General features: G+C 55.7%; 5 protein-coding genes and 1 non-coding gene across 9 annotated transcripts in view; 2 read left to right on the top strand and 4 right to left on the bottom strand.

Annotated features, from left to right (window-relative positions):
- MVK (mevalonate kinase) overlaps positions 1–3,237 on the top strand; it is a 101,745-nt gene extending 98,508 nt beyond the window's left edge. Inside the window, exons 11-12 of the mRNA XM_045534594.1 lie at positions 1,961–2,132; positions 2,539–3,237. Coding sequence (XP_045390550.1) covers positions 1,961–2,132; positions 2,539–2,833 — 467 coding nt within the window. The 3' untranslated portion in view covers positions 2,834–3,237. The remainder of the gene's footprint in view (positions 1–1,960; positions 2,133–2,538) is intronic.
- Positions 3,238–4,093: 856 nt separating this feature from the next.
- On the top strand, positions 4,094–57,970 carry FAM222A (family with sequence similarity 222 member A). Of its 3 annotated transcripts, XM_045534590.1 has the most exons (3): positions 4,094–4,847; positions 32,539–32,666; positions 55,468–57,970. In XM_045534590.1, the coding sequence occupies exons 2-3, from the start codon at positions 32,585–32,587 to the stop codon at positions 56,709–56,711; spliced, it is 1,326 nt and encodes a 441-aa protein (XP_045390546.1). In that variant the 5' UTR covers positions 4,094–4,847; positions 32,539–32,584; the 3' UTR covers positions 56,712–57,970. The 3 variants fall into 3 exon arrangements, with proteins under 3 accessions (XP_045390546.1, XP_045390548.1, XP_045390549.1); XM_045534592.1 differs by lacking the exons at positions 4,094–4,847; positions 32,539–32,666 and adding an exon at positions 40,290–40,519; XM_045534593.1 differs by lacking the exons at positions 4,094–4,847; positions 32,539–32,666 and adding an exon at positions 40,932–40,995.
- LOC123625976 lies at positions 29,423–30,626 on the bottom strand. Its single transcript, XM_045534716.1, has 2 exons — positions 29,906–30,626; positions 29,423–29,692 (listed from the first exon to the last, which is right to left on the bottom strand). The coding sequence occupies exons 1-2, from the start codon at positions 30,624–30,626 to the stop codon at positions 29,508–29,510; spliced, it is 906 nt and encodes a 301-aa protein (XP_045390672.1). The 3' UTR covers positions 29,423–29,507.
- A 9,619-nt stretch (positions 57,971–67,589) lies between the features above and the next one.
- Positions 67,590–105,455, bottom strand: TRPV4 (transient receptor potential cation channel subfamily V member 4). Its single transcript, XM_045534589.1, has 16 exons — positions 105,395–105,455; positions 89,673–90,075; positions 86,931–87,103; positions 82,781–82,933; positions 81,809–81,949; positions 80,798–81,096; positions 79,175–79,354; positions 77,355–77,513; positions 77,008–77,100; positions 76,653–76,726; positions 75,783–75,948; positions 75,473–75,539; positions 72,542–72,858; positions 70,755–70,882; positions 68,872–68,993; positions 67,590–68,293 (listed from the first exon to the last, which is right to left on the bottom strand). The coding sequence occupies exons 2-16, from the start codon at positions 90,053–90,055 to the stop codon at positions 68,136–68,138; spliced, it is 2,613 nt and encodes an 870-aa protein (XP_045390545.1). The 5' UTR covers positions 90,056–90,075; positions 105,395–105,455; the 3' UTR covers positions 67,590–68,135.
- A 486-nt stretch (positions 105,456–105,941) lies between these two features.
- On the bottom strand, positions 105,942–134,573 carry LOC123625887 (glycolipid transfer protein). Of its 2 annotated transcripts, none has more exons than XM_045534588.1 (5): positions 134,320–134,511; positions 121,130–121,188; positions 119,947–120,080; positions 118,320–118,470; positions 105,942–106,356 (listed from the first exon to the last, which is right to left on the bottom strand). In XM_045534588.1, exons 1-5 carry the CDS (start codon positions 134,420–134,422, stop codon positions 106,270–106,272), a joined length of 534 nt encoding a protein of 177 aa, XP_045390544.1. In that variant the 5' UTR covers positions 134,423–134,511; the 3' UTR covers positions 105,942–106,269. The 2 variants fall into 2 exon arrangements, with proteins under 2 accessions (XP_045390544.1, XP_045390543.1); XM_045534587.1 differs by lacking the exon at positions 105,942–106,356 and adding an exon at positions 115,384–116,596 and having other exon boundaries at positions 134,320–134,573.
- Positions 122,164–122,270, bottom strand: LOC123626310. The gene has a single exon (XR_006730798.1). It is a non-coding gene; the product is annotated as a U6 spliceosomal RNA (small nuclear RNA).
- Positions 134,574–139,301: the final 4,728 nt, after the last annotated feature.

Here is a 139,301-nt window from a genome sequence, read left to right as displayed (position 1 = left end):
GCTCCCCCCACCCCGCGCCGGGATAAATGACCGTCCCCTGCCTCCTCGCCTCTCCCCAGCCCCGGCTCCGCCTCCGCCCCACCTCTGCTCTTGGGACACTGACAGCTCCCTCACTCTGAACGCTAGGCCTTTGCACCGGCAGTTCCTCTGCCAGGAGCACCCTTCCCTCACCTCTGCCCCTGGCGACCTCCTACCCGTTTTTCACAGGGCAGCTGATCAACCTTTCATCACCGGCCCTCTGCTGGGTCAGGTGCCTGCTCTGGGCTGTCCCCTTTCCCCAGATGATACCTGTTAGTTGCCTTGTCTGCGCCCCACGTGAAACTTGAGTCCCACGAGGCCTATGTGTCAGTCTGGGTCACTGCTGAATGCCCAGTGCCAGGCACAGGGCAGGTACTTAGGACATGTTGAGTGAATGGATGAAGGAGTTATCGGAGTTAAAGGAGGAGGGGTCAGGCCTTAGTGAGTGAGACCAGAGAAGGGGGTGACTAACCTACATGGGAGGGTGGGAACAAAAGTTCCAGGCTCTAGGTGCCCCGATCGATGCCTATGTGGCAATGAACCCATTTCACAGATGGGAGAAACTGAGGCACAAAGAGGCACTCCCTCCTCTTCTTCATACTCCCTCTCTACAAGACAAAAACCTGGGCTGCATTCGTTCACTGATTCAGAGATTAACTCAACAAACTTTTATTGAGCAATGACTGCGTGCCAGACAGCCTGTGCCCTCGAAGAGCCTTTGGGCTGGCGGAAAGCCTGACAAAGAAGTGGACCATTAAAACACACACTGGGCACCGCTATGAAGGTGGAAGTGCTCCAGCCCAGAGGAGGGTAGTCAGGGAGGGCTTCCCAGAGGAGGTAGCACACCTTGGCTGAAATCTGAAGGAGCAGCAAGAGTCAGCTACATGGAGGGAGGGCATTCTAGGTGGAGGGGGATGGCATGTGGAAAGGCCTGGAGGTGAGAGAGGCAGGTGGAAGGATGTGCAGGTATTTCAGCAAGGTTGGTGTGTAGAGGGGCAAATGGGGACAGTGAGGAATGAGGTGCCCTCTGCCCTCTGCCCCCGCAGGGCCTCTTGGACCCCTGGCCAGAGCCAATGTTCAGGGCCTGGCCTGCCTGGTGGCTCTGTGGACCGTGGCAAATCCATCTTGACACTGTCTCCAATCACATAATGCAGAGTTATTGGACTCAACCAAGAGCAAAGGCACGAGGGGCTGACCTCAGGGAGGTGGGCATACGGGGGAGGGAGCTCTGGGAGCATGGGGCGGGGGGCATAAGTGAGGGCCCGGGGCTGAGCATCTTATGGGGTGTTCACTAGCCAGCGGGGGTGTGAGAAGCACCTGGAAGCCTCCGACCTCTCTCCCTAGACAGCTGCCTGCGAATCTGCTGCGGCCTGAAATCCCACCGTTAGCGCATCGTGGACTCAGAACTTCAGAGATGCAGGGGCCTTTCAAGATCTTCTAGACCCCAGGTTGTCAGCCCTGGCCGTATATGTGGGGTCTTTGAGAACTGCCAACCCACCTGGGAGACTCCGATCGGTAGGGCTGGACGTCGGGCCCTGCCCTCCATTTGACAGCAGAGGAAACTGAGGCCCTGAGAGCAGAAGAAACTTGCCCTCGAGATCACACACAGTTACTTAGTGTCGGGCACAGGGTGCAATAAATCAAGGTGAGGGGCTCTGGCCTTTGGGACCCAGTTCTGTCATTTTGTGACCTCAGGCAAGTCACGTGGCCTTCCTGTGCTGCAAGATGTGGATAGGAATCATATGTACCTTACAGGGTTCCTGCGAGGGTAAAAGGAGATAGGAATATGTGATATAAACAGCACTGAGCATGTGCTTAGCCCAGAGGAGGTGTGAAGCCTTGGTGACCTACAATGGAAAAAAATCCCAAACTCTGCAAAAGCTGTGGAGTGGCCCACTGCCTTCTTCTCCCCTTCCCGTTCTTTCTCTCTTTCTCTTTCCAGGGTTTGGCTGTTGCTGTCTCTGGCCCTGTCCTCGGCTTCAGTGTGGTTTCCCCACCTGTCCACACCCGGAGTCCACCCCGTGGGTCGCCCTGGCAACAATCCCTGATGTCATCGCAGCAGCTCTGGGGCTGGCCCAGAGCGGAAGCAGCTGGCAGCTGGATCACGTTTCCAGGTACATCCCCACCCCCACCTCCAACCTGGGGAGGGGAGGAGGAGGGGGGAAAGGGGGAGAGGGGATGGGGGCCACTGCGGAGAAATGGAGCAGATCACGGGGGCCTGGAGCTGCTGGGAACCGCTTGCATGGCAGCCGTGGAGGCCTGAAACAGGGCCAGCTCCTGCCCTAGATAAATGGCGGTGGCCTACTTGGGCTGGCCCTGGAGGTCCCCCGCGGGCGCCTCTCCCAGGCCGGGTGGGTTGGCTCCTGAAAGTAGGCTAGGGCTGGACTATAATCAGCCCATCCACTGGACACACTCACCAGGGGCTCCCAAACCCTGTCATCTGGATGATTACAGCTGGCATTTAGTGAGCACTTACTGTATTTTGACTCCTTTACACGCAATGATTCATTTCACCCTCAGGACAACCCTGGAAGGTACCCTCCCTTTCACAGACAAGAAACTGAGGCACAGAGCCACGAAGGTAAATGGCCAAGACCGACAGCCAGAAAGGGCACGGCTGGAATTCTACCCAGATTCCCGGGTTGCCAGGTGGCACCTGGGCACAGCCTTAGGGGTGGGGATGTGGCTGCTGTTTTTTATTTCTGTTGGGATCTTGAAGTTTACACTGGAAAGCTGGCTCCCCAACTTCCTGTGTGGCGGACACATGGCAACTGAGGGAACTGCCCCATCTGGGACTCGATTTCCCCATCTGTAAAAGGGACTGCTAACTGGGCCACCCATGGGCTATGAGAACCTATGAAACTTCTTAGAAAGTAAAAGGCAAGGTGCAGTATAGTTTGGTGGATGCGTATTTGGACCCCAGGTTGATGTGATACTGTGCCTCAGTTTCCCCATCTATTAAGTGGGGGAGAATGCCAATGCCTGCCTCCCATGGATGTGGTGTACATCCATGAGGTGTAGCTTGCAAAGAGCTCAGCACGGGGCCAGGTACATAGTGACCCACAAATCTCAGCTACGATGCTAAAACCCCAAAGTATGCCTTGGGACAAAACATTCAGGACAGAGTGACATTTCACATCTCTTAGCCTCAGTTTCTTCTGTAAGTTGGGAGCATAATATTAGTACCTACCATACATAGCAGTTTTTTCATCTGTAAAATAGAGGTCATAATAACACCTATCTCACACAGTTGTGAGAATTAGGTAAAGTACTTTGCTGCGTGTTAGCTACTGATACTATTTTCGTTGTTGTTATTAACAAATTTCTCATGGGGTTGTTCCCAAGATTAAATGAAACAATGCAGATAATGACTTAGTACATCGCCTTGCCCCAAATATGCGCTCAATAAATGAGACTGGTTTTTCCACGCCTGGTTCCTCGACAAAAGGACTACAGGTACCAGCATGCTCTGCGCCGCCAGTCAGTGCCCCTCCGCCCGGCGCCGGCGCACAGCATGCCGGGAGTTGCAGTCCTCGCGAGGCAGGCCCCTCCTCATCCCAGCTTGGGGGAGGAGGTTGGAGAGCCGCCCTGCCGGCCTTTGAATTTTGCCGCGAAAAGCGCGCGTGGCAGCCCCCGGCCCCGCCCCCCGCAGGACGCGGCGCCGCGTCACCCTGGTAACCGCCTCTCGGCCGCCGCTGATTGGGCCGGACGGCGGGGGGCGGGCGGGGGACGAGACGCGGCGGCTGCTGCGGGCGCCAGCGCCTGTCAGTCGGGCCGGAGCGGAGCAGCGGGCAGGACGGCCGGGCTGGCGGCTCCGCGGAGAGGCTGCGCGCGCCGGCCGGGGGAGGCGGACAGCGGGCCCGCCGCCTGCGGGGCGCGGCGCACGGCACCCGGGCCTCAGGCTAGGCAAGGCGCCGGCGCGCGTCAGGCGGCGCGAGGCTGCGGCCCCGGGAGCCCCCGCGCGCCGCTCGGGGCTATGGACGCGTGAGAGCCCCGCGCGCGCCGCCCCTGCCGCAGCTCGCGAGCTCGCACACCCGGCGCCCTGTCCCCCGGGCCGTCCTCGCGTCCGCCCTGCGCCACTGGGACCCGCTATTTCTCCGCCCCGAGGCCCCCAAGGCTGCACCCGAGCTTCCGCCTCCCGCTGCCGCCGCCACCGCCGCCGCTCGCCGGCTTCCCCTCCCCCCACACCCGGGGCTTGGAGCAGGAGGAGGAGGGGCCGGTGCGTTCTCGCCGCCGCTCTTCGCAACCTGCCGGGGACGGTGCATGCCCGGCGAGGAGCCGCGGCCGCCGCAGGTGCGTGCAACCCCCAGAGGAGACGCCCCCCACCTCCAGGCGAGCCCGTGTCTGCAAGCCGCGGGCGGGCGGGCGAGCGGGCGAGCGAGCGAGAGGAAGCAACAAAGACAAGCTGCAGCTGGGGCTGGCGAGAGGGGCCACGGCCGCCGGGCTCCCGGCGCGGGCGGAGAGGGCGCCCTGGGAGCGGCGCGGGCCGAGCTGCAGCGGTGATCCGGGCCCCGAGGGGAGGCGCAGCGCCGCCCGCCGGACGCGGCGAGCACAGACCCTGGAGAGGATGCGTCGCCTGAGCGCCCGCGCTGCCCGGGTCCTGGGCGGGCGGGACCCGCGCTGAGCGGAGAAAACCCCCGGCTTCGGACGGCGCGGGCTGGCACCCGGATAGCCCTCCCCGACGGCGCTTCTTCCCACCCGGAGAGAGGCATTGGCCCCCGAGGGGGGCTTCCTCAGGCAGCCTCTGCTACCCCTGCATGGCTGCGACCCGCCGAGCGGAGCGTCGTGGTCGCTGAGACCTGGTGCCCTTCGACGGCCTGGCTGATCCGGTGAGTTGCGCGGGGCGAGGTTCTGGGCTGGAGGTGGGAGCACCCCCTGGCGTCCGGGCAGCTCAGATTGGACAAAAAGGGGCCCTGGGCTGCCGGGGGTCCTGAAGCCGCGATGCTCCTTGTCCGTCCCTTTCCCTCCGCACACTACTTGTTCGGACTGGCCAGCTGGCCGCAGTGGAGGTTGGGGGCCGGTTTGGGGGATTCCGCGGGGCCCTGGGCGGCGCGGATGCCAGAGAGGAAAGGTCACGCCACCGTAAAGCTAACAGACAAAGGTAGCGGCTCCATCATCCGAAAATGCTCTGCGAACTCTAGCGTCTGGGAGGGGCTGAGGGGGCCCCAGGATGCGACAGCGTAGAGGGTGTCCCGAACGGCCTCAAAGATCTTCAGGGGATATAGACTGAGACGGGGATGTAAGGTCCCGGCCACGCGGGTGGCTGCGTTTCAAGATTGTGCCCTCTGGGGCTAGACCCTTGCAGGGTCCCTCATCCCAACCGCGTTCCTACAAATAACTCTTAGGGACCGCAGGATCCCCAGTGGGGCCGCGGCGTGACGTCACTGCCCAGTCTCTGACGTCACCGGGGTTGCCTTGGCGACGCGACTTGCCTTGACCCAAGATAGGAGGGGGCAGGATGCTGGTAAGCAGGGGCGGGGCTGAATGCCTTTGGGTAGTGGAAGGGTGAAGGCTGACTCCCCCCAGCCCCCACTGCAGTCCTTTGACCTAAATCCTTAGTGCCCCATGAGATGGGGGAGGGAGGCAGTGCCAGCTGTCCCTGCTGGTGCCCCTCCCCGCAAGGACAGGTGTTCAGAGTTTTGCCCATGTACCCTGGCAGTGCCTGGGGACTCAGGCCTCCCAGAAAGAGCAACTTTCTGCTTCCAAAAGGGATGCTAAAGAGGACACCTCTCTGAACGCCCCCATATAGTCAGCCAGCAGGCTGAAGTTCCCAGGGTGCCCAGAGAGATGTGTGCCTCCAGCCTTCAAACAGGCTACTTCTGCTCAGGAAAATGTGGGTGCCCCACCTCCAGCCAGGGACGGTGCAGAGGAGCTGCTGTCTGTTGCCCTTCCAAGTCCGGGGGATCCCCCTGTTGTTCAGCCCCACGGTGAGGGGCCATGGGCAAGCTGAAACTCCTGACTGCCCCCTTGTCCTTTTGGTGTTTAAGATGATTTTGACAAGCACAGTGTGATGCACGTTAAGTGAACGGAGGGCAAGTCAGGCCCCTCTGTGCCAAGGTCTGAGTAAAGTGTGTCTCTGCCAGGGGCCAGCTTTGATGGGCGTCAGGGTCCCCCTCCCCCCCCCACCCCAGCACTGGCCCCATTCCCTGCAAAGGCCCAGAGAACCCCCAGTCGGCATCCTGCTGCTGGCTCTGTGATTCTTCTCTAAGTCCCTTCCAGAAATTACTGCCAGTGTCGGATGTGGGTGAAACTGCTGTGATCACATTTCTAGGAAAAGGTTCAAAAACTGTGTCATTGCTTCAGTGGCATGGGAGCAGGGAAGTGTGTGTTTGGGTCCTGAGGAGACGCCAGGCCCCAGTGTATGCAGCGATCATTTTTCCTGTTCTCCTACCAGGTGCTCTAGCTAGATTAACAGGTCAATAAATATCAGCGGAGCTGCTTTTGGGGGCTTGGCAGGGAGATGGTATTTCCAGCTGAAATGGTGTCGTTAAACACACGGGCTTCCGAGGACAGAGGAGCAACAGCAGATTGGGGAAGAACGGGGAGAGGTGGGCAGAAGGGCTGTTTGCTCTGCCTCTCGAAGCTTCCCAGTTTAGAAACAAACTCAGAGTGCTCGCCAGAGATTCACAAACACAGGCAGTTGGAGGCCCTCCGTGGAGTATTTACACTTCCGCAGCCAAGGCAGAGGGAAAGGCTGTCAGAATTGGGCGATTCCTTCTGTTCCCTTCCCTCAGCTCCCTGGGCTTGGCAATCAGCGTGCCAGACGACGAGCAGGAGGGAGTGCCAGCTTTCCTGGCGTCTCCCCACGTGCCAGGCATTTTACACGCTCTCAGTTACTCCCTGGAGGGACTCACGTGCTGTGGCCCATTTTATAGATGAGGAAATTGAGGCTCAACTGGAGGAAGTGATGGGTTGCAGGTGATCAGTCAGACAGCTGCCGAGGTTTGGCCCTGAATTGCCCTGGCTTCAGAGCCCCTGGGTCTTACCACCCGTTCCCATGGATAGAGGGGAGACCCTACTTGTTGGACTGGGGTCCCTGCGGGAGCCAGGGGCTGTCGGCTATGGAGGGAGTCTGGCCTCACCAAGATGCCTTGTTCACACCAAAACCCACGTTTGAACCGTTTCCCATCGCGAACAGGACAGAGTAGCAACTTCTGCCCTGGCCTTGTGGTCAACCTGTTCCCCTCACCACCCCCCACCCCCTACCCGCTTCTTCAGCACTGAGGGAAGGAAGGTGTGGCATGAACCCCACCTGCCAGGAAGGCCCGCCTTAGGGTCCTTGTCATCTGCCGCTCTGGGCTTGCTTGGAGGAGGGTGGCGAGGCTGCAAGGGGCCAGGCCAACTTTGGTAGATGTGCTCCTGGCCCCGCCTGAGGGCTGGGAAGGGCCCTGTAGGAGGGGTGCCATGTGAATCGTGAAAACGACAAGTCGGGAGGCGCCAGACAGAGGAATGAGGAGTGTTCTGGGCAGTGCCAGTGTCCCCAGAGGGGGCCTGTGATGTCTGTGGGCCCTTGTGCCAGGCTGTGCTTAATGGGGGAAGGGGCGGCCGTGGGGTGGCTGGTCCTGGATCCTCGGGTAGACGGGTAAGGTTTTTAAGCAGGGGAGAGGCTCCAGTGAGGGCCCCCTCGACAGGGCCAGCAACCCCGACAGCCCTTTTCCTCAGGGTGGGGCAAGCCTCTCAGGTCTCAGGGCAGTCTCCTCTCTCAAGGTTGGCAGCCCCATCCCCCACCCCCAGTAATCCTTCTCACTGGTCTAATTCCATGTAAGCCCATCCATCCCCTATCCCTTCTGAGCCTGGACCAGACCCGGCCAGGGCTGGGCTGCTTAACCCCCTTGGTGAGAAACTTGAGGCTCCCCAGGGATGGCAGTGCTCGTGGTTAACAGCCAGGCTCTGGAGTGGGTCGGGCTGGGTCCCACTCCCGGCCCACCCCTTGCAGGCTGTGTGATCTTGGGTGAGTACCTTAGCTTCTCCAAGCCTCAGTTTACTCATCTGATAATAGCACCCACTGCCTGGGGTCTAGTGAGAATTCAGTGAGGGCCTGGCACAGCCTTCGGCATACAGTAAGCACTCAATAAATGCACATTCTCACGGCCACTGTTAGCCTCATCCTCAGAGCTTTGAATGGCTCTCCCGGTCCCTTGGAGCCAAAGGTGGAAGAACCCAGTTGCAGGGCAGGCGCCGGGATCCTTCCTTCCAGCTGCCGCTACCGGGGGCATCTCTGTCCACTGGGGTCCCCACGCACCCGCAGGGCGAGCACGCGTGGCTCCCATCTGAGCTCCGGCGGCGGCGGCGGCGGCGGCGGGGCTGGGACTTGGCCAAGGGGCCCCCCAACCTCGCGCCTGCCCCCTCGGCCTCCCCATGCCTCACCAACCGGAGGAAGCGGGCGAAGCGGCTCATATCCATGAACCCTAATTCAATCAGGCGGCGATTCCTCTGGGCTCGGGGCGGGGTGAGAACGAGGAGGCGCGCACAAAAGGGCCGCTTTATTACCTCCCGCGGGCCGGGACTTGCAGCTCTCCCCCCGCAGCGGCCGGAGCCGCCTTTATTGTGTTAACCCATTTGCGTGTCAAGAGCCATTGTGCGCTTTCCCCGCCGGCCGTGCGGGCCGCCGGCCGGTCACCTCCGCGGGCCCCGCCCGCCGCCCTGATTGGTTGCTAAGTGATTTGCATCCAAGGTAATCACTTTTATCTCAGAAGGATGTCGACTATAATTATAAGCTACTGACATCTTTTGAAATCTGCCTAATGACTATTTTAGTCTGCACGGGCTGGGGGCGGGGAGGGGGATGCTGGAGGGGAGCGGAGGCTGGGAAGGGAGATGGATTCCTTCCACCTGGACCACCGATTCCTCAGCTGAGATACCTGAGTGCCTGCTGCGCGCCTCAAACAAAAGACGGGGGCCCTGCGATGGGGAGCTTGCATTCCTCGGGTGGAGCTAGTACCATTTCAGAGATGGGGAAATGGAGGCCCACTCCAGTGGGGCACAGACCAGAAATGACGGTCATCATGCCTGGATAGAGGTCACCAGTCTGGAACCTTCTGGAGTTTATATCCTAACTCTGAGAAATGCAGGTGCTGATATTACCCTCATTTGGTTAGGGAGGAAACAGAAGGTACCTGGCTGCCCAAGATCACACAGCCAGGGGGTGGCAGAAGTATGAGGTTTGTTGGTGGCCAGAGGTGGGAGGGATCCATTGGGCACCCTGCCAGCCACTGTCCTGGTGGCAAAGCTCTAAGGAATCAGACAGCCCACAGCCAACATATGGGGTAAGATGCAGCTAACTCGAATTCTGGACAGGGCCGGTGGGCAGACACCGAGGAGGGAAAAATCGCAGCAGGGCGTGGAGGGCTTCCTGACAGAGAGGAGGTTTCGCTCTGGGCGCCGAGGACTGAGTGAATCGGGGTGTCACTGTCAAAAGGAATTTGAGAACCCAGGGGCACGACCAGGAAGGGCAGGGGGAGCTTACGAAAGGGCAGAGGTAAAAGGGAGATCAGCTAGGAGGGTGTTGGTGGGGGCCTTGAGTGCCGAGCTAAGGCCCCTATGGGGTCCAGAGGACGAGCAAAGCCAGAGAAGGTGTGTGAGCAGGGGGGGATGTGATCTGGGTGCCTTAGAGGCCAGCAGGGAGCTTGGGAGTCGCAGACCTGGGATCGAACCTCAGCTCCTGCTCTCTCACTGGCTGTGTGTCCTCAGACAAGTTGCTTTACCCCTCTGGGCCTCAGTTTCCTCATTTGTTCAAGAGGGTAATAGCAGTTTTCTCAGGGGCTTGTGAGTGGGATGAGTTTGGGTGTGCACAGTGCTTGGGGGAGCTCTGAGGACAGTAAGGAGGGGGTCTTGGCTGGACCCCTCAGAGCTGGGTGGGCTGGGCTCAGGCACAGGCCCCAGCCAGTCACCCTGGCCCCACAGCAAGCCAGTGTCCCAGCCGTAGCAGCTGTTTGGGGCCCTGGGAGCCCCTGCTATTGTGCAAAGGGCACAGGGGACAAAGGCCTGAGAGGTCAGGGGGTGAAGGCGAGACTGGCTGTGAACAGGCTCCAGGGGATGGGGACTTAATGACGCAGAACTTAATGACCCAGAGTCTGTGGGGAGGGGGGCCTCCCTTGGAGGAAGAGGAGGAGGAGGGAGGACCAGCTACCAGCTGTCTGTTCCAGGATTCACTGCCAGGACAGGGGTGGCCACCTCACTGAGTCCAGGCCTGAGCTTGGCATGCACGGGGGGAGGCTGAGGTGGCAGGGCCTCTCAGCATGCAGTCCCAGGCCTGAATTGGGGGCTTGGCTCTGCCCCTTGGCATCTGTATGACCTCAGTCTCCTCATCTGTGCTGGGCCACGGGACCACCTTAGAGGGCAGCTGCAAGGCTTGGCAGTAACCGCTAGCAAACAGGCAGTAAACAGGAACTGCTATTTTTACTCTTTATTCATCCGTTCATTCAGAGAGATTCACTGCTTTGTGCCAGGCTCCCTGCCAGGTGCTGGGGACACAGAGATGTGTCTTGAGAGGTGATGTGTACCGAGGGAGAGGCCGCAGACACACCGTCACAGTACAGTGGGTTCATCACCACCACAGAGGAATTCACAATGTGCAGGCACCGTGCCAGAAGCAGGGGACACAGCAGTGAACAAGCTGGACCATGGGCCCTGCCCTCAGCTGCCCCTGTCTCTTAAAGGAAATCAGAGGTGGAAACTCTTAGTCATGGCTGGGTTAGCCAGGGAGGGCTCCCTGGAGGAGGTGGCACTTGTAATTGCTGGTATTTTGGACTTCCTTTTAAATGCTTTTGCCTATTACGAGAATCACGGGCCACCGTTGGTATCTGCTGCGTGCCAGACTTAGCTTCCTACCTTGGCATCCTGTTCTCTCATTTAATCCTTATATCACTGTGTGGAGGGTGTTTTTATCTCTGTTGTGTGAATCAAGAAACTGAGGCTTAGCGAGGTGAAGCAACAGCCCAGGGCCACATGGCAGGTCAACAGAGTCTCCTTCATTATCTGCACAAGCTTTTCCTCCCCTCTGCCTGTGAGGGTACTGGGCGTGGGAGGATCCTTGGGCAGGGGGTGAAGGGAACCTGTTCCGGGCCAGCTGTCTTCTTGATGAGCTGCACGACCTTGAGCAGGTCACCCCCGCCACTCCGACCCCTCCCAGCCCAGACTCAGCCGCGTCCTTCGTAAATGTCAAGGATGGCAAATCCATGGCAGGCCTGGCTTGCCTCACACCGCTGTGCCCTTGGCAGACATTGCCAATCAATTGCTGCCCTCTTCCCCTGCTGAGTTTTTCTCCTGACCTTGGGTTCTTTCCAGGGCTCCGGGCAGGCAGCGCCAATCAATCAGCAGGGCCTGTGAGCTGAAACTGGTTGCCTGCCTCGCCTCGGGGAGCTCAGGGGTGCCCCTGGCTTGGCTGTGTGTGTGGTTCAAAGGACCGGGGTGCCAGAGCAAGGGCTTTGGGGGAATCTTCTCTGAGCACACAGGTTGTTCTTCGGCCACAAGAGCCTTTTAGGTGTGAGAGTCCATTACCTTCCTCCAGCTCCCAGAGAGACTCGTGTTCATCCTGCAGGTTCCAAATGCTTGCAGTGTGGATGATAATAAGCGTTAGCATTTATTGAGCCCTTCCTGAGAGCTCGGTCTTTCATGGGCACGCTCTCATTCATCATCCCGCAGAGCACCCGCGGCCTGCCTCTCAGCGCCTCAAGGAAGAATGCTTGGCCCATTTTAGAGATGAGGCAGCTGAGGCTCAGCGTGGTTAAGCAGAGTAGGGTCACGCACTCGCGGAGTGGCTGAACTGGCATTCAAACCCAGGTCTCAAAGTTCACAGCCTGGGGCAGCGCTGCGGGTGGCAGGCAGACAAGGCAGCCTTCCTGGAAAAGGTGCCATTTATTCTGAGGCCTTAAAGGCCGGTGAGTGTGTGACAGGCAGAGATGGGAAGGATGACCTTCCGGGCAGAGGGAACAGCACATGACCGGCATGTGGAGAAAGAGGGGACTGTAGAAGGAGCCACGGCTGGCTTTGGCATAAGCTATTTTTATGACTTTTCTTTCCCAGCTTGGACTTTAGTGTTTGGACTTTACCTTCCCACAGTCCGGGACTTTGAGCAGAGGAATAATGAGGTCCTAGGCAGGGTACTTATTCAACATCCCTGCGAACCTGGGGTGAGGGTGCTTGGGGCTACCTCTGGTCTTCTGGAAGCTTTAGCCTAGAACAGTGCCTAGTGCACAGTAGGTAGGCATCCAAGAAGTGTTTGTTGAATGAATCAATGAATGAATGCTCCCCAGCGGCCCAGCTGCACGGAGAGAGGAGAGAGGCCAGCCTTCCTCTCTCCAGGGGAAGTTGAACACCACTGGCAGTGAGGGGCAGGGCAGCGGGCCAGGCAGGTACCTGGGGCAGGAGCTTCCCTCCCAGCCCTCCCCCACCCAGCTGCCTGTCCCCAGGACTCGTGCTAGACCTTCCCGCCTGGCTGTCTGTGCCTCACCAGCCACGCCTGGCGGGCAGTGCGGGCCCAGCGCTTGGGGGGATGAAAGATGAAGGTTCGTGACCATTTTTTAACTCAATAAAGGGAGAGACAAGCTGCAGGCTGCAGGCCGGAGATATAATTAGTTCGCAGCAGTGGCGCTTTCTTGATTTAGCTTCTGAGAGAACAAGACAAGGATGTTATACCCAATTAGCAGTAACATCCAGTCGGAGCCTCAATAGGTGAGATAACAAGCTATTTTTATGACTTTTCTTTCCCAGCTTGGAGGGGGTGGGGGGGAGAGGGGGTATCAGGGCCTTATTTCTTTTCATCAGGGAACAATTATTAGCAATATCAGGATTTCCCAAAGCCAAATGATGCATTTGTTAACCCAAACAAGCAAGCGTCCCAGGGTAGCAGCCGGGTGGCAAGCCAGCATTTTCGAGCCCAGGGGTTGTGGGAGGGGTGTGGGCCCCTCATTCTCATTCTCGAAGCCCTCTGAAAAGACTCCTAAATGCAGAGAGCCCATTGGTTTGGCAGGGGAAGCTCAGGCCCTAGAGCTAGTCTTAGTGCCGCCTTGATTTCCCTACCTGCTTTCAGAGGGACATAGGAGGCTGGGCCAGTTTCTCTGGGGATGAGGAAGGAGCCAGTTTTGGCCCTTGGCATCTTTTCCTGGCATCACTGTAGATCGCTTTTGCCAACTAGGCCAGAGGTTCTGGCTCCCCAGCCTTGAACCTGCCTATTGGACCCCCATTACGGCTCACGCTACCCAACCACCCTCCTGCCTGTCCTGGGTCCCCTCTGGCAGGGGCCGAGTGGTGATCAGCTCCATTCCCTCCACCCTCATTACCCCCACAGCCGGGGCACCCAGCGCTGGCCAAGTCCCTGCTGGGCAGGGAAGCCCTGCCAAGCCCCACCCCAGCTGCCTGGCTTTGCCCTGACTCCTGGCGAAGGCTGGGGGACGCCCAGAGAGGGAGCTGGCATGCCTGCTGCAACACCCTCTCAGGCCAGCCCCGAGCCCAGCGCAGGTTCCTGGGCCTCCACCCATCCTGCCGACTCTTGCCCCGCCCTGTCCCACGTCCTAGCTCCCTGTCAGTGTGGAGCCCCGACTCGTGGTTCAGACAACTGACAAATCCAGCCATGCAAAGTGGGAGTTTAATTGCAAACAGTTTTTATGGATCATGGGACCATCTGTGCCACCATATGTAAAAGGGAAAAAAAATCCCCCCTTTTTTTTTTTGCTTTTCTCTCCACCCCCCAAACTAATTCCAAAAGAAATAATTGCCAAGGTTTTTCTGGCAGGAACCAAGCACAGAGCTGGGACCCATCCCGGGGGCTTCCTGCTGGGTGGGACTGCCACAGCCAGAGGCCAGGTAGGGCAGGGGTGAGAGGACCCCAGGGGGCCCACCCCGAAGGTGGGGCCCGATTACTGAGAGGATGCTACAGCCTCAGCAAACTGCTGGCAGTTCCCGGACCCCCTGGGTTCTCTAGCAGCTCTGGGCCTTTGCACATGCCGAGCCGGGGTTCAAGCACCACGCCCCTGCCTTCCCCAGCCGCCTGGCTGACGCTGCATGTGTGGCCCCTGGAGCAGGGCGCGCATGGAGCCGGCACTGCCACGTGTCCATGGAAATCTGTGAACCAGCAGTGTCGTGGGGCCCCGAGAACAAGGCACATGCTCTCCCGTTTCTACCCAAGAAATGGAACCCCAGGAGGATGGGGGTTCCCATCCAGGTCTCACAGATGCCCTTCTTCCCAGCAGTGCCTCTTGCCCTGGTGCCCAGCCTGGCTCTGCCCCACCCAAGATTGGAAAGTTCATCGGGGGCCAGCGGTCGGCCCTCAGGGCCTCAGAGGGGCCTTCCCCCAGGGCCCGGGTGGGCTGGTCTCGTCGGGGGCCTCTGAGAGGACTCACCTGAGACAACCTGCCAGGGTTTGAGTCCCACGCTGGTAACTTCAGACCGTCCTTTCTCCCTCTCTGTGCCTCAGTTTCTTCCTCTGTAAAATGGGCATGAGAAGTCAATGGGATACTGCATATGAAGTGCTTCTGTGTGTTTGTCATCTCTCTCCCGGCACGAGGCTAAGAGCCTCCTAAGCGTCTGTGTGTGTTCACTGATGCCTTCCCAGGTCCCTGACCAGGATGTTACCTTGTTTATGGAATGAATGAGTGAGGGAATGAATCAGTGCATGAGGGAGGGATTTGGAGCACTCTCCGGGCAGGGAATGGCAAAGACTCTTGGCTTGTCAGGAATTCAGGGTTTTTGCTCTTTTTCTCATGAGAATCTAGAAACTACCCCACAACCTAGGGGACCTGTGAACTCCATCCTGCAGGTGAGGAAAACTGAGGCTCAGAGAGATTAAGGGGCTCTGCCCGGGTCATGCAGCTGAAAAGAGGCCGGAGCTGGGGCTAGACACCTGCGCTGAGGGTCTCCAGCTGACCAAGTCCCTGCCCTTCATGTTCTAGGTGAGGAGGGTCAGGCCCGGAGGTGGGAAGGAACTTGGCCGAGGTCACACAGCAGGAAAACAGCAGGCAGCATTTGTGGGCGTCTTCCTACCCCCATTGCACAGATGGGGAAATTGAGGCTCCCCAGCCTCAGAGCCAGGCCAGCCCACTCTTGCTCTTCTGCCCCTCACTCTGTCACCCTTGGGTCTGTGCCTGGGGGTTTCCCGTCGGCTTTACAAACTGGCAGTTTGGGACGTGCCCGCAGCCAGGCCCCGAGCAGGGGTTCCGTTGCCCGAGGCCTGGCCCTTGGCACGGCCCTGCCATACAGGGGAGAGTGGGGCTCGGGCACCATCCCCCGGGACCCAGGTGAGCCCAGCCCGGGCACCAGGCAGCCTGTTCCCCGCCTGGCAGTGATCACCAGCTCCCGTTGTAATCATTAAAACTATTAGAAGGAAACGTTCGCTTGAAGCAAATGTCAGGCGCCGAGTTGTGCTTTGTAAACGCTCACAATTAATGCCAATCAGGCCCGGAAAAAAGCCGGCCCGGAATCCTGTCTGTTTCGTCTCATTTGTCAGCTGGTGCCGCTCCATGTTGCACATTTTCATACAATTGCTATAAACATAAAAGGGAAACTCCACAGTGTTCCCGGGCGCCCGGATGGTGTGCGCCGGCTTAATTACTTGGTATTCTGCTGTTCACTTGGCCGCCCTGAGCGGGTGGGAGGGAGAAAGGGGGACTTTGTGTGGCAGGGCAAGGGCTCCTGGGGGCCGGGCTGCCGGCCTGGGCCTCCTGCCCCATCCTCCACAGGCCGCGTGGCCCACAGAGCCGAGGACAGCTGAGAAACAGGAAAAAAACTGCTGAAAACTGTCTGCAAAATCTTTAAGTAGGAAAGAGGAGTTCAGAGTCCACCAGACTTGGTTTTGAATCTCGATTGCATCTCAGAATGATTCACTGGGTTTATTGGCCGCCTCCTGCAAGCCAAGCTCTGGGCCTCAGTTTCCCCTTCTGTGAATGGGGGTAATAGCTCAGTGGTCAGGATTTCAAGCTTGCTGGGTCCTAGAGACATCATGTGGGCTTTTCTCGTTTGTTTTTTTGCACGGACCCTTTGAGGGCAAGCTGCCCCTCTCTTATCAACAGGGGGAGTGTGAGGCCTGAGTCCTGAGGGAGGCCAGAAGTGGTGGAGCTGGGAATCGGACCCAGGTCGCTGGGGCGCCAGAGCCTGTGACCCTCCAGTGCCATCCTGCTGTGTGCCCCCAGGGTACCCGTAGGGTTGAAAGGAGAGGGTGTAGCTACAAGTCCTCGAATGCAGTAGGTGTTTAATAAACAGTAGCCGCCGTTTTCCCAGTGCCTGGAGATGGGCTGGGGGCAGCAGGGGCTCAGACCCGGCCTGGGGGTCAGTTGCCACAGACCGACCTTGCTGGCTGGAGAGGGGGCATGGCGTGGTCTGGAAGGGGATGCCGTCCCCCTTCCCTCTCCAGGGGCTGGGCCCGGCAGGCTTCCAGGGCGGGACTGAGGAGGGAGATGCTGGGAACATTCCTGGCCCAACCCCACGGCCACCCCGGCTCCCAGGTGCTGGGTACTGACTGCGCCCCAGGCTCTGAGTCACCTCCCTGAACCTTCCGACAGCCCAGAAAGTTGGGCATGTTATTGTCATGGTCCCCTTGTACAGATGAGGAAACAGGTCACAAGTGACCTAAGGTCACACAGCAGGCGGTGGGGAAGCCGGAGCCAGATCCGTACCCAGGTTCGTCACTCCGAAGTCCTTCATTACACACCCTCCCCAGGACCCTTTCATGGTCCCTAGCTCTCCGTGGGCAGGGTCTTCTGAGGCCAGGCTGGCTCGGCAGGGACACACTGGCCTTTGTAGGCCTGGGCCAGGCCGGGCAGCCAGCAGAGTGGGGAGAGGGAGGTGTGGCCTGGCTGGCTGGGGACAAATGCTTAGAGCTGGAATAGAGGCCCCTTTGTGTGACTCTCGGTGGGGGAGGAGGTGCTGCCAGCTGCCACCCCGTGTGACCGGGGAGGCCCAAGCCCTCCACTGAGATTTGCTCGATAACCCCAGGGGACCGGCCAGGGAGCCTGTCATCTTCTCCTCTACCCCCTCTCTCGCTATTTTGTATCCTCCACTTATTTCCTGGGGGCCTCTGGCAGCCATTAACCTAGTTTGCTGTGGGCCTACTATGTGCCAGCACTTGGCCGGACACTGCACCCACCCTGCGGGTAAGGGGTGGTAGTCCCTTGGTACAGATGAAGATACTGAGGTTCAGAGAAGACACGTGACTCACCGTGTCTGCGCAGCTGGTCATGGGGTGGGGATTCAGGTGACCTCAAAGCCTTTTCTCTCCGTGGAGTTGTGCCAGGCCCCAGGGGCCCAGGGTTGCCACTCAAGGTGCCTGCTCCACAGGGCGGGCTGGGGGAGAGCAGAGAGAGGTGCTGGGGACTGGACTTCCAGGTCTGCTCTGCCAACGAAGCCCTGGGGGGAAGCCCCGCAGGAAGGCTGCTGGTGGTCTCCATCCCTGGTGGACACTGAGTGTGCATCGCGGCCCTCCATCCCGGCCGGGCTCCGGGCCAGAGGCTGCAGCCTTGGGGGAGGCCATGCACAGGCCCTGCCCATTCAACCTTCTCTGAGCCTCAGTCTCCTCAGCAGAGAACTGGAAATGAAGGAGAACCCGCAGGGGCACCAGGGAGTGACGCGGTGCCAGGACTCGGTGGTGCTGAGCCCAGTGTCCGCACAAACGTGGGCTGGGGTTTCCCAGCATTCGTTCTGCCTCCTGGGAGAGGCGAAAGGACAAGCTGAGGCTGTAGGTGGGTGGCGGGGATGTTGGGGTGACTCCCAGGAGCGTAAGTGTGTGCTGGGGATTGTCTCGTTGGGTCCCTGCCACAGCCCCATTTTACAGGTAAGCAGCCTGAGGATCAGATAGCTAAAGCCATTTGTCAAGGTCTCATGGTCCCAAAGAGACCAGGAATACAGGGAGGGTGGCTTCCGGGGAGGCCCCGCCCTCCGTCTCTCGGCCTAGCGGGTAGCTGTCTACTGCAGACACGAAGTCCCCTCTGCGAGCCCAGCCCTGGGGGAGGCCCAGAACCACACGCAGGAAGCCCCCAAGGGCCACTTGGCTTCCCACGGCAAGCCGGGGTGAGCTTGCGTCTGCCAGGCCGTCCCTTCCTCCGTGTGTGCCTTCCCCGGCCCCTGCCCATGCACACAGGTGCCTCCTCTGCTGCGCTCAGGGTCTTGCCCCCTGCTCACCCCCAGAGCTCCGCCCGCGCCCTCTCCCCTCTCCCCCAGCTCCCTGGCGGGGTGTGGCGCGTGGTAGGCACTCAGTGAAGTCAGTAAAAGTCGCAGGCTCAGCCCTCAAAGGCTGGTCCCCGCCTAGCAGGTGAAACAGACGCAAACAGGTCGGTGACCAGGCTGCCCGTGCAAGGGTGGGGTCACATGCGAGATATCCCAGAGCGGGGCGCTCCCGCCCCGGCTCAGACACTCACCAAGCCCCTACTGCGCTCCCGGAAACCCTGTCTCCTTTGAGTCTTCCCAAGGCCAGGCAGCAGGTCACAGAGGAGAAAAGAGGCTCAGAAAGCCACACACTGGGGAGGTCACACGGCTGCCAGGCGCGCCTCGAACCACCTGCCTCCAAAGCCCACACCCCTTTCCAGGGGGGAAACTCAGGTGCCCACGGAGGCCGAGCAGGTAACACGAAGAGCAAAGCAGCTGCCAGTTGGCCTTGGGGACGTGGGCTCAGTGGTTCCACAGTTGTCAGGTTTGGGGTTTGTTTTTATCCACCCCCCCCAACAGAAAGCAGACAATAAGAATTTTAGGTAGAATTCTAGTTTGTTTGTTTGTTTTTTCCCCTTTGAATATTGGTGACCCTGTCACAGATTTTTTTTTTAACACAGCAAACAGGGCAAAGAAAAGATGTCTGTGGGCAGGATTTGCACTCTGCAGTGACGTGGTGTCGTCCGGGTGAGGGGAATGTTGGGGGGCCCGGCGCGCCTCGCCCATCCCCAACCAGCAAGAGCCCTCAGAGCCCGCTGGCATCTCCCCGAACCCCCAAGACACCCCCAGCCGCCGTCTTCACCACCAGAGGCAGGAGGCAGGGCCCAGGCCCCACGAGGGCACCACCCAAATAGCTATAATCAGCAGCCTCGCCAAGACTTCAAACTCACCCAATTATCCTGCGAGGGAAAAAAAAACACAAAATGAAAACAAATTAACATGTTTGCATAGAAGCTGCTGCAGCAACACACACAGCCGCACGCACGCACGCACATGCTGGCGCGTGCCCCGGCAAGCCTGGGAGACGCCGCTGCCACCCCCGTCCCCAGGCCTGGCACCCCCCTGGACCAAAATGCGGGAGCAGGCCCAGTGGCCAGAGTATCCCCAAACCCGACCGGGCACTGCCTCAGTCCACCAGCTTTCAGTTTTTCTTTTCTTTTTTTTTTTTTTTCATTTTAATAAATACATAAATTCACTATATGCCACAATTCTACCTCACCGATCTATGGATTAGGTATATTATCAACCCCCTGTCTACAGATGGGGAAGCTGAAGCTCAGAGAGGTTAGTTCACCTGCCCAAGGCTGCACAGCTGGCACACAGAGGAGCTGGCCGGGGCTCGAACCCAGACGGACCAGCTCCAAAGTCTGTGCTGTAACCGCCACGCCTTCTCCGTGGCTCCCTCTGGTCTGTGGGTGATGTGCAAGGCCTCAGCTGGCCCCTCCAGCCTGCACCCATTCTTCCCTCGCCCACAGCACCCAGCCGGCCCACCCCTGCCGTGAATGCCAGTGCTCCTCATGCCGCGGGGCTGTGGGTAGTCACGATCGGGGAGCCAGATGGATGTAGCTCAAATGCCTGCTCCACCGGTCCCTTACCAGCTGCAGCTTTGGGCAAGGGGCTTCCCCTCTCTGCACCTCAGTTTCCCCTTGTGCAAGATTGAGATAATATCCCCTACCCCAGAGAGGTTAGGAGGATTCAGGGGGCAAGTGACTGGCTGCAGAGTGCTACCTCGGGCCTCTGCTACACCGTCCAGCTAGCTCCGCGAGGCCTGGCTTGTCAGACTCACCGAGGCCCTGAGTGGTGCACTCCCATGTTCCCTTTTCCAGAAAGCTTTCTGTCCTGGGACGGACCCCTCCTCTCTGGGCTCCCTGAAGCTCCCTCTGACCCGGGGTTGGGCTTGCCGGGCACGTGTGTAGTCGTCTCTGCTGTGTCTGATTCCTCCCTGGATCCCCGCAGCCCGGCCCTCTGCAGGTGCCCGGGCAGGGTTTGGTGGGTGCACCTGTTGCAGCCATCGCCTCCCCCGGCTAAGCCAGGCATGTCTGCGGCTTGTCCTTGGGAGTCAGAGGATGAACTGTCAGAAGGAGGTGGCGTTTAGGTCCTGGAGCTCAAGGACCACCAGCTTCCTCCCCTTGCTGCTGCGTGACCGAGGACAAACCTTTGTACCTCTCTGAGCCCCACGTTGGCTGTCATGTGAGGGTGGTGAGAGCCGAGGGCAGGCGGTTCAGAAGCGCCACACTCGATATATACATCGTCCGGCTTAGTTCTCTCTCTGGCTGGTGAGGAAGGCATGGTTTCTAATTCCATTTTTCAGATGGAGAAACTGAGGCCCTCAAGGGATTCGGTGACTTACTCAAGGCAGCCCTGCTAGCGAGTGGCAGAGCGGGAGTGCAAACTGAGTTCTGGGTTCGTGCTTTAGCTGCGGTGCCGTTTTGCCCTGTTAGGGCCAAGGTGGGTCTGGAGATTGAGGACTGGCAGGACGCCATTGTGGTGGTGGTGGCAGGAGTAACTTCCCTGGTCACAGGGTGGCCCCGTTGACATCAGCCTGTTGGTCTATGGTCATGCCAGCTCCTCAGGGCCAAAGCCGTGGTGGTGACTCAGTTCCCAGCCCAGGAACGGCCAGTCCTGTGGGACTTCGGGTGCCCACTTGGAATCCCAGTGCTCCCTCGGCATGGACATGCCACGGGCTTTAGAGTTCAGTAGACCCCACCAGGTGGCCTTGGACAAGTCCTTTTCCTCCCTGAGCCTCTGCTCCCCTGGGGGAATGGGAGGCATGGAGATACCCACACATCAAGGGGTGGACTTCAGGCTCCCTGTGAGCTGCAACATGGCGCCCAACACACAGTTGCTTCCTCCAACCCCCTGCCAGACCTCCAGAAGCTTCCCAGGCCTTGAACTCCACCACGGAGGCTGGGGATGGGGCTTGCACTGCCCACTCGCACTGAGGAGCACTCAGGTCTCTGGGGCCAGGGTGTGCAGAGGGGTCTGTCAGTTGAGGTGATAAACTGCAGTGAAACGAAGTGGGGAGAGACCCCAAGGGCCAGGGCAGATGACCAGAGAGGACAGAACTGTGAGCCCAGGGCCACGCAAGGTGCGGTGGGAAATAAAGTCTCCAACCCATCCCTCTGTGCAACTGGAATTTATTGAACATCTACTATGTGCCTGGCTTTGGCGTAGGAAGAGACTAGAGAGGTGTCTGTGAGGCCCAGGGCCCAGCCTCCTCTCTGCTATGCACCTTGTGCAGGCCACACAGTCACCCTGGAACCAGCCGCCTCGAGCAGGGCTGTGGAGTAGGTCACAGTAGGACATTTGTTACTTGGTGGTCAGGAGCCCAGGTCTAGAGTGTACGGTCCTGTCCTACCCACTTTTCTGGGGCTCTGAATGCAGAGGCTGGGGGCCGGGTTGGGGGGAAAGAAGTAGGGAGAAGGTTCTCATTCAAGAATGAAAGTAACATTCATCTTTTAGTATTTGGAAATGACAAGTCTGATGAAGGAAATCAAATTCACGCCACCATCTAACTGCCCAGAGCGAGGCACTTGGTCTCTTATTGGGGACATTCTGCCCAGGTGTTGGGCATTCAGGGAGTATCTGGTCTCACCCGGCATAAATGACCTCCCTGCCGGAGCAGGGCTCGGAGAGTGGGTGTGTGGGCGCAGTCCAGCCCAGAGCCCGGCCCCCAGGAAGGGCCCGCTCTGTGCTGGGCCCGGCCGGGGCTCCTGGGAGCCACCTGCCCGCCTGCCCTGCAGCCCATTGTCTGGCATGTGGGGCGCGGAGCAGCCGTTGTTCTGCACACATCTGATCCCGTCTTTTCCACATCAGATCATTTGTAACCGTCACCAGGCAATCGGGCCCGTCGCTGATTCAATCTCGGCTTTGTGCTGTCACAGCCGTTTTTCTGCGCCGGGCTGATTTTGAAAGGAGGCCCATCTTCTGGGCCTGCTTTTCAGAAGTGGGGGGAGGGGGCCGGGGGAGCTGTGTGTGCATGTGTGTGTGTGTGTGTGTGTGTGTGTGTGTGTGTATACACACACGCCCCCCACACGCATGCTTACACACATTCCACTGCTGCCTCTCACCACTGATAGCAGAATTTGGAAGGAGGTAGGCAGACAAGGGCCCCAGGCCTACCACCTGCCCACCCAGAGCGCCTACTTTGTGCCCCAGCATGCAAATATGGCAGAGTCTGCGCCCGTAAACCATTCCATCAACAAGGTCATTTCAGAGTGGTAATGACAGTGAAGGCACAGCAATGACCATGGGACATTGATCAGGGCAGAGGGTGCCAACTTGACTGGGCAGTCAAAGTGGGCTTCTTGGAGGAGGTGATGTTTGAGCTGAGGCATGAATGAGATGGAGCTGGCACTGAGAGTGCCACCGTGGGGGGCGTGTTGGGGACAGCGTAGCAGCGCCCGGCCCACAGGTGGTGTTGAACACTCACAGTGAGGCAAGTCTGACCTGAAATGTCCTAATCGGTGCAAATTCCACCGTGGGTTTCCGAGACTTAGTATGAAAATAAGAACATAAAATTTCTCAGTAATTTTTGAATATTTATTATATATTGAAGGGATAATATTTTGGATCTATTGGATAAAATAAAATAAATTATTAAAACTTAATTTCCTCTGTGGCTGCTGGAAAATTTACAATTACATACGGGGCTCACATGATTCCGTATTTCTATTGGACCACGCTGGTATAGAATACTTAGGTAGAGACACAACTGGAAGTGCAAAGGGCCTGGGGTTGGCCTGTTAGAGGAATAGAAAGCAAGCTGGTGTGGCTGAGCAGGGCTGGCAAGGGGACAGGGACAGCGCAGGTAGGGGGTGAGGAAGGGGTTTGTGCAGGGCCTCCGAGGATGTTGCTAGAAATGCCATGGAAGCCAGGAGGGGAGTTTTGAGTGGGGAGAGCGGCGTGGGCTGGAGGATGGCACGGGGGCGAGGAAGCCGTGGGCGCACGGACAGAGCAGGGGTCTGTTGCAGGAGAGTCATTGCCAGGACCTGCTTCGGCTAGACAGGATCCGGCTCCCCAGAAGGCTCGCTGCGTCCTGTCGCTCCTGGGTTTCAAAGCCTCCGGGGCTTCCTGTCCCCCCCACCACCGCCTCCTCTCCAGCAGCTGTTCCTGTCATGTCCGAGCATTTACAATGAGCACCAGCCTCCTGTCTCCAGGTGGTCAGAGGGTGAAATCCCTCTTGAAAAGTTCTTTTCCCTTTTGAGGAAGCCAGAAGTGACGCATGTTCATTGTAGAGAAATTAGGAATACAGAAAAGCACAAAGAAGGAAAATACAGCTGCCCGGAGTTAAGCACAGTTACTTGGCGGGGCGGCGGGGCAGAGCCCCGGGTTGAACCCAGGCGGTCTGGCCCAGCACTTTCTAAGTCACGGTGCACTGTGGCCCGATGACACGGAATGCAGCCCCCGACCGTAAGCGGGGTTAGGGACACCACAGCCCGCACCCCAGCTCACAGCAAAGGTTGAAAGCTGGAGACTGGCCCACACGTGAGTGATGAGTGGTGTTTGACTCTCAGAGGTTTTAGAAAAAAACGGGAGAGCTCACGAGCTCCGGGATGTGGAATTGTTGGGCCAAGTGTTGGCGCTGTCGTGGGCCAGGGTGTCCTGTCCTGTTTCCTAGCTCCTGCCCTGAAGGCTCCACCCACTTGTGCCCCAGTCTGACCTCTAGAAGCATCTGCTGGTCTTGGCATCAGGCTAAAAGTTAAGAGCACTTTTATCCACTGTCCTCCCCCACCTTCCAAACGCTCCTGGACCGTTCTTGCCCAGGGGCCCAGTCTTCTTCCTCATCTCCCCCCTGGTCTGAATCCTCAAGCCCCGCCTGGCCCAGGCCCATCTCTTCCGCGGGGCTTTTCTGCCCCTCCGCCAGCCCCGTGGCCCCGGGCAGCCCTTCCCTCCTGTGTCTCTGACAGGTCCAACACCAACGGCATCTTTCTCAGTCGCGGCGTAGGTTACACGAGGTGATGTCTGTAAAGTGCTGAGCCCGTGGGGAACCATAAAAGTAAAAACCAGCTCTTGTTACTGCTCTTACTAGTAGGCTTTTCCGCTTCCCCGTTGCCTGCTTTAACCCCGAGCTGGGGGTGCGGGGACCAGGGGAATAGGCGGGAGGGTGGCTGGGAATATCAAGCCCCTCCCGGCTCCACCGTGGGTCTTACCTTTGCCCTTTGCACCCAGTGTTCCCTCCGGGGTCCCCAGTGTCACCTGGTAACACCCCCACTTTGGTCTCCATTTACGTATTGCTCCTCCAGAAAGGTTCTGTGATCACCTCCAAAAACACTGGGCTGGGGGCCTTCTGAGGTCCCCAGCCCCACGGTCGCACCGGAGTACTGATGCTGCTCACTATGGATTCCCAGGTCGCCCCAGCCCCCTTTGCTGGTGATGAAGGAGACCTGACTGCCACCTTCCATTAAAAAGCCAAGGCCGGGACTGGGAGAGGGGAGGAGGCTCAGCCCCTCCCCAAACTCCCCCCTTGGGATCTGGCCCTTCAAGAGGTGGGAGCCGGGTAGGGGGTTTGAGGTCTGGGGTCGTGAACCCCCAGCCGAGGCTTCCCAGAGGCTCCCTGGCGTGAGAATGAGCCCCCCACCCATCCGCTCCCCAGGAATGGCCCCCCAGGGGCCCCTTGGCTCTGGGATTGGGCAGCCAGGCCTGTTGCCAGTGGCGATGACTGCTCCTCACCCTTCCCTGGAGAGGGGGCTTCGAGCCTTCACAGGAGCCCTCTCCCCCCAGCACCTCCTCTGGATCTCTCCCTGTCCTGAGCACTTGTCCACTGGAAGAGGATCTCCCTGCCTGGAGGTTGGGGGTCCCTGCCTGGCCCCGCATAGACGGGGTGCTCTCAGTCACTCACCAAGAGGGTTGTTCTCCAGCAGCCTGGAGCGACTGCAGGGTCCCCACCCCAGCTCGTTTCTTTCCAGTCTCCACGTGCTTGGCTGTGCGGTCCCTCACCCGGGACCCCCTTCTCCTGCCCCCTTCACTGGGCCGTTTCCTACTTACCTGTTGATTACGGTCATCAACAGCACTAACACTGGCTGCCGCTTAGGCTGCTGCCACCAAATGACCCTGGCACTTTATCTGTGCAAGTTCGTAAGGAATTAACCCTTTTTCCAGATGAAGAAACAGGCTCGGAGAGAGGGAGAGATTTGCCCAGGCTACCGAGTTAAGGGACGAAACTGGCACTTAGTTAAGGTATAAAGCTCAGGCATCTACTCCGAAGCTCAGGACACAATCCTGTCACTCTCCTTACGAGGCAGCTGGGTGTCCTTCCATCTTGACACACCCCCCTCCCCAGGCCCGGCAAGGTGGCCCCGTCGTGACCACCACCTGTCTCCCTGGCTCGTAACTACCCCTCTGATGCCTCCTGTCCCCTCAGGGTCCGTCACTGCCCCAGCATCGAGCACAGGAACTGGCACCCAGTAGGCGCTTCATTTGCCATGCTGTCCCCAGCAGGTAGCGTAGCTGTTGTCAGTTCCCATGGCGACTGACAGGCACGTGTGCTGGGAGCTGGCCGTGGTGCTGAAAGGCCTGGGGACAGCCACCCACCCTGAGACCCCAGCCCTGTGTCCCAGTAGGACACTTCCTGAGCCCTGACTCCCCGGCCATCCTCCCCATCACTCCTTTGGGAGACGCTGTCCCGAGGGCCTCAGCACAGGCACCGGTGACAGCACCGTGAACCCATGGGGGAGGGGTCAGGGAGCGGCGCATGGGGAATCCAGTCATTCGATTATCCGTCGAACATTTATCGTGCGCCTTGTGTGCCCTGGAGAAGCCTCAGGAACCTGGGCTTCCGTTGAAGGTCGGGTAGAATTTTAAGGGGTGGAGACCCAGGAAGGGCCCATGAGCAGAAGGGAACGCACGGGCAAGACCTGCAAGCGTGCAGGGGAGAGGCGTGTCGGAGGGATGCCACCTCCGGACTCTGGCTGCCACCCAGAATTGGCGCCTGTTACTTTACTTTTTGGTCTCCCTTTGGGCTCAGATCTACCGGCACCTCTGGCTCCAGAGCCCAGCCCAGACCCAGGCACAGATGTGCTAGAAACAACAGCAAGCGAGGACTGAACGGAGGGCCTGGGGCCGGGCAGGGGTGGCGTCTCTGTCCTGGGAACCCGGGGAGCCTGGCGTGCTCTGGGATTCGCACTGTAGAGACCCCTGGCAGGCAGGGGTAGGGGTGGCGCAGCGGTCATCTTGGCAGAAGATGAGGCCTCCTGTTAAAAGGGGCAGTGCCCCCCCAACCTTTAAAAAAAGAGAGTGAAAATCCCCTTCTGGTGCTGCGGCCCCAATGGCAGTGGGAAATAATCACTTTGCACAGGCCCCTTATCCACAGCCGAGCCCTGTGCCAGTTTAATCAGCACTGCTGGTGCGACTGGAAGAATCCCCGGCTTGAGAGATCAGGAGAGGGGTTAAAGAAAATTACCCTCGCCTCCTCCATGCTAATGTAATCTCTAACCAGATCTGCCTAGCCGCAGCTCAAATTGCTTTTTAGATTAACATTTAATTATTAACAGGGTCCCTTGGAAGGCCTCGGGCTCAGAACAGGGGTGGGGGAGGGAACAGCAGGAGGGAGGTGGGGTGGGCTTCTGCTCCGGCTGCCTGGCAGAGACAGAGGTGGGTGGGGAGAGACAGGGAGGACGGAGGGGTGGGTAGGGGAGAGGGTCAGGAAGGGACAGAAAGACAGCAGGGAACGGGGAGCAGGCAGACACCAGGACAGAGAGGCAGACGGAACTAAGGACAAGGGTGGAGACGGGAAGAAGAGACAGAGACAGACAGCGTATCCTCCTGCCGGAGCCCCAAAGCGGGTGGGGAGGGGCTGTGTACCCAGATTTCCTAAGACACTCCTGGGCAAGGTCCTTCCACCCTTGTGTCCTGGCCAAGAGTGGAGCAGGCCGGTTTCCTGCCCTTCGCTGTTGAGAGAGGACTGAGCTTTCTCGGGCTTTGTGGTGGCTCGGCTCACGGTGGTGGGGACCACCACGGAGCAGGGACCCACTCAGGGCCACACAGCCGGGGTCTGACTCCGGTATCCTGAATCCAGTGCTCATTCTCCCCAGTCCCTGGGCCGCCTCCGACCACTTCAGGCTCTTCCCTGCATTTGGGGGCAGACTGTGCGGCCAGGCCGCACGGGAGACTTCAGTTCGAGCCCGGGGGATGGAGCTGAGAACCGTGGGGGGCTCCCACCACCCCCCACCACAGCTGCGAGGCCCCGAGCGGAGGCAGGCACCGCCTTCCCCTCCTAAGAGGGAACGCAGAGTCCGAACCGTCTACTCAGCTCTTTGCACGAGCTGCTGGGCTTTCCCAGCTTCCTATCTTGTCCCCACTCAGGATTCTAAATCCCTCCAAGACAGGGCCTGCATCTAGAGCCCCGTTTGTGTCCCAGCAGGCCGAGGACCTAGCCCTGTGCCTTGCACAGAGCCCTGGATTATGTTTTAGAGGTGCTGTGACTTCCTCAAGGTCACTCAGCCAATCAGAACCCCAGTGCCTGGCCTCCACCTGGCAGGTGCAGCCCTGGGGCCTCCAGGGCTGGCTGTCCTCTCTGAACCCCCGGTCCCATCAGACAGTGGGAAAGTCCTGGTGTGACCTTCCCCTCCATGTCACAGCCAGTCATCGGCCTTGAATGGAGCCCAGAAGCCAGAGTAGGCAGCTGCGGTGGGGGCAGGGGGGACAAGGGCCCATGGCCTTCACAGCGTCACAGCCTCTGGGCCCTGCTGTGGAGCCCAGGCGTGTCCTCGTGTTGTGCCTTGCCCCAGGGCCAGCCCAGCCGGGCAAGGGGCACACTGCTGACCTGCGGGTGCACGAGGGAAAGTGCCCCGTGTCTGCCACTTCAGGAGAATGTTGGAGGCAGAGGCCAGGGAAGTTCATTTTTAACTTGGGCTGGATTTGGAAGTGGGAGGTCACTTCTGGCTGCTGTTCCCTTACCGACTGCCGACTGCCGTCCTCCCAGTGCGTGGCGCAGGGCTGGCTCCCAGAGATGCTCGGAGGTATCTGTCGCCTGGATGAATGAGAGTGAATGAATGGGTGGCCAAGAGGCAAGGCCTGGGCTTTACTCATCTCAGTGTTCTGCCCACCGCGGGCCTTGCCAGGTGTGCTCTGTGCATGTTCATGGGATGAGTAAGTGGCCCTGCGGGGGCCTCTCCCCTCCCTCCCCTCCTCTCCTCGCCCCTCCTCCCCCTTCCCTCCGCTCTCCCTCTCTGCATCCCAGCCCCTCTGGGAGTAGAATCAGGTGGATTTGGGTGCTGGGGAGAATCAGGCCATTGCTTCTGCTCCTCCCTGCCCAGCTGACTGGGAGCTGGGGGTGACAGGACCCCAGCCAGGGTGGAGCTGCCATAAATGTGGGGCTGAAGGTTCTGAGGCTGGTCAGGGTTGACATTGTCAGGCTCTGCTGCCTAAAAGCTGTGTGGCCTCGTACAGATCGCTTCCCCTCTCTGTGCGCATTTCCTACTCTGCGAAATGGGGCCACAGAGGCCACTAGGAGGAGGCAGGGAAGTAGAACAGACCGATGCATGTGGGTTCGGCACAGCGAACAGTCAATAAATGCTCGCCGCTGTCCCACTGTCCCGTGGGCTCCCTGACACCCCCTGCAGCCAGACAGACGAGGGCGAGATGACAAAAATGTGGGCAGGGCCAAAGGCCCGGATTCCCTGTTCTTTTAATAAAAATAAAGACAGCCTTTCGACATCCCCCTCGGATTCATTGTTCTGCCAAGGCGAGCAGCACAGACTCGATTCCTCCTCGGACTTGGAAAGTTCCTTCCTTTCTTTCCCCTCCCCTGTCACATTTCCTTTATCTAAATCCTCAGCTATGAAAGGGCATATCGACAGCTGGGGGCGTTATCTGGTGGAGGGGACCTTTTCCTCGGGTGTCTCAGAGATAAGGCGTCTTATCAGCCCCCATGTCAGGGAAGGTGCCAGAGCATTCTAATCATGGAGGCTTTCGACATTTTCCCCTCCCCTCCCTCCCCCCTTTTTTTTATTATTAAAGTCACAAAAGACCTTGAGCTTATAAACAGTCTGATTTGCAGATAGGGTTTGAAAATGAGCAGCGCTTCCTGGATGGTCCCTGGCCAGGGTGGTAATGAGTCCAGGATGCGGGCTGCCGGGGGCTGGCTCTCTGCAGCTGGGATGATGCCAGGCGAGGAGGGGGCAGAGGAGGGTCACAGGGAGATCGTGTTTTAGGCGCCCACCCCTGTCCTGTTCCTGCCTTGCTGTGTGACCTCGTGCAGGACGCTCAGCTTCTCTGGGCTTCGGTCATCACCTGACAATAACCAATTCATTGATTCAGTCGTTCATTCCACACCTGTTTATTAAATGATTGCGCTTTGCCAGGGACAGGGGGTGGGGAGGCAAATGAGACACGGTCCTTGCCCCTAAGAAAACTCATCAGTCCAGTGGAGAGAGACGTGAAAACTGGCAGTCACGACTCTGTGTGATCAGGGGCTCTCCAGAGAGGGGACAGCTGAGCCCGAGTCTGAAGACAGATCTGAGCTGGAACGGATCAGGGTGGTGCTGCTGTAGGCAGAGGGCCCAGCACGGGCACAAGTCCAGAGAGGTGAGGGGCAGCCAGGCTGGAAGGAGGGCGGGGGGACCACGATAGATGAAGGGGGGCCTTGACGTAGGTGCTGGGGATGACGGGAAGTGGAGGGGGTGGCCCACTCGTCCTCATCATGTGTGGCTGGCGCCTGCCCCCTCCTCACCTGCCCCCAGCAGCAGGGCACAGGGTTCTGGGGAGAATGGGCAGTGAGTTGGGGAAATCGGGGGTACAGGCTGCAGGGCCTTACCTTCTGGTCCTCCAGAAGTGAGGGACAGCATGATCCAGGCAGCTGCCCTGGCAAAGCTGAGCCAAGGCCTTAACTTGGATGCCTTGGCTTCCTGAAAATCCTCTGTGGCCCCGAGCTCAGTCCCTTCTTGGGTCCCGGAACTGCCTGGGCGCCCACCACGAGAGCACTCTGGGACCCAGAGCCCCTCTGGGAGGGCAGGTGATGGGGTCAAGAGAGGCTCCGGAATAGGCGACCTGCCCCTGCCGTTTTTTGCCTGCAAAGCATGCTGGGACGTATGGCCCAGGGGGGAGTGGTCGGGGACCTGGACAGGGGCTGGGCTTCTGGACCCCCGGCACCTGGTAGGGCTGGGAGTGGCCAGGGCTCTGGAAGAAAATGACCTGGCAGGGACCACAGGGGTCATGGAGCCACATTTAGAGGCAGAGAGGGTGAGCAGCCCACCTGGGGCCCGCAGCGTGCGGGGAGTGGGAGAGGCCGCAGGTCCAGCCCGGGTGTCCTCGGCGCACCGGGTCTCCGGCCCAGCGGGGCCCGGCCGTGGGCAGCAGCAGAGCTCCCCAGCCCCTGCCTGCCAGGTGGCCCCGGGACGCGATGGTACGTCCCCATAGACTGCCTGTGTGTACGTGAGAGGGCGCCAGAGAGTGCCAGCAGGCGTGGAAGGGCATGTCACACAGCACACGAGCACATATATGTACATACATGAGCGTGCACCAGCGTGCGCGCGCATGGGTGCCCAGCAGAGCGTGCCCGTGTGCACGGCGTGTCCTCCAGGGCTGTCCGAGGCTGTGGTGGTTGCGGGCCCCGGCCAGGCTCGTGCCTGCCACCTGCTCACGTCCCAAGTCCCCGAGGAGAAGAGCGACGCTGCTTTCCCGCAGTCAAGGACTTTCATCCTGCAATGAGCCCCACTTCATTCCCTTTTTAAACTGTATAATTTCTGCCTGATTGTAATGGCCTATTTTAAAATTACCAGAAATCAAAGGCGGGAAGTGGATACTGCAGCTTCTACGGCGTCACCGTGTTAAGGCTGGCGATTGGGAGGTGGTGACAGTCCCCTCCCCACCCCCCCATCCATCCATCCCCCACTTTCCCCTCTCTCTCTCTCTCTTTTTTTTTTTTTTTTTTTGAGACAGTAATAGGAGAAAATTGGTTTTGAAACTGAATAAAAGTCCCTTTCAGAGGAAATCATTTCTTTCAGGGTACCTTTGCTGAAAGTAAAATAGAGCATAATGAAAGGTGGTTACGTGATTGTCTAGCATTTACCGCGGGGCCAGGACGGACGGGAGGCTGCCACCGTCTCGGGGAAATACAAGACTGGAATAATTGCGCCGTAACAAGGAGCTTGTTGTGAAATTAGTATCTTAAGAAAGTAGTGAAAAAAGGCTTTTCCTCATGAATACTTCATTATTAGAAGAAAGCGGCAGAATTTAGGGCTCCAGACACCTGTTTAGTATTAAATAACTTCCCTTTCTTCCCTTTCAACACACACTGTCTCTTCTTTCTTCTCCTTTTTCCGAACCAACGGGAGGATGGAGGTGACCCAGCGTGGCTGCTCGGGACATCGGGGTGGGGGACAGGAGGTGGTGGGGCCGGGGTGCCTGGGGGGGTGGACATCAGGGGTGTCCAGGGTTGAGCTCACACCTGGACCCGCCTTCCCCTTAGCAGGAAGAGAGAGGAAGGAAGGGACCCAGCAGGGCAGCTCTTCGCCCCCGGCTCAGGGGCTCTGGGGAACGTGCCTCAGCTTCCCCACACGTTATCTGCAGGAAAGTGGGTTTTGTGACGATACGGCGAGGTTCTGTGCGAGCGCCAGGCACCTGACTCTGGGCGAGGGAGCACAGCCTGGGCCTGTGTGGAGCCACCTCTGAGCTGCCACCTAAGCGGGGCACAGACCTCTGCATGGCCTGGCGGGATGGAGCTGCCATACATGGCCCTGCCCTTCCCATTTGGGGTGAGGATCCCAGCTCAGCGCAGCCTTGGTGGCCCTTGGGGGCTGGGCCCAGGGCTCAGCAAGGGTCAGGATTGGCGGGCCCCTCGTCCTCCCAGGGACACGGCATCCTGACATCGCCTCTCCAGGGGTGCTGTGTGAATGCGCCAGGCAGGGCCAGACCAGTAAACTGGGACACCCTCGTGCCCACTGGCATTTCCTGGGCTCCCCTCCGCGTAGACTGCAAAGACGACCAGGTGGGGTCGTTACCCTTGATGAGCTCAGGGGCAGCCTGCTCACAGGGGGCTACGAGAGAGCCAGGGGTCACCGCCAGCCAGAAGGACAGCCTGCTGGGGGATACGGAGGGGGCGAGGTCTGACCCAGCCTGGAGGTGTCGGGGCAGCCCCCTGGAGCAGGGGACCGCACAGTAGGCGACGCCAGGGCCACAGCTGACTTGCTGCTTCCAGCCCTGTCATGGCAGAAGTCCACTGCTCGAGAGTCCTGGGTCCTGTCCCTTCTGTGAGGCCACAAATGAGCCTCTTGATGCCTCAGAGCCTTGGTCCCCTCATCTGTCAAACAGGGGGAAAGGGGTGTCCGTTCTGAAAGTCTCTGATGTTCTGCGGGGCACTGGGGAGGCTGCTGGCAGGGACTCCCCGGGGGGTGGCAGGAGGCGGGCACGGAGCACTCCCGAGTGACGAACACCTCTCCCTCCTCACAGGGACCCTGCCGCAGAGTGCGCCCCACCAGGGGCCCCCAGCTCTGCCATGCTGGCCTGTCTGCAGAGGACCCAGAACCCGCCGGGCCAACACCTGGCCTGCCCGAGCAAGAGCCTGGAGCTGCGCAAGTGTGAGTGGGACGCCCTCCCTCTGCCTGGACCCCTCCCCTCCCCCCTCGTCCCCTCCTCCTCACCTTCCTCCCCTTCTTCCTTGCCCACTCTGAGTCCACTGGGGCTGGCTTTCTGTGCCTGCATGCTCCATGCTCACGCCCACCTCTGGCCTTGGCAGGGCAGGTCATGGGCGGGAAACGCCATTCAACCTGAGCATGTCCCCCCACTGTGACCCTGTCTGAGAGTGTCTATGCTCTTAGCCCTCTAGGCCTCTGCCCGTGCTGTGCCACCTCCCTGGCCCCCCCCCCCCGAAAATGACCCCCGCCCCTCCTTCCTAGCAGCCTTCTCGCACCAGCTCCACAGCCCCCACCCCTGCTCTGCGACCCCACCACACGCTGTCACCACACCCCGTATCTGTCTCACTCACCATCGTCGTCCTGACTGGGGTCCCAGTGCCAGGCCCCATTTGCTGTGTGATTTGGGGCATATCCTTGCCCTCTCTGGCCTTGCTTTTTCAACGTGTCAAATTAGGGAGCTGGACTTGGTGACTTCCAAGGGTCTGTCCTCCCTGACCATCCAGAACCAGGATGCCAGACCCTCTGATCTGATTATTTTTAGCCACCGCAATGTTTAAAAAAAAAAAAAATGAAGCACTTGGAAACAAACACGGGAAATTTGCGTAACAATCTGGATTTCTGGTATCTCTTGGAAAAAGTCCGAGGATCTGGTACACAGGCCTGCGTTCCTGTACCGCAGCTACTGGTTAGGGCTGAGCTACTGCCTCTGTAAAGGGACATCCATTCGCGTTTGCCAAAGTCCCCACCCCTCCCTATTGCTCCTGTCCTGCAGCTGGGGATCAGTTGTCATTTGTCATTATGCTTACACTGTGGCTTCTTTTTTATTTTCTTTCAACTATGTATCTTTAGACAAGGTAACACACGTGATCCAAAACTCAAAAGGAAGGAAGGGGTATACGGACTAAAGCTTCCACCCACTCCCCTGCCCAGGCAGGTGACGTTGTCAGCTTCCCGTAGATCCTTCCAGATGTTTTGTGTATGTCCCAGCAAATATGTGTGTACGTGCCTATTTTACGCACCGTCTTGACCTCTCGTTGTCACTTTGCAATATATCCTGCACGTCGGCTTCTAAAGTGCTTCCTCCCTCTCTTGTCACATGGTTTTCCCTAGCAAGGATGAACGGTGACTCATTCGGCCAGTCCTCTCTTTAGACTGTCCCCAACCTATTGCCGTCACAAGCAATGCCACAGCAATGAACCCTGTGTCACAAGGGTGTGGATGAAACTGCAGGGTAAATTTCTGGAAGTGGGAATTGGGCTTTTGACCTAGACTGGGTCAAAGGTATGTGTGCTTGTCATTTGGGTAGACGTGGTCGGACAGATGTCACTAGATGTTGTACCTGTTGACACCCCACAGCACCAAAGACAACCAGACGGGGTTGTCACCCGTGTGTGAGAGGGTCTGTTCCCCACAGCCTCGCCAACACAAGCATGGCATCAAACATTTAGGCTTTGCCCACCTGAGCAGTGAAAACAAGATCACGATATAGTTTTAATTTAGTTTTAATATGAATGACATTGAACATCTTTTCATGTTTGAGCCGTTTGTTTTTCCTTTGCATGATCTACTTATCTCCTTAGCCCATGTGTTTGACGGGGTGGTGGGTTTTGTCCTTACTGATTTGTAGGAGCTCTTTGTATATGACGGAATTAGACCTCTGTCTGTCAAAAGAATTGCAGGTGTTTTGTGTCATACTTAGAAAGTCCTTCCACAGGCCGAGATTTTTTTTAAAAAACTTCCCTCAGGTTCCTTCTAGTTCTGTTACAGTTTTAAAAAAATATATATGTATGTTTGAAAAGGTTGCTTCTAGTTCTTTTATGGTATTTCTAACAATACAAGACTTGATTGCTGTGTAATATATCCGGTGTAAAGTGTGAGGTTCAGATCCAAGTGTATGTAAGTGTCAGTGCAATATTGTTTTAATTATTATAATGTTATATTTTAAAAATATAGCAGCTTTATCGAGATATAATTCATATACCACTCACCCCTTTGAGGTGCACAATTCAGTAGTTTCTAGCATATTCACAGCATTGTGCAACCATCACCACCACAGTCAATTCTAGAACATTTTCATCACCTGAAGAAGAAACTCCTGTCCAACAGCAGTCACCCCCTTATTCCCCCAGCTACCCCGTCTTTTTCCGTAGACTTTCCCATCTTGGAATTCCACAAGAATGGAATCATACAGGATGTGGTCTTTTGTGACTGGCTTCATCCACTTAGCGTGTTTTCAAGGCACATCCACACTGGAGCAGGTATACACAGGTTCACCATCCCTCATCCAAAATGCCTGGGAGCAGAAGTGTTTCAGAATTTAGAATTTTTCAGATTTTGGAATATTTTGAATATACTTACCAGTTGAACATCCCAAATCTGAAAATCCAGAATGCTCCAATGAGCGTTTCCTTTGAGTGTCATGTCAGTGCTCAAAAAGTTTTGGACTTTGGAGCATTTTGGATTTGGGATATTCAGCCTGGACCACATTTTGATATTTGACGGAGCTTGTTGCTCCTTGTTATCCAGCCCCCACCTGAATTTCCTTGGCCGTTTTATTTATTTTCCTGTCTGAACTATAGAATCCACTTATCTAAAATGAAAACAAAAGTCCTCCTCATGTTTTTACTGGGATTGTATCACAGCTTTTTGGTTTTTTTGGAGACAGGGTCTTGCAATGTTGCCCAGACTGGAGTGCAGTGGCTATTTATAGGCATGAGCATGGTGCCCTGTAGCCTTGAACTCCGGGGCTCAAGTGATCCTCCTGCCTCAGCCTCCCCAGTGGCTGGGACTATAGGTGTGTGCTAGCTGCATTACATTTATAGATTTAGGAAGAAATGGCATTTTTATAATGCTGCCCTTCCCTCCAAGAACATGATAGCCTTTCTTGTGTGTCCCTCAGGAATTTAACATTTGCTTCATTTAGATGTTACACATCATTAATTAAGTTTACTTCTGGACAGTTTAGCTTTTTTGGCTGGTCTTTTTTTCTTTTTTATTATTCTTTATTTGCCCCATATGGCTTGTAGGAATAGTCTTTTTTTCCATAAATTGAGGTTGTTTATATGAAGGCGATTAACTTCTGCCCCCTTACTGAATTCTTTCATTGTTTGTAATAGTTTTTCAACTTAGGCTCTCGGGTTTTCCAGTTATATACTATCATATCATTTGCAAATGATAATTTTACCTCCTACTTTGTTTTATGCTTTAATTTCTTTGTCTTATTTAATAGAGTTGGCTACTGTCCCTGGCACGAGGAAAAATAATAGTGGTGATAATAGACATTCTTGCTTTGTGGCTTCTAGATTTCCTAATTAGGCAATGCTGGTTTGGAGGCAGATATTTTCCCAGGTTAAATGAGTCTCCATCTATTCCTGTTTTATTAAGGATTTTTAAAATCAAGAATGGAAGGTGAACTTTGCCAAAGTACTTTTCAGTGTTCATGAAAATGATCATATGTTATCTTTCCTTCAATCCATTTAATATTGAACTATCCTTGCATTCCAGACTAAACACCATTTTGTCATGGTGAATATTTCTTTATAATACACTGTTGGATTGGATTTGTTGTTTTATATAGGATTTTGACCTCAATTTCATTGGTGAGATTGCTTTTCAGTTTTCAGTTTTCTAATTTTTGGAGCAATTTTCATTGGGTTTTGTGGTATTACACTTGCTTTGCAAAGAAAATGGAAGCTTTCCTTCTTTCTGTATGGTTTGGAACAGGTTAAATAGACATAGGATTATCTGTTCTTTAAAGTCTTGTTGATTCCCACGAAAGTGTTTGTACTAGTACATTTATTTGGGGTGATGGGTAGCTCTTTGATAATGTTCTCTATTTCTTCGGTACTAATCAGTCTACTTTAATTGTTCTGCTTCTTGAATGAGTTTGCTAAATTATGTTTCTCTAGGAAACTATCCATTTTATCCAGGTTTTCAAATTTATTTGCATGCAGTTGAACAAAATAATTTTTTGCAGTTCTTTTAAGTGGTGAATCAGCCTTATTTCTTGCATTGTATATTTTGTGCTCCTTTTCCTGTTTTTCCTCATTGGGTAGTTAGCTAATGACTTAGCTGTCCCCCTTCCTCAAAGATCCATTTTAGGATTTTCTGGCTTCTAATTCATTAATTTATGCCTCTATCTTTATTAAAGCCTTCTTTCTGCTTTCCTTAGGTTTTAATTTCTTGGGTTAGAGATTTAAATCTTTATACTGATAAACAACAACAACAAAAAAAAACAGGAAAACTTAAGGCTATGAAGTCTCTGAGCACTGCTGAGCTATACTGTCCTATAAGTTCTAATATGTAGTATTTTCATTATCATTATTTTCTAGGTATATTATCATTTTGGTTTTGATTTCTTCTTTAACCTAATACTCATTTGAATCCCACCTATCAAGTATTATAGTAGATGCTTTTGTGTTTCATTACTTCTAGATTTTGTTTTACATTATGATCAGAGACCCTATTATTTCTACTTTCTTACGATTTATTAAAGTTTTCTTTGTGATATAATCTATGGTAACTGTTGTGAATTTTTGTGCATTTTTTATGGGACTTAAAAAGAAGATACTGGCCCTGTTTTCAAGATTCAGAGTTCAGTGTGTACTAACAATTATATCCACCACATTGATTATGTTGTTAGGTTTTCTATATCCTTACCTGTCTGGGAGAGAGAAAGGAATTAGACACCTACTGCTAACATATTCCTGTCTATTCTTCTTGTAGCACCTGTAGCTTTGGTCTTATGAATGGTGACACAATGTTATTTAATGCATAGATATTAATACCTTAAATCTTCTTAGTGAATTACATTCTAATAGATAAAATTGAATTCAGGCCGAAAAGGCCAGGATTCAACTTTATCTATTAAGATGGTAATCTCTGCTTTTTTAATTCATATTTTTCTTGAAACCTTTCAATTCAACCTTTCTGAATTACTTTATGTAGATGTGACTCATGTACTACAGAGCTGGATTAAGCTTTGTGATCCAATCCGAATGCCTTTTTTCTCCTTTAATAGAGTTTAGCCCATTTACATTTATTGGTATGACAGATATCCGGTCTTAGTTCAATCCTTTGTGCTTTAATTGCTTTAAAAAGTCTTTCACTATGTGGTCCGTGTTCTCTGTTTTGTGTACCTACCACTCATAAGGTTGGTTGGTGTTTTTGTTCTAGTGATATGACTGTAAATAAGTCCTTAATTGTCTATTTCTTTAGAATAATATGTTACTTTCCCTAAGAGAAATAAAATGATGAAATTAGTGTATTTCCTTTTTCTCCCACAACATTTTCTTGGGCTTCCTGTGATACTGTTAAACCTCTGTGACCTGCCATCGGCTTTAAATGACATCTTCTGATTCCAGCCATCACAGATAAGGACAGTAGTCTACTTACACTACTCTCCCCTTCTTCCCCTGCCCCCTTCTCTAACTGTGTTCTTAGGGCTTGTAATGAATGTTAGCATCTGGCTACGTCACCACCATCCCCACACTGGTTTCAATCCCAGTCTCCTAGATAGATCGGTGCTCAACACCAATTCCTATGCGTTAGTTTTCCACCGTTCCAAGTTAGTTAGCCCTCTAGCACATTGCTTAAGAAGTCCTCGTGTGAACACTCCTCCTGGGGTTTCCACACAGTCAGAAGGTCTATCTGTTGTATTTCTATTTGAGTTGGTTAAAAAAAAAAAAAAAGTTCCTGGGTCACTTTGTTTCCTTGAGGATTTTGTAAGCTTTGTTCTAATGTCTTCTAACGTTGTGTGTTGCCATGGAGAAGTCGAAGCGATTTTTTTCCCTCTTATGTTTGATCTTTCCATATCTTTCATGTCCAGTTACCTTATAGGCTGTGTCTTGCAGTTGACCATTCAGAGTTGATTTTCCCTGGAACACAGTACTGTGCCCTTGCGGCACGCAGATCCAAGGCTTGTGTCATTTTAGTTTCCTTCCTTGGGGACCGAAGTTAAGCATAAATTGGCTGTTTCACCTCTCTTCCCTCTGTGCCTTTTGCTGACCAAGCCTTTCTAATACCTTATTTCCTTTTCACATTGCTCACTTTTCTTCTTCTGTTTTCAGTGCCTTTTTCCCCTTGTGTTCACTTTAGTTCCCCCTTTACTAGGTTTTCTTATTCTACTCTTGTATATTTGCTTTGTGTTTTTGCTTTATAGAAACAATTGCTTACTAAGTTTTTCCCTTCATGATGAAATCCTTGGCTGTCACCTTCATCTCTTCTGTGACTGTTACAATAACTTTCTTCCGATGGGAAATGTTTTTGACCACCCATGACTTTACTTACACTTTGCCTTGCCTTCGTTTTTTAGTGTATTTTGATTAGGTCCTATGCTGGTTCGATCTGGATGACTTACCTTAAAGGGAAGTGAATTTTTCCCAGCCCAGCTATTTGCAGAAGGGCTAACAGGAACTTTCCTTATGACTCTGGGTTTCGTATGTGCGTTCATTTATCCTCTATTTCCCCCAGTTGCCTCAGAGACACACAGGTTCCTGCAAGTATGGCTGCTTCGTACGTAGCCCCGCCTGCTTTGCTCTTATCAGTCACGTGAGTCTAAGGAAAGCTTGTGTCACCAGCAACGCACCTCTACTTTCCCTGCTGCAAATATGGGGTTTAGATTTTGTACCTCAGGGTGTGCCCCTCACTTCTGGGAGGTGTATTCTGCTGGTTCTTTCTGACACCTCCAGCTGTGGCACCTTTTTTCTGTTCCCTCAGCCCCACCTGATCTCTGCTGCTACTGGCAGCTGGTCCACCGTTTTGTTTGTTTAGCATTTTCGCAGCTGCTTTGTAGTCCATTGTGCGGATAAAGAGTGACAACATTTAACCACCCCTTTGCTTGTGGACATTTAGTTTGTTTCCAGTCTCTCACTGTTCTAAGCAGTCCTGTGATGAACATCTTTGTCCGTGAGTACCTGTGCAAAACAATTCTCCCAGGCTGGACTTGCTGGCTCAAAAGGTCTGTGCATTTTAACCTTTGACTGCTGCTGTCCAGGGCTCCGTGTCCTGCCTCTGCTGCCGGCTGGCTACAGGCAGGAGCCAGGCCTGCTGACCGGGGCTGGGCCTTCCTTCCTGCTCCAAGGCCAGAACGAGAGAGCATGGGGGGCCACCAAGGACGTCCTGCTTCTCCTGCCCACTCAGATCCTTTGACATCTCTGTGCTTATTGGAAAAGACACTGATACTGCCTGTAATTGAAGAGCACAGGAAAGAGGGAGGCAGGAAGAGAGATAAGCAAATTGAATTGGGCGCCCTGCTGCCGGGCAGTGCCTGGACACTTGGCCACGGAGGCTCCTGGGCGTAACTCTTGGGTGATCAGGGCCTAGGCCTCTCCTGTTGTCCCCGGGCAGAACTGAGACAGGAAAGGCTGACCCTGAGCTCTGTGACCTGACCTTGGGCTGTGCTCCATTTTTTTCTTTTGTTGTTTTGTTTTTTAATTACTAGATACATCTTCTAGACAAATGTGCTGCATGCTCCATCAAAGGAGAAAGGTCTCAGCCAAACCACAGGCAACATGACCTTGGACCAGTCGATCACCCTCTTGGGGCCTATGTTTCCCCTTCTGTAAAGCGAGGGGTCAGATGAGGTGGACCTAAGAAGCCATCCAGTTCTGACCATCTACGATGATCATGTCAAAAGCTCGGCTGAGAGGGGGAAGAGGTGGCCCAGTCTTTTCCTGTGAAACCGGGATCAGAGTAGCCTGACTGCACAGGGCTGTCATGAGGTCCAGCCACCAAGTATGCCTAGAATGTGCCGAGCGAACCAGAAATGGCTGCAGTTCATCTCTCTGGAATCCAAGGTCAGGCTGGACAGAGGAGCCAGGGCTGTGTGTCTAGGAGCCTGGGTGGCGGGCTGTTGTGGCCTATTCTAGGTGATTGGAGAAAAAGGAAGGAAGAAAAATTGGGGGGAGAGGGAAAGTCCATCCCCCTCCGCTACCTCAGGCCTAAGATCTCAGGCTACTCCCAGCTGGCCAGAGTCCCGGGTCCCAGGCAGGACCTGGCCACCCCTGGGACAGAAGCCCGTTTATCTCGGCTACTCAGGACCTTCCCTGCTAATAAATACTTGACTTTCTCATCATGGTGTTAATATACAAACTTCTGAATCACGCACTGCTAAAAATACAGGCTGTGCAGAAGCCAGAGAGCCAGCAGGGCCAGCGCAGAGCCGGTTCCCAGGGACTAGGCCTCCCCCGTGTCCAGGCGGCCAAGGGCGTGAGCTGAGGCCGCTGCCCCAGGAGGCAGATGTGAGCTTCCGCCCTCCTCTGCTGGACGTTGGGTGAGTGAAGCAGCCTCTCTGTAGCTGAGGGCAGCACGCCCACCCGGCCCTCTTCCCCATGAGCCCCCTGAGAGGGGTGTAGGTCGAATTCTAGCTGTGCCCCGAATCGGGTGTGTGTGTGATCGCAGGAAAGTGAGCAACTGTGCCTCAGTTTCCACTGCTGAGGCATGGGGACAAGGGAAGGAGAGAGAGCCCCCCGGGCTTGGTGGCCAACTCAAACATTTACCTGCCCCCATCCCCAGGGCGTGGGAGCCCCTCCCACCAACATCCATCCCCCCAAGGGGACAAGAGGTTCCCTGACTCAGATGGCTCATCTTCACTGGTGAGCGGCCGTGGAGAGCTTGTAGCCCGCCAAGATCGGGGAGTGGCCCTTCTCCAACTCCCACCCCCACCTCGCCCCTCCCTACAGACCCCCACAACCCCGACAGGACGGAGCTACTGCCCAAGCGAACCGGGGCCCTGCCAGCATTCCTGCAGGTACCGCAGCTTCCACCAATGCTAATAAACTACGGAAGAAACAAAGCAATTTAAAATTCCAGTGAAATTAAAAACAAATCTTGGGCCGCACAGCAGATTCAATTACGAAGCTGTTACTGAGCGTAGCCTGGGGGTGGAGGGAAGGTCTGGTGCTACCCCTGCCGTGGGAACTGAGCCTGGGAGAAGACAGAGGCATTTGACCCCCCAGGTGTGATTTAATAAGTAAAAATAAGCTCCGAGCCAACTAGGAAGGCAGGCTGTTCATCTCTCTCAGAGCATCCAACCCCGATCCGCTACAAATAAACCCGAGGGTTGACAACATTGGGAGATCAAGATCCAAGTCACTGCTTGTCCACACCTGCACAGAGATCCTGGCCAGCGCAGTACGACACGAAAGGTAAATTAAAAGGTAGCATCAGGCATAGAAAGGAGTAAAGCAATGTGTATAGAAAACCCAAGAGGATATGACTTCAGCAAGATCGCAGATATAAGATCAATGTACAAACACAATTGCATTCTTCTACGACAGAGGTTGGCACACTCCTTCTGTAAAGAGCAGGTATTTTCAGCCTTGTGGGCCATAAGGTCTCTGTTGTAACTTATCAATGCTCCCATTCTTGCATCAATACAGCCATAGACTATATTATATAAATAAACGGGCGTAGCTGTGTTCCAATAAAACTTTACAAAAGCAAGCAGCAAGCCACTAGTTTGCTGGCTCCTGTTCTATGCCAACTATAGACAGTTGGAAAATCCATTTTATGAAGATGTTATCGCAATATTTTGTAACAGTTTTATGGAGATATAATTCATATACCATACAATTCACCCATTCAGTAGTTTTTAGTATATTCAGAATCATGCATCCGTCACCACTACCAAATTCAAAAACATTTCCATCACCCCAAAAAAGAAACCACAAACCCATTAGTAACCACTTCCCATGTCTGCCCAACCCTCCCGGCCCCAAGAAACCACTAAACTACTTTGTGTCTCCATGGAGTTGCCTATTTGGGAAGTCTCATACAAATGCACTCTTATGACTGGCTTCTTTCGCTTTACGTTTTCGAAGTTCATCCACGCTGTAGTGTGTATTAGTACTTCATTCCTTATTGCCAAATATTATTCCATTTTATGGATATACCGTGTTTTATTTATCCATTCTTCAGTTGACGGACATTGGGGTTTTTCCACTTTTCTGGCTATTGTGAACATCTGTGTACAAGTTTTTGTGTGGACACACGTTTGCATTTCTCTTGCACACATACCTAGGAGTGGAGGTGCTAGGTCACATGGTCATGATGTTTTAACTTTCTGAGCAAGTACCGAACTTTTCCAAAGTGGCGGTTCCGTTCTATATTCCCACTGGTAGGCCGTGAGGGTTCCAGTTTCTCCCCATCTTCATTGGTGTCCTCTGCCTTTTTGATTATGGCCTTACTGGTCGTGTGAAGTGGTATCTCATCGTGGTTTGGATTTGCATTTTCCTGATGACTAAGGATGGTGAACATACTTTTATGTGCTTATTGGCCTTTACATGTCTTTGAAGAAATGTCTATTCAGCTCTTTTTCCCATTTTTAAATTGTCTTTTTATTATTCATTTGTAAAAGTTCTCTATAAATTCTAGATCCAAGTCCCATAGGAGATACATGATTTTAGAGCTCCACTGGCATAATCAGGGCACGATACTTATGTAAGACACATGATTTGCAAATATCTCCTCCCATTCTAGGATTGTCTTCTTCAATTTCTTCTATTTGAATCACAAAAGTTTTTAATTTTGATGAAATCAAAGTGTCCTTTGTTGCTTGCTTTTGGTATTTTATCTAAGAAGGCTTTGCTTAACCCAAGGTCATGAAGATGTACTCCTATGTGTTTTTTCTCTAAGAGTTTTATAGTTTTAGCTCTTGCATTTAGGTCTATAGTACACTTTGAGTTAATTTTTGTGTCTGGCATGAGGAAAGGATCCAATTTCATTCTTTTGCATGTGGACATCTATTTGTACCCCACACCATTTGTTGAGACTAATCTTTCCCCTATGGAGTTGTTTTGAGACCCTTGGTGAAAATCAATTGAGGGTTTATTTCTAGATCTTCTATTACATTAATCTATATGTCTAGCCTTATGCCAATACTATACTGTCTTGATTTTTGTAGCTTGGTAGTATGTTTTGAAATCAGAAAGTTTTCCTAGCACTCTGGGAGGCCGAGGTGGGTGGATCGTTTGAGCTCAGGAGTTCGAGACCAGCCTGAGCAAGAGTGAGACCCCATCTCTACTAAAAAAAAAATAGAAAGAAATTATATGGACAACTAAAAATATATGTATATAAAAAATTAGCTGGGCATGGTGGCACATGCCTGTAGTCCCAGCTACTCAGGAGACTGAGGCAGTAGAATTGCTTGAGCCCAGGAGTTTGAGGTTGCTGTGAGCTAGGCTGACACCATGGCACTCTAGCCCAGGCAACAGAATGAGACTCCGTCTCAAAAAAAAAAAAAAAAAAGAAAGTTTGAGTCGCCAACTTTATCCTCCTTTTTCAAGATCATTTGGCTATTCTGGATCCTAGAAATTTCATGATCAGCTTGTCAATTTCTGCAAAGCTACCAGATGAATTTTTTTTTTTTTTTTTTTTTGGAGACAGGGTCTTGCTCTGTCACTCAGACTAAAGTGTAATAGTGTCATCATAGCTCAATGAAGCCCCGAACTCCTGGGCTCAAGTGATCATCCCACCTCAGCCACTGGAGTAGTGTGCCACCATGCCTGGCTTTTTCTTTTTTTAAATTTTAGAGAGAGAGACAGGTTCTTGAGCCAGCTGAAATTTTGATAGAAATTTGCATTGGATCTGTAGACCAACTTAGGGAGTGTTGCCATCTTAATATTTATAGTCTTCCAATCCATGAACATGGAATGTCTTCCCATTTATTTAAATAATTTTTCAACAATGTTTTATAATTTTCAGATTGAGTCTTTGCTCCTCTTTTGTTAAATTTATTCCTAAGTATTTTATTTTTTTTGATGATATTGTAAATGGAATTTTCTTAATTTCATTTTGGATTATTCATTGTGAATACATAGAAATACAGTTAATTTTTGTTTTATTTTATTTTTATTTTTATTTATTTATTTATTATTTTTGTATATTAATCTTATATCTGGTAATCTTGCTAAACTTATTCATTTTAACAGTTTAGTGAATTTCTTAGGATTTTCTGTATACAAGATCATGCTGTCTGTGAATAGAGATGGTTTCACTTCTTCCTTTCTAATCTGAACACTTTTTATTTCTTTTTCTTGTCTAATCACCCTAGCTAGAACTTTCAGTACAGTGTTGAATAGAAGTGGCAAGAGCAGACATCTTTGTCTTATTCCTGATTTTAGAGGGAAAATATTTAGTCATTTATTATTAAGTGTGATGTTAGCTGTAGATTTTTGTAGTTTTTTTGAGAATTTTTATCATGAGGGATGTTGATTTGGCCAGGGCTTTTTCTGTGTCTATTGGGATGATGTGGTAGTTGTCCTTTATTTTATCACTATGGCGAATTACATTAATTGATTTTTGGATGTTGAACCAACCTTGAATTCCTGGGATAAGTCCCACTTGGTCATAGTATATAATCCTTTTTGTCTGTTGCGGGGTTTGGTTTACTAGTATTTTGTTGATTTTTTTTGTATCTATATTCATAGGGGCTACTGGTTTGTAGTTGTTTTTTTGTGTGTGATATCTTTGTCTGGTTTTGATATCAGGGTAATACTGGCCTTACAGAATTAGCTTGGAAGTATTTCCTCCTATTCTGTTTTTTGGAAGAGTTTGTGAAGAATTGATATTAAATCTCATTTAAATGCTTGGTAGAGGCCGGACATGGTGGCTCACGCCTGTAACCTTAGCACTCTGGGAGGCTGAGACAGGAGGACTGCTTGAAGCCAGCAGTTGAAGATCAGCCTGAACAAGATCAAGACCCTGTCTCTACTAAAAATAGAAAAAATTAGCCAGGCATGGTGACGTGTGTCTGTAGTCCCAGGTACTTGGGAGGCTGAGGCAGGAAGATCACTTGAGCCCAGGAGTTGGAGGTTGCAGTGAGCTATGATCACACCACTGCACTCTAGCCTGGGGACAGAGTGATACCCTGTCTGGAAAAAAAAAAAAAAAAAAAAAAAAAAACCTTGGTAGAATTGACCTGTGAGGCCATTTAGGCTTTTCATTGTGGGTAGTGTTTTGATTGCTAATCCAATCTCTTTGTTATAGGTCTATTCAGATTTTCTGTTTCTTAAGTGGGTCTTGATAGTTTGTGTCTTTCTAGGAATTTGTCCATTTCATCTAAGTTATGATACAATTATAATTTATGAAGGAGCCTAAAATAAATTGACAAAAGAGGTAAGTGGCATTTATGGAGAAAAATCTAAATAAACTTAGAAATATGTTCTACGTATAGACAGAGATTCAAATGGAAAAAATTCAATCCAGTCCCTACAGCTTGACCATGTTTGTGTGTAACTTAAGAAGCTGATTTTGAATTAAGGCCAAGAATGGCCAAAGCACTTTTGACAAAGAAGTATAAGGGCGGGGGAAGGGGCTGTCAGAGAGGACCAGGAGACAAGGCAGAACATCTAGAAATGGATCCACACACGAGCTCAGTCTAAGGTCAGAGTGGGGCTTGCAGATCACTGGGGATCCATATGCAGCCCTGGGACATTGGTGCCCTACCTCACACCACACAAAAAGGATTCCTGGGCAGGCTAAAAATCTAACATGCAGAAAGCAACACTACACCATTCTTTGAAGAAAACTATGGAGAATATCTAGGGTAGGAAGGATTTCCAAAATGAGTGAAAAGGCACAAATAAAGGAAAAGACAAGTTGGACCACATTAAGATTAAAACTGGTTCACCATTAATAATAAAAATGTCAAGACAGGCCACACATTGAGAGGGGGTATCTGCAACACTTATAAGGGACCCACATCCAGAAGAGAGAGCCACAGATGTGGTGGGCAGGAGGGGGCAGGACTTGTGGGGAGGGACAGGCAGATGAGTCAGACCCATGAGGATGTGGACAGAGACAGACAGGAGTAGGTATATGACCAGAGGGAGGGAGAGATGAGGTTGGGCAGCCCCATTGGGGCAAGAGAGGGAACACAGACAAAGCCAGGGGCCTGGGTACAGGGAGAGAGGGAGGGGTGGGCTCACTCATGGAGCCCAGTTAGGGAGCAGGCAAGGGAAACTGAGGCACGGGTGAGAGGAAGGGAAGCCAGGCTGGAAAGGGATTACAGCACCCTCTGCAGGTACACTATGGTACCCACAGGGACACCTCAGCCACTCCAGGGCTCCAGCCAGGGCTCAGGGGGTGTGGGAGCACCAGGCTGTCTCTTTGCGTGGGGTGTCCCTGAATGTCTGAGCATACGTGTGCCCTGAGCATCTAAGCACATGCGTGAGCTTGCACACGTGTGTGAGCACACCTAGTTAGAAAACAAGAGAGGCAGGACCCTTTGTGCAGTGCCCAGCAATCACCGCTAACCTCCATCGCCTGTTCCAGCCCAGAAAGAGCTAGAAGGACGGCAGCCAGCTTTTCCAGTACCTGCTGTGTCCCAAGCCATCTGACATGCATTCTCTCATTTAATCATTCGCCCCCTCGCCACCCCCGGAAACAGAGGCCAGAGAGCTGTGGGCACTTCCCTGAGGTCCCCCAGTTGGCAACTGGGGCATGTGGATTCACCCCGGGCTCCGAGGCCACCACTCTAGTCAGTGGGCCGGGCTGGAGGCTCAGGGTCCCTGGGACGGCCAGGAAGGTCCTAAGCAGCCACCTCCACCCCTCCCCGTGTCTCTCCCAGCGGAGGCCAGGGGACAGCCGTGTCTGCCCTATCCCAGCCGCCTTCCCTGCCCCTCCTCCTGGGCGACCTCATTAGGGATTCTGCTGGTGCCACCAGCTAATTAGTGTCACGTTAATTGAGCATTCAGGAGGCTGCCACCTCCAAGGGCAGAGTGTCGCAGAGAAGGGGAATGCAGATGTGGAACAGCTCCTCCCTGCGGGCTGGGCCCGGCCCCAGGGCCAGCGACCCCTTCTGTGCTGGGGAGGCTTTGTACACCCCTCGCCCCCCCCCCATCTCAACACATAACGCCCGTGGCCACTTCCTGAGCCTTATCGGGGGAGGCAACTGACAGCATCTGCCACAGCATGAAAGAGATGACATTAGTTGAACGACAACTGTGCCTGTCATTCTCCCCCCTCCTATGGGGAAGCAGTAGTTAGCTCCATTCTACAGTCCAAAAAACTGAGGTCCACGAAGGGAACCGCTTCTCAGGGGCACCCCCAGTGAGTCGGTAGGAGCCTGGGACCGCAGGGCCATCCAGGGTGCACCTCTGGTGCCAGCAGAACCCAGCTCCAAGCCTGCTGTTCCCCACTCTCAGCCCCGGGAGCCTCGGGCCAGCAACCTGCCCTCTCTCCAAGCCTCAGTCTGCTGACCTGTCAACGGTCCAGGGCTTGCCTCCCGCATTGAGCCAGGCAGTTCCGGCAGGGGCCGGCTCGTATCCACGGCAGGTGCCTGGGGTCCCACCGAGAATCCTGGACAGTGTGGGACCAGGACTTCTGGGCCAGCGTCCCATCCCTGCCTCCCCCTTGATGACACACATCACATGCCTTACGGTGCAGAGTATGGCAGTGACTTCAACAGCCCGGCGATGCACCCACCCCTTCATCCTTGCACGGATGAGACACTGAGGCTTGATGGCCTGCCCAGTGTCACCTGCAGCGAGTGGCAAAGCTGGGTGCTGAGCCCCCGTGGCCTGACTCCAGCCAGAGCTTCTCCCCTCCCCGTGGTCCCTGCGGTGCCCCGCCCCCTCCTCACAGCTTCTAGAAGGCAGCGGAGCAGCCCCGCTCTCAAGTCTCCCTGTAGCAACATTAAGTCCCACTCAAAGGGCTGGTTTTAATTGGCTTAATATACTCGTTAATAACCGTGTCTATTTAACACACCTGTAAAAGGCCCATAACATTAACTTAATGGCAGCGACAGCTCGCCCGGCACTTCCAGCCGGCCTTTTACATTTCCCGACAAGCCTTTAATGGAGGCCGTGGCAGGCGGGGCAGAGCAGGGGAAGGGGCAGAGCAGGGGAAGGGGCAGAGCAGGGGAAGGGGCAGAGCAGGGGAAGGGGCAGAGCAGGGGAAGGGGCAGAGCAGGGGAAGGGGCGGGGCGGGGAGGGCAGCTTGGTTTCTGCACACCGAGTCCAGAGTCTGCCTAGTGGCTGCCCCTGCAGCCCCTCGAGGGCCTTGGAACAGGGGAGTCTCCCTGAGCACCTACCAGGGCGGTTGTGCGCATTTATTTAGACATCAGGGCGGGGACAAAGAACAGGGTCTGCCCTCAGGGGCCTCCAGCTCTAGCCCAGGAGACAGGTCAACAGACAGCCACAGCACGGGGTCCTGGGGCCCCTCAGCCAAGACCTGCAGGGACAGGGGTGTGTGGGCAGCACCTCTCGCTGCCCTCACCTGGTGGAAGCCCCACCTGTGCACAGGCCCTGGTGGGCCCCGGAGCCGGCGGGGAACCAAACATGCCGCCCCTGCCTCGTGGACAATCCCACGCGATCTCAGAGTCACCACGTTGGACGGCGTACTGGGACCTGGAGATGGGACACTTCCCACTGGGGCGCGGGGCAGGGGACAGATGATGACCAGCCGAGCAGGCTGCAGAGCCCAGGACTCTAAAGGACAGCTGAGATTTGGGCTATCAAGGGAAGAGGGCACGAGCCACAGTGTCCACGGTGCCCGGTGACTAAGAGCAGGAGCCCAGGGGGCGGATGACCCGGGCTCAAAGCCTGGCTCACAAATCCCTTCTCCGCCACCAGAGGTCTCAAACTGGTGGCCCACGGGTCTCGTCCTGCACACCCAGTGTGTGGTCTGCCCTGCTCAGTGTTTGAACATTGTTTTAACTATGAATATTCTCAGCAGCACACACCCTCCCCGCCCACCTGTCCTCCGTAGGGATTTGCATTTGCAACCCCAGCTTGACGCCCTAGTCCTTGGATGTCTGACCTCCCAGGGCTGTCACAAGGACAAGGACGGCACTAGGGCAAGGCCCAGAGGGAACACTCAACAGAGTGGCCTATGAGAGGAGGCCCCGGGGCCACCATGTGTGCGTCCAGGGGCCTGGGGGAGGGAGGGCTGCAGGGAGAGGTCTGGGCCAGGCGGCCAGGGCCTCACATGCCACCCCGAGCTGCTCAGACTTCACGGAGACAGGGCTCAGCGGAGGGTTTCACAGAGAGAGCCATCAATGTAATCACCACGGCCAACAGGGCACCACGGACGGGGGGCACCGAGCCAGGCTGGCCCTGCACACTGCTCACAGACACCTCCAGCGTCAGCACTAATCCATTTTACACAAGAGGAAACTGAAGCTCAGAGAGGGGCAGCAGCAAACCTGAGGCCACACAGCCAGTGGATGCCAGAGCTGGGGTTTGAACCAGGTCTGTGACTCGGCGCCCGCATGCCGCCTCCACCCCCAGGCACCATAAAGCTGCCCAGCATGGCCTCTGCGCTCTGCCCGGGGGCGGCCGCGCCTCCCAAGGGCAGCTGGGGAGCCGGCAGGCCGCTCAGGGCCAAGGGACTCGGTGACGCTTGGATGCAGAGGTCAAGGGCACTGTCCCAAGCTGGGGGCAGGACCTGGGGGGGCAGGGAGCAGTCAGGGCCGGCAATTACAGAAAAGCACAGAGGAGAAATAAGATGCCATCGCCATCCCATAACCCAGCGCCCCCCCTCGGGGCACCACTGTCAGCACTGGGGGCTTGTTTCTTCAAGTCCTGGCTCCACCCCGTCGAGAGGGCTGGTCCTGGACAGCTGCTTCGGAGCCCCTCCTCCCCGCTCCTGCCCACACTCGTCCCCCACGTCGGAGCCCCCTCCAACCTCACGTGTGAGGCCCGGGGAGTCCCACTGCTGCCGAGGGCCACCTGGGTGCGCTCAGGGCTTCCTCCCACCCCCCGGCTCTGAGCCCCCCGATGTGGGGCAGACGCCCAGGTCCCAACAGTGGCACGAGGCCCGTGGGCCTGCATGGCAGGCCCCACCTGTCCCCTCGGTCTCCTGCCACCCCCCCCCCGGCACGCCAGGCCCTGTGCCCCGCTGTCCCCACGGCCGAGGCCCTCTTCCATCAGGTGTCTGGGGGGCTCCCTCCCGCTCCTCCTTCCAGGCTGCACTCGGGAACTGTCGCATCGGGGAAGATTTCGTCACTGACTGTGCCCCCCCACCCCGCACTCACAGCCCCCGCGCCCCGCTGTGCCGGTTACTACCCACGGCTGTGTGACACGGTACCCCAAACTCTGCGGTGTCAGCCAGCCCTTTATCACGCTGGGGGACAGGGCACAGTGGGCACAGTGCGTGTCTGCTCCGAGGTATCCCCGGGGACAGGGCCACTGGCGCCTTCTGCCGACCTGCTCGCGCGCATCTGGAGCCTGATGCTGGCCCCAGCTTCCCGGAAACACGGTGGCCGGGTTCCGAGCAGGGACGTGAGCACACTGCAGCTGGAAGCCACGTGGCCTCTTACAGCCTAGCCGTGAGAGTCACAGCGCCACTTCCGCCACGTCCTATCCAACAGAATCCAGTCGCTAAGCCACAGGCCCCCTGCCCCGCCCCACCGTAACCCCCATCCTCGCCACTGCGAAGCAGCCCGTCCTAGACCACGGGCTCACCCGCATCCCCTGTGTGAGGCCTTTTCCTATGTCACCGTATTTACCAAAACAGGACTGTGCGATCACACTGAACACTCGTGGCTGGGCCGACTTCCAGGGCAGGGCCTGGAGCCTTCACCAAGCTGGGGTCAGGGGCCCAGGTGGCACCTGGGCCACCTCCACTGAACTCTGGTGGAACAGGCTGGGCTCAGGAGAAAGTCCTTCACGGAATGAGGTGTAAAGCAGGGGCTGCAAACCCAAAGGCTTCCAGGGGCCACCAGGGCACGGTGACCAGACCAGGCTTGAGATCGGGGGCTCTGGTGACCTGGAGGGCCATGCCCCGCCTGAAGGCACTGAGCAGCCCCCCCCAAATACACACTCCAGGAGAGACTGGGCTCGGGGCGGCCAGCCGCCAGGAGCACGGGAGAAGCCGAAGGCAGGAGCGAGGGGTGCCCGGCTGGTGGCCTCTGATGGGTTGGAGCCTCCAGGCCCCAGCACCTCGGGGTGGGGAGAAGAAGAGCTGGAAGGCGGCAGACTGGGTCCGAGTTCCAGCCCCACCCTTTGCTAGCCTTGTGCCCTAGGGAACCTCCGAGCCTGCATTTCCTCACCTGTGAAACAAGGGCCTGAGTTATCTCCTGCTTTGTAACAAGCAAAACTCCAGACCCGGTGGCTTCAGACGGCAGTCGTCACTTAGCATTCCTCGTGGTTTCCGGGGCTTGGGAATATGGGAGCAGCGTAGCGGGGCTGCGGTCAGGATATCGGCGGGGGCTACAGGCTCATCCGAAGGCCTGACCGGGGCTGGAGGCTGTGCGTCCAGGCAGGCTCACTGTCCCCGGGCTGCCCCAGTGTCCTCACACAGCAGTGGCTTCCCCCAGGGCAAGTGGTCCAGGAGAGCGAGAAGGAAGCCACAGTGTCTTTTATGACCAAGCCCTGGAAGCCACACTCTCTCACTTCCACCATATCTTACTGGTGACACCGGTCAGTCCTGTTTGATGTGAGTCCCGGGGACTGTGCAAGGGTGTGGGTACCGGAGGATGTAACAACAATCCCCGGGGGGCTGACGGATCTCAGAGGCTGGCTGCCAAATGCCATTGCTTGTCTGTTTCCTCATCTGTAAAATGGGGAGCCCCTGCCACCTCTCGGGGTTGCTGGGTCCTCCAAACAAGAATCACCAAGAAAAGCCACGGGCACAGAGCCTAGCACATACTAAGCGCTCACCAAATGAGCCTCTTTGTGTGAACGCACTAGTGCCAGCTCCGACGACAGCTGAAGGGACCAAGCCACCCTCGATAAGCCCTGTTGACCAGATGGGGACAAGACGCCCCTTCTTCAATGAATGGGGACTGGGAACACGCACGCCCTTTTTTTTTTTTTTTTTCTTCTTAAGGTTTTAAACACCTAATTTATTCCATCCATTAGATAGATTTTGTAGATTTAATCATTTTCACAGTTGGTGGCTCATTGGATACTCAAGATAAACTCCAAATGAAAGTATAATGGTGAGGACAAATGAGTTTTCACACCACAATGGCAGAAACTTGCTTGGGAAGAGAGTTTAAGGGGAACAAAAATACATACAGATATAATTTTTTTTTCCCCGGCAGCTGCTTTTGCTGACTCTAGTAGGTTACCACAGTTAATTTCACCAGTTTTGTTCATCTGTAAAATTGCATAAAAGTGACATTTTTGTGCTCATTATAGCAACTGCTGATTTATGGCTGGTAAATGAAGAGCTGGTCCCTTTTTTGCGGGACTCTCCGAGTGGCGCTAAGTGCCCATGAAATTGCTTGTATGATGTAGTTTAAATCCAATCTCGGAGAAAGATTCCCCCGTTGGCCAAAGTGACATTTCCATTCTCCACACTGAGTTTATTTTAGGCCACTTAGGAGGGGTCGGCCCCAGCCCAGGTTAGGCCGGAGGGACAGAGGGGCTGGCCCAGCCCCCTCGGGGTGCTCGGTGCTGCCTAGTTCCCCCTGTCCGGCTCGTACCGCACCGTCACCCCAGGACAGAGGGGAATGGGCTTCCTAAACCATAAGCCTGGCCCGCCCCACCCTGCTTAAAACCTTCCCCGCTGCCCGATACCTGAGTCCTGCTGCCACCTGGCTGGACAATCCCTGGTGGTGAGGACTGTCCCGTGCATTGCAGGATGTTCGGCAGCGTCTCCGGTTCCCACCCCGCAGGTCCCAGAGGCACCTCCACTGCTGGCCATGACAGCCAAACCCGTCTGCAGACGTGGCCAGACGCTTGCAGTGAGAAGCGCTGTCCCGCAGGGAGGAGGGTCTCCCTGCTCTGGCCCAAGGCCCTCCCAGGCCACCTCTCTGGGTCACCCGTCCTCCGTAAGCCTGCTCTGGGCTCCTGCTTGTGTCCTGGATTATGTACAGTTCCCATGGGGACACACTTTGTCACCTCCGCACCTTTGCCCAGGCCGTTTCCTCTGCCTGAATCTGTTTCTCTCCTCCCTCCTCACTGCCTCCCACCAGCACCTCAGGACTTAACCGGGATGCTGTTCCTTCCAGAAAGATCTCTGTGAGGCCCCGGCTGGGTCTCCCTGTGTCCCAACACCGCCTATACCTCCCATCACAGCACGAATCTCATTTGCCTGTGAGCCCATGAGGGGTCGGGGGGGAGGCTCTAGAAGAAGGGACGTGGCATGTGGCCTCCTGATCACTGGGGAGGCCTAGGGAAGGTAGCAGGTCTGTGCTCCACCCCCAGCCACAATGCCAGCCCCACCGGTGGCAGTCAGAAGGGCAGCATGTGCCCCCTGCCCCTTCCCGTCCCAGGAGGGCCCCGTCCCCGGACAGGCGGGGAGGTATTAATACCCCACACACGGAGCACCAGCTTCTGATACCGCCGCCACCACACGGGACTGGTCAGACCCTCCCAGCTGCCCTGGGAGGTGGTGTTAGCAGCAGCATCGCCCCCATTTTACAGACGAGGAAACTAAGGCTCAGAATGGCAAAGCCCCTCTCCCAAGTCCCCCTGGGAGTCATGCTCCCCCAGCACCTACTGTGCACCTCGCCCCTGTCATCACTGACATTGACATTCCTCGAGGCCACCCTGCAGACCTGGCACAATCACCACTCCCATTCCACATGTGGGGAAACTGAGGCGCAGCTTGCCCAGGGCCATTCCACCTGCTCATGGAGCCGCCACTCTCCCTGCCCAGTGGGCCCCAGGGAAGGCCCCGGGCTGCACCTGGGGATGGCTCCGGGCCAGGGAGGGGCTTTGGATGAGAGCAAGCGGTCTGTCTGCCGGTGACCCACCTCTGCTGGCAGGGCCAGCTGTGCCCACTAACAGTAGGGACAGCCAGCCTGTCACACACAGCGCAGCCCTGAGCCCTGCGTTGACAGCTCACTAAAAAGGCAGTGGCTGCCATGTTGGCCTTGCAGGTGGCCGGCACACTAAGGGATGGGACAGGTAGCGAGCAGGGGGCAGGGGATGAACCCCCTCCTCACCTCCCTCCACACTGGGCAAGGGGAAAGCCAACAGCTGCCCCGGCACGGCCTCCCCGGGCACCAGGCCCCGTGCCACGCTCTGTGCACGTGGGAGCAGGTGGGCATCGCCCCGTTTTACAGGCGAGGAGGGGAGGCACCAAAGGACAAGAAAAGGGACAGAGGGAACTGACACCCACCAGAACGGAGAACAAGTCAAAGACGACACTGAGCGTCTTTGAGGGTGCGGAGCCAGCGGGACGCCTGTGCTCTGCGGGCGGACTGTAGCCTGGCACGACCTCTGGGCCAACTGTCGGGCATTTTCTCCTCACGCTGGGCAGGTGCCTCCCTGTGACGAGGGCGTGTCCTCAACAGAACCCACGCCTGCGCCGGGGGTCGCGGTGCTATTTGGACCAGCTGCAAACCCCCCAGACGCCATCAAGGGTAGAAAGCTGGGTAGACTGTGGTGTAGACACACGACAGCACCGCAGAGCAGTGAGAACGACAGACTCTGCCACACGCAGCCACCTGGATGAGGCTCACGTGGCATTAGGGACAGGCCAGGTGCAATTGAGCATGTGCCGTAGGAGTCCCTCTCACCACGTACAAACCCAGGCAGGAGCAGTGCGTGTTGTCAGAGTCAGGCTAAGGGTAAACACGGGCGTGGTTGGGGACCCGTGGGGGCGCAGGGGACTAGCCATGTCCTGTCTCTTGGCCTGGGTGTGATCACACAGGTGTGTTCCTTCCGTGGCTGTTCCTCAAGCTTACGCTGTACGCTGTGTCCTTTTTGTACTTTACACATAAATCCAAAGTTTAAAAATATGGAAGGAACGGGGGGAGGGGCGGGCGCGTGGGCCCCGTGGGGGGCGGGGGGGGGGGTGGCCGCGGGACCCCGGTGGGCTCTGACCTGGGTGTCGCCCCCTGCAGGCGAGGCGGCCGCCAGCTCCATGCATTCCTCCCGCTACCCGAGCCCGGCCGAGCTGGACGCCTACGCCGAGAAGGTGGCCAACAGCCCGCTGTCCATCAAGATCTTCCCCACCAACATCCGCGTGCCCCAGCACAAGCACCTCGGCCGCACGGTCAACGGCTACGACACCGGCGGCCAGCGCTACAGCCCCTACCCGCAGCAGCCCGCCGGCTACCAGGGCCTCCTGGCCGTCGTCAAGGCCGCAGCCTCCTCCTCCGGCGCGGCCGCCCCCGCGGGGCCCGGCAGAGGCGTGCTCAAGAGCGCCGAGGGCAAGCGGACCAAGCTGTCGCCGGCCGCCGTGCAGGTGGGCATCGCGCCCTACCCGGCGCCCGGCACTCTGGGGCCCCCGGCCTACCCCAAGCCGCCCGAGGCGCCTGCCCCGCCGCCCAGCCTGCCCGCCGCTGCCCCCGCCGCCTCCGTCGTCCCCCTGCCGGGCCGAGGCCTGGCCCTGCCGCCTTCCAACCTGCCCTCCATCCACAGCATCCTCTACCAGCTCAACCAGCAGTGCCAGGCCCCCGGCGCCGCGCCCGCCGCCTGCCCGGCCAAGCACGGGCCCGGCTTCCCCGGCACGGCCTACGCGGCCGCCGCCGGTCTGCCCGACTGCCGCAAAGGCACCGAGCTGGGCCAGGGAGCCACCCCGGCCTTGACACTCGCCGGGGCCACCAAGCCCGCAGGGTACGCAGACGGTGGCCTGGATTACCTGCTGTGGCCACAGAAGCCACCCCCGCCGCCGCCCCAGCCACTGCGTGCCTACAGCAGTAGCACGGTGGCCAGCAAGTCCCCTGAGGCCTGCGGGGCCCGGGCGTACGAGTGGGCCAGCGGGTCGCCCCTCAACTGCGGGGTGGGGCTGCCCGCCGGCTTCACCGTGGGCCAGTACTTCGCTGCGCCCTGGAACAGCGTGCTGGTGACCCCCACCAGCGACTGCTACAACCCGGCGGCGGCCGTGGCGGTCACCGAGCTGGGGCCCGGGGCAGCCCGGGAGCTGGCCGGGCCTCCCGCGGACGCCCTGGCGGGCCTGCCCAGCAAGAGTGTGTGCAACACGTCGGTGCTGAGCAGCAGCCTGCAGTCGCTGGAGTATCTCATCAACGACATCCGGCCGCCCTGCATCAAGGAGCAGATGCTGGGCAAGGGCTACGAGACGGTGGCTGTGCCCCGGCTGCTCGACCACCAGCACGCCCACATCCGCCTGCCCGTCTACAGATAAGGCTGCCCAGCGGACGCGTGGGTGGGCGGGCAGGGCGCTGCGGGGGGAGGCAGAGCAGGGTGGGCGGCTCGCAGGGGCACCCAGCCCTGCCCTGTGCCCGCTCGTGCCCACAGGGAAGCCGGGCTGGCCGCTGCCTCGCCACTGCCGGTTGGGGGGGTGGTGGCAGGGTGACCTCGAGCACCAGGGCCCTGTCCCACCATCGGCTGCTACAGGACACGGGGAGGGCCCGGGGGCAGCCGCTGACGTCCACGCCTTCCTCCATCAAAGCTGGCGGAGGCAGGGAGAGAGAAACCACTTAAAAACAGGAATGGTTCTTTCTGGGTCTCCCGGGAGAGGGGCTCAGGCCAGGGTGGGCTGCGGGAGGAAGTGGGACGCTCCAGAGTCAGGGCAAGGGTCAGAGCAGCCCCCGGGGTCAGGCGGCTGAGTTTTCCCACACGAGCTCCCCAGTCTCCTAGAGAAGGAACAAGGAAAGGGGGCCTATAGGAAGTCACTGGGCCCAGAGTGTCCCCCTACAAACCAATCCAGGTGAAGACCACTCCGATAGAGGCCGCAGGGACTAATGGTTTCCCTTCCTCCCGCCCCCCCACCCCCACCATTCCTTCCTAACCCATCCCCGTTCTCCAAACCCTGGACTACCATCTTCCCCCTTCCCTCCAATACATCTTACAGGGCTGCTTGGCACAGTTGTGCAGGCTGTGCACTGCACAAGTGCATCTCATCCAAGGAGACATCACTTGCATCCTAAACTTGTATATTTATTACAATTTTCCGCATTTTGAGGAAGGAGCACCATTTTCCTATTCACACAAAGGCGCCATAGGAGCTAACAAAGGGCCTGTGACCTTAGACCCCATTCAGAGGGACCCTACCTTGCCTTCTTCAGGGGGTCTCCTGGGAGCCAGTGAGGGGGCAACCTACTGGTTTTAACAGGGAGACCCAATCCAACTCTGTTCCTGCAAACCACCCTCCAAGGCCTGTCCCACACCATCGAGGAGGGGACGGTAGGCGGGAGTCCACCCTTCCATTAAGTCCGCAAGGCCCCACGTCCCCACGTCCTGGCCCCCGTGGCGCTGCAGAAGCGGTACTGTATCTCTCTCCAAGGCCTGTTCAAGCACTAAGTGCATTTACAAATCTCTGAGAATGTTTTTTTTTTATACTAAAATTGACCATTATATTCTACTGTGAGAAGTGCAGTCTGCACTATATTGTTTTAAAAACGAAGAGAAAGAAAAAAAAAGGAAAACACAGATGGTGTCTCAGCTGTCGGATTGCGTTGTAGCTCTTGTTTTCGTTTGTTCTCCCTCCCTCCCGCCCTCCCTCCGTCAGGAGTACAGCGGGCTGTCTCCGTCCCTGCTGGCCAGAGCCCCCGGGGGGAGCAGGCCAGGGGCCTCCCGGTGCCGCCTGTGCGGGGGACACTGTGCACTCGCTGTTCCCTTTATCACTCCAGCTCTTCCCGGGTGGACACTGTCGTTCACCTTGTTTGGTCAGCACACAGGCCCATGGCCTCTGGGTCATGGCCAGCAATAGGTCCCTAGCACGGCAGAGACAGAGCCAACCCTGGGCCCTCTGGCCTGTTCCCACTGTGGGGGCCTGGGGGTGGCGTCCCCACATCGCCAAGTTCCTTCCCAGCCCGTCCTCCGTGCCTGGCATGCTCCAAGCTTCCATGGTGGCAGTGAGGCCAGGGACAGGCCACAGTGGCTGGTCAGCAGCCATCGCCCTGGCCGATCCCATCCCAGCCAGGCCAGACACCCCAGCACACACCCACCCCTGCCCTGGTGGCCCGGGGGGTTGAAGGAGGCCACCCCGTGCCCCTGGGAGCTCAGCATTTATCAGGCACTGACTGTGTACCAGGCATTTTCATATATACCGTATCTCGTTGGTGCCTCACAACACCCTGGCAAGTTTGAGAGCAAGAAACTACGACTCAGAGACGTGAAGTGCCCTGCCTGAGGTCACACAGCCAGTCAGCAGAAAGCTGGGGTCCAAACCCCACGGCATAGAGTCTTCCTTGCGTTCTGTCCCTGCCTTCGCTTCCTCCTGGCTCTTCTCCCGTGGCCTGCCGGCCCAGGGGGACCTGAGGGGACCCCAGTCTGAGGCAGGTCGCCCCTCCCATTCACAGAGCCCTGCCCAGGTGCCTGGCATGGTGAGGTCCAGGGCAGAGGTGGGGGCAGAGGGGATTCGACCCTGCGGTGGGGTCGGCCACCTGCCTAGGACCAGGCCCCCGAGGCCAGCAGCACCCGGAGCCCGGAGTCCTCCTGCAGCCCCACAGCGACCCACAGTCTGCGGAGGAGGAACGGAGGCTCCGAGAGGAAGGGGCTGGGTCCAGGGCAGGTCCCCAGGCCCTTCTGAGCAGGGCGAGTGACCCAAGAGCATCACCCCTGCCCACAGGGAGCAGGAGCCCAGGTGCTCTGGGTGGCGAGCCGGGACAGTCACCGCTACAGGGAAGGCAGTGGGAATAATTATAAATAGTATGTAATTAGCTCAAATAGCAGTCGGCAAAGTGCCTTTCTGACCCTGAGTCTCACAACAACCCTAGCAGATAGGTAGTAAAATCATGCCCATTTTACAGATGAGGACACAGAAAAACTGAGAAACGGCCGCAAGGATGGTAAGAGGGAGCCAGGTGTTCTGGCGTCAGACGCGCCCCCACCCCCAAGAGCCCAGCAGGCCCAACATCCAGAGCGAGCCAGACTTAGGTCTCCATGCCAGCACTGCTACCTTGAGTGACCCCGAACCAGTCTGTCCCCAAACGGGACAGCACCAGAACCAGACACAAACGTACGGGGACAAAAGCACAGTGTGAGCACTCGGGCCGGGCAGAGTAGCAAGGCCTGGGGCCAGGTTTAGAGCCGGGCGGTGGCCTGTGGCTCGGTTGTTCCCAGGGGTCACCACTGGAGCCACTGAAGCACCAACTTGGTGACCCAGGTCCCCACAGCCTGGGCCCCCCACCAGGCCGACACTCGCTGGGGCATCGGGAGAGGGGAAAGAGGCGAGCCTGGAGCCACTCTGCAGGCCGAGTCCCTCACGTTTGGAGACCTGGGCCCAGGACCCACCTACCGTCCTGGAAACCCCTCCTCGCCCTCTGCAGCAAGGGAGGGCACACAGCACAGCCCGGGTCCAGCCCTGTCCCAGCCCTGACTCGCTGCGTGCCCTGGCCGGGTTCTTTCTCCCTGGGCCTCAGTTTCCCCATCTTCCAGCTGAGCTGGCTGATCTCAAAGGCTGCTCCGGGCTAGCCATTGTAGCATGCGGTACCCCGGCCCTTTCTTTGTGCACTCACCTTTGATTACCACGCCGGTGGGTCAGGACAGGCGACAAAAGCCACACTGCCACCCTGCTGTGATCGCCCAGAGCCCACAGCTGCCGCAGGCGGACGGGACACGAGGCTCGGGGCTGACCGTGTCTGGCCCTCACAGCCGCTCAGCACAGCAGGGGCGCACGCGCCCACGCTACAGACGAGGCTAACAAGGCGCAGGGAGGGGCAATCACTTTGCCTGAAGTCACACAGCTGAGGACAGAGAAGCACCTGGGAGGGAACGCGGCCCGTCCGACGCCGAATCTGAGCTCGAAACTGCGGCACTTGGCAGAGAACGTGAAACTGCCACCCCCCAAATGTGGCCTGTTTGGCTCCAGGACCCAGACCCAGCTTCGGGGCCCCCCGGCCCTGGCTGCCGCCCGGACGTCTAAGTGTCCCCGTCGTGACAAAGGCTCCCCCTCCTCCCCTTACGCGACGCCCTCTTGGGTTCACAGCCCTGAGAGCGCGTCTATGCAGCACGGCAGCCAGGAGGGCCGGCCCACAACCCCCACTGTCATCGCTTAGGGTCGCACAACCATTGGGCGACCACCCCGGGTCAGAGCCAGGTGACCCTGCAGAGCCATCAGAGCCGCCCCGAGGGGGACCCCGGGGCGTATTTGGGCAGAGGAACCGAGGTGAGCGCACACTCACCTTTCCGGGGGGTCTGCGTTCTCTCCACTCACACCCCCGGCCCGAGCCCACTCCCGCACTTCCGGGGAGGGGACGCCGAGGCCAGGTCGAACTCCTGGACTTGACCTCAAAACAGCGACCTCGAACCCGCGCCGCGCGGCTCCCTGCGCCGCAGCCGGGACTTGGCGCCGGGCCCCACTGCGCCTGCGCGTCCCGGTGGGGGGGGGGGGCACAGGACAGCCGGTCGCATGAACGGTCTTCTGTCTACTTTGCCGCCACCACCAGCTCGCCACGGTGGCAGGGGAGGGGGAGGAGGCGGGAAAACTGGCCTCAGTATCCCACGGACCCCCTGTGTGACCCTGGGCGACTCAGGTGGCTTCTCCGAGGAGCCTCAATTTCCAGATCTGTCAAAGGGGGCGGTGGCGCCCGAAGGCCCGGGATGGCATCAGGAGGTGTGTGGTCAGGATGAGGCAGATTAGTCCCGTAAGAGGGACCCCACACCCAGAGTGCAGGGGGACCCAGTGGTTTGAGGGTCAGAGCAGGAGCGTGTGGCCTCAGGCAAGCCATGACCCCTCTCTGGGCCACCTGTTTCTCAACTGCAAAGTGAGGCTAATATTTCAAAGTATGTCCCCTGTGGGGCTCAGCCTGGGCCCCGGGTGCTCGAATCCCCTGGGGAGTGGAGAGCTGTTGAAAACGCACAGTCAAGTTATCGTTCCTGTCGCCATCGAACCCAGCTGGTGCCCAAGTCCCCTTGGGAAGTGGGTTTCCCCGTCAGTAGAGTGTGCGAAACAGACGCATGGCCGCCCCCTTGGGGACACACAAATCACAGTAACACCGCAGACCCAAGGTGCCCACATCTTAGCGTTCACCCAGCATTCCCCTAACTTTTTTTGACCCCTTAAGTTTTTGTTTCTATTTAACACCCCAAGGAACAAACAGGACTTCACTAAATGCTGGGTCCTACCTCTCGTGTTGCAACTGGGGGGACTGAGCGAGTCCCTTCACCTCCCTCCGGGCCGCGTTTTCCCCAGTCGCAGCACGAGGACTTACACTGTGGCAGAGCACAGAGCGCCCAACCCTGAAGTTGAGTCACCTGGGCCTCATTTCTGGGGCCACCACCTCCTAACTGGTCTTTGTCCACCACGTTGAACTAGGCACAAAGGAAGGGGAGGAATCTCGGGGAGAGGGAGGAAGCCCACATTTGAGAAGTGGGCATGAGTATCCCCCGTTTGGAAGCTGAGGTTCAGAGAGGGGAGGCAACTTGCCTGAGGGCACACAGCACCTTGGTCCTAACCCCTCCAGAGGCAGGTCTAGGCTCCCTTCTCTGCTTCTTGGGGATGGGGGTGGGGGTATTTCCCGGGTCTCACAGCCTCAGAGCGCACCTAAGGGGACTCGAGTGAAGGCTTTTGCACCATGTCCCAGGTTCCGAGTTTTCCTTAGCGCCTCTAAGGCCCCTGGTGTGACCACAGCGGCCCCTGGTGGCCAATCTTCAGGATCGCAGCAGCCCCACCCAGTGCCGGCCAAGCGGCAGATCTGTGGGATCCAGTGGGTCCCCCCCAATCTGAAGACTGCTGAGAGCAAGGGAGACCCTCTAATGTCACCCCCTTGAGGTGCATGAAGACCCTAAGCTGAGATCTGCAGACCTGGGTTTGAGCTCCAGACACCCCTCAACCTCTCCTTCCTTCCTCACCTGTCAGAAACCACTACAGCCTGCTGCAACGGAGAAATGGAACATGCTTTAGAATGGCCAAAACCACTAAGTAACAAAAAAAAAAAAAATTCCTGCCACCCCCTAGAAAGAGTCTCCTCTAAGAAAGAGGGTTCAAATCCTGGCTCCACCACATTCAGGCTGTGTGTCCTTAGACATGGATGTTTACATCATTTGGTCTCACTTTCTCCATCGGTAAAATGGGGATAAAATAAACATTTATACTTGTATTTGAAAGGTTTTGGGCAAATAACAGAAAATCCTGACACAACTGGTTTAAATGAGAAAGAAAACTTATTATCTTGAATAATCATAAGAAGCCCTAAGGTAGGGTGGCTCCAGGGTTGGTTCATTCAGCCGTTTAATGGTGTCACCGAAGACCAATGTCCTTTTCATCTTTCTGGTCTGTTAAACGCCTCAGGGCCACAAAATGGCTGCTGCAGTTCCAGGCATCACATCTAGACCTGACAGTTATTAGCAAAGGAGAAAGCAGTCTTTTCCTAGTTCTCTTACTTACCCAGAATTCCCCCCACCCTGCACAGACTTCCCCTCTTACCAGATGGGTAAAGACACTGGGGCCCAGGGCTATTGCCATACCAATACCTAGTACGGAAAAGCCTCACGGTGGTTGGCTCAGGGAAGCCCAGGGCTGCGCAAGGCAGAATAAAATCAGGTGTCGTGACTAGGGAAGATGAGACATGACTTCTAGGCTGGTACCAACATGGACCCAAGAGTTCCAGCACATGGTTCCTGAGATAGGAACGGCAAACACGGAGCACGGTGCCCAGCACACAGTAGGTGCCTTATCCATGTTAACTGCCTCCTCCTTTTTGTGATTCCTTGCAAGAACACAAGACTCCCAGCCTGGCCTCTCCTGACCCAGCCTCCTCCCTCTCAAGCCCTGGGGCTCGGTCTCCACTGCCCAGTGACTCTCCTGTCCTCTGGCTCCATCACCGCCCTCCCTTTTGTTCCTGTGTCAAAAGCTTGGGATGAACAAAGATCACCTTCAGCGTCCCCAGTGACTTTGGATTCCTAAAACATAGAAGGCAGGAGGTGCTTGATTCTCATGTAAATGCTTTCACCAGGGAGCCAAAAATTAATAACCGCAGGAACGGAGGTTTGGAGTAGTGAACGGCCCCATCCAAGCACCGAACTGAAATGATCGAAGTGCACGGTTATCGGGGCGAGGCGCGGAGACCGACTGCCGGCTACGACATTATGGCATTCGGAAGTGTCAGCATCGTGCATTCGGGGGAGAGGCACAGTGTGGCTGAATGTGGCTTTTGATTCAAACAAAATCCTCAGCATTCATCTGCAACAATAATAACAGCTAATAATAACAGGGCATTCAATAATGAACTATTCATAGGCATAAGAGGTAATTGTTCAATTAAGATCCCAGAGTTTCGGAGACTGTCTTTTCTGATGGGGTCCCTTTGTTTTTGCTTCTAGGAGCACTAATTATTTCCCAATAGTGCTTTAAACTTGGGAGGAAAAAAGCCCTCCTGTCAAATATGACGTACAAGCACTTTATCATTATTAAGTACGCATACACAGACATAATAAGTCCTTGTTGGAATAAAGTTAAGGGCATGTTCAAAGGGAGAGGACTTTAAATGAGGGCTGACAGGCTTGGGGGCTTAGTCAAAGTGGCAGGCGACAGCCAGGGACCTCACCACGGGAGCAGCCTGGCCTCGCACCTCTCGCCACTCAGGGCCGGAGGGTTCTCTCCAGCGTGGCTCCTGAGGGCAGAATGCCTGGGTTCAAATCCCAACCCCACCACCTACCAGCCTGGTGCCCTGGGCAGGAGTCGTCACCACTCTGAACCTCAGTTTCCTCATCTGTGATATGCAACGCAGCGAACATTTAGTATGTTGGGCCTGGCTCTTTCTTCTAGTGTCTGCATCTGTTAGCTATTGCTGCCTGCACTTAAAAAAAAAAAGGTTGGTATCCAAAAACATTCATTTCTCACGGATCTGCAGGGTTCCTCTGACCTGGGGCAACTGGCCTGGGCTCCATGTGTCTCTCATCCTCTTCCCAGGGGCGGGCCCGGGCACGTCTGCTAGCATCCCATTGGTCAAAACAGGTCACACGGTCAAGCCCAGGCGTGAGAAATTATGCTTTGCCCACGGTGGGAGGACCTCACAAAGGTGCACCGCAAAAAGCAGGGATAAAAAGAGGACTGGGGGGACTGGGGGCCACTGTCACAATCTAGCACAGGTATCAACATTCCAACTTTTCTCAGGGGCACTGCCTGTGGTCTGGGAGAAGCTGACTCCATCCCTAGCTCTAGAGGTGGCCAAATAACTCAGGTCTCATCAATCAGATTGGTTCAGGTGTGGACACATGACCCAAGCTGGTCCAGTGAGAGTCAGTCCTGGGATGTTTGCTGGGACAATGGGGACAAGAAACTCTTTTCTTTCTCTAAGATTGCTGAGTTAGAAGGATGTCAGCCTGCAGCTTCCAGGCCCCTTGGGAGAGCCTGCCTGAGAACAAAGCCACCACAAAGAAAGGTAGGCACATAAGAGAGTCCTCATGGCTTCCTTCAAGCCCCTGGATCCAGCCATGCCTGAAGCCAGACACGCCTGGTCTTTTCCAGTAATGTGAACCCATATGGACTAAGACTTGCTGTCACATGCAACCAGAACTGTGACTAATACAGGGGTTGGAGGAGTGGGGCTTTTTGTTTGTTTGTTTTGGAGACAGGGTCTCGCTGTGTTGCCCGGGCTAGAGTGCAATGGTGTCATCGCAGCTCACTGCAACCTCACACTCCTGGGCTCAAGCGATCCTCCTGCCTCAGCCTCCCGAGTAGCTGGGACTACAGATACGCACCACCACACATAGCTAATTTTTCTATTTTTTGTAGAGACAAGGTCTCACTTTTGCTCAGGCTGGTCTCAAACTTCTGACCTCAAGCGATCCTCCCACCTCGGCCTCCCAGAGTGCTAGGATGACAGGCGTGAGCCACCGTGCCCAGCCTGTTAGGGGAGTATTAAGAGTACCAACTGTATGGGATCACCAGGAGGTGTAAATGAGGTGACATGTAGAAGCAGTAAGATCAAGCCTGGTTCATTAATTGAACCTGAAAGGTTCAGAAAATCTCAACGACTTGAGAAAATGTTTAAATCCCCCCACCCAAGTGGTTATTGAGTCATAGATAATTAATACCCCAAATCATCAGATATTCAGAAAAATCGTAGTTGAAAAATTTACTCCATGGCTAAAATTGTACTCATAGGAAAATTCGTAGCCAAAACTATTTCATTATAAAAAAATTAAAAATAAATAAACACCTCAAGAAGTGACTGAGTCCCTTCGAGTTGGGAGGGGGTTTTGATTTTTGTAGACAGGCCCATCCCACCGGTCCCTAGAGAGAAGTGACCTCTTCACAGGCATTCCTGGTGACAATGCTGATGTGGAGGGTGGACATCTGTGCAAAGGACCGTAACAGATGCTACTGGTTGCCTGGGCGACAGCCATTCCTCCGTCTCCTTTCCCACAGAACCCGGACCTGGCTGGGGTCACTTCCTCCTCGTGGCCATCTGCTCCTTTCAGCCAGTCGCTGCGTCCTGCCTGCTGATTGGCTGAAGCACGGGATACCTGGCATAATTCTGGCCAATAATACAAGAGGGGACGGAGGCCAGTTCCTCCCTCCGGAGCCATCTTCCTTCTTCCTCCAGAGGAGGCTGGGTCTGGACGTGGTGCTCAGTTCAAGGGCGCCATCTCGTGTCCCCCAGGAGAGCCAGTGTGAGGAACATGCCGGCACAGCCCGGGGGCCCTCGCTTCACAAAGTGCCTGACACATGGTTGAAATCCAACACCCAGGTGCTGAAGGCATCAATGAGTGGCCAACGTGGGGCATCCTGCTCTCTGAGAAAATAAATATTCCGTCTTCTTTTGGCCCATTTGTTTACTGTAACTTGCTGCCCGAATCACGCACCTGTGTATGACCGCTACCACCATACTCCTCTCTTCTTTGAAAAGCCCAGGGAATCGCTTGATCGGCACAAACACTGCGCCCATTTTACAGATGAGGAAACTGAGGCTCAGAGCGTTTATGACCTACCCACAAATACCCAAAAGATCAGTTCCTGAGGCAAGGCTAGAACCCAGCTCTCTTGACTCCAAATCCAGAGCTTTCTAGGACCTTGCTTCACATACTCATTCCCCCTTCACCATCCCCACCCGTGAAGGGCACCCAAGGCAAAACGGGCCCTCTCCTCATCCCTACCTTCAGGGAAAGATCCAGGTGGCCATCTTGTCCTGTGGCAGCCCAGGGGAAGAGCCCAACACCAACAACTTAAGTAAAAGTGTTTTCACCTCAGCCAGAGTGGAAGGAAAAGTGTGTTCCTCTCGCTGCCCCGCCCCGTCTGCCCTTGTCGGAGTCAGAGCCCCGGTCACAATGGCTGGTCCTTCCCAAAGCGGACCCGAGCGAAAGACACTTGTGTGCAGCCTCCAGGGGGCTGGCCTGCCACTGTCGCCGTTCGAGCTGGCGTCCCCTGTGGTTCTGGGAGGCTCGGCCACGGAGCATCCCAACGCCTGGCCACAGGGGTTGGCTCAGGCATGGATGTGACCCGATCTGTCAATCAGAATGGTTCCGGGGGCCCCTGATGGGGACCGTCTCTCTGGGGATGGGGTCGGAGTGAGCAGGGGGCTTGATACGCAGTGGGGGTGACCCCGGGTGAGAGGCTGTGCCGGGAAGGAAGGGGTCCTGCCTTCAGCTCTGGCACACAGGAGGCTCTGTCCCCCCACTCAGCCCCCGGCCACCACGAGTCCCACCCACCCCCGCCCCACAAGCACTGCTAACACTCCTCCGCCACCACGGTCTTGCCAGTGGCGACACTTGTGCCCACCCAGCACCCGTGCTGACACCTAGAGCCCACCCACCCCCATCGCTGCTCCCCCACCAGCACGACTATCGCTCCCAGCGGCAGCGTCGCCCCTGCAGAGCCTCCGAATCAACACGACTCCCCCGTGAGTATCACGACCCACACCCGCCGCTCTCCTCCCCACTCCCTGCATCTGCACCTTCCGCATGGTCACCCCGCCTCCCCCACCTCGGGCCACCGTGACCTCCATCGCGACCACTGCAATCCGTCCCCAGATCAACAGTCTAAGTGCCACCCAGCCGGTACTGCTCCCCGTCCCCACCCTGCCCCACTCCTGTTCCCAGCTCTCCTCCCCCCTCGCTGTCATCCCACGCCTGTCACCATCATCCCACCCCACCGTGGTCCCCACTGTCTCCACCAGCAATGAATGAACGTTTATTGGGCACCGACGAACCCCAGACACTCTACGGAACACACGGAAGGCGCCCCCGCCCCACCCCGAGGGCCCGTCAGCAGAGCCACCACACTGCCGCGCTCGGTGGCCTGTCAGCCCAGGGTGCAGGCGGGGCCGGGCGCGGCAGGGCAGGGCACCTGGAACGAGTCTGGGGCCTGTGCCAGGTTCTAGCTGCGGGCGGGGGTCACCCCACTGTCCTGAGAGCGGAGCAAATAAATAATGGAGTCGCAGGGGCAGGGGTCTGAGCCCTGCGGGCAGCGGGGCCCCGGCTTTGGCTTATGTGACTCCATGGGAGTGAGACAGGCGGCCAGGAGCCCCTACCCCAGGGTGGGGGGGCGGAGCTGGGGCAGGAGCCTGGGGACCAGAGGGTCCTGGGGCCTCCCTGGCCTCTCCACCTGGCCCTCACCTCGGGGGCTCAGAGCAGGACACGGGGGACAGCCAGGAGGAGCTGCTGAAATGCAGACGGACTAGCAATGGGCAGGTGGAGGGGACGGGGCCCCCGCCCTCGGCCCCTAGAGGGGGGCGTCGTCAGTCCTCCACTTCGGGGGGTAACTCTGCTGGTGGCCGTCGCAGCTGGGGCTCCCCACGTTGCCGAGAGGCACCACCACCTCGTCGGGGCTCGAGTTCTTGTTCAGCTCCACCACACGGGGCACCACCGAGGACCAGCGATCTGCACGGGAGGGCGTCAGAGGGAGGGGCGGGCTTGGAGGAGAGCACACATTGAGCGCCTACTGTGTTCTGGGCACTCCACCGTGGGAGGGGTGGGGTTGGTGGAGAGCATGCACACACATTGAGCACCTACTGTGTTCTGGGCACTCCACGGAAATCTGAAGGGGGAGCTATGATCAAGCCCCCCTTACAGACGTGGAGACTGGGGCTCAGAGAGGGCTAGGTGCCTGCCTAGGAGCACACAGGAGTGAGGCACTGGGTCAGGACGCCCTGAGCCCCCGTGTCCTCCCCCTGCTGCATCTTGCGCGCTCACAGCTTAGCAGGAAAACAGGAGTTTCTCCCCACGGGTAGGGGCAAGGATCTCGTCCTCCCTCCCGCCCCAGGCCACTTTTTGTCATGGTGTGTGGCGGGCCAGGGGGAAGCCATCGAGGTGAGGTGGCCCAGGCACTCACAGCTGCGATGTCAACGCAGGGGCCAGCCCGTCCCACCCTCCCGTGCTGCAGACATGCACGTGGAGGCCCAGAGAGGCTGCTCACAGAAATCCACGACAAGGGGGACCCCCCCCGTCCTTCCGCTCACCCCTGCGGAGGCGGCCCACGGTGTGCGAGAAGCCGTAGTACTGGTAGGTCTCGCTCTTGCCGGGGTCCTCGTTGATGATGCCCAAGTTCTGGTTCCAGTGCGACCAGTTCACCTCGTCCACCCTGGCGGGGCAGAGCAGAGGGTCGGGGGAGCCCCACAGAGACGCCCCTCGGCCACCCCCCCCACCCCGAGGCAGCCTCTGCTCCCCCATGCCCAGCGCCGCCTCCTCCTATTGTTCATATTATGGCAAAATACACACAACGAAATCTGCCACTGTAACCATGTCCAAGTACACAGCTCAGCGACATTAAGCACATCCACGATGCTGCACAATTATCACCACTCCCCACCGCCCAACTTCCTCCAGTGCCCCAAATACAGATTCTGTACCCGTTAGGCAGTACCTCCCTCGCCCTCCTCCCACCATCCCCATAACCCCTAACCTGCTTTCTGTTTCTATGGATTCGCCTCTTCTGGACGTTTAACGTAAGTGGGATCATACAACATGGGGTCCATTATCTCTGGCATAACGTTTGCAAGCTCTGTTCCTGTCGTAGCTGGATCAGAACTGCATTCCTCTCTGTGGCCAAATAATATTCCATTGCATGGACACGCCACGTTTTGTTTATCCATTCATTGGCGGATGGACACCATTCTTCTTGGTACTTTTACCTCTGATTATTGGGATACCCTGGTAAAGTCAGGTTCTAGCCTTTGGGGCCAAATTGGCTCAATATAGTTACTGCTTTTTTTTTTTTTTTTTGAGACAGGGTCTCACTCTGTTGCCCAGGCAAATGCAGTGGTGTCATCATAGCTCACTGCAGCCTCAAACTCCTGTGCTCAAGCGATCTTCCTCCTGGCTCAGCCTCCCCGAGTAGCTGAGACTACAGGTGTGCACTACCACACCCAGCTAATTTGTTTATTTTCTTTAGAGACAGGGTCTTGCTATGTTGCCCAGGCTGGTCTTGAACTCCTGGCCTCAAGCAATCCTCCTGCCTCAGCCTCCCGGAGCATTGGGATTACAGGCATGAGCCACCGTGTCCAACCATAATAATTTCTGCTTTTCAAAATTATTTTTTGTTATTTTGATACAGCCTTTTTTTGAATGTCAGGACTTAGCAAGAAAGACTTGCTATTCCCATTTTGCAGACGAGGAATCTGAGGTTTGTCAAACTGTTTTTCCAAGGTCACAAAGCTGGTAAGTTACAGAATCAGGATTTGAACTTTGGATTCAAACTGAGCAGAACTGACCGGCTGGCCTAGGAGCTGCATGCTACTATTGTCCCCACGTCACAGACGAGGACTTGGCCTGACTCCAAACATTCTGTTTACACTCTATGCTGGCAACCGGTTTGCAAAGAATGATTCACCTCAGAAGGAAAGAGTTACCAAGCCGTTCCCCTAAGCTGGCATTCCCCTTGCATCCCGGCGTCACTCTGCGTTCGGGCTGGGTAAGGTCCCACGCCCTGGAAGCTGCTGGTTCCTCAGTTTCCCCATTTCAGCCAAGGCACTGGAGCCCACCCCATTGTTTGGTCAGTAGAGGGTGACACTCTGAGATGTGCTCTGCCTGCAAGTCTGGGCCTGCCCCTGCGCAAGGGACAGAGGAGCCGGCGGTGTCCCAGAGGCTGAGCCCGTCTCAGGTGGCCCCATCTGGTCCGCACGGCGGGCCCAGACGCGGGTGCTAGCGTTTTCTCCACTGAGCAGGTGAAGAGGCTGAGTCAGAGAGGCGAACCCACTTGCCTAAGACCACCCACTGGAACCGCACTCTGGTCGGGCCGACGGGGGCCTCGGTGGCTCCGGAAATGGCAATGGGTAGACAGCACTTGAGCAACAGGAGCCCCTGATGCAGCGGGGACAGGTCTGCCCCGGCCAGGTGGCCTCACCTGAAGCACCACCTGCGGTCCGGGGTGCCATCCGAGCTCTTGCCCACGGTGACCATCTCCCCGGAGCGGAAGGCCTTCCTCAGGAACACGGGGAAGGAGCGCTCGATGTCCAGGATGGTGGTGGCCCACTGCAGGGAGGGACGGGCAGGAGGGGACATCGGTGAGCCTCCCCAGCCCGCATCTACTTCCCGAATGGCAGAAGCGAGGTGACGGGCCGGTGGGGGGACAGAGAACTGGGCTCTCCAGCTCCTGCTGCCCCTAGGAATGCGGGTTATAAACTCGAATACGCAGAGGTGGCGGACGGGATTAGCTGCGGAAAGGCCACAGCCCCGTGACACACACACAGCAGTTGCCACTCAGGGTCAGGTCGCCAGGGAGCAGTGGGGTGCGGGGCGAGCCAGGGAGCAAATGGCCCCATAAGGGGGCCACCCGAGCGCTGCCAGGAAGGAACACGGGCCCTGCACTGCCGGGGCTTCCAACTTCTCGAGAGGCCAGAAATCTGGATTTTTACATGGAATCTCTTCATTTCTAAACTGTGCATTAATTATTTTTAAAATATGGTGGACCAGAAAAAATAAACCTTGGCTAATTGAATCCAGTCCACAGGCTGCCTAGTTTGCATCTTGTGAGTTATGCCCAGGGGGGAAACTGAGGCCCAGGGAAGGAGGCAGTATGCATGAAGGTTATGAGCAGGCCTGAGCCGTTTCCCTCTGGCCCAGTCTTGGGAGGATGACCTTGGGTTTCTTTCTCACTGCGCCATTTCCTTGAAATCCACCAAGTCAAGGCCAATGTGGTGCTGCATGCCCAGGCCTCGCAATGGTTCTGTTTACAGAGAACTGCACCTGGCCTGGGAGCGGGGGCAGGTGGCTGTGACCCCGAGGGCCTCTGCTCCCTAGGACGGCACAGAAACCTTTTGGGGAGCACAGGCAGCAGCTGCCCTGGGCCTATGAGGGCTGCGTCCACATCAGCTTCCCGTCTGTGACCGAGCATGTTCCCACGGTAAAAGCCCCCGTGAGAATGCTGAGACCTCCCTGCGCTGCAGTGGCCCATACCACACCAGCCTCGTCTCTGGAGCCATGGCAGGGCACAGAGGCTGCCCCTGGGCTCAGCGTGGGACCCCTGTTGAAATGCCGAAGCCAGCTGGGCGCGGTGGCCCACGCCTGTTACCCTAGCACTTTGGGAGGCCGAGGAGGGAGGATCGCTTGAGGCCAGGAGTTTCGAGCCCAGCCTGAGCAAGAGCCAGACGCTGTCTCTACAAAAAATAAAAAAAAGTTAGCCAGGCGAGGTGGTGCCATGTGCCTGTAGTCCCAGCTATGTGGGAGGCTCAGGCGGGAGGATCATTTGAGCCCAGGAGTTCAAGGTTACAGTGAGCTATGATTGCATCACTGCACTCCAGCCTGGGCAACAGAGCAAGATCCTGTTTCTCAAAAAAACAAGAGGAAAAAAAAAAAAAAAGAAAGAAATGCCGATGCCCTCTGAGCACTTCCTGTGCCGACAGAGCTCACGCAGGCATGCTGGGGGGACTCGGCTGCGTCCTGTGAGCTGGACCACAGCTGAATCTGGGACCACTGTGGGTGGTCAGGCAAGAAGCCACCTTAATGTTCACTAGGCGGCAGCCTTCGATGCCCATTTTACAGACAGGTAAGTAGAGGTGGAGTGCGATGACGTGGCTTGCCCAGGGAGGAAGGCTGGGGAAGCCAGCTGGGCGAGGTGTCTCCCCAGCTCCCCTACCTTGGAAGGCCCGAGGGTGGCCAGCGGGGAGAGGACAGGGGGTCCTCGGGCCTCACCTGCAGCTTCCAGATGTGCTTGCTCTCCTTGGACACCTGGCCCACCGTCTCCCCCATGAGCGCGATGAGCATGTTGAGCAGCAGCACGAAGGTGAGGATGATGTAGGTGACGAGCAGGACGATGAAGACCACGGGGTACTTGGTGCTGCTCAGCATCTCCAGGTCGCCTATGCCGATGGTCAGCTTGAAGAGGTCCAGGAGGAAGGTGCTGAAGGTCTCGCTGTCGCGGCACGAGGGGTACGTGGGCACCGTGCAGTTGGTCTGGTCCTCGTTACACACCTTCATGTTGGCGCACGGGTTCAGGAGGGACACCAGGGCTGCGGGAGGGACGGGGGTGGCTGAGGGGCTGAGTGGGAGGACGCACGCTGAGAGGGGGGCGCGGCGCTCCCATTTGACGGAGGGGAAAGCTGAGGCCTGGCGAGGGGAGAGCGCCGGCCCACGGTCACCCAAAGCAAGAGCCGGACCCAGGCCCTACTGATCCCAAAGCCTTTGCTCTTTCCACAGACTCAAGAGGTTTTCAGGATCTAGTCCAGCAGTTTCCAACCAGGGACAATTCTCCCCACCCAGGGGACATCTGGCAATGTCTGGAGGTGACGTGTTTGGTTGTCACAACTAGGGGTGGAGGCCAGGGCTGGTCCTGAACATCCTGCGACGCTCAGGACATGCCCACAACAACAGTTACCTGGTGCCACATGTCAACAGCGTCAAGGCGAGAAGCCCTAACGTGGCCTCATTCTCAGGGGTCCTGGAGCGCCGGGTGTCGGCATTCCCAGGGCCAGGCTCTCGCTCATGCCCCGTCTCCCAGGCCACACCAACCCAGAGAGGACAGTGGCGGCCAAAACCAGGCACTGGCCCTGACTGTCCCCAAAGCTGTGTTCTGTAAGCGCCCTCTCCCCGTCCAGGCATCTCAAACTGGTCACAGTGCTTGTCCTTTCCTGCGAAGCCCACACGAAGCTTCGGGGTTCTGCTCAACCCAGTTTGCCGCAGCAACCCGTCCCTAAACCAGGCAGGGCAGGGAGCACGAGGAGTCTCGGCCCCTTCAGTCAGTGGGGTGCAGAATGTCAAAGTGCCTTTCCCCAGTGATTAGAGTAAGTGAGTTTTAACTCACATGCTAATGCGACTCAATCGTGCAGTGGCTGCTGAAACACTGTGTTGAGAAGGATTCTGAGACTTTGTCCGGATTCATCAGAAGAATAGTTCTGTGTTCCATTAGTAATGTCTGCCACGGGCACCAAAGTGAGGAACAGCAGCACATGTGCCCTGTTTATGTTCTGTGAGCCTCAGAGCCGGGATCTAGCGTATCCTAGAAGGAAGAGCCCTAGGACCAAGCTGACCACTAAGATACTACCTTAACCCCTAAGTTTCTGTATCAGTTTCTATAATTAGGATTGCAGGACGGCTTGGCTCCTGACCCGAATCCCAAACTTTGGTTGAATGCTTGACACTGTTTACTTTTTCCAGTCCTATTCCTGGGAGGGAAAAGCTGTACCCTGTCCCTATCTCCCCAGCCAAGGCCACAGTTCTGCTTCCCCAAAATAATCCACACAGGGACTTGGCCACGGCCACCATCACGGGTTAAAACATCACCACCACCAGAGTCCCACTGCCAGGCTGGTCCCCAGATGAACCTGCTCAGATGTGAATGTGACCTGGTGCAACACACGCTGGATGCTGGGCTTTGATGTCAGATCACCCACCCCTTGGGGACCAGCCCAGTGGCTCGGTCAGTTTCCCCAGCCCCAGTCCTTCCCCCATGGCCTAGCCATTGAGATCCCCGAATGCCATCATGACATCATGGAGAAAGCATGTCACAGGGAGCCAATATTGGGCTTTAAGAAAAGACCTGGGCTGGGGCCGGGCGCGGTGGCTCACGCCTGTAATCCTAGCACTCTGGGAGGCCGAGGCGGGTGGATCGTTTGAGCTCAGGAGTTCGAGACCAGCCTGAGCAAGAGCGAGAGCCCGTCTCTACTAAAAAAAATAGAAAGAAATTATCTGGACAACTAAAAATACATAGAAAAAAATTAGCCGGGCATGGTGGCGCATGCCTGTAGTCCCAGCTACTTGGGAGGCTGAGGCAGAAAGATCGCTTGAACCCGGGAGTTTGAGGTTGCTGTGAGCTGGGCTGACACCACGGCACTCTAGCCTGGGCAACAGAGTGAGACTCTGTCTCAAAAAAAAAAAAAATTATAAAAAGAAAAGACCTGGGCTGGTAGATCAATTATTAAGTCTCATCCTTGCATGCATCCATACCCCTTCAATGCGGCTTTGAGGCTTGCCCTATCAAGCAGGGGAGTCTACCCCCATCCTCTGAAGCAGGGCCTCGTGACTTGCTCTAGCCAACAGAGAGAGGCAGCAGTGACGCCGTGTCACTCGTGTTCTTGGAACCCTAAGACCGGCACGTGAACAAGCCCCAGCTGGCTGGCTGGGGGACGAGTGACCACAAGGAAGAGAGCCCGGCCGAGGCCGTCCTAGCTAGACCCGGCGGCCGGCAGCCAACCCGCCAGCTGACCACAGACACCGGAGCCCGCCGAGATCATTCCAGCCCGCCCCGGTCCGCACGACCACCTAGCTGACCCGGAGACTCGCGAGCAAATCATAAACAGCTAGTGCTTGAAGCCACTACCTTTTGGGTGGCTTCTTTTGCAACGTAGCTAACTATGCCAGTTTTAGCATTCACTAGCTTTTGAACTTGGGTGAGTTAATTAACCTTTCTGAGACTCAGTTTCCTTATCCAGGGAAGGGGACACTAAAGGCACTTGGCTCACAGGCTTGCGGGAGGGTTACCTGAGGCAGGGACGGAAAGTCTGCAGCCCGGTGCCTGGCACACCGTGGGAACTCAGCAGCGCAGCTTGTGGTCCTCGATGCATAACGGCTGCTGTTCCAGTCCCTGCACCCCCGCCCCGCCAGGCCCCCCGGGCACCTGGAGCTCACCTGAAGCGTAGCCGATCATGAAGAGCAGGTAGACGAGCAGGAAGCGGAAGAGGTCTTTGAAGAGGATCTAAAGTCGCCCGTGGGATTATGGAAGCAGAGAGGAGACAGACACGTGGTTTCTGGCCTCCCCCATTCCTCCACCCCAAACCTTCGTTCCAGCTCCACCCTGGTCCCTCCCCGATGTCCAGACTGTCCCCCCAGCCCTCACAGAGCCCCACGTCCTCAGGTCTACAGGCATGGAAGGTGTGCGCGTGGTGTGTGTGGCTCCCTCCAGGGACACGCAAGTCCAGAGGGTCCCCCCAGCCCGCACCTTCTGGATCATGATGCTGTAGGTCCCCGTCAGCTTCAGCCCGCGGGTGAAGTAAAGGGCATTCATCCAGCCCAGGACCAGGGCAAAGACCATCACGGCCAGGTAGGCCTCGATCCCCGCCAGGTAGAGTGCCGCAGACACGATCACCAGCACGGAGTAGATGAAGCTACAGGGCAACAGAGACCACAAGAGAGGCCAGAGGGGAGAGGGGACAGTGAGGCCCTGGAGGGGGAGACATGCGCCCAAGCCCTCCAGGGTAACAGGACATCCCGATGCCTCCTGGACCCCCAGAAAAGAAACAAAGTGGATCAGCGGGGTTCCCTGGCATTCTGTCAACCAGAATGTTTAATTAACTGGCAATGTGTGTATAATGGCCCTGAGGCCCTACAAGACCCCAAAGTGATGCCCTTTGGAATTGCCAGAAAAAGACTGAGTGTTGTGCAGTGAGTAAAGATTTTGTGGCAAAGTGAATTTCGTTCTCCAACTCTAAGGGAAATGGAAAAGATGTAGCAGACATGCACACTCTCCCTTCCTGTGCCCTAGGCAGACATCATCAATCAATCGCAGCACTCTTTCCCACTAAAGGCAGACACAGCCTCCAAATTCTTAACACGGCATTCCAGGCAGACATTAGCAATCAATCCCCAGTGGACGAGGTTAAAATTACTTCTATCGCTGGTGTATACGGGAACTCTCCAGCAGTCAGAATATATCTTCAACCAGAAGACCCTACTGCTTGACTTGGGCTTTGTCCTGACTTTGGGTTTGTCCAGCTGCCCCCAAAGTGACCTCTCCCCCAAATGTGGATGACCTGCCAGCCCAACCCTGCCTCCCTTACCCAGCAGCTGCTGGCCCGGGGCCTCTACTCACTAGAGCAGCTGGAAGGAGCCATCGATGAAGAGAGAGTTCACCCCAGGGCACTTCTTCATGAACAAGTCTTTGATCTGGAAGAGGGAGGAGGCTCGTGGAAGGGGTGGGGCCAGCAGGAGGGTAGAGGGGAGGAGGGAGGAGGCAGAGGAGGGGCCAGCAGAGAGGGAGGCAGAGTCTGGCAGAGAAGAGTCTCTGCCGGGAAGGGAGGCGAAAGCAGGGAATGAGACTGCGGGCTGGAGGAGGAGGTAGAAGAGAAGGGGATGAGAGGAGGAAGGAGGGGAGAAGGGCGCGCTGGGGGAGGAAGGAGGGGGGAGGGGGAGGGCGGGTGGGGGGAGCACGGGGGCCAGGCACTCACGTTGGTGAAGAAGAAGAGGACCCCAGTAAGGAGAGTGATGACCTCGCCAGCCAGCCTCAGGTAGTCCACCGTGGTGCGGTAAGGGTACGGCGGCTGGGGGGCGGGGGGCACACGGTCCTCACCCAGCCCCTCCAACACCTGGCCCCAGGTCCAGATGTTCCCCCGCACCCCAACTATCTGGATCCTGGAGCGTCTCCTCCTTCCCTCTCTTCCTCCTGCTCCGAGCCACCCCTGGGTGTTGGGTCACCTCCCCGACCCGTTCCCAAGCCTTCTCCAGGGGGACCCAGGAGGACACGGCTGCACCCAGGCCTGGGTGGCCCAGCCCCTGCCCGGGCCCAGGCGCTCACCGTGCCCTCCAGCGGCTGGTAGTAGGCGGTGAGGGTGAAGATGACCATGGCGCACAGGTAGGACACCACGTTGATGTAGAAGGAGACGGCCCCGAACTTGCGCCACTTGTCCCGCAGGAGTTCGTTGATGGGCTCCACGGCCAGCATCTCGTGGCGGTTCTGCGCGAGGCACAGTGGTCAGGGGTGGCCCTTCCCGGGGCGGGGGGACCCGACAGGCTGACTCCAGCACGCCTTCCCCTCCTGCTCCCCGAGAGCGCGTTCGCTCCTGACCCACTCTCCAGCTGCGTTCACGGAGCCGCAGGGAACGGGACGGATGCTGAGAATCAACCCCAAACTCCTGGGCTCAGCACTGGAGGCTCTGCCTAATTCTGCCTCAACTTACCCTTCTACCCTACACTAGCATCATAGAACCCAGAACCGGAAAGCCCCTTAAAAACATTTATTCTGGGCCTGGCACAGTGGCTCACACCTGTAATCCTAGCACTCTGGGAGGCCGAGGTGGGAAGACTACTTGAGGTCAGGAGTTCGAGACCAGCCTGAGCAAAAGCGAGACCCTGTCTCTACTAAAAATAAAAAAGTTAGCTGGGCATGGTGGTACATGCCTGTAGTCCCAGCTACTTGGGAGGCTGAGGCAGGAGGATCACTTGAGCCCATGAGTTTGAGGCTGCTGTGAGCTAGGCTGACACCGCTGCACTCCAGCCCAGGTGACAGAGCAAGACCATGTCTCAAAAAAAAAAAAAAAAAAAAAAAATTATTCTCAAGGTTCCCAGATTCCAATCTGTGGATGGGACCAAGCTGCTGGCCGCAAAATCACCTATGTAGCTTTGCTAAAATAAATCCCTGGGCTCCAGCCTCTGAAGTTCTGATTCAGGGAGAAGGATCAGAAAATTTAGCCAAAGATGTTAAATGACTGCACTGACCACACTTCTCCAGTCCACCCAGGGCAGACATCACTAATTGAGCCCTGCACAGTAGAGCTCATACAGTTCCCGGGTAGACACCACCAACCGTTCGGTTTGCACCTGAGATGCTAAACCTCCTGCCACCCTTGGTCTAACTCAAGTTGGTCACTCATTTCAAAGATGACAGAAATGAAGCCTGCAAGGGAGCCAAGTGCACAGAGCCAGTAAGCCGCAGGGCAGGGCTGGAACGGAAACTGCCTACCAGCTGTCATTCCCATATCGGCCCCATTTGTGCAGCCTCCTGTCCCCCTAGTGACTTGAGTTTCTTCATAACTAGGATTTGTGGAACAATGTAGCCACCAAGAGTAGTGTTAATACTGCTAGTTAAAGGCAGAAACAAACCCAAACAATAGAGGAGTGGTTTGTTAGCACACGTGGTACATTTACGCGCAGCAACGATACTGTGGAAGGATGTTTAATGGTGCAGATCGATGTTCACAAAACACTGCTAAGTGGGCGGAAAAAAACGGGCTTTCCAAACTTCATATAATGACCACTATTGATGGCAGCTGACACATGATGTTTCCTCTGCGCCGGGCTGTTCTGAAATTAACTCATTTGCTCTTCCCAACAAACCTATGGGTTGTGCACGATCGTTAACCCCAGGTTACAAACGAGGAGGCTGAGACCCAGAGAGGTGGAGTCACTTGTCCTGAGTCACACAGCAGGTAAGTTTCAGAGCCAGTTCTACCTGCCCCTTGAAGTCCATCTTCCCACAAGCTTTGCTCATTTCCCCACGTGCCACAGGCTGCCCTGGGCACTTAGCTGGCACCCAGCTAACAGCCCCCCACTTCTGGACCCCAGGGCCCCATCCCCGCTCCCTCCTTCCCCACCCCCCACCCCCGCTGCGGCGCCCACCTCGATCTTGCTGTTATACACCAGGATTTCCAGCACGGAGGCCTCTTCCCCACACGTGTCCAGAGATGAGAGGTCGTAGAGCGAGGAGTACACTGGCCCGTAGGCCCAGTCCTTGAACTTGCGGGACAGGTGTCGCGTGTCCTCGTCTGTCACCTCCCGCCGGATGATGTGCTGAAAGACCTGTACGGGAAGAAGGGAGGGTCAGGGGACCCGGGGAGGGACCCCAGGGGCCGGGCACAGCTCATCCAATGGGGCCTCCAGACAGAAGAGGACGGAAGGGGGAGAAGAGGTTTACTGAGCACCTACTGTTTGCTGAACCCTTTCTTCATGTCATCGTGTTTAGTCTGTGCTCTTACCGTCTCGGTTTACAGACGGAGGCTCCGAGAAACGAAGGGTGTTCCAGAAGCCACACACCCACTCAGCCGGAGCCAGGCTAAACGTGGCGAGTTTTCGACATCTTAATCATAATGAATGTCCTCTTCGTGTAGATCAAATAGCCACGCATCAATCTTAACAACCCGTGAACTATAACACGAATGATCACACGCAGTCCTTCCCACCCCCACGCCTGCTCTCTCTGGCTCCTACTGAGCACAGAGCGAGTGGGAATTGCCCCAGGTCACGGGGTTTAAGGAGGGCAAAGCCAGGATTTAAACCCAGGCCTTTAGCAATGCCCCAAGACCCTGGTATAATTGCAATTTTAGTAACTTTTGCTATATTTTATTTTATTTTTTATTTCTTTAGAGACAGGGTCTCGCTACATCACCGAGGCTGGTCTTGAACTCCTGGCCTCAAGAGATCTTCCTGCCTCAGCCTCCCAAGTCGCTGGGACTACAGGCACGTGCCACTGCGCCCAGCTACTTTTGCTATATTTTAATAGAGTAAAAATCCCTACCACTTATTGAGCACTTACTACCCACCCCAGGCTCTTTGTTAAGAACTGTATGTGGATCACTTCATTTAATTGTCACAACATGAAAGGGCACTGTCATTATCCCACTTAAGGAAACCGAGGCACAGAAAGGTAAGGTGAGATGCCTGAGGTCACACGCTGCAAAGTGGCAGAGTCAGGGCTCGGACAGGTGCTTCTGACTCTAGGGTGCTCCAGGCTGGGCTCTTGGTCAGGGCAACGGTGCCCCCCAGAGGACAATCTGGCAACGTCTGGAGACATCTGCGTGGGGGGAGGCCAGGGATGCAGCTCAGCGTCCCCCAGTGCACAGGACAGTCCCCACCACAGAGAGCCAGCCAGTCCAAAACGTCTGTCGTACTCAGGCTGAGAAACCCTTCCCTAGGCCCAGAGAGCGGAAGGAACTGGGGCAAGGCCACTCAGCCAATTAGGGGCTGGTTTGAGCTCTGAGACTCAGTTTTCTATCAATGGCTTAACCTGGCTGGAGGGGCCGGAGTGGTGAATCTCACTAGGGTGGGATGAGGTGAGAGGCTCGGGGACGAAGCTGATTAGTTTGGCTGGACACTAGGGAGCCATAGCAGGTTCTTGAGCTGGGCTGGCATGATGAGAGGTGGATACACAAATGAAACATAATGAATACCACCAGCAGCCCCTCGTGTGTGTGTGTAGAGGAATGAGAGTGAGTGGATCGGCTGTGCCCCCAGCCCCCCACTTACCCCAATCTTGCCCGTCTTGGCGGCCATCATGAGGGGCGAGAGGCCGTCGTTGTTGAGCACGGCCTCCAGGTTGCTGTCGGGGAAGAGGCGGGCGCACTTGAGCAGCAGCAGGTCGTACATCTTGGTGACGAACTTGGTGTTCTCGCGGGTGTTGTCGGCGATGGCCACCAGCGCGTGCAGCACGGTGTTGCCGCGCGAGTCTTGCCGCCGCATGTCGGCCTTCTTGTGCGGGTTCTCCGTCAGGTAGTTGACGATGTGGGGCTGGTTGGTGCAGGCGGCCAGCGACAGGGGCAGCTCACCTGGGGGCCGGGGCGGGGCGGGGAGGTCAGTGAAGGGCCCCTGGGGGGGAGGGCTCTGTCTGCAGGTGCTCAGGGGACACCCACGGGGACGATGGACGCGGCACCAACGGTCGATGTGGACGCATCGTGCGGGGACTGTGCATTTCCGTGGGTGACGCTGGGGAGAAGGGTCTGGCTGTTTGGGGGCCACAGCCCTGCGGGTTGGAGGGACGGGACACATGGGAGGGTGGAATTCTTTGTGTGACTTTGTCCCTGAGCCCCACAGAACGTGTGCCTGTCATCAAGCAGGGGTGAAATTCAAAATATTTCATTGGTCCAACTGTGGCCACGTGGCAGTGATGGGGTTTGGGCCCAATGACACGACCGCTGGTCCCCGCGTAAGTCAGAGTGATGGATGCAGACAGGAGGTGCTGGGCGGGGCAGCACCCCCTCCCAGCCCGAGGGGCTCTCGCGATCCCCACGCACACATGGGGAAGCGGAGGCTCGGGGAGGTGAGGCCACGTGGCTGAGAAGTAGCGGAGCGAGGACTCGAACCCAGGTCCCAACTCCACGCTCTCCCCACGGCACTCGCACCCCAGAGGCGAGACCCACACGCAGCACAGCTCTGGGTGCTCAGGAGCTGTCAGGGCTGCAGCCACCAACCTGCACCCCGTGTCCCCCACCCCGAAGCTTCTCCCCTGGGTGCTCCAGCCCCGACCCGGCCCCTCCTCACCGAAGTAGAAGTAGCCTCCCTCATCCTTGGGCTGGAAGAAGCGCCCACGGGCCTGGGCGTGGACGTCAGCTCCCTGGGCCACGAGCAGCTCCACGTAATGCTTGCAGCGGCGCTCGATGGCGATGTGCAGGGCGGTCTGACCTGGGGCGGGGCAGGGAGTCACCCGGGGCTCTGGCGGGGCTTGCTTGGGGGTGGGGGAAGGCGCACCCGGGATACAAAATTCATGGACTTTCAATCTTTTTTTTTTTTTTTTGAGACAGGGTCTCACTCCATTGCCCAGGCTGGAGTGCCGTGGTGTCATCATAGCTCACTGCAACCTTGAACTCCTGGACTCAAGCGATCCTCCTGCCTCATCCTCCTCAGTAGCTGGGACTATGGCTGTGCACCACCATGTCTGGCTAATGTTTAAATTTTTTTTGGTAGAGATGGGGTCTTGCTATGTTGCCCAGGCTGGTCTCAAACTCCTGGCCTCAAGCGATCCTTCCGCCTCAGCCTCCCAACGTGCTGGGATTATAGGCGTGAGCTACCGTGCCCAGCCAACTTTGAATCTTAATATCCAGGAATCTGAAAGGTCAACTTTGATTTTTGGAATCTCAGAATCCAGAACGGGGAAGCTTGCACTCCTGTCGCCTTGCCCCTACTGGACTCATCATCGTAGACCCTCAGAGCGCCCAGCACCACAGCCCCTTAGGACAAGAATCCCAAGTTCACGGATCACTAGGCTCACTGAATCTCAGAATCTCGGAATCTTTGATTCTGAAACTCAGATCAAAGTTGGAAGAGGTAGTTATTCCTTCATCCGTCCGTCCATCCATCCATCCACTCATTCATTCATTCATTCAACAATCAGTCCCTGGGTACACGCTGGCTACTGGAGGCGCAGACCAAAACCCTCAGGGGTCAGATAAGCAAGGATGGTGCCTCTACCACCAACCCCTGCGTCACCCCCGCCTGGCCGGGCGGGGCACCCACCTCGGTAGTAGATGTCGCGGAAGGGCGAGTTGATGAACTCGCGCATGTTGCCGGTGCGCTCGGCGATGTCCAGGAGCACAGGGATCGTGTCGTTGCGGCCGTTGCTCAGGTTCAGCAGGGCCTTGGGCAGGCAGGTCTTCCCCGTGGACGGCTCTGGGGGGACAGACGCGTAGGATGCGGTGGTGCTGCGGCCTGCGGCCCTGAACCACTGGGCTCTGGGGCACACAGCACTGGGCAGGGTGTCAGAGGTCCTGGATCCGGCCCTGGCGGTCACCCCTCCTCTCTGAGCCTGTTTCCCTGAGTGTCCAGTGGGGACAGAGTGGGCCACTCTCTCTGCCTCCCGTGGTGCTGAGAAGATCAAATGAACGCAGGCGGGTAAAAGTGCTTTGAAATGTGGGAAGCCACAGCCTACAGATTAATTGGTTAGGGACCAATTAATTAATTATTGGTTAATTAATTAATCATATTCGGGAAGAATTTTTAAAAGGGCTTTGTAGTCAAATAAATGGTGGGGAGGCTATGTTAAACAAAGCCGATTGTATTTCTTTACTACAGGACTTCTCAGAGCCTTTAATAAGCTAACAGGGACTGTGAACCTCTAAAAGCAAGATACACTAGGCAGCGTTTGCCCACCTGTCGGAACGTAGACTACTTTTCCCATGAGGGATTTACACTAGTGCCCCAAGAGGGGGAGCAGAGGGGTGCAGCATTCCCCAGAGTGTGGGCTGCGCGCCACGGTGCATGGGAAATTACCTTAGGGGGGACAGGAGAGGATGGTGGGGGTTCCAGGGACGCAGCAATAACAACATCGCAGGTTTCACCCATTGTAAGATCCCTCCCATGAAGTCTGCAGGTGGTACTGGCGGGACCCTAACACCCCTCACTGACACTAATGTCCCTTTGCAATTTTCTTTCTCTCACGTTAATTTTTATGGTTACATGAGTTGATTTACATTTCAAAAGAGTAAGTCAATGAAAGGAGTGAGTCAGGCAAAACCACACAGGGGGCTCGGGACGGCCAGAGGGTGGGAGACGCAGGTGTGGGTTGAGGAGCCCGCTCTGAGCCAAGCACCGTGGGGTTCGAGTCCTGGCTCTGCCCCCACAGCTGTGCGACCCTCTCTCGGCTTAGTCTCCTTTCTGGCTAAATTGAGGCTACGAAGGGAAATCAATGAGCTAATCGGTGATTTGTCGCTTAGCCCAGTACCAGGCAGACAGGAGTCGTCGATAAATATGACTGTTGCGGTTATTATTCCATGGTGGGGACAGCCGGCTCCCTGGACGCCAGGGATGAGGGGAGAGGACGCGAGGACACCTGAATCCCAGTCCCAGCCCCTCCGGGAAAGGGGCTGCCTGGATGTGCCCCGTGCAGCTGCTTCCAGCCGCACACCCGGCCCCAGCCCAGAGGCGACACCAGGTAGCTATTTTTTGAATGAATAACTGACTCCAGGTCCCCATTTGCATGGGTGGCGGGGAACACTGTCCCAGTGCTGGCCAAGACACACGCAGGCTCAGCTCTAGCCTTGAGGTGGCGTCTGTCTGTTTCACTCATTGTTTTCTATTGTCAGGCAACTTGCAAATTTCACGCTGACTTCATCACCTTTTCCCTCCCAAACCGACCCGGCATGCCCATGTCGTCATTTCAGAGCATGGTGTCCCCATCCAGCCTAAAGCCTTGGTGTCACTCTTCTCTCCCTGTCCTCTCTTCTGCCTCTTCTGTCCCACGCGTGCCCCCATCATGCCCTGTCGATTGTTCTTCCTCTTTCCCCAATCCCTCCATAGCTCTCCATCTCTGCCGCCCCCACCCCGGCCCAGCCCCGTCTCCCTCGCATGCCCAACACACCACCCTCGCTTCCCCCCAGCCTCTCTGCCCTTCCTTCATCCACTTTCCACGTGGCTGCTGGAACGGTCACTCAGAGCGCAACACTCGTCATGGGGAGCACAGGGCCTTTGCACATGCTGTCCCTTCCTCCCCGATCTGAAACACTCCTCCCTCGTCTTTGCACCTGGTTAACTGCAACTCATTCAGACTCAGCTCAAGTGTCACCTCCTCCAGGAAGCTCTCCCGGATCTTCCCTGACCGGGTCAAATCCTGTGATACCGTCTCTTACTGACACCCAGTGCAGTTTATAACTGCGTATTTTATTTCTGTGGTCGCTTGATCAAAGCCAGTCTCTCCCAGGAGCCTGTGAGCAACTCTGGGGCAGAGTCATGTCTGCCTCGCTCAGCATAGTCCGTCCCCCACCGAGCACAGTGCCTGACACTTGGTACGTGCCCAATAACTGAGTTAATAAACATTCGATGAAGAGGCAAATGGGGCACCCCGGGTAATTCCAAACCACAGGTAACCCAGAGTGGGACGAGACCCTGGCTTTGGGCTTCCCCACCCTCAGACACGGGCCACCGCGGGGCGGGGGGCTGCCAGCCTGGGTCCTGGGATGAGATGCCAGGCGCAGCCTCTTCCCAGAGATGGGGCGGGACACGCAGTTTCAGGGTCTGACCACCAGGTGGCGACGTGGCCCTGCCGGGGCAGAGCGCTGCGTGGGGACGGGGGACCCAGCGTTGACAATTGCCAAATGCAGGTTGTGAAACTTTGCCGGGTGTGTGTGTGTTGGGGGGAGCCTGGGGGCGGGGTCCTCCAGAATCGTATGAGCTCATGAGCCTCTAGCCAGGAAAACATGTGGGACCTGGCCCAGGTCCAGGCCCTTGGAAGGACACAGCAAGCGCGGGGCCCCGAAGGTTAATGAGCGCCCCGAGTGTCACGGTGACTCTCCGCTGCACACACACACTCCTGGCTACAATTTCAGGGACCCACCTCCCACCCACACCCACACTCATGCACAGACACACACTCGTCTAGGGGCTCCCCGGCTAGGCTAAGACCCCCCCACAAACACTCTATCCTGAACCTGGGGAAGCTGGAAGCCTGGACAGGCCCAGCCCGGCGCTGCTCTGCCTGCTTAAGCCACCAGGGCCGTGGCCCATTTCCCAGGATTCGCCCACAGCGAGGGTCCCCGCTTTTGCCATTTGGCCGGGGCTTAAATGTGGGTTCAGTCCAAATGAGACTATTCACACCATCACTGAGTTATTAATACTCTGGGGACACAGAGGAGCCCCGTCCCCCCACAACTCTAAGCTTGTGCCCCCCAAATAAGGCCTCATCCTCTGGCCAGGCACCAGGGGTACATATTTTTTTTTATAAATCCAGTAATTCTCCTTGACACACACAATGACACCGCATTGTATCGACTGAGTGTTGAGACTCAGGTAGGTAGAGGTATCTGTGGACGAGCGACCATGGATTTGGTCACCCTGCTCTCCCGGCCTCCCTGAGGCTTCCCCAGACCCCAGCTGTAGACCCACCGTGCGGCCTCCCTGGGACAGGCGCTTCTCTGTAGCAGGCGCCACCATTCCTGGCGTTGTACACAGGTGTGTGGGGTCACGTGGCCAGCTCACCGTGGCTCACCTGGCGCCCAGCACACAGTAGGCGTGCCCGATTTACAGGTCAGGCCTGGGCAGCAGAGGGTGCTGGTGCCCCGGGGCGGGTGTCCTGAGCCTGGACGAGGCTGGAGGGTGAGATCTCTGGGCTGGGGCTTCAGCCTGGGGAGCGGAGGCCTAAAGCCAGGATGCCCTAAAGCTGGGGGGTGGGCAGACCCCAAGAGGTAGAAGCCGGATCCCAGCCCAGATGCCCTGCCCAGCCCTCCAGATCCCTCTTCAAGAGGGAGCAGGAGCTCCGGGTCCTCAGCCATCTGTACTCAGCACTTCCCAGGACGATCTCTCCTCAGAGGCCGGGACTATGCTATTATTATCCCCAGTTTACAGATGAGCAAACTGAGGCCCAGAGAGGCCAACATCCCTTAAGTGGTGGAGGTGGGATCCGAACCCAGGTGGGTGGACTCTGCTTACCTACTTCACTAACCTTTTCATAAATAAGGGCTGGAGGAATGAATGAATAAGCTGAGGTGGCTGAGGCCCAGAGAGGTTAAGTAAAGTGGTGAAGGACACACAGGACCAGACTCCCTGTCCAGTGCTCTTCCAGGCCAATGCAGTCCACTGACCCAAGGGAAGATGCTGAGGGGAAGAGGTCCCCCAACGCCAGGCCTCCCCCCAACCCCGGGCTGGCCCGCCGGCTACGACAGCCTGGGTGGCTCACCCCGGAACTCCTCGTCAGTCAGGCGCTTCTTGTGGGTCAGCAGGAAGGGGAGCAGCCCGTCCAGGTCAGCAGTGGAGCCTCGGGACACGATGTCAAAGAGGATGGGCCGGTTGAAGACTTTGAGGATGGGGGGCGGCTGGGGGGCGGGGGCTTTGGGGCTCTGCGGCTGCTTCCTGGCGGGGGTGGGAAAGCAGAGGAATGGGAGAGCTTGTCTCCTGCCTGCCCCACTGTCCCAGGGACTGATGGGGGGCAGCTGAAGCCCTAGGGAGGCCCAGACTGAGTGGGGAGGCACAGCTGAAACACCAAGGAATGTTTTATCCAACAAACTAAAGCTAGTGCCTACTGCATGATGGGTAGAGACAGACAGAAAGAAAGAAATACACAAGCCAGCCCATCCATCTACCCACCCATCCACCTCACCATCCACCCATCCATCCATCCATCCATCCATCCAACCAACAATTTGCCCATCCATCCATCCATCCATTTCACCATCCGCTCATCCATCCATCCAACCAATAATTTGCCCATCCATCCATTCATTCATCCATCCATCCACCCATCCTCCCATCCACACATCCATCCATCTACACACCCAACTACCCATTTAACCACTCACCCATCCACCCACCCATCTACTCATCCATCCATCCATCCATCTATCCACTCACCCATCCACCCATCCATTCATCCACCCACATACCCATCCATCCACCCATCCATCCATCCACCCATCCATCCATCCGTCCATTCACTCGCACATCTACCTATCCATCCATTCATCCATCCACTCATCCATCTCCCCATCCATCCATCCACCCACTCACTCATCCATTAATCATTTATTAATCATTTACTGAGTACTTACTAAGGCAGACAGAAACTGAACGAGACACAGACAGAGAGAAAATAAAGGAGCAGCCTACTAAAAGATAAAGCCTCTCATTCATTCATTCTATAACTCACTCATTAACTTATTCACTCAACAAACATTTTAGACAAATGTTCCTAGGTCCTCACCCAGGGCGCACCACACAGTAAACACTCCACAAATGTTAGCTGATATTACCATTATCGATGAGCACCTACCATGTGTCCAGAGCTTACACCTGCACAGGAGTGAGGCTGAGCCACAGAACAGGTGGAGGAAGAACACGACTCAGAGAGAGAAGGTAAGGAAACAGACAGACACTAAAGAGGTGGAGGCTCCCTGTCCCCAGCTGGGCCTGGCATGGAATGCATCGCAGGGGCCACATGCTGTTACCCCGTCTCCAGGGCTTCCCTCTACTCTCCTCCTTTTCTTTCAGCCAGGCCTCCTTTGTGGGAGATAAGGGGTTAATGCCTTGGGGCTTTTGACTCTCTCTGAGCCCCAGGGAAGCCACTGGATGCCAAGGAATGCTGGGAGAAGACAGGCGGGAAGCTGGGTGTATGCTGGGAGAGGGTAGATGGATGGAGGGATGGATGGAGGAATGGATGGAGGGAGAGATGGAGGGAGGGATGGATGGATGGAAGGATGGAGGGATGGATGGATGGGAGGGATGGAAGGATGGAGGGATAGATGGAGGGATGGATGGAGGGATGGATGGATGGATGGAGGGAGGGAGAGAGGGAGGGATGGATGGATGGAAGGATGGAGGGATGGATGGAGGGAGGGAGGGAGGGATGAATGGAAGGATGGAGGGATGGATGGATGGGAGGAATGGAAGGATGGAGGGATAGATGGAGGGATGGATGGAGGGATGGATGGATGGATGGAGGGAGGGAGGGATAGAGGGATGGAGGGATGGAAGGATGGAGGGATGGATGGAGGGAGGGATGGATGGAGGGAGGGATGGATGAGTAGATGGAAAAATGGGTGACAAGATGAATGAATGAATGAGTCAATGACTAAACAAATGAGTGAATGACCAAATGGACAGACAGAGAGCTGGATGAAGGAACTGGTGGTTAGAAGAGGGAAAGAGAGAAAGGAAGAAGGCAGGCAAGCAATCAGGCATTCATCCATCCATCCATCCACCCACCCATCTACCCATCCATACATCCATACATCCAACTATTCTTCCATCCAAGAAATGTAATGAATGAGTGAATGACAAAGAGTTTGACAGACAGCTGAATGCCTGGATGAATAGAAACAGTGGGTAGATGGGAGGACGGGTGGGCATGTGGATGAGTAAATGGGAGACGAATGGAAGGTTGGCTGTATGGGCATATGGCTGGACAGATAGGTGATGGATGGATGGATGGGTAGATAGACATTTCAGTGCATGGATGATGGGGGGATGGATGGGCAAGTGGAAAGATGGGGCTCTGGATGAAAGGATACATGGATGATGAATGGATGGATGATGGATGGATGGATGGAAGGGTAAACAGATACATAAATAGGCAGATGATAATGAACAAATGGTTGGAGATGTTGGTAGATGCATGGACAGACAAGTAGATGGACAGGGGTATATAAGGGTAGGTAAATTAAAAAAGCAGATGAATGAATGAATGAAGAGATAGATGAGTAAACAATTGTATAAATGAGTGAGTGGATGGATAGAGTATAGACAAACAGATGGACAGACAAGTGTCCTATGGAAGGGTGAACAGATGGGTAGATGGGTGGATGGATGATGGATGGATGGATGGATGGATGGATGCCAGATAGATGATGGATGGATGGATGGAAGATGGATGGATGAACCCAGTACAGAGGGGCAGACCACTGGCCAGGCAGCCAGCAATACTCACTCTATGACCTTCCGCCTCCACCGCTTGTTGTCACTGGGGTGGTGCCGATACGTGCCGTAGTCAAAGAGCGAGTCCATGGGTGCTTTCTTGGGCCCAGGCACCACCGAGGACTCATACAGGGTGGACTCCAGCAGGTCGATGGGGTTGGGCACCCCCTTGCGGAAGGCGCCCTGGAACTTCATGCGCAGGTTTGGTCGCCCATCACCTGGGCCAGTGGGGCGACCGGCATCGGCCGGTGGCGAAGGAGAGCCATCCTCCCCCTCAAACAGATTGGCCAGGGAGGACAGGGGGAAGGCCTCCCCACCGGCGGGGCTGCTCTCGTCCCCAGGGGGCTCGGCCGCCTCCCCAGGCCCTGCGTGGGGGCCTTCGCTGGGGTCCGCCATGCCTGTCTGCACTGCTCAGCCTGCAAGGGAACGGGAGGGAGTCGGGCAGAGCCCAGCCAGCGGTGGGGACTCCAGGAAGCCCCCTCCCACGTGGACAAGCAGCACTGCTGCCAGCTGCTTCAAAGCCACCGTTGTAATGACAGGGGTGCAGGGTGGCCACTCCCAGATGTGGTTGGCCGCCAGCCCCGGGCGGGAGCTGCAACAGGGGCCTCTTTCAGGAACATGGAAACACAAGTTGGCCTTGGGTCCGGCCACCCTGGGCATTAGCGGGAAAAGGACGGGCCTCAGAGTCACACTGGGACCCCAAACCTGGAGCCCGAGGCCTGCGGCTGACCCACCAAGCCAGCTTCGGAGCCCCACAGAGCAGGGTTCAAATCCAGGCTCCACACTTAGCCACTGCATGACGTTGGCCAAGTCAACATTTCACAGCCTCAGTTACCCCATCTGTAAAATGGGGATGTCTAAGCCTCATGGGGAAAACTAGCAGAGAACACGCATTCCCGTGGACCATGCAGCGCCTGGCACACAGTAAGCACCTACCGAAGCAGAACCATTGACTGTGTGCTCCGGGCACAGGAGGTGGTCAGACACACACGTGAACCTACTCCGTGGGCCCGTAGTCCTCAATTTCCTCATCTAACACCATTGGTATGACCCCCATTTTACAGAACAGGAAACTGAGGCTCCAGGACTTTAGTGGACTTCCCACAGCGCACAAACTCTGCTCCCCAGTGCAACGTGCTGGTCCCTTCCCTCCCGTCTTTGCCTGGTTAACTCCTACCCACCTTGTGCCGGCTCAATTGTCCCTTCCTCCGGGAAGCCCTCCCTGACCCTCCTACACTCGCTGTCGGGCTCCACGCTGCCTTCCTGGGAGCTTTTATCCTAGTTGTTCTCGAGAGAGATAATTCCCAGGCTGTGAGCGCCAGGACACCAGGAGGTAGCAAATGCATCTGTCTTGCTCACCCCGAAGTCCCTGGCACCTAGGCGGGGGCCACTCGAACAGACAAGCTTATGCCAAAAGTGTCACCGGTTCCCGTTTCTCAGGTGAGGAAACTGGGCTTCAGGAGGGGCAGTCACACAGCTTGTGGGGAGCAGAGCTGGACTTGAGGCAGGTCTCTCCGGCTCCCGGGCACCAGGCTTAGCCAGGAGCAGGGGCACGGGAGGGGCACGGCCCCGCCGGCTGGCCCAGCACCCTGCCCTCCGTGGCACACTGCCAGCCGGGCGGGGCTGGGCACCGACGGCGAGTTTCCTGGAACTCTGACCAGCCCCCCCGGGAGGCCGGGCACCTCTGAAAAGCCCTCTCTTGTGTGTGTCCCCCTCCCTGCCTGACACATATGTAGCAGAACAAATAAACTGGTTCCCACCTTGTTTGTTCTGTGGCCGCCAGGAGGGAAGGCTTGGACCAGACAGGCAGGGACACCGCAAGAGGCCTCCCTTGGCAGGTGCCACAGGACACTCAGAGGATCGGAGCTCCTGCCAGGGGCTGGGTCCCCTCTGGACACCAGCGGGGAGGGAGAGCCTGGCCTTTGGAGGCCTTCAGGCCTGGGTTCTAATCCCAGCTCTGCTATTTACCTGTAGCGTGACCTTAGCCAAGTCACTCGAGCTCCCCGAGCCTCCGTTTCCTCATCTGTAAAATGGGTGCAATTGCAGTAGCTTCTCCATCAGGCTGCAGGCCAGACACATCCAGGGCTGCCCCTGGGATTGGCCTGGGGGCTGTCAGTTATCACAGCCCAGGGAGGGAGGAAGGGCCAGGAGCACAGCTTCTGAAATCAGACAGACCCGCTTCCTCTCTTGGCCCTGGTCACTAGCGGCGGCGTGAGCTTGTGCAAATCACTTCTCTCCGGACCTTGTTTTTCCCACCTGCAACACTGGGGTGAGCACGCCGCCTCCTAGGGTCCTCAGGTATGCGAGGCAACCACTCAGTGCAAGCACCTAGTGGGACCTCTGGGGACATCAGGTCCCGTCCACCTGCCAGGTAGGAGATGGAAACCTGGATCCTTTGGCCGCGTGTGGCTGCCATGTGAATTTGGGCTTTGCTCTGCAGGATTGGGGGCATGTTGAGGCGGGGGCTGTAACCGTAGGGGCCCAGGCGTAGAGGGAGAGGCTAGATTCTCCCAGCACAGCCTGTTCGCCCCACTGGGGACCCTAAGGCCGGGGGAGAAGAGACGACGGGCACATCACTCAGGGCCTAGGGGAACACCCCCCACCTCAGGGGGCTCCCAAGGCCAGAGAAGGAAGCGGGGAGGTCCCTCCAGTCCCTCCCACCACACCTGCACCTCCTCTCCTAAGGAACCCCCACCTGGACGGCATCCCAGGTTTGGGGGGCCCCAAAAGGGCAGGGCCTGGAGTCAGCCAGGCCCGGGTTCAAATCTCCTCTCAGCCACTTGCAATCTCACTGGCTGCTGCGTAGCCTTGAGCAAGTCACATGGTGATTGTGGTTAGCATTCTAATGAGGATAAAATAATAATCATGAAGTAAGTCGCCATAATCACCAGGACCGTGTAGCTCGTGCTGTGCCAGGCACGGGGCTCAGTGCTTTGCACACGCTTGCTCGTCCAGTCCTCACGGGGACTCTAGCCAGGGGTTCTCAACGGGGCTGGTTCCGGCCCCCCAGGGACATCTGACAGCTGATAACATGTTTGGTTGTCACAACTGCTTGGGGAAGAGACAGAGCTGCTGGCACCTAGTCGGTCAAGGCCAGGGGATGCCACTAAACATCCTACAAGGCACAGGACAGCCCCACACCACAAAGAATGACCCAGCCCGAAATGGCAATAAGGCTGAAGTTGAGAAACCCTGTCCTGGAGGTGGGTAATGCTATCATGCCCATTTTACAGATGAGGAAACTGAGGCTCAGAGAGGGTAAGTGACTTGGCTGAGGTCACACAACAGGTTAGTGACAGAGGCAGGATTCAAATTCGGGCAGTCGGCTGCAGAGCCCAGGCTACCTGGGCTGTTGACTGCGCATGTTCCGGGTGACATGTCCCGCGCCAAGCCCTCGTTCAAGCTTCACAACCACGCTGGGAGGTAAAAATTGTTACTACCAACCCATCCTAATCTCTCGGCCTGTAAAATGGGGGCTGTGATAATAGCCCCTACCTCGTAGGGCCTCTGGGAGATATGGCAGGTCACGTGTCCCCTGGGCACCCAATACACACTTGGTAAATATTGGTTCTTGTCACGTTTAACCATCACCGCCACCATGACGTGGTCCTGACTTTGCTGTCCTCCCACTCCCCCACCCCTGCCACATGTACACGCGTGGCAGGACTGCAGCCCGGCATCCTACAGCCACGGTAAAACCCGCCAGGCCCCTCCCAGCCTGTCCCCGATTTAAGCCCCAGGAACGTGGTGGGCAAAGCGAGGCTACTGCTCCCATTTTACAGCCGAGGAAACTGAGGCTCCGAGAGGCCCACCCAGGGAGCCAATGGCCTTGAAGGAAGTCTCTGGACTCCTAAGCCCGGGCTCCTTCCACATCACACCACCCAGGAGTGTGCACACACCAGCTTGCATGTACACCCACGCACACACATGCACACACACACATGCACACCCACGCGCACACACACATGCGCACACGTGCACACACACGTGCACACACATGCACACACGCACACGCACAGCCAGCTCTGCCGCCCTGTGGCGATCCCGTCTGAACACACTGCCCTGTTCTCTGCGGTCGGGGACAGAGTTCCCTCCCTGTTCTAATTTGCCCCGAAGGCTGCTATTACACATTCCAAACTCATGCCAGGCTTAGGAGGGGGGCGGGGCGCAGGTGGGGAGAGGGCGGCTGAGAGCCTGGGTGAGTCCACATGGGGCTCCGCGAGTGTGTGCCTGCTGTATACGTTTCCTCCTGCCTTTCTCCGTGCGTGCGTGTGCACGTGCCGTGCCCACCGCGAGCAGGCGTGGGGACCCTCCTACCACGCGAGTGCCCCAGTGGCGGGCAGCTCCCGGCTGGCACCAGGCGACCTCAGGGGGGCAACCAAGGATGCTCACGCATGAGTGTGAACGTCCCCACACAGGAACAGCTTCGCAGCTGCGCTCACTCGAAGCAGCGGTTTTCAAACGTTTTTAAGCCTCCAAAACTGCTTTTGAATATATATAAACACACCAGGCTGCGGTCCACACACAGACCGTGGCTGTGGGAGGGTGGGGACAAGACGGAGCTGGATCTTGGGGCCCGAGGGGCAGAGTAGAAAGTAGTCATCTACTCATTCATTCCACCAGTGCTCACTGAGTGCCCGCTGCGTGCCAGGCACCGTGCTAGGTACTGCGGACACACGTGGACAAAATGGATAAACACCCTCCGGGGCCGGCCTTCCCGTGGGGCAACAGTATAGACGACACGAACCAAGGAGCAGGGCACGTCCAGTGGTATAAAGACCCATGTAGGCCGGGCGCGGTGGCTCACGCCTGTAATCCTAGCACTCTGGGAGGCCGAGGCGGGCGGATCGCTCGAGGTCAGGAGTTCGAGACCAGCCTGAGCAAGAGCGAGACCCCGTCTCTACTAAAAATAGAAAGAAATTATCTGGACAACTAAAAATATATATAGAAAAACTAGCCGGGCATGGTGGCGCATGCCTGTAGTCCCAGCTACTTGGGAGGCTGAGGCAGGAGGATCGCTTGACCCCAGGAGTTTGAGGTTGCTGTGAGCTAGGCTGACGCCAGGGCACTCTAGCCTGGGCAACAGAGTGAGACTCTGTCTCAAAACAAAACAAAACAAAACAAAATAAACAAACAAACAAAAAAACCCATGTAGACCAGAAGGGCTCAGGCGTGGCCGAGTGAGGGGTGTGGGGGTCCTCAGTAGGGTCCAGAGACACAGACAGGGCTGAGCCAGGGTCACCAAGCCTTCCTCTCTGCCCTGCACACAGGCCCCAGGCTTCTGGGGACACAGCCAAAGGTCCTGCCTTCTGTGCTCACGGCCCCCAGAACCAGCAGGGCTAGAAAAAGGGTGAACTTGACTTCAGACACGCCAGGGGGCTGGTCCCAGGCCCCCAGCTCATCAGCTGGGTGAGCTTGAGCAAGTTACTCGGCCTCTCTGAGCTTCACCTGCCTCGCCTGCGCCTGAGCTCTTCATAGGAGTGTCGTGAGTGTGTCAGTTGAGGCAAACGCCTGGCACAGAGCAAGGCCCCCATAAACTGCCAGCGGCACGACAGGTGTCTTCTCTCTGGAATCCCGGATGCGACGGAGGGGGAGGTCTCGGGCTCCACCCCCTACCCCCACTCGGGAAGGGAAGAAGCAGGGCCCCTCCTCGAGGTCACCCGAGGCTTTGCCTGACCTCATGGAAACCCTGGCACATTTATCAAATCCCGTCCTCCTGATTACGTGACCAAGGAAAGCGGCTTAATCCCGGGGACAAGTTTGGGCGTGCAGGGCTGCTCTGCCCCAGGGGGAGGATTGCGGGGAGCTGCTTTCTCGCGGTCCCTCCGTTCTGGGATGAATTCACTCCAACAGGCATCGGTTGAGTGCCACCTGTTTGCAGGGCGCGGAGGCAGACAGACGAGTGGAACCCCAGAGAACCCGCAGGCTAGGAGGCAGGACAGACGGCTGTCCCCTCTGCCCGCAGAGCCCTTCCTTCCCTGGCTGTCCCCTTCCCCCCAGGTCTCATCCTACATGGCACGTCCCTGAGAGCCTTCCCGACCCCCGCGTCCAAACCAGCTGCCTCGCTGTTGGCTCTCAGAGCCACGTGTGTCTCCCTTTTTGTCACTCTCAGTGGTGAAACTGTGACATTTACTTATTCTTTTATTCGTCTCCTTTCTTCCCTATACAATTTGAGTTCATTGAGGCAGGGACTACTTTGTGTCCCCGCGTCCCCAGCAGTTAGCATCGTGCAGAGCCAGAAAGGGACACCAGTGGATATTTTTCTTAGACTATAAGACCAAGGACCTGTTAAGTTCTGGGAGGGTGCAGACGGGGGTGGGGGGAAGCGGCATGAATCTCGAAGGGACAGGGACAGGCTGCGAGGACAGGGGCGATTTGGAACCAGAGAGAGGACAGAGGAGGCAGCGAGGACGAAGGTGTGACGGGGAAGCGCGGGGTGCATGGAGGAAGAGGAAAGGCAGGAAGGGGGGAAAGAGGGGTGCTGGGCCGGTGGGGGGTGCAGACTGGAGGAGGCAGCCCACGGGGGAGGTGTGGGGCTCCCAGATAGGCCCAGTGTGCGCCCTCCCCGCTCCCAGGGCTCCGTGGCCAACCCGTGGGCCCCACTTCCTGCCGGACTCCCGAATGAGTGCAATGGCAAGTGCTGGCCATTCCAGGTCACTCCTGGAGGGGCCAAGTGGGCGGGGAAGGGACTGGGAGGACAAGGACCCCGAGGTTTGCCGGTGCTGGAGAGAAAGTACCAGATGCATCCAACCCCCACCTTCCAGAAGAGGAAACTGAGGCTCAGAGAAGCAAAGTCACCCAGCTGGGGCTGCCCTGTTGCAGAGAGGGGGAGGCCGCATTAGAACCTGCATGTCCCCAGGACCTGTGCCGCTGATGGGCACCTTGCGAGGACGAGGGGACCCTGGGAGGGACGTGTGGGAGGAGGGGCTGGGAGCAAAATGGCACGGGGGAAGGGGAGAGCGGGGACTGCCATCCTTGGAGACGGACCGCCAATTCGCCAGCTGTGTGACCTTGGGCAAGTCACCCCCTGGCCTTCCTGTGCCTCAGTTTCCTCACCTGTCAAATGGCAACGGTTGTAGCACCTACCCCAGGGCACTGCCGTGAGGGTTAAATGAGAGAAAGTGCAAAACGCTGAGCCCAGCACCCGGCACGGAGCGTGCACTCAGTAAGGGGTGGCCGCTGCTGGCATCATCATCATCATCATCATCTGTGTATTACTAGTGTCATCAGGGGATGGACGAACAAAACAAGCGAGGACCAGGGGAGGCCTGTGACTGAGTGGCTGGATCCGCAGCCCGGGAGGTGGCCTCTGGCAGCCACCGCGGAGCAGCCGCTGGGCGCAGCTGGCTGGGAGCTCAGCGCCTTGGCTTGGCGAAACCTGCCGCCTGCCAGGCTACCCACGGCTCCCAGGCCCCTGGCAGGCGGCAGCAGGGGACATCACGCCATGCCCAGCACCTTCCCTGGCCGGCCCGTATTTACCTAGCAGGTCTCGGCCCAGCCCGCTTCCTGTTTGCCGCACAGTGGCTGCCTGTCCGGGGCAGACAGAGCCCCAGTGTCCTGCCGAGGGTGACCCCTCATGCTCACATCACCGAGGCAGGGCAGGGCTGGGGTGACTCACCGGGCCCCGGCATGGCCACCGCAGTCACTCAGTCATTCTGCAAGCCCGTGGCTGGAGGGACGCCCACCGGGCACACAGGCACCGCTCTGAGCTTCCACGGGGACTGACTCAGTTCCAAGGGTCCCCAGCCCTGGGGCGGGAGCCACCGGGAGGCAGCGTGGCTTAAGAGCACGCACCATGCAGACACAAAAGGCCACATGTTGTAGGACTCCATTTATAGGAAATGCCCAGAACAGGCAGATCCACAGAGACAGAAAGCAGATGAGTTGTCGCAGGAGGAGCGTGGTGACTGCTAACGGGTATGAGGTTCCCTTTCAGGGCGATGAATATGAATCAGACGGTGGCGATGTCTGTACAACCCTGAGTCCGCCAGGAAACCACTGAACGGTACATTCCAGAAAGCTGCGTTGTGTGGCATGTAAATTACAGCTCAATAACCCCTCCAGGCTTGGTGACATTGGACAAGTCGCCTCCCTCCCTGAGCCTCAGTTTCCTGGTTGCAGCATGGGGATGTCATCAAAGTTAAACACACATGCAGGGTTTAGCACGGGGTCTGGAACCCGGTAGGAGCAACAGGGATATGAAGTCCCTGTCCCAGGAGGCTCCAGGGACTCTCCCCTCACTTCCCCTCCCTCCCAGGAGAGCACAGCCCCCAGAGTCCACCCTCTCGGACTCAGCCCCGCCCGGAGCACAGTGCTACCCAGCTCCAGCCCGGGAGAAGGGAGGGCCTCAAAACCTTGGGACCTCCTTCTCCCTGGGCCAGGCCCTCTCCTAGAGGACAGTCACAGCTCCAGAGAGCCCCAGCGAGGATTTTGTAGTTCTGGGACATCACCCCATCTATGTTCTACTCCCCACCTGCCACTCGCTGGCTGTAGGGTCGTGAGCAAGTCACTTCTCCTCTCTGGGCCTCAGTTTCCTCATCTGTGAAATGGGGGTAACAATTACTACCACCTGGGAGGGGTTCGCCTGTTTGGTCCATAATTATTTAGTGTACTATATATTCATGCTTTATTGATTTTCTATTTTTTTTATTTTTTTAGAGACAGGATCTTGCTTGTTGTTCAGGCTGGAATACAGGAGTGTGATCATAGCTCACTGCAGCCTCAAACTCCCAGGCTCAAGCGAACCTCTTCCCTCAGCCTCTCAAGTAGCTGGGACTATAGGCACGTGCCACCACGCCCAGCTAATTTTTTTTGATTTTTTATAAGAGACAGCATCTCACTACGTTGCCCAGGCTGGCCTCAAACTCCTGCCTCAGCCTCTCAAAGTGCTGGGATTACAGCAGTGAGCCACCACGCCCAGCCTTATGCTTTTTAAATTAAAAAATACAATAACAGCTCCTACCCCAAAGGGCTGTTGTGAGGATGAAATGTGATAATTCGAGAGTTCAGCACAGTGCCTGGCACATAGTAAGTGCTCAATAAATGGCACTGTTACTGTCGTTAACAATCCCTCCATGGAGCAGGGGAAGATGGGGCCCCCAGAGGTCAGGACAGAGCAGGTGCTGGAACCCAGACTTCCGGGCTCCAAGGCCAGGGCCCATGACTCTGCAGGGACCTCGCCTTCGGAAAAGGTTTCCTCACCGCCTCGCTTCCACCTCTCATCATCTCTGGACGGCTGCCAGGGCCGGATCTGCTCCATTTTCCGGCGGGGAGACTGAGGCCCTGAGGGGACGGGACACCCACCCATCCATGCATACATTCCTCCTCCCCGTTCCTAGGAGCAAAAGTCCCGAGTCTGCCAAATCCACGGAGGGGGCAGACACCCATGATGAATGCACTGGGCGGGAGTCAGAGAAGGGAGCCCGAGGCAGCAGAAAACCAGTTTGAGTTCCTCTCCCTGCCCTAGCTCGCCTCCCACCAGCCTATGCCAAGGCCCCTGTCTCCGGGGTAACTGCTTGGAATTACGGCTACAGCTCATGCCTGAAACCCCACCATCAGCAGGGACCTCTCCTCATTGGTACACTTAACACAGAACCTTCTACCTCTTTTTGATCCAAATAATAATGCCAGAAGTTAGGCGGTATTTTCCCCATTCCCAGATGAATAAACTGAGTCCTGGGAGAAAGGAAGTAAGGGTGCCATCTATCCAACACCTGCCACATGCTGAGGACTTTCACATTGATCTCTCGTTTGAGGTAGGCTTTGCGGTTAGCCCCATTTCACAGAGGAGCAAACTGAGGCCAGAGAGACCAAGAGGCCCAGCTGAGGTCACAACTCAACAGGAAGGGAATGTGGCTAGGGTTCCAACTGTCTGCTTTTAAATCCATTTGAGCTCATCCATTTGGGTCTACAAAGCCCTCTCCCGGGGTCACCCTTCTGAACGCCGTGCCCCTTGAACTCAGCAGGGCAGGGTGGCACTGTGGGGACGAGCTGGGAGGCTGCAGGCAGACAGGCTTGGAGTTTGAATCTTGGCTTTGCCACTTACTAGCTGTGTGACCCCAGGTGTATCACTTGACCTCTCTGGGCCTCCACTTCCTCCCCTCTAAAAGGGAGCTGATCCCAGCACCCACCGCGGGTTGCTTGGTCACTGTGGGTGTCAGAGCCTCAAAGCACTGCGTGTGGAATGAGGTCACCCGGACGAAAGCCCTAGGAGGGCAGGGACTCTCTTCTGTTCTGGTCACTGCTGAGTCCCTGATGCTTAGAACAGGGCCTGGCACACAGTAGCTGCTCAAGATGTATTTGCTGAGTGAATGAATGCAGACGAAAGGCCTCAGAGACAAGCTTAGTCACTGTCCCCGGGGCAGACAGGTCTCCAAAGCTGAACCTCTGCCCAACTAACTTCTTTCCTCTTTTCCTTTAACAGGTAGTTTACTGAGCACCTACTGCGTACAGGGCTCTCTGACCTATGAGACGCAACACCTCCCAGAGGGTGATGCCTATCCTGAGCCCATTTTGCAGATGAGGAAACTGAGGCTCGGCACGACCAGGACAGGCCAGGACTTGCCCAAGCCCACTAGGTTTCAGAGCTAGAGCCTGTATCTGAGCAGGTGGTTTCTTCCGATGTCTCTGCCTTGCTGGTCTGTCTGTCTAATCATTCATTCATTCATTCATTCATTCATTCATTCCCTTCTTCCTTCCTTCCCTCTATCCACGGGTATTCCTGAGCCCATCCTCTGTGCCCAGGGGAGGCAGGAGTGAACCAGGCTGATGGGTCCCCGCCTGAGGTCAGCCAGTTCCATGCCCACCGTCCCACCCTCGCCTGCTGGGGTTGCCCGAGAGCCCGCTGGGCCCACCCTCCATACACGCGTGTGCACACATGCATGCACGCACGCACGCACACGCACACACACACGCACACACGCGCACACACACACATGCACACACGCACACGCACACACACGCACACACACATACACACACACACGCACACACACACACACGCACACGCACACGCACACACACACACCCCTGGAGGAGCTCAGAAGGTGGTCAGCTGTCCTAGTCCAGCGGGTGGAACCCAGGCCACTCCACCCTCAGGGACAAACAGGCGACCGGTGAGACTGAGGGGCCCTTTGTGCAGGGGACGGGCAGGGCGGTGGGCGGGAGGGGCAGCTCTTACTCACCACCCAAAGAAAAATAAGAATATTCCCGTCGGCTCAACGGCCCGCCTGTCTGCCCCCTGAGCCCTCCCCGCCCCCCGTGGCCTTTCCAGCGCCCTGACCTCATCGGGAGACCCGCGGGGGCCTGGCGTGATCTCGTGTGATCTCCTCCCTTACCGATGAGGACACACGCTCGGGGAGGTGCGGTCACCCGCCAGCGGCAGCCAAGGCTCGGGCAGGAAGGGGAAGGTAGCAGTCGGCAAGAGGCTCAGGGGACAGAAGGAAGTCGGAGTCACAGTGACAGTGACGGTCATCTCCCTTCCTCATTCCTCCTGTCCTGGGTACCACTCGCGGGACCCAAGGGCACCCACGGCAGGGGAAGTCCAGGCCAGGGCGGGAGAGGCAGAGTGACCCAAATCCCCCTCGAGCTGGCAGAGCTCTGACCTCCAGCAAACCCCAGGTGGCAGCCCCAGGATCAGAGAGGTTAAGCCACTTCCTGAGGTCACAGAGCAGCGAGTGGCAGAGCTGGGAGGTGCACTGAGGTGGGTCAGACTCCAAGATGGGTGAGTCCAGAGTCACTTCCCAGGTAGGAAGCTACGCCGGCCACTGAGCTTTTCGGGGACCAGAGTCACTCAGATCTGGCTTCCAGGTCCTGCTCTGCCACGAGTCAGCTGGTAAGTGGCTTCTCTCTGTTTCCTCATCTGTAAAATGGGGCTCAGCATTCCCGCCCCTGCCCACCTCCAGTGGGGGTGAGGCTGCGACACCTCTGAAGTGACCGTCCGCTGACAGTTTTGGTTTTAAACTAAGCAATCCATGTTGTGCTGAAGACTGTCCACAACCACCCAGCAGGGCAGGCACTGTCATTATCCCCATTGCACAGATGAGTAAACCAAGGCCAAAGGAGTAAGGCAGCTTATCAGAGGCTGGGATTTGAAGCCGGGCGGTTGGGCCCTGGCCCTAGTTTCTAAGCATCAAATCAGGAAAGTAGGAAATGTTGACGGCTCTTGGCACTCAGTCAATGCCCATAAATATTTTGCAGCTGAAAAGGCAGCAACCTTTGTCCAAATGCAAGCCCAGCTCTGCCCTCACTACCTCCCGCCCACCCACCTGGCACGGAGGGGCTCTCAGAGCACGGCCTGGGGGAAAACATGCCCTGGCACAGGCAGGGGGGCGAGGGAGGCTGACACTGGATGACAAGAGCTTGGCTTCAGAGCCCCATTTGTGCCTTGGATCGTCCTTGCAAAGTGGGAACTGGGAGCCCCTTTGACAGATGAGGAAACTGAGGCTCAGAGGGGCCAGATGACTTCTCTAAGCTCCCCCAGAAGGGAGCAGTGGGCCTAGGGTTTAAGCCCAGGCCTGTCTGAGCGATTCAGGTTCTTATCTCTATACTGCAGGGCCTCTTCCCTGTGACTCTGGGCACCCCAGGGAGGGGCCAGACAACCAGGGACAGGCCACCTTGAAAGTTAAGGGCATGAATTTTGGAAAAGGACAAATGGGATTCAGCTCCCAGCTCTGCCCTTTCCCAGCTGAGAGACCCTAGGCAAGCGACTTCGCCCTCCAGACCTCAGTTCCGCCCTCCGAGAAATGGGTACAATAATCATTTTGTATCCAAATGCACTGAGAGTGCCTGGCACACAGTAAGTCCTCGATAAATGCTTGCCAGCCCCGCAATAGCTGTGAATGCAGCCCAGGCCTGGCTGAAGCCAGACAGAACCTTGCACCGAGAGTTCAGAGCCTGCAGCAGCGCCCAGGACCACAAGCATCTCAAGAGACCTGAATTAATCTTTAACAGGTGAATTCCGCTCCAAATTGGTGATGCGGAGCGTGCCAGAGGGCCGCTGGCATGAAAGAAATGTTTCCTCGGCTCTCCAGACCCTATCGGCGACAAGAAAAGGAGCTGTTACCCGGGTCCCTATAATTTGGACAAGGGACTGGAGTGTCTTTCCCAGAATTGATGAGGGGGAAACTGAGGCAGACAGCAGGGTCAGTGACCTATGAGGGGCACAGATGCCCACTTCACGGGGACCCCATCCCTGTAGGAACAGACAAAGGAGGTCAAAGAACGCAAGCCCTCTCAAAAGCATTCGCTCAGTCAACCGCGCAGGAGATATTAACTGAGCACCTACTATGTGCCAGGCAGTGAGGCCGACTCTACACGTCCTTTCACTCCCCACCCCGGGGCCCAGACGACTTCCCCAGCTTTGGGACCAGCCTCCCCGTCTGGTCCGCTCCAATCTTCCCACTCTGCAGCCAGAGGAACTTTCTAGAACACGCAAACAACCACATCCCTCCCAGCCTGGACTTTCAGGGTTTCTGGGTCCCACTTAGCCTCTGCCTGTCTGATTCCTTGCCCTTCCTGTTCACGTCACACGCCCCAGACAGACAGAACGGTTTCTCGGCCGCTCTGCAGAGCCCAGGCTTGCCCACCTGGTAACACGGAAAAGTCGTGTCTTCGCCGGTGCCATTCCCTTTACCCGAATGCCCCTTTCGCTACTTGTGCATTTATTCTTCAAGGCGCGGCTCAAACACCGGCTTGGTCAAGTCCACCCTTCCTGGATCTGCCGCCCCCTTCATTCACCAGCACGGAGTCACCAAGCATCCACCATACCCGTGCACACCTTGCTAGGTGCCCGCGGGCCAGGCGGGGATGCTGCCCCCAGCCAAAGGCCACAGCTGCATGAGAGACGATCCCGGTCTCAGGGAGGGCCACCCTCCTCCGTCCCTCTGCTGTCTGGAGTCACAACCCTCGGGCTACGGGGCGGGGGAGCCAAGGCATCTCGATGCTCCAGCGATCAGCCAGAGCTGGCACAGGTGAGCTTCCCGGGGGGCGTTCGCTGGGGGGAAAGTGGCCGAGCTCTGCCTGCACCAGATGAGACGGAGCAGCCGCCGCAGCCCCTTCCCCGGACACGAGGTGCCCGGATTCCGCCCCGAGGAACCCCAGGCATGTCGGCAGGAGCTCGTGTAACCCATCCATCCCAGGGGGCCTCACGCTCTCTCTTCTGGGGCGACCGTGCCCTGGTAACCTCCACTTTCCAACAACCCGCCTTGGTTTTGCAAAGTAAAGCAGATGGAACTATGACTGCCACCTGCCACCCGTGCTTGGGAGCCCCATCTCCCGGCCATTCACCAATCGCGGGGGGAAGCAGGGGTCCCCGCCTTTCCCACCGAGCTTCCAACTGCACGAATTAGAGAAATGCTGTGGAAACGGCCAATCGCCTTTTCTCACCCTGTTCCATTTCGAAAATGTCTGGGGCAACGACAGCCACGACAACAATCATAGCTACCGCTGCCTGGGCCAGGCTCACCGAAGGTCATCAGGCCTCATGACAGCCCAGGGGGTCTGCCCTCATGCTACCCCCGTATTACAGATGGGAGGACACGGCTCAGACAGCTAAGGGACCGGCCCAAGGTCACACGCTAGGGGATGGCAGAGCACACCGAGAGCCCCACACAGGGCTGCTCTTAACCTCACAGGTGACCCGGGCCTGACGCTTCTACCCGGTTCCCTAGAGAGACCACCTCGTCCCCCTCCTCATAGACAGTCCCCGAGTACCCCCTCTGCCCTTGCCCCCGGCCAGCGTGGCACAGCTAAAGTCCTCTAGTGCGTAGCGCCCCAGAACAAAGCACACGCGGACCCTGCTTAGAACTTCAGGGGTTCACACCCCCCCTTCCCCCGACAGAGGCCCTTGTTTTGGAAACTGAGTCAGAACAGCCACCAGGCCCACCCCTCCCTGCCACTTCCCAGGCACCCCCTGGGTTGCAGGCCCTGAGTGCAGAGCTGGCCTGGGCCTGGGGACAGGCCACCTGGTGTGCTGGGGGGAGGGCTTTGGAGCCCGCCAGCCATCGGGTTTAAATAACACTTGGCCACATCCCCAACCCAAGCCTCAGTTTCCCCATCTGCAAAATGGAAAGGACAGTCAGAGGGACCGGCTGGGGCTGGGCTGGGCTGGGCAACAGGCAGCCCAAAGAACAGTCTGTGGCTGGTACTTCCAGGCAAGTGCGCAGCGTGGGAGGTCTCTCTGTCCTCAGGGACCTCCCAGGGGGTTCAGGGCGGAACTGGAGGTTAAGGCTTTTCCTGTCTCTTGGAGGAAAAGGCAGCTATTTCTCTGGGACTCAGTAACCAAGGGTGGCCTTTGGAAGCTCTAGACTCCCAATCCCCTCCAGCTTGCTCAGAGGCCAAGGGCAAATCTCAGCGCCCGCGTCCCTCTTTCCAGCCCTCCAAGATGGGATGCCCCCCCCCAAGGTGGGCTCAAGGCCGCCTGGCCTTCGGTTCCCCGGCTTGGGGTCTCAAGGAGCCGGAGACCTTCCTTCCCCAGACCTGCCGCTGCCGCAGGACCCCCGTGGGCGCCCATTCCACAGGTGGTCAAACCGAGGCCCGGAGAGCCGGCGGCCGCCCGAGCGCGCCCAGCGGAGCCGCCTGCGCCAGCGGACTCGCGACCCCCGCCTGCGCCTCCCGCGCCCCTGGCCGGGACTCGGAGCCTCGGGACCCTCCGGGGCCGGACGGGCCCGGGAGACGTCCTCAGGGGCGCGAGGGGACCTCGGCTGAGCCGCTCCCCGGGACCCCGGCCCCACTCACCTCCGGGACGGCGGCCGCCGGCGCTTCCTGAATCCCGGCCGGCCCGCCCGGCGCCTGCCCGCCGCCGCCGCGTCCCTCCTCCCCGGGCTCGAGTTCCAGCCGCCGCGCGCCGCCCCCGGCCGCACCACGCCCACCCGGCCGGCGCGGGGGGTGGAAGGGGCGGCCCCGCCCCCGGGCCGGCCGCCCCTGCGCGGGAGGCGGGGGGCGGGGGGGGGCGCGTGCCTCAGTTTCCCCACCTGGAAAATGGGCGTCACAGTCCGCGGGTGGAGCGGCAGGCGCTTGTTAGAGCGGGCTCTGGTCGGAACCGGCTCTGGCTCGGTCTTGCAGTGATTTCGGGCCACCCTGAATGGGCATCCCGGCTGGTTCCTCCTCGCATTCGTTCGTTCGTTCGTTCATTCATTCACTCATTCATTCAGCAGACAATTCGCTCAGGGACGGATTTGCCCTCGATCCCTGCACTCGGTCCAACAGGGGAGGCACCTGAGTTACAGACAGTGATAATTGAGGAGAAAATAAATGTGAGCTTTTCTTCTTCATCTTTAACCAGCGCTTACAACGGAGCCTGGCACGGAGTAGGCGATTTCTTATTGGACGACGAAGGTGAGCCCCAACACGTATCCAAGTCCTCTACCCAGCGCTGGGTTCACTTGCATACCTCCCAGGACGGGCAGCTCACTTCCACCAGGGCGGGTTGGAAAGCCTAGCGGGCCCAAACCTCGGCTGTGTGGCTCACCAGCCCAGCGGCCCTAGGCAGCACCCTTCGCCTCCGTGGCTCAGTGTCCCTGCTGTAGAGTGGGGCGTAGAAAATCCCCATCTCACAGTCACAATGAAGAACCCAGGGAACGTTTCAGCCGTTTTCATCATTATGGTTTTCACTAAATTGAGCTGACTCCTGTCGGCAAGACTGTGGGGTAGATCCTTCCCCCTGGCTTGCAAATAACATCTCCTCTGAGGTTCAGCAGCTGGAAAGTGAAATTTTAGAAGTGTTAGAGAGAGAGGAAAAACAAACACCAGCAAACAAAACAAAACAAAACAAAAACCCTGAACAGGAGTGATGTGTTCAAACCACCAGTGTGAAACATTTACAGTGAAACCAACCTTGATCATTAACTCACTGAGCGTGGGGTGGGGGGTGCGGGGAGGGTGGGATTGTCCCGTAAACCAGCGGTCCCCAACCTTTTTGACACCAGGGACCAGTTACATGGAAGACAATTTTTCCATGGGGAGGGTGGAGGGTGGGCATGAGAAGGGGTGGGGGCATGGGGGAGGGGAGCGGCTGTAATTACTGATGAAGCTTCACTCACCTCCTGCTGTGCGTCCCTTCCCTTCCTAAGTTTCAGGGAAGACAATTTTTCCATGGAAGGAGTTGGAGGGGCAGAGCTCTAGCCAGGTCCCTAACAGGTGGTCCTCAGCCCTGGGGGTTGGGGACGGCAGCGGTAGACCTGTCTCTCAACCAGGCTGTGAGGTAGGGATTGCTGGGCCCATTTTCCAGATGGGAAACTGAGACTTGGAGAGGAGTGTGGCCGCTGAAAAACTGCTCCTTCCATGGTGGGGGGTGGGGGTGGGGGTGGGGAAGTCTGCGTGTCCCCCGGTGTCTAGCAGAGCAAACAGGCAGCTATCGCAGGGGTGAGGAATGTAAACACAGGCCCCTCGGCCTCCCTGACAGCAAGCTATCTGCCGGGGGCCTTCCTGGGCCTGGGCCGGGCCAGGCTGGGGGGCGGAGGAGCGGTGGGCGTAACTAGTGTGGGACCCATTTCTGCAGAAAGGCCCCTCTCCAATGAAAAGAAAGTGACAAGGCTGATTCCAGCGACAAGGAAGTTCAGGAATGGAGGAGAGGGGACAGGGATGGTGACTTGCTCTTCTCCGAGGCTGGGGGGAAGGTGGCATGAGCCCTCAGCATCAGTGTCCCTAACCCAGCCCTTTTCTGACTCCCATTTCTCAGACTGGGCAACTGAGACCCCGGTGCAGGCAGCTGACTCAGGTTAGGAGGCCGGAGCGCGGCCTCTACACCAGACACCTGGGTTCAAACCCTGCCCTGTCACTGATTAGGTGGCAGCTGTGGGCAAGAGCCTCCCCCTGCAGTGCCTCAGTTTCCTCATCTGAAAAATGAGTATCGGTTTCCATGAAGCAGGGGACCCTGTCTGTCTTGTTCACAGCCGCAGGGTTGGCACTGGGCACTTAGTTGGTGCTTTAAAAATACCGGTGATGGAGTGGGGGAGGGGGAAGAATGGAGAGTTTTTGTTTATTGAGTATGCATAGAGTTTCAGTTTTGCAAGCTGCAAAGTTCTAGAGATGGATGCTGGCGACAGTCACATGACCATATGAATGTACTTAGCACCCCTGAACTATGCACTGAAAAATGCTTAATGTGGTCAATTTTATGCATATTTTGCCTCAGTAAAAAAGAAAAAAACGGGGAAAAAATACTGGTTGATGGGAAGCACTGGAGATCTGCCTCACACGGCAAGGGGGTGGGTAGGGAGAGAAAGTGGGGTGCTGAGTTCTGGGCACCCAGCGAACACGTGCTGGTTTTACTAAATATGAACAAGGGCCGCGACTAGGATGTGACTGCCGTTATTTTGCTGAAAACTCCCAGCCTCTGCCCTTGACAGACAGGAAGAACTTTCCTTCTTAGGGACGGAAAAACTTTCCAGGCCCTCAGCCCCAGCCGAGAGTCACGTGGAAGGTACAGGTGGGGCCCAGCCCTGCACTCCACGTGCAGCTCCGGATGGCACCAGGTGGGCTCGGCCACGTCCCCTGAGGGAGGTCCCTGGGCAGCAGCCAAGGGTCTGCACTTATTAAGTGCCTACTGTATGCCAGCCCCAGTGCTAGGTGCTGGGGAAAGATTAGAAGAGCCATCTGGGCCGGGATCTCAGGGACTTTCCACCTGGGGCGACCAGTTATAAAAAAAAAAAAGAAAAAGACAACGTGCACCTCGCTTTACAGTTGGCATAGCCCTGACGCTGCCACCAACCCGTTTCATTTCCTGCAAGGCTGGAAGGGAGGGAGGGATTCTTATACCATTTTATAGAAAAGGATACCCAGGTGCCACTTGTCTGAGATCCCACAGGTGGTGGGATTTGAATCCGAGCCCAGCAGATTCTACGGTGCAACATGGCCGGTAAGAACATGATCTCAAAAAGACAGATTAGAATACGTGTGGGTGAGGATGTGGGGACTCTGGAACCCTCATGCTCGGCTGGTGTGAGTGTAAAATGGTTGAAAACACTCTGGCAGCTCCTCCAAATGTTTGTTACACGTACAGTTACTGTATGACCAGCAATGCCACCCCTAGGAATACAGCCAAGAGAAATGAAAACGCGTCCGTGTAAAAATTTGTACATGAACGTTCGTAGCAGCGTTATTCATAATAGCCAAAAGATGGGGACGACTCAAATGCCGAATGGAGAAATAAAACATGGTATATCCATACAACGGAATATTATTGGACAATAAAAAGGAATGACATACTGATAACATGCTACCACATGCATGAACCTTGGAAACACTATGCCAGATGAAAGAAGCCACATGTTAACAGGCCACATATTACGTGATTCCGTTTATATGACATGGCCAGAAGAGGCAAATCTATAGAGACAGAAAGTGGTTCCCTGGGGCTGGGGGAGGGGAGGATTTGAGGGACCAGGGATGACAGCTGAAGGCAGTGGGGTTTCTTTTTAGGGTAACAAAAATGTTCTAAAGTCGATTGTGATGAGGGTTGCTCCTATCTGTAACTAGTAGAAACTATCGAATAGCACACTATGAATGGGTGAGTTGCATGATATGTGGGTATCTCAATAAAGCCGTTATAAAAGATTTTTTTTAAAAAAACAAGAAGAAGATGGTCTCTGGGCTCCAAAGGATCCAGATGTGGCTCTACCACAGTTCTACGCTGTGTGACCTCAGGCAGGTGACCTTGCCTCTCTGAGCCTCGCTCCCCTCATCTGTCAAATGGGGGCAGTAACCTCTCCTACTTTGCTGGGTCAAGAAGATAAAACCCCGTGGTGCTTCTGAGGGCTGGGCAGGGCCTGAACAGTCCCGTAATGTCACCGTGCTTCCCCTGCCAAGACTAGCTCCCGTCCCCTCCCACCCAAGCCTGCCCAAGTTTACCCAATGCTCTGCCTTATTGTTACGTAACATCTTCCTTGCCAGTAATCTTGAGAAGCTGCCATTAGCATCCCCCATTTAATCGTGCCCATTTTATGGATGAGAACTGCTGAGTCCAGAAGACAGCAAGCACAGCTCGCCTGTTCATTCCCTGGGCAGAAACTTCTTTCTTCTCCTCCCCCCAGCCCCCTGCTATCTCTCCCCTCCTTCTCTTTTATGGGCATCCCCAAGTCTGGCTGGTGGCCCCACAGCTCCAGAGCTCGGCTTAGACCAGGAATTGATGTCCAGGTCCCTGGGGGCCTGGAGTGAGCCTCTGAGTTATGGATGCAACCAAAGCCACCATGAGGGTCCCTGCAGACCCTGGCCTCTAGGCTCCTCACACACCAGCATCTCATCCCCTCCTCCCTCCGCTTTCACATTCTCCTGCCCTTTTTGCGGATGGACAAACTGAGGCCCTACATAGTGAAAGCCTTTTGTACAAGGAGGTTCCTGCTGGTGGTGCAGTCAGGATTCGAACCCAGGATCATCTGAATTCCAATCGCACCTCCAGCCACTGTGCAACCACCTGCCTCCACCCTGTGTGCGGGAAGAGTCCCTGCTCACAGCCACCCGGAAAGATCGGGGACTGGGGGAGTGGGGGAGGTGGGTGAGACATTGTGGTTGGCCTTATGTGCTCTTTCCGCAGTAGGTGCCAGGGATGGGCTCAAGTCATGATGAAGAGAAGGAAAAACAGAAGAAATAATTGCAGGGGAAAGGGCGGGGAAGCACCATGGCTAGCACATGTGCATTTAGGAGAAAGAGAGGCTGACTACAGCCAGTGCAAAGGCCCTGGGGCAGGAGAGAAAGCAGCGTGCTCTAAGGACAGAGCTAGGCCAAGGTGGCCAGAGCAAGGAGGGCAGGGGGGATGACACTGGGGGACGAAACCTAGAGGTGCCAAGGCCTGCACAAAGCCTTGCTGTGTGCCAGGCTTTGTGTAGGGCTTTGCCTTCATGAATTCCTCCGAGCTACAGAGAGGGAGCACGCCCAGAGAGGTGAAGGAACCTGCCCGGGGCCACACAGCCAGGAGGAGGCAGGGGCTGATGGTCTTCCTCTGGGAGCCGACCCGAGTGGACAGCAGGCTCCTGGTGAAATCACAGCTCCCTACATGTGCCGAGACACCATGGAGACAGGGTACAAAGAGGCTGGGGACAATTAGTGAGTCTGTCCACTTTGGTCCTGTAAATAGCTGGCCGTGATCCCAGACACTGGAGGCCCCACCCAGCCAGGGACCTTCAATGAGGCTCTTCTGGAATTCTCCCTGGGGCAGAAACCTGAGGCCAGGTGGGGAGGAAGCCCTTCTCCTCAGGTGACCGTTGCCATGGGCACAGCCACTCTCGGCTGCTCAGCCCCTGGCTGCGATCCATGCCTCTGGGCAGCGGGCATGGTGGCCCCCGGGTGTGGCCGAGCCACAGCTGGCCACCGGCACTTCAAAGATGGCGTCTAGCTGGGCGCGGTGGCTCACGCCTGTAATCCCAGCACTCTGGGAGGCCGAGGCAGGAGGGTCGCTTGAGGTCAAGAGTTTGAGACCAGCCTGGGCAACACAGCGAGACCCCGTCTCTACAAAAAATAGAAAAATTAGCCAGTTGTGGTGGCACCTGCCTGTAGTCCCAGCACTTGAGAGGCTGAGGCGGGAGGATCGCCTGAGCCCAGCAGTTGGAGGTTGCAGTGAGCTGTGATGACACCACTGCACGGCGGCCTGGGTGACAGAGCGAGACCCTGTCTCAAAAAAAAAAAAAAAAAAAGGAAGGCCTCCATGGGAAGGCTGTGGCACAAGGAGGGAGGGAGGGAGGTGGCCATGTGGGCCTTGGTTCCAGGAGGGCCTGAGTAATTCAGGGCTTCCCAGCTGGGGTCCCAGGGTGGGCAGCTGGGGGGTCCATGGAGGTCCTGGATCGGTAATGAACGTTTTCTGGAGAGGGGCCCGTGACTTTCACAGAGGCCTGGGACGACCCTCCCCCCTCCCCGCCCCCTGTCCCCCACAAAGCAGAGTACGTTTTACTTTGTGCGATGAAGGCTCACGCTCACTTTTCCAAGCCAGGAAGAGGCAGAGGTGGGGTTGGGGCAGGAGAGGGGACAGCCTCTTTTCTGAGTCCACAGAAGGGACCCCTTGAGATCCTGGCTTACAGCTTACAAAGCTTGTAAACTGCAAATGGGCTTTGTCACCCTCTACTCACAGGAGTTTATGACTTCTGCTGTTCTTAGAACAAAAACCAAACTCATGCTGGCCTCGGCACCTCCGGGTTTTATCCTGCAGTGTCACCCATCTTTGCTCTCGAAGGTCTGGCCCCACCTTGGCCTCGCTCTGTCCTTAGAGCACGCAGCTTTCTCTTCTGCCTCAGGGCCTTTGCACCGGCTGTAGCCAGCCTCTCTTTCTCTCCCTTCAGATCTCAGCCCAAATGTGACGTTCTCAGAGAGCGCCTCCCTGCCCACGCCCTCTCCAATCTAAGTCAGGGCTCTACAGTCACTTCCACCCCCACCCTGTTTGTTATCTTTCACTGCACCTTTCACTGTCCGGATTTATTGTGCGTCTCCTCCACTGGACCTCCTGCCTCCTGGGGAGTGGGGGCCGTATCTGGCTTCTTTTTGCATGATGGATCCCCTGAAGCTAGCTCAGGGCCTCGCACACAGTCGGTGCTCAGCAAACGGTTGAATGACTTTGCCTTCCAGGCAGTCCTCTCTGGGCCTGATCGGGCTGACTAAGGGTTAATCGTCACCGAGGCTGCTGTTTAGCAAGCAGCCTCCAGGCGCTGTGCATTTGCACGTGGGGTCCCCATCGGGTCCCCATCGATCTCACAGGCAACGTGTTGATTTTTCTGGAGTTACGAATGCAAGACCGGGGACTGGTTGCAGTGCTAAAGATGAGGAAACTGGGACTCAGAGGGGAGAGGGGACTTGCCCAGAGTCACCCAGCGGATCAGGGCAGAGTGGGGAACAGTGGCCAGAGTGTAGGATGTTTTCTCAGGTGTTCCTTGTCACTGTGTTGCCATGGGCCCTGCTGCATCTTTAAGAACAAGGGAATCCGCGACCATGCTATGGTTTAACTAGCTGCATCGAGGCTGGTGGTCCCTTCAGGAGTCCTCGGCGGGCTGTAGCGTCGTAATAAATAAGAGTATTAACAAAAGCCAGTTACTGCATACCTCCTGTGTGTCAGGCATTTGGCACACATTATTTTATGTAATCCTGCGAGGTAGAGGTGTTCCTGCCCCCATGTGACAGATGCGGAAACTAAGGCTCAGGGAGGTGAATTGATTTGTCCTGGATCACACAGCTACAAAAATAGAGCCCGGGTTGGAACCCCAAAATTGCCCGGTGGCGGTAGTAGCCGTGCGGACAGCGCCACCTACCGGGCTCGCGGAGCCGCAGGCGCTCAGTGCGCAGGCGCAGAGACAGCGCGGCGCGGAGCCCGAAGCAGGTGGGCCGGCGTGGACCAGCGGAACCCGTCAGCTGTGAACTAAAATTAAATCTTAAGGCTCCCCCCAGCCAGCTGACTGAATGGACCCCCTCCTGGCCAAGGGGATATCCTAAAACTAAATTGCCTGCCGGGAGGAGGGAGGGCAGACCGGCCTCATCATGCCCCCCCCCTTCTTGGGGACATCCTTTGTAACCCACTAACAGGCCCAAGGGCATGCAAGACACACCTGCAGGTCCTCAATTTAACAGCAAATCTATGACCTGTGGCTCGTCTCTGATTAACTGGGCTCCTTAAAACATTCCAAGCCTTTAGACAAAGCTTCGTGTCTTTAACCAATTACAAGTCAAAGACTCTTTAAACCCACCTATAACCTGTAAGCGCCACCCCCTTGGAGAGGGCCCGCCTTTTGGGGCCAAACCAATGTATGCCTCCCACGTATTGATTTATGACTTTACCTGTAACCCCTGTCTCCCTGAAATGTGTAAAACCAAACTGTGACCCAGCCACAGCGAGTCCACTTGCTCAAGGCCTCTTGGGTGTGGCTCCGGGTCATGGTCCTCAAATTTGGCTCAGAATAAATGTCTTTAAAATTATTTTACAGAGTTTGGCTTCTTTTCTGTTGACACAACCAACAAAACCTAAGGGAGGTGTCCCTGCTCTGTTCTTCTATAACCTCCTGCAAATGACGACAACTGGGTCACCATTGAGCGATTACTCAGATAAGCCCCTGCCCGGGCAGTTTCGTGGACTCTCGCTGAGCAAGCAAGTGCTGGTATCCCCACTGTACAGACGAGCAAACTGAGGCTCAGAGAGGCCAAGGGATTTGTCCAAATCCACTTCGCGGGTTTGAAATATTGTGTTAAAATGGACTTAGTTAGTTTTAATTGAATGAATGAGTGAACCCTGGTCAAATGCAGGGCCTAATTCGGGTTTCTCTGCAGTATGAGGTTGACCTGGGTCAGATGAAGCGGTTTCCGGTCAGTGGGAACGCCCTGGCAGGAGGGGTGCTGGAAGGCAGGCTCGCTCTGTCAGCTGGCACAGAAGACATGAAACCCCAGTGCCCCACATCCGACTGGGTCACCGTGAGCGAGTCCCTTCACCACATCCCCAGGGGGTTCAATTTCCTGACCTGATAAACGGGGCTTCCAATCCCCACATCTCAGATGGTTGTGAAATGATGTGTGTGAAGCACTTTGGCAGGGCTTGGTATACAGCTGGTGCTCAATGTGTGTTCAGGGAGGCAGAACTCAGTCCCACGTGGACAGGGATGAAATGGGAAGGCATAGATGCACTGCTGGCTTTTGGCTCTGGGATCAAATACTCAAATCGTTCCCAGGGTCCCAGCAGGTGCCCAGGAGTGAAGGAGGCTGGTCTGGGAAAATCTCTCCCTTCCATCAAGGAATTGCCCTCCCAATCCCATCGTATTATGTTAGAGACACAAAGAAAAATCATTGTGAAACGAAGAGACAGAATTCTTTTAGTTTGCTGGCCGAATTTTGTATTTGTAGGAGACCCAAAGGAAAAAACCTAAAAGGCAGTTAGAGCTTAGAGAAAACAGTAGCATTCCTAATATCAGCAATATTAGAAAATATAATGAAATTGGAGACAGGAAAAAACCTAGTTCAGGCTTGAACCTCTTGGCCGTGCCAGAGGGAGCTTTCCAAACTGGGATATCTGCACATATGTGGATATGTTAGATTGTGCATACGAGCCTTGAAGGTGTAAGTTCCAGGGTCAAGTTCAAACCTCTTGATAGTGCAATGTCACACACACACAGTCTGCTCTGGGCCAAGCCACCAAGTCTTTGCCTATGCCTTGAAGTGTCCCCTGCCCCCTCCTCTGCTAGGCTCCCCCTACCCCTACCCAGGCTCGGTGCAAGCCCCTAACTCCCTAAGATGCATCCCAGGATGTAGCACCTCTCATCTATGGCCCCAGACCCCCTCTGGGCATTGAACACTCGCTATCAGCATTATTGATTTACTAATCCATCCTGCCCATTAGACTATATACTCTGTAGAGCAGGAACAAAGTAAAATAAATATTTTCCTCTACATTTAACCCTAGTATCAGAAAAAATATCAACCCCTGATAAAGTGCAAATAACCATTGGTCACATGGCTGGGAAGGCAACAGGGATGGGTGAGGACTGGGGCAAAGTGGAAAACAGATCCCTCTCCCTCTGCCCAGGCAAGGGGACAGTTATCTCTCAGCTCCTGCTGGCAGACTGGTTTTTCAAAAGCAGCTAGAAACCCTAGATTTTTTTATGTGAAATCCCCCAGTTTCTCAGTGTAGCAATCAGTTCTATTTTTTAAAACCATGGAGGCCAGAAAAACAGGTTCTTGGCAGAATTTGGTGTGTAAGGGCCACCAGCTGTAACCTCTGATGCAGGAAAAAAAAAAAAAAAATCAGGAACCAAAACAGCAGACAGATATGTTTCCAAAATAGAGATTTATTTATTAAGGATTATTTAGTTTCTGCATAAAAATCACCAATTGTTCCTCACTGGGTTTTTTTTTTCATACACATCAATTCTTTTGGGGTTGCTCTGTTTGCCCCAAAACTTTAAAAAATACAGCTCTTTTTTTAACACCAGGAAGGACAGTTAAGGCAGTGAGGCGTTTCCTTGGGTCTGAGCACTGGAAGGTTCATCTCTCCCCCTCGAGAGAATGCACATAGTAGGTAGTTTCTTAGGTTGGAAAAGCTGTCCCTGAAGAAAACAAGTTATGCAGGAGAATTCACATACAGTCATCTGTGGTCAGTCGTTTGTGCCCCATTGCTTTAAAAGAAACGCCTGTTGGTCATCAAGGCTTGCTGGTTGGTTTTGGCTGTTAAAAAAAAAACTGTTCGGCAAAAGACAGTCAGAAAGAGCAGGGTTTATAATGACGCTGCGGTGAGGTCGGGCTGTGCACACCACATGAGAGCGCACACCAGTTTGCTTTTTTAAAAAATCCCACAATAGGAGCTCTGCATAATTTCACATCAAACTCTTCATAGTCCGTAAAATACCCCAAACATCATTCAGTGAGATTCCCAGGAGGACACGTGCTTATTTTTAAAGTGAGATGGATGACACCATTCCCCCAGAGTCCTGTTCCTTGTTGGAGAAAACAAAACAAAACAAAACAAAACCAAAAAAAAAAAAAAAAACCCTAGGACTTGATTTATTAGAAACGTTAATGGATTTTTACCACACTGAAATGAAGGTATAAAGTCAGTCCGTGCTGCCGTGAAATTCAGAGGAGATTTGGAAGGAAGGTCGTTATTTATTGCTCCGTTAGAGTAGACCCCAAAAAGGACTTTTTTAAAAAAACAGGGCCATCCCCTGCAGACCCCAGCAGGACCCTGGGCAGCTCGAGGGGACGCGGGCCCGGGCAGCCCACCGGCTTGATTCACAGTGATTCGGGTTCGCGAGTTTCTGCAAGTGGCCCCGTGTCGGGGGCTGCGCCGGCAGCTGGGCGCGTCTACACCTTGTAGTTGAGCTCGGCGTTCATCTTGGTGTACATCTCGTAGATGACGTCGATGGTGGCCGTGTAGTTGACCAGGAAGAGGCGGATCTTCTCCAGGCACTCCTCCTCCGTCACGTTCTGCCCCTTGGAGAGCGCCTTCAGGAAGTCGGACTTATAGGGGGCTGCGTACAGCGCTGCCTTGAGACGGGTGACAGGGGGCAGGCACAGCGTTAGCGGGGGCCGAGACACCAGGCCAGCACTCGGGGGTCTGGGAGGGGACACGCCCAGGGTCCGTGTCGGGCAGGGTCTGTGCTATTCGCGGCGTTGGAAGGGAGAGGAAAAGGAAAAGGAAGACGTGTTTCCCCTTCTACGCCCGTGCAGGACAGCAGGAAGGACATCAGCTTTGGGGACAGACAGACCTGAGTGCAAATTCCAGCTTGTGCCGCCGACTAGCTGTGAGCCTTGAGCAAGTTACTTAGCCTCTCTGAGCCTCAGTTTCCTCATCTGCAAAATGGGGATAATAATGGCACCCGCCTAATCAGGTTTTATTAGGATTAGGGAGGTCGTGCAAAGCGTTCAGCATAGCACCAGGCATACAGAAGGTGCTCAACACAACACCAGGCGCACAGTAGGTGCCCACTGTAGGTACACCTCTTCCTTCTGGGTTCCCTGCTCTGGAAAAGGTGAACTGCTTCTTGGGGAAAACCCACTTTCTGAGCAGGAGAGATGACCACTAATCCGAGCTGTGATCTCTCTTTTGTCCTTAGGGGGGCGACACGTCCCTAAATTTCAGGGCTGCTCTACTACTTGGAAAAGTGTGGAGAATCAGAAATTCACAGCATTTCACAGCCAGAAGAAAAAAGATGCAGCCAGATAAAAAGCCTAGGCTAGGAGTTTGATGGGACGATGAAAGTATAAATAACGTTGTCTTTCCTAGTAAAAGTAGCAGCAGCTCTGAGGTACTGCGTGTAGACACGTGTCCTGCACGGTTGACAGGGTAACGCGTTTAACCTTCACCACGACCCTTGGAGGTAGGGCCTATTTCACAGCCATTTGAAATGGGGAACTTCGCCTAGGGAGGGAGAACTGCAGGCCCCCAATTTTGTGTGATGTGACCTCGGGCAAGATAATTAACTGGTCTGAGCATCACTGTCCTCAGCTGCGAAGTGGCGGTGAGAGTAGGGCCCACCTTGTGGTGTTTGTGAAGATTACAGTTCGCGGGCAGCTGCCCTGGGCCGGGGGCACAGGACACACGGTTTTTATTGAGGGGGTGGATGCCAGGGTTTGCAGGGGGCCAACGTGCTGCAGGCAGGGTGGGGCACCCACCTGGATGGATGGCCCAGAGGCGGCCATGTGACCCGCCCCATGACCAGCTCTTCCTGCCCGGCTGCCAACCCAGCGTGCCCACAGCCTGAGGGTGAAGTCACGCAGACTGAGAGGAGGGTGCAGTGAGGGGCCTTTTGACAGCTCCCGAGTGGGCCTCTCAGCCTGGTGGCCCTAGGGGCCCTCAGCCAACCAGGCTGGTGCTGAACCCCCACTTCCAGGAGCCCTGGCCGATGTCACCCCAACACAAGCCACCAAGAACCCCGAGGGCTGGTGTCCTCTCAGCGTATGGCCCCAGGGGACAGAGGCCCTTCTTGCCCTCCCTGCCCAGTATAAGAATCCAGGCTGAGTCCAAGGGGCCAACGAGGCGGCCACCGTCACCCTGAGTCCCCGCTCTTCACCGGGGTTTCTCCCAGCCGCCCTCAGTCAGGCCTCCCGGGCCGCGGCCCCTGGACAGACACCGCGGAGCACCTACGATGACATCCACCAGAGCGCACGAGGGAGAGCAGCCCCAGCCCCGCTAGCCAGGGCAGCCCTTCCTGAGCCCAGGGGGGCCAACACAGGCCCCAGGAGGCCACGGCCGCCGGGGGTGGCTCACCTGGAAGATCTTCTGCACGATCCAGCCGTGGTACTTCTTGAGCGCCATCTCGTAGGCCTTGGTGGCGTTGACGCGGATGAGGTTGGGGTGGCTCTCGTCCCGCTCCCCGTCACAGATGCTCTGGAGGAAGACCTGGATGAAGCGGAGGCCTCTGCGGCCCCGAGAGGAGACGGTGCCTTAGGACCCTGCGTGCTCCGCCTGGCGGTGAGCCGGCCCACCCCTGTCCCCGCGGGCCCTGACGTGCCCTGAATTAAGCCAGTGATACGTGCGGACAGAAGGGGGCGCTGTTCCCGAACTGCTACCTTGACCTGCTTAGCCGCCCGACTCAACATCTCTCCAGCACCTTCTCGCCACGGGGCCTGGCTGGCCTGTGACAACGGTCCCGCTGGCCACAAGATCCCTGAGGGCGGGGTCTGGGTCTGGCTCGTCCGTTTCTCCGTCCGCGTGGCCCCTCGTGGGCCAGCACGCGGCAGGCGGCCATCACTGCTTGAGGACTGAAGCCACAGCGCTGGCTCTCAAAGGGCTCGTGGCCCAGAGGCCGTGGACACACTGGCGAGACTGGCCCCGTGCCCGCCTGGGCTCCCCGCTGCAGTGGGGAGGACCTTTCTAAACCTGCCACATGGCCCCTCTGCCTGAGACCACGCGGTGGCCTCATTGCCCTGAGCCCTTCCGTGTCCTCCCACGGCCATCTGAGCCCTTCTTCAAGGAATAGGGCGATGCTCCGAGAGCCAGAGGGTGTGGGGCCCAGCAGGGAGCCCAGATCAAAAACCTGACCGGTGCCGGCCCCTTCGTGCGCGTGGTCTCATCTCCTGCTCCCCTCGGCCCTGTGAAGCTGAGCTCAGCACAACCAGGCCATGTCACAGAGGGAAGCACTGAGGCTCCCCCAGGAGGCTCAGTCACAGGGCAGGATGTGAACCCAGCCTGCCTCACCCCCCAGCTGGGCTCCTTCCTTCACTGCCCCTTACTGTCCCCCTGGGGTCCCCAGATGAGCTGCTCTGCTCCTTTCCTGCAGCGGGGTGGGGATCAGGTCAGGGTAGGAGCACCGGGCTTAAGGACTGAGGAGTCTGTAGGTGGCAGGGAACAGCGTGGGTTCAAATCAGAATGTCCCGCCCCCAGCCCATAGGATGCATTTGTGCAAATTAGACAGAACTCCTTCTCAAGATGTTGTATTTTCCTCAAACTGTCATAATATACAAATCCACCTTGTACATGATATGACCAGCCCTAAACAGAACACGACTGTACAGAACACGACTGTGCAGTGCACAACATGCACAACTGTGCTTGGATGGCCTCCAGAAGCCCCCGTGGCCCCCGCAGTGAGATGAGGATAGCTAGCACACCTAACTCACAGGGCAAGAAACTCGATCAGGCGCGCAGAGCTTAGCGTAATGCCCAGCATGGAGCATGAGCCCGCTTGCTGCGCTCTGATGGGACTGCAACAAGGAAGTGTCGCTGTGCGGCAAGCCTTGGCCCTCGGGAACCTTTTTCTCAGCCATCGATGAGGACCACGCTGGAAGGGCTGGGGAGTGACCTTCCCTCCCAGCCAGAGCAGACACCTGGCAGCAGGCTTTGCCTCCCCCTCCGCGGCACAGGCAGCCCAGGCCCCGTCACCCGAGCCCGTTACCTTTTCAGCCACATCAGCGCCAGCGTGGCTCCCACTTTCGGCCACTCTGCTCCGTACATTTCTTTCTCCACCTCTAGGATGTTCTGCAGGGTCCGGAACTTGGCTGGGTTGGTGTCATAGACAGCTTTGATTTTCTGAGATGGAGCACATGGGGTTTTCCCCTTAGAGAAGCTGCCGTCATAGGCGGCTGGCCCGCAGGCCGGGTGGAAGAGCGCCTGGGTGGCGCGTCCCCCTCCTCCCAGCCTGCCAGGAACAGCGGGGACAAGACTTGTAACAATAACGACCACGACTGCGCGCGTTTGTGGAGCACCTGCCATGAGCTGGGACATGCGAGGTGCCCGACGGGCACTGCCTTATGTTACCCCCACGGCAACCCTGATGTTGCTCTGTCATTATCCTAATTTACAGATGAGGACACTGTGGCTCAGAGAGGGGCAGTGACGTGCCCAAGGCCACACAGCAGGTCCAGGTGGCAGCGCAGCCAGCATGTTCTCTGAGCACGACCACCACTGCCTCAGACGCCCAGTGTCCCAAGTGTCGCTTTTATGCACAACTGGAAAGAGCTGTGGGGTTCACAGAAGTCCAGGAACAAAGGCCTGTGAGTTGGAGCCGGGCAGGCCTGAGTCTCGGTCCCAGCTCTGCCACTTCCTCGCTGTGTGACCTCAGGTGAGGCCCGAGAGCCCTCTGAGCCTCAGCATCCTCACCTGTAATTAGGGGACAGCAACAGAACCAGCCTCTGAGTGCTGCTGGGATGAAGAAATGACATAACATGGTGTGTTCCAAGCCCTTGGCTGGGCCCTAACTGGGTCCCCATGGGGACAGGGTCTATGGGTGGGGGCACGGCATCGGGGATGCCAGGACTGGGGACAGGGAGAGCCAGGCCGATGCCACACGTGGGCTTTGGCGTTTAATGGGGGGGATGGAAGAATCCTCAGGGTCCTCCTTGGGGCCAACCCTTTAGACTCCCCTCCCAGTCAGGCTGTGACCGGGCGGCGCAATGGCAACACAGGACCGGGAACCCCGAGCCCCAAGTCACTGCTTTTGGGGCCAAGCCCGTTTCCACATCTCCTGCCCCTTCCTCGGGCTGGGGCGCTCGTGGCTGGGATCAGGGCGCTGGGGACCCGAGGCGGGTTTAGGTCCTGACGCGGGGACCAGGGCTGCGGCTGCCAGGCCACGTACGTACCGTGATGTTGCCGCTTATGTCCGCCTTGATGGGCGTGAACACTGGGGACCCGAGGCAATCTGGGGACAAAACGGGAAGAGAGAGTTAGCTTCCCATCAAGGGAGACATCCAGGAACTCCGGGGCTCCGCATGCAATGTGAGCCGCCCGCTGCCTGCCTTTCCTGCTTCGTTACCCCCGTGGCAGGCTGTCCCAGGCGCCAGGGACATCATGCCACTCAGGGCACCTCACAAGGCCTGGCATGGGGGAAACACACAGGTTCTCTACTAAGCAGGCTCCACGTGGACGTCCCCCTCGAGCCTGAGGACAGACAGCTGTGCTGCCCCAGTCCCCTCTCACTGTCCTCACTGCTGAGTCCAAAAAGTGGGTTCACTAAGCCTGACACACAGCCCCAGGTGCTAAACCCACAGGAGGGAGATGCCAATGCCCATGAGGTTGGGCGGGGGCGAGGGCTGCGGGAGGAGCTTCTGCCAGGCCAAATTCCACCCCGGGTGAGGACTGCCTGAGGCTAGGAGTTCGAGACCAGCCTGAGCAAGGGTGAGGCCCCCATCTCTACTAAAAATAGAAAAATTAGCCAGGTGTAGTGTCACGAGCCTGTATTCCCAGCTACTCGGGAGGCTGAGGCAGGAGGATCGCTTGAGCCCAGGAGCTTGAGGCTACAGGCAGCTATGATGATACCACTGCACTCTAGCCCGGGCAACATAGTGAGACCCATCTAAAAAAAAAAAAAAAAAAACAAAAATAAAATCATGCCATTGAACGCACTTAGCAGAGTGCCCAGTGCATGGTGAACACTCAATAAATGGACTTTAATCATTGTTATGACTTTGTCTCATTACTAGGGTCAGGCTTTGTGGTCCAGCAAATGCCACCATGCGTGGAAGCCACCAGGTTCCCCAGAGCCTCTGCTGAGTGAGAATCATACCTGGCCTGTGCCCTGTGTCCCCTGCTGGTCTCCACTCTCCTCCTAAGGTCCCTCCTTGGGCCTGGGCAGCTGCCTTGCCCTGCTGCAGGCTCTGGGGCTGTCTCCTTTATTTTTTTTTTTCTTTCTTTTTTTTTTTTGCGTGTCATCCTTGCACAGGGGCCATGCTAATCTTCTCTGTATCGTTCCAATTTTAGTATACGTGCTGCCGAAGCGAGCACCTGTCTCCTTTAGGCGACAGAGCCTCCCTCCAATGCCTGTGGGGGCAAATCTCCCCCTAGGGTGGCCCTGTCAGAAGCTGCTCAGAGGTGCTGGGCCAGTGGTACAGGCAGCCTGGTCCTGGGTGCTCTGGTCCCTAGACAGGCCTGCCAGGAGCATCAAAGAGGTGCCTACTCCACCCCACCCTTTAATCTTATATGATGTGTCACTGACTTGAGCTCTGAGACAACAGGGACCAGGTTGCCCCGGTTCCCTGCTATGCCCCTAGCACCCAGCCGGTGCCTGACGTCGGGAGGTGCCTGGATGACATCTGTGGAATGAATGGGTGGCAGGATTGTGAGGAACGTGGCATCTATTGGTGTATTGCCCTGCCAGGTTCTTTGCCTGCGAATCCTCTTTAGTTCAGACCGACCCAGCCCAGTGGTTTTAAGCAACCATCCAACCAAGATGGCAGAGGACACGTGAAGGGACTTGAGCCTCAGTTTCCCTGCTTGTACGATGGGAACCCTAGCAGGACATTCTCTGCAGTGTTGCTGTGAGGGGCAGACGCGTCCCATGAGCAAGGTGACTGTTCAGAGGAAAGCAGGCCTTGGGGACAATCGTCGGCCACGGGTGGTTTATTAGCTTTTCTCAATGACTTGGGTCATTCAATGTGCATTTCAGAGATGCAGAAAAATGTTATTTGGTGTCGTTGGCTCTGAAAATGGCTCTCGTGCAGTGCTGGGGGGCCCCGCCCCGGTGGCGGGGAGAAAGGCTTTTTGTTCTGTGTTCTCCTGACAGTGCGTTCCGAGGGTCACGAGGCCGCCGTGCTCAGCAGCAGCTGGGCCCCCACAGCAGCTATCATTGTGTGTCGTGGCCACCACCCAGGGCCAGAGCTTCGCTCAACTGCAGGGGAAGAGCGCGGTGCCCCGAGTGCACTCCTGAGGCTGAAGCCCAGCACAAGCAGAGAGGGGTGGCGAGAGGGACCCCAGAAGAGAGGGGAGGGGAGGCGATGTGGGGGCTGCGAACGTGACCCCAGAATCCGCTTCCATGCCACACGAGTGAGTGCCAGGAACTCAGACACCATCACAGAGCCAAGGCTGGTTCCGCTACACCCTCACCTTTCTTTCTAGAATGTTTCCATCTGTTCGTGTGAACTCAAGGAAAACTCTGACATCTTAGGATGATTTTAATTCCCAAGCACACGGTGGCCTTTCTGTTAATAACAGTTTAAATTCTAGCTTGTGCCTGCCCTGGGTAGAGCACGACACAACTCTACCGGGTTACCCAGCCTCACCTTTCCTATAGAATGCAGCCCTGCCCCAGAATGACCCGTCTTGTTTGACCAGTTTTGCAGTTACCCCAGACTTGTTTATTTTTTATTTTTTAATTATTGTCAGCAAACAGGCTCTTTAAAATGCCACCCAGAGCCTGTCTGCCTGGAGGAAGGGAGGGCACCCGGCGGGTTTTCTAGTTCAGCATCTTCAGATACGCCCACCATGTTATTTCACAGAACCACTCAGATGAGCACAGATTCTAAATACAGCGAAGCCCTGGTGATTGGAACCCCTGGCAAATGGCCCCTGCTGTTTAGTGGAGATTTTCTTCTAGGCATGCTACTCAAGCCAGAAGATATAAGGAAAAGACCAATAAATCTGATTATAAATAACAGAAACTTCCTAGATGGTGCAGGGGGGAAATTCTACCACCAATCAAAGCCAAACAACAAATGGTGGAGGAGGGTGGAGGTGGGAGTAGAGTGTATGTAATAAATATAGCAGATAAAAGGCTATTATCTGGTTGGGCACAGTGGCTCACACCTATAATCCTAGCACTCTGGGAGGCCGAGTCAGGAGGATTGCTTGAGGTCAGGAATTCGAGACCAGCCTAAGTAAGAGAGAGACCTTGTCTCTACAAAAGTAGAAAAATTAGCCAGGCTTGGGTGGTGTGTGCCTGTGGTCCCAGCTACTTGGGAAGCTGAGGCAGGAGGATTGCTTGAGCCCAGGAGTTTGAGGTTACTGTGAGCTATGATGACAGCACTGCACTCTAGCCTGGGTGACAGAGCAAGAGAGACCCTGTCTCAGGAAAAAAAAAAGGCTATTATCCCTAATATGTAAAGAGGTCTTACAAATCAATCAGAAAAAAGCAGTCCTATAGGACAATGGGCAATTCACAGAAGAAATGAAAAGATGCTTAATCTCAGTAATAAAAAGAAAATAAAATTAAAACAGTGAAATGTCTTTCATCTACCAAATAATTTTATGAACACAGCAATCTTCTCTAGTTCAACCATTCTGGATGGAACTCATCAAAATGTAACACAAATGTTCCTGCTTTCGTGCAAAAAGCCAATTGTAACTTTCTAAGCAGGGTCATCGTCAAAACTACGAATTATGGTAAAGGTGTGATCCAGTAATGTCACAGGCCCCCTCAAACCTTCATTAAATGGCTCTAGACAGTGTGTCTTCAGGTTTTTAGGACAACTTTGTGTATTTCTAAAAAACTCCTCTTGATGGTTGATGGCTACTTTGTCTGCAGTGCTTCGATTTTGCTAGATACTTAAAAAGCAAACAGCTAACAGTGTCAGCATCACCTGCAAATAAGAGGAGACAGAAACCAAGCAGAGGTTTCACGCATGGCCTCTGTGACAATTCTGTCTGGACAAGGGCCATCCTGGGCTTCCTGCCTGGGTCCCTGCCACAATTCAGATGGGTGACATTGCCCAGAAAGCAGAATTCCCCGTGAGCCAGCAGTCATCATATGCCACACAGAATCAGCAGCCTCATTTCCTCATTTCCTAACCACAGCAGAGTTGCAGAGTACTGGTCGCTATGCTCTGAGCAAGACCATGGAACACATCTGGAAATTTCCACCCAAGCTGCCCCTTCCTGTCTGCCTCTTCAAACCACTGCCTCTCAACAACAGGTGATGTTCCCGATGTCGGACGACAAGGTGACCGCCCTGACCCACGCTCTCATTTCATCTCAGGAATAATTTTCATTCAGGAACAAAAAGCACCCAGTTTTTAAGATGCACAGCTTCACTTTCAGCCTGTGTGATTCAGAAGGGGCCGCACCTAACCCGATTCATAAATAATTATTTCCAAAAAGGAAGGACAGGATGCCTGTGTCGCCGTGCCAGCGGCCTGGTGTGGGCAGGTTCTAATTCAAATTCAATGTTTTTCCTCATAGCTGGATAATAAAGTCCAGCTGTTAAACACATGGGGCAGGTTAACTTTACACGTCCTGGGTTACAAGGATCATAATGGGAGACACTCAAATTACAGCTGATGGAGATGAATCATTTATTAATCAGGGGTGGGGGTTATCACAGATCAATTTGCAGTGAGGCCTATTTTTAAGGATAAGAACCCTGAGAATGCCCACATTCCTAAAACTGGTTCCTGCTCTCACTTCTACTATTTAAAGAGGACGGAATGTTTACAAAATAATTTAAAATACTGCTATAAAAACTGCCCCTCTATGACATGCCGATGCCTTGTCCACAGTTGCCCTGATCAGCAAAAGACAGCCTTGAACTGGGAATGCAGCTGGGGAAATTACTTCTCTTACTTGCTGTGGGGCCTGGGAGAAATCAGTTAACCTTTCTGAGCCACAGTTTCCTCATTCGTAAAATAGCTAATGATGGACCCCTCCTCACAGGGTTGTTGTGAGGCTTAAATGAGGTTGTATAAATAAAGGGCTTAGCACAGTTTCTGGCACCTAGTAAATGCTCAATAAAAAAGGAGGTATTTATTATTTATGCTTATTATCATAAATGAGGATATAAATTTTATCATCTTCATCTTTCCCAACAGGCAAAGCTTTCCTTTAGAGAGGAAATCCAGAAAATAATGATTCCAATGATTAAGAAATCAAAGGAGAAAGAAAGGATGGTTTCCACAGAGCAGCAGGCAGCAGTTCCCAACCTTTTTGGCACCAGGGACCAGTTTCATGGAAGATAATTTTTCCATGGACTGTCGGGGGGTGAGGGTGGTTTCAGGACGATTCAAGCACATTGCATTTATTGTGCAGTCAAACCTCTCTGCTAATGATAATCTGTATTTGCAGCCGCTCCGCAGTGCTAGCATCACTGCCTCAGCTCCACCTCAGATCGTCAGGCATTAGATTCTCATAAGGAGTGTGCAACCTAGATCCCTCGCGTGCAGTTTACAGTGGGGTTCACGCTCCTATGAGAATCTAAAGCCGCTGCTGATCTGACAGGAGGCGGCGCTTATGCGGTGATGCGAGTGATGGGGAGCGGCTGCAAATACAGATGAAGCTTCCCACGCTCCCCCACCGCTCCCCTCCTGCTGTGCAGCCCGGTTCCTAACAGGCCAGGGACCAGCACCGATCCACGGCCCGGGGAGTTGAGGGCTATAACCACAGAGCATCGTGTGTCATAAAAAAATTCTAAAAAATAAAAAAGAGAAGGTGGAAGGAGAGCAAGAGCGATTGATTGATATGGGTAAAATCAGCAGAAATCTTCCAGTCATGAAATAATGACTTCAATTGCATTCCAGACCATTCAAACAGAGATCTCAGAAGGGAGTGAAGTAGGGAAGTTGGAGGAACAGCAATGCCGAAGCTGAATCGTTTCTGCGCACGGGGAAGTGTGAGTCGGCTGCTTAACCACCGGGGCAGAAAGCAGAGCTTTTTACAGAACCCTGGAGAGGGATGACCCGCTGCCATGACTTTGAAAAGCTCAGATACAGTTAACACTCTTAACAATAAAAAAAGGGGGGGGCACGTGGACAAGTAACACCGTAAGAATGTAATAAAAGGAATTAACATACACCAGGGCAGGTTTTTAAACGGAAACAATGAAGCCTAAGACTAGAACCCAGCATTTCCATTCTAACAAGCTCACTGAAGTAAGCACATTGTCAGGCCAGACAGAAATTTTCTATTATTTCCCCTCCCCCACAAACGGCACAAAAGGGAGGAGGGGGCCCGTTTCTGCCCTAGAACAAGGACTTCCAGCATCTTCCCGTTTCCCGATGTGGTGTGGGCCTGCGACAGGGCGGGACCTGCTTCACAGCCTGTGGGCCCCTTGCTAGCTTTGTAACCTGGTCCACCTCAGTTTCCTCGTCTGTAAAATGGTGCCTCTTCCTCCTATTCAGTACGGTCGTCATGAGGATTAGAAATGAGTTACTGCCTAGTTCCATGCTTGACCCTAGGAGCCACTCAACATTGGGGCTGCGTGAGCTATGATCAGGGTCAAGTTTACAAAGCCCTTTGCCATGAATTCTTCCATTCCCTTTCACTTTGACATTGGCTGAACACCTACGCTCTGCTGGGTCCCGGGAGGGCCCCCACTTCTGCCCCTAAGGGATTCACAGTGCAGCATTGCCCCTCCAGGCCCCCCTGTGCGGCTGATGAGGGAGGGGCTGGACAAGTTAGCCAGCAACAGCGCACATGCCATTGGTCTGTCATCTGCATGGGCCTTGGGGCCTTATGAAGGAGGGGGCTGGAGAGATTCCTGACTTATTAAGCAGCCAGGCAGCTGGCCCGATGCCCTGGCAGTCGGTCACCAAGACCCAGAGGTGGCTTCTTTTTGGCAGATCGCTGTTTCCCAAGGGCTGTATGGTAAGAGATTCAGTCCCTTAAAGGCCTAGGGTGTCCATCCCACCTGCGCAAGGATGTGCCGACTCCAGGCCTGAGCACCAAAATCACTTTGTGGGCTCACCTCTACTGACCCTCCTGAGGGTTCTATTTCCCCGTTTTACAGCCGGGGCCTCGGGCTGGGGCGGGGGAAGTCCTTGTGCGTGGAAAAGCCCCGTGGAACTCAAGCTCAGGCTGGCTCGGCTTGATGTGAACGTCCTTATTTCTTTCCACTCACCTGTCCACGTGTTCAGGGCCCAGATGTCAGAGAAAAACAATCAGGTTCAAAGTGACTTCTCCCTTCTGAGAGTCAAAAACAGCCAACTCATGGGCTGTTCTGCAGATTGATGGGAAAATGCAACAGGGCAGGTGGCAGCCCTCTTTCCAGATTGTCCCCGGGCCAGGTGGGCTCATGAGCGTGACCAGCGCGATGCCAGTACACAGCAGGTGCTCCTGAGGGCTAACCAGCCTCACTCACTGCTTGCGAATGCACCTCCAACTGATGACAGGGGTCTGCAGGCAGTTTCGAAATCGTAAAAACCACTGCAGAAAGTGTCTGGCTTCTTCCCCCACCCAAGACACTGTTTCTTCCTCCCAGCGTCTTCCCAGGCACACAGGCCACACCCCGGCCCCACGGAACCCAGTTCTCAGCGCTCAACCAAAATGCTAGCTAACCTGCCGTGTCAGCACAGTTAATACCGTTTCTTGTCTGCCTTTCTTGGGATATTCTATGCAAACACACAAACAAACATTTATTTGTATTAAATTTAAAAAAACAAAACATTGCAGGGCTGGGGTGGGAGGGTGCTTCTGATTTACAGATCAAAGGGTACAGGTGGGGCTGGTTCCCAGGCAATTAGCCCGATGTCCCAACTAAAGGAAAAACCAACTTATCTGGGGTTTCCACACATAAGTCATTCTAATTTGCATTCAAATAAGCAGCAATTATGGGCCCATCCTGGCGGGCCCATTATGAGTTACACACCTCAGAGAAAACCTGCATATCTGGTTCGTGGCTTCCATGCCACTTGTCATGTGGACAGGTCACCACAGTGTCAGTAGAGCCACTGAATTTCCTCAGCGGTCAACCAGGCTGGCTCCACCGGGGGTCTTCTCCTGTACTGGAGAGGAAGCCAGGACAGCAGGCAGGCATGAGAGCAAGAGCACTGCATAAGGAGTCCAGAGGCCTGAGTTCTAGTCTTGCTCTATAGGTCACTCATTGGCTGTGTGACCCTGGGCAAGTCACTTAACCTCTCTGGTCTAGGTTTTTAGGCTGTAAAACAAAAGGATAATTCAGTGCTTCCAGGCTGCCACAGGCCCCCCAAAATAGAACAAGCACTGAACCAAAAGTGATGGAAAGCCACTCTTTCTGGGTTCACTCTAGGACTATGTAATGAGTGCCAGGTACCTGTTAGGCCAGATTCTACAGATAGCCATCTAAGAAAGACAAGAAACATGAATGAAGAAAAATCACCCCCAGAATTTGGATCTTAAGAACTGAGAGGTGATTAGCTGGGCATGATGGCGAGTGCCTATAGTCCCAGCTACTCGGGAGGCTGAGGCAGGAGGATCACTTGAGCCCAGGAGTTTGGGGTTGCAGTGAGCTATGATGACACCACTGCATGCTAGCCCAGGGTGACAGAGCGAGACACTGTATCAAAAAACAACATGACCTTCAGCTCCTCCACCTCTGGTTTCTCCCTAAACAGTGAGAGCAAACGGGTGTCATCTCAAGCACCAACTCCAACCGGCCTGGAGTGGTTGTGTTAAGATGGAGGCTGCATCTAGTCTCAAGAGGGAAAATAGTATCATGATTGATTAATTATGTCTGCCACAGGCACAGGATATGAAAAGGGTTACGTATTTTAATTTAGTCATGCATTTTAATTCATAAAGCAATAGAAAGGCAAAGCATCTTCAGCAAGAACTCAGAAGAATGGAAATGGAACTAGAAGCATTCATTCAGCACATACTACTAGCTCACGAAGTGCTGGCACTAAAATAGCTCAAAATCACATAATGTGACAGGTTCCATGGGAGCTCAAGGGAGTCAGGAAAGACTTTCTGGAGAAGGTGACCACTAAGCTGATTCCTTAAGGATAAGTGGAACCCAGCCAGGCAAATGGAAGGTAAAAAAGGAGGAAAAGGAAGGCAAAGGGGGCTGGAAAATGGAGTGGTCCACCAGGCAGAGGGACTGCCATGGGTAAAGCTCTGGAGGCAAGTGATGGCATGGTGCCGTGTGTGGGGCTGCAAGCCATTTAGAAAAGCTACAGCACAGATTTCAAGATGGGGTAATAGGGAGCTACTGAGGCTTCTAGGCAGGGAGTGGCAAGACTAAATGACATCTAAGTGTCCCCATCTCTGCCCTCCAATTGTTTTTTTTCCCCTTCCATGCTCAGCCAGGACCTCCAGTTGTTAATGCTCTAGAATAGCTGCAAAAATGACCTAAAAAATGAGACAGCAGGCCTCACAGAAGTCAGTCTTGCAAACTGATCATTCAGGTGAGATCTGATTACTGGGTCAAGGTAAGAGAAAGAAGATGGACAAAGGGCTGGCCTCTAAGTGGATGTAGTAAAACCTGTACCACTCGAAAGATTCCGACTGGAGATACAGAGGAGGGGCCAGTCCAAGACGTGGATGCTGTAAACCCGCAGGCAGGAGGCTGACTTGCAGCCCACGCCCACTGAAGCAGAAAGACTCCACCTTCACCAAGCCCAACCGATTCCGTCTGACAAGGGTTTAAGAAATGTGGTTCCCAGCACCAATAAAAGGGGGGAATAAGAAAAAAAAAATGTGGCTACTCTTCAATCCAGCAATTTCACTGCTAAAAATGAGAAATAGGCCGGGCGCAGTGGCTCACACCTGTAATCCTAGCACTCCAGGAGGCCAAGGCGGGTGGATCACTTGAGGTCAGGAGTTCGAGACCAGCCTGAGCAAGAGCGAGACCCCCGTCTCTACTAAAAATAGAAAGAAATTAGCTGAACAACTAAAAATATATAGAAAAAAAAAATTAGCCAGGCATGGTGGTGCATGCCTGTAGTCCCAGCTACTTGGGAGGCTGAGGCAGGAGGATCACTTGAGCCCAGGAGTTTGAGGTTGCTGTGAGCTAGGCTGACACCACGGCACTCTAGCCTGGGCATCAGAGTGAGACTCTGTCTCAAAAAAAAAAAATAACAAAAATGACAAATAACCAAAGAAGTGTGCACAGAAACATGCACAAGGATGTTCACTGCAGCACTGTTTACCAGAGCAAAAAATAAGCAGCAAAGTGAATGTCTAACGGTAGGGGATTAGTTAAATAAATTCCAGCCACATTGAAACAATAGAATCCCAAGCAGCTACAAATAATGATGATTGATGTGAAAAGATGACCATGCTATACTGTTAGAAAGAAAAGCAGGTTATATTTATTTTTTTTAAAGACAGATGTAAATGAGTCTGGAAGGAAAACACTCTGAAATGCCAGCAGAGTCTTTCTTTAAAACCCTACTACAGAAGGTTGTGAAAGGATTAAGTGGCCTAATCTACATAGAGTACTTGGCACATAGTAAGTGCTCAAAACACAACGGGGAGCTTTTTATATAGCATTTGTTTTTGCTCAGTTTTCCTTCAATCAACAGATCTTCCTTGCAGAATTAAATACTTTTTAAAACCACAGCTTTCAGCTATTTGGCATATTTTTATCTACAGCAACGGTTCTCACCCAGAGGTGATTTTGTGTCTCTGGAGATAGTTGTGGTGGTCACAACTTGGGGAGAAGGGGGTGCTACTGGCCTCTGTTAGGTAGCAGCCAGCGATGCTGCTAAACATCTTATCATGCACAGGACAGCGTCCCCCACCACAAAGAATGATCTGGCCCCAAATGTTGGTGGTGCCGTGGTGGAAAAACACTGATTTGGAGGAAACTGTCACTGCGATGCCTTTCAGACACCTTGCATGTGTCACCCCAGATCTGCTCCATTCGAGAGACACAAAGCCTACCCGGGATCATCCGGGTAACTAGACACTCCCAAGATCTAGACAGAGTCCCTACTTTAGAGCTGACAGCGGATCCTGATCACCCACCGAGTCCTGGGGAAAAGTCACTGGTGGAAGATGACTCCTAAAGCTTGAGTCTTAAACCCTCAGGAGAAATTCTCTCCCTAAAAGAGCATAATGGTTGAAGAGGGATTATCACTTTTTTTTTAGAGTGCTAAGAATTATCCTCTTTGGTGAACAGTAAACAGCTCTGATGGGCAGAGAGCCCTGTGGTGTTTAACCCTTTGTGGGCCGACCCCACTGAGGCTTCTGTATAAATGGTGCTTCTGTCAACAGATGTGACAGCCCACAGCACAGGGACTGCGGCAAAGACAAGGGTCCTTTGAGACCAGGGAAAGGGAGGAGGGCACGCTCTTTAGCCCTGGCACCAGCTTGCTGCTGGCTCCAGCTTGCCACCGCCCTTTTTCCTCTAAAAGCAGCCAGATGATCGCATTGAATGGTGGTGTCCCCAAACGCAGAAGGGACGTGCGGCCTTGCTGAAGACAAGCGAAGAAAAGGCCACAGAGCTTAACCTGGGGTTTCTCCACCTCGGCACCACTGACATCAGGACTGGACATTCTTTGTTGTGGGGGGCTATCCTGTGCACAGCAGGACAGGATGCGTGCAAGGTCTCTAGGCATTGCCAGATGTCCCCAAAGGGGCCAAAATTGCCTCAGTTGAGAAGCACTGGCTTAAACAGATCCTGATTCCCTGTCCAGGGCAAGCTGGCTCTGGCTGGCAAATATTCATGGAACCAAAGGAAAGAAACAAACAAAACAAAACTATCACAAAATTAAATAATTCCTCAATGCTAAAGCCACTTAGCTCCCTACCTGGAGATTCAGCATTTTCTGAAGATGGTGATACTGATAATAAGAAAGTTCTGTACACTCAACAGCATTGACTGAGCACCTACTATGTGTCAGGCACTGTTCTGGGCACTGGGGACACAGCAGTGGGTGTAAAAGACCACGCCCCTGCTCTCAGCTTGCTCCCCCAGGTCTGAGAAGGATACAAACCAGGCAATTGCTCTCACTCAAACACTGATGAATTACCTGCCATAGGAAGGAACTCCAACTGGAGTCAGGAACAGACAGCGCCACTGCCCCCACAGCAAGACCTATTCGATGCTTACGGCCTCCTCCGTGCTTTACAGACAACACTTTACCTACTCCTCACAGCTAGCCTAGGACATCAGCATCCCCACTTCACAGATGGGGACACTGAGGTTCAAGAGGTAGAGAGGGAGAACTGCGGACTCTACATTAACTACAACCACCCCAAAGCTCATGGCACTGTGGGAAATACCGCCCCCCAACAAGCCCTGATCGCCCGCGACAGGTAAACCAAGTGACTACCCTGGGTCCCAGATCTCTCCAGTCCAATTCAGTCGTAAGGTTTCCGGTTTGTGGGTTGAAGCTGGACTCTGCCCTAGGGGCTGGTATCTTCCTGCAAGGCCACCCAGTGAAGCACCAGGGCAGGGCAGGGCAGGGCAGGGCAGAGTCAGCATGGAAGAGAAGGTTGCACCCTTTACCTGGGACCTAAAAGGCAAAGGGAAGGGGCAGACGGTATTGGCTTCTATTTCCCACTTTCCACCCAGGGCCTGGGCTGGGCTGGGCTGGACAGGGGGAGGGAGGTCCAGGGGGGCCCAAGAAATAGGGTCTGAAACTGGGCTTCCTTCCCAATACTCCCAGGAACTTCTTCAACACGACATAAGGGGGAGGGGTCTTGCTCTTTCAGAGCCCAAACTGAGGGAGGGATTCACGCCAAGCACCCCGTGTCAGATGTCACCTCACAAAGTAGCTGCCCTGACCCGGACCCCTGTCCTAAATGGCGAAAAAACTTCAGGTGGCTTCTCCTAGAAAGGGGAAGTTTCGCAACTCCGTCTTCAAAATCCCCTCCCTGCCTGGCCCCTTCAGGCTTCCCACCCTTGGAGGGGAGGGGAGGTGGGGAGTCCTTGATCTGGAACGTGGGAACTCTGAGGGAAGCAGGGTTCACAGGTCCCGCGAGGGAGCGGCTGGGAGAGTTTAAGGAAAGAAGAGTGTTTATGAAATGGGAGGATGCACTTTATGGTTTTGGGGGGCGGGGGAAGTTGACAACCATTCTGAAAGCGAAGAAGGGAACGATGAGTCAGGCTAAGGATGAAGGACTTTGGGGGAGAAGGGGCGGGATGCTTTGGGGGAGAGGGACGATTGGGGGCAGCAGGAGGGAGTGGAGGATTTGGGGGCATCTGAGGCATATGGAGAGATGTGAGGTGTCTGGGATGTGTGGGAAGAGATGGAGGAGGTGACATGTTCAGGGTAAAGGGGATCTTGGGGGGCTGGGGAAATAGGACTTGGGGTGCCTAGGGGAGAGACGATTTGGGGATGCTCTGGAGGAGGAGGATTCAGGTGTGTCTGGGAGCGCCCAGGGGCAGGGCTGCGGACCAGCTCCCCCCTCCATCCGGGCTCACCGAAGAAGGGCGGCAGGTGGGACACCGCTTCGAGGAAGGGTCCGGTCTCGATCTGCTTGTCCGCGGGCAGCGGCTTCAGCAGGTGCTCGGCCAGCAGCGCCATTTCGGGGTCGAGGCCCGCGGTAATGCCCCAGCCCGCGCCGCGGGCGTCCACGCCGCCCCCCGGGCCGCCGCCGTCACCGCCGGGGCCGTCACCGCCGGGGCCGTCACTGCCGCCTTCCGCGGACTCCGGGGAAGCCAGCGTCGCCACTTCCGCCCGCGCCGCGCCCGCGTAGCCGAGCGCTCAGCGCCGCCCTCCGGCCGAGCGCCTAAGCTGCTCCGCGCGCCGCCCCGCCCCCGCCCGCCGGCGCCCAATCCGCGCCCGCCGCCGCGCCGGCCCGCCCAATCCGCGCCCGCCGCCGTGGGCCTCCGCGCCGCCATTGGCCGGGGGGCGGGGCGAGAGGGAGCGCGCGGTCTGGTGAGTGCCCGTCCGCCCGCGTGAGCCGCTCCCGGGTGAGCGTTCCCCGGGTGTCCCTCCCACCGCCCCCGGCCTGGCCCCGCAACCCGGGCGGGCCGGTTCCCGGCGGCTCCTCGCCGGATGGCAGCGTTGACCTTCCCAGATCGCGGCTCACAGCCCACCCACCAGCCCAGGTTACAGCCCAGCCGAGCCAGCGCTCCTCAGGACCCCTGTCTCCTCCAAACCGGGGCCTGTCCTCCAAAAGCCCCAAGTGACCTATTGGACACTGCTCAGGTCATGGTTCACTTTAGCTGCAACCGACGGGGACGCTTCGTTGCCTGATTCTTCGCCTTCAATGACCTTATGGCTGTTGAACACTGCTTAAGTCACAAGCTGACTCAGCCACTGCCCATCTGCACTCCTGCTCCCTAAAATCTGGGATCCAGTCTGACCCCAGCGGTCTGATGTAACCCACTGGAGCCAGCCCAGTTTATAGTAATAATCCAATTCGACCAGCACCTCACTGGGCGCTTGTTTCCCAAACCTAACCTCACCCCAACAACCCACGGTATACGATTCTCACAACCTTAATCAATTCATCTCAGCCACAACCTACCTAGATGTTCGCGTCCTAAAACCCAGCGCCCAGCATATCCAAAAATCTAACACACCATTGTGGAGAGAGCCTCTTATTCATTCCAAAATAAATATTTGCTGTACCCCTACTGTGTGCCATGCACTGTGCTAGGCATTGAGGACAAAGTGATGAACAGTACAGCAAAATCCCTGCCCTCGCAGAGCTGCTATTCGAGTTGGGGACACAATAATACAATGCAATACACAAAGTGCTAAGACAATTTCAGACGCTGGTGAGGATAAGTGAAGAATATAAAAACAGTATAGTGACAGAGGATGACTAAGGAGATAGGACATTAGGGGCAGTACCTCTGAAGAGGTGACATTTGAGCTGAGACCTGGAGAGGAAGTAGGATACAGCCAGGCCAAAGACTTGGGGTGGAAGGTGCAAAAGCCTTAGGTGGCAAAAAGCCTGGTGTGTGCAAGGAACCAGGGTGACCAGGGTGACCAGGGGAGGGGATGAGAGTGGAGTAAGTGAGGGCAAGAGGTACATGGAATGACAGGAGGTGAGCAGGGGCTGTTGGGTCAGGTAAGGCGTGGCAGAGTTTGGATTTTATAGGAAAGGCAATAAGAAATCACTAGCACAAGAAAATTATCTGCTGAACCTTATTGAACGTATTCAATTTAATCTTTCAGGTGGCAGATGAGAAGAGAAGTTGTTCCAAACGAAGGGCATGACCCAAATAGAATCAGGAAGTGAGAGGCGCTGGGAGAGACAAAGCTAACATCACCTCTTGCTCATAACCCAGACCCTGACATGCCCCATCAAGTCAGATCTCCCACTGATAGGATCCTAAACCATCAACTCCGGTTTGTTCCCACCCCACCCAACCTCACCACCTAGGGCATCCTCTGATACCATCTCCTTGAAGCCTCTCTGGCCCACCCAGCACCCCGACCGAGTGCCAGAACCCCACCCACTTTTTGGACGCCTCCATCAATTCCACAAGGAGATCACAGCCTACATGGGGACCTCTGGCATCAGGCAACACCCTGATTTCTCAACTTGCTCCACTCCAGCGTAACTATTCAGAAACTATGGCTGATACAAGAAGCATCTTGCCATAGAACACAGGCTTGATATGCTGAGATAGATCCTTGCGGGGTTAATGGAGTGTCTTGAAAGTTCCTCCATACATCCATCTACCCGTTCATCCATCCAACAGATGTGTTCAGTGCCTGCCTGCTCTTGCCTTTCCGTAGCTTTTGACAGGGGCCAGGCTGGTAGCATAAATGGAGGCTGTGGGCTAGGTATGACACAATGAGGAGTGGGGACTTTGGAGAACTGGGGTCCCATAGCCCATCTAAAGCACACTATTAGGCTATCACCTGGCCAGTCATTGCCTAGGATCATCAGCTTTTCGTATTCCCCAGGGGAAACCAGAAACCTAGATTTGTAGGTAAAGATTGCTTAATTTTTAAATGTCGGCAACTAATTCAAATTTTAAGAAGACATCGCGTAGGCCACACCAAACATTTCTTTCTTTTTTTCTTTTGACACAATCTCAAGCTTACAGAAAAGTTACAAGTATAGCACAAATAACTTTTTTTTCCTGAACCATCTGAGCATAACTTGGTGACACAGTGCCCCGTCACCCTGCACACTTTAATGTGTATTTCCTCCCAAACAAGGACGTTCCCCTACAGAATCATAATATGCCCGTCAATGCAGGAAATTAACCCCGATGCATGTATCACCTAATTCTCAGACCTTATTCAAAGTTTGTCATTTGTCCCAATAATGTCCTTTGTAGATGAGGGTCCAGTTCAGGACCCCAGTTGTTCAGTTTCTTGAGTCTCCTTCAGTACGGAACAGTTTCTTAGTTTTTCCTGTACAGCAGTGACCTTGACACTTTTGAAGAGGACAAGACAGTTACTTTGTGGAATGTCCCTCAGTTTGGGTTTGCTGGGTGTCTCCTCACAATTAGATTGAGGTTGTGCATCTTAGATTAGATGCAGCTGTGGATTTAGAGCATCACAAATGATTGCAGGAGCGATGCCACTTCCTCACTGTATCATATCAGATGACATATGATTTTGATTTGCCCCATTATTGAAGATCTTAACTTTGATCACTTGAATGAAGGGGTGTCTTCCAGGGTCTCCACTGTAAAGCTGCTCTCTTCCTCTTTGAAATTCCTAAATATTTCACAGGGAAGTACTTTGAGATGAGATAAATACACCAACTGTCATCAAACTTTCCATTTATTTATTTACCTTGTGTGGATTCATGATTCCATGGGTTCAAATCCATTACTATTATGATTTATTTGGGTGCTCAAATTGTCCCAGATTTGGCCTGTGATAGCCTCTCCAAGCTGGCTTCTGTATTTTTTCAACATGTCCCCATTATTCTTTAAGTACTTCCTTACTCTCTGGCACAAGAAATTCCAGAGAAATTCCAGATTTATCTATCTTTTTTTTTTCTGAGACAGGGTCTCACTCTGTCACCCGGGCTAGAATGCAGTGGCATCATCACAGCTCACTGCAACCTCAAACTCCTGACCTCAAGTGATCCTCCTGCCTCAGCCTCGTGAGTAGCTGGGACTACAGGCACAGGCCACCTCCCTTGGCTAATTTTTCTATTTTTTTTAGAGACAGGGGTCTTGCTATTGCTCAGGCTTGTCTTTCACTCCTGGTCTCAAGAAATCCTCCCATCTCAACCTCCCAAAGTGCTAGGATTACAGGCATGAGCCACGGCGCTCGGCCTCTGGACTTAATCTTGTACTTTCCCTCCGCTAGTCCTGAAATCAGCCAGTTCCCCAAAGAGCCTTTCAGGGGAAAATGGTATTTAGCAACCAAGATCTAGATGTGCTCGTTATAGGGGTGTCACTGCTCCTAGATCCTCTCAGTGGACAGAGTTTTATGCACATACACACGCTCGTACATCTAGGTACATGTTTCTACGTATCTATATTGGAAACCATGGTTTTCACCCTGGTAGATCCGATTCCATCTAACGCCACAGGGCTAATTCTACTTCTCTCCCATTCCATGTTGTAGTTCTTCCGCAGCGAGGAACCTGGTGTTCCCATTGTTTTTCCTATGTTTCCTTATTTCGCCATCCGCCCTATGTAACAGTGGTTGGGCCACCACACCTCTCCATGAGTTGCAAACCCCCTCTCCAACTGATTTGCAGGATGAACTTACAATGGAGTTAACTCTAGTGGTTGGGATTGACTCAGTGGGGGCGAGGTATTCACCCTGCAAAGTTTCATCATTTTCCTGAATCAGCTCCACCCAGTGTTAGTAACATCTTCCCCAGCTGAATCACCTGATCCTGCTTACACGGACTGTCTTTTCCCAGTAGCGTCTGTTGGGATGAATAATGTAGGCCAAGTTCCCGGTCTTTGTGACAGTTTATCCTATAAACTCAGCCTCTCCATTGCAGCAAAGTAATAATAACAGTCACAGCTAACATTTATTGACTACTTACTATGTGTAAAGCCCGACAAACACCTCCACTTTCTAGCTGTGTGGCCAGGGGCATCTCACGTCCTGCATGAGTTTCCTGCGGCTGCTGTAACACATGACCACACACTCGGGGAGTTAAAACAACTGAAATTTAAGCTCTCATATTTTTGGAGGCTGGAAGTCCAGAATCAGTATATCACCAGGGCAAAATCAAGGTGTCGGCCAGACCACACTCTCTCAGAAGGTTCTGGAGAAGAGAGAACCCGTTCCTTGTCTCTTCCAGCTTCTGGTGGCTCCAGATGTTCCTTGGCTCATGGCCACATCCCTCCAGTACCTGCCTCCATCTTCACAAGAGCTTCACGTGTGTGTGTGTGTGTGCGTGTGTGTGCGCGTGTGTGTGTGTGCGTGTGTGTGTGCGTGTGCACGCGCGTGCGTGTGTGTGCATGTGTGTGCGCGCGTGTGTGTGCATGTGTGTGTGTGCATGTGCGCGTGCGTG

The sequence above is a fragment of the Lemur catta genome, chromosome 21, assembly GCF_020740605.2.
Source record: "Lemur catta isolate mLemCat1 chromosome 21, mLemCat1.pri, whole genome shotgun sequence".
NCBI lineage: Eukaryota > Metazoa > Chordata > Mammalia > Primates > Lemuridae > Lemur > Lemur catta.
Note: the sequence above shows the minus strand (reverse complement) of the source record. Positions and strands in the feature narration are given on the sequence as shown.

Excerpts from the sequence above, each read along its gene's own strand:
- LOC123625976 (XM_045534716.1), bottom strand. The coding sequence starts at position 30,626 with ATGCGCGCGCACGCTGGTGCACGCTCATGTATGTACATATATGTGCTC. Across the intron at positions 29,693-29,905 it reads CACTTCTGGAGGACCAGAAG|CCTGGCTGCCCCTCACCTCT; the intron begins GTAAGGCCCTGC and ends CCCTCCTTCCAG.
- FAM222A (XM_045534590.1), top strand. The coding sequence starts at position 32,585 with ATGCTGGCCTGTCTGCAGAGGACCCAGAACCCGCCGGGCCAACACCTG. Across the intron at positions 32,667-55,467 it reads GAGCCTGGAGCTGCGCAAGT|GCGAGGCGGCCGCCAGCTCC; the intron begins GTGAGTGGGACG and ends CGCCCCCTGCAG.
- TRPV4 (XM_045534589.1), bottom strand. The coding sequence starts at position 90,055 with ATGGCGGACCCCAGCGAAGGCCCCCACGCAGGGCCTGGGGAGGCGGCC. Across the intron at positions 75,949-76,652 it reads GGCTCCTTCCAGCTGCTCTA|CTTCATCTACTCCGTGCTGG; the intron begins GTGAGTAGAGGC and ends GTTGCCCTGTAG. Across the intron at positions 68,994-70,754 it reads GACCGCAGGTGGTGCTTCAG|GGTGGACGAGGTGAACTGGT; the intron begins GTGAGGCCACCT and ends CTGCCCCGCCAG.
- LOC123625887 (XM_045534587.1), bottom strand. The coding sequence starts at position 134,422 with ATGGCGCTGCTGGCCGAGCACCTGCTGAAGCCGCTGCCCGCGGACAAG. Across the intron at positions 120,081-121,129 it reads ACATAAGCGGCAACATCACG|AAAATCAAAGCTGTCTATGA; the intron begins GTACGTACGTGG and ends GCTCCATCTCAG. Across the intron at positions 116,597-118,319 it reads TCGTGCAGAAGATCTTCCAG|GCAGCGCTGTACGCAGCCCC; the intron begins GTGAGCCACCCC and ends ACCCGTCTCAAG.